Source organism: Oncorhynchus mykiss, chromosome 5, assembly GCF_013265735.2.
Source record: "Oncorhynchus mykiss isolate Arlee chromosome 5, USDA_OmykA_1.1, whole genome shotgun sequence".
Classification (NCBI taxonomy): Eukaryota; Metazoa; Chordata; class Actinopteri; order Salmoniformes; family Salmonidae; genus Oncorhynchus; species Oncorhynchus mykiss.
In genome coordinates this window covers 16785712-16909151 of record NC_048569.1, presented here as the reverse complement: position 1 = coordinate 16909151, position 123440 = coordinate 16785712, and the positions used below count along the sequence as shown (strand labels likewise).

At 46.3% G+C, this 123440-nt stretch overlaps 2 protein-coding genes across 4 annotated transcripts; both read left to right on the top strand.

Annotated features, from left to right (window-relative positions):
* Window positions 1–12273: 12273 nt before the first annotated feature.
* On the top strand, window positions 12274–36868 carry sec14l7 (SEC14-like lipid binding 7). Of its 3 annotated transcripts, XM_036976956.1 has the most exons (13): window positions 12274–12433; window positions 12621–12696; window positions 19475–19518; window positions 20167–20229; window positions 23685–23873; window positions 26952–27047; window positions 29405–29465; window positions 29824–29907; window positions 30359–30528; window positions 31805–31947; window positions 32540–32712; window positions 36563–36676; window positions 36758–36868. In XM_036976956.1, exons 1-13 carry the CDS (start codon window positions 12380–12382, stop codon window positions 36772–36774), a joined length of 1284 nt encoding a protein of 427 aa, XP_036832851.1. In that variant the 5' UTR covers window positions 12274–12379; the 3' UTR covers window positions 36775–36868. The 3 variants fall into 3 exon arrangements, with proteins under 3 accessions (XP_036832851.1, XP_036832852.1, XP_036832850.1); XM_036976957.1 differs by having other exon boundaries at window positions 30359–30465; window positions 36563–36868; XM_036976955.1 differs by having other exon boundaries at window positions 36563–36868.
* A 2829-nt stretch (window positions 36869–39697) lies between these two features.
* On the top strand, window positions 39698–116905 carry LOC118964572 (metal transporter CNNM4-like). Its single transcript, XM_036976954.1, has 7 exons — window positions 39698–41495; window positions 54672–54815; window positions 67702–67839; window positions 68271–68440; window positions 81781–81877; window positions 115611–115786; window positions 115986–116905. The coding sequence occupies exons 1-7, from the start codon at window positions 40082–40084 to the stop codon at window positions 116643–116645; spliced, it is 2799 nt and encodes a 932-aa protein (XP_036832849.1). The 5' UTR covers window positions 39698–40081; the 3' UTR covers window positions 116646–116905.
* Window positions 116906–123440: the final 6535 nt, after the last annotated feature.

Sequence of the window (123440 nt, the reverse complement as noted above, 5' to 3'; positions counted from 1 at the left end):
ATACACACACACACACACAGTGGGGCAAAAAAGTATTTAGTCAGCCACCAATTGTGCAAGTTCTCCCACTTAAAAAGATGAGAGAGGCCTGTAATTTTCATCATATGTACACTTCAACTATGACAGACAAAATGAGGGGAAAAAATCCAAAAAATCACATTGTAGGATTTTTTATGAATTTATTCTAAATGAACCTAGTAAAACTCACGGACGATTGGTAAAGCTTAAACCAAGTGTATTCACCCATACAGCTGCATAAGACAAAATACATGTTCACACAAACACTGATGTTTAACCCATTCTCCTATACTCTGTCTCCTCCTAAACATCTGAACAGCCACTGCATCTCTGTTGTTCGACAGAACCTTACTGATATCTGTTCTTCCTCACTTCATCTGATCTGAATTCGGCCCCAAATTGCTCACTCCTCCCCAACTCACGGCTGTCATGTTGACTTGTACAAGACTGTGTCTCTTCTCCTCCCATAGGACCCCTGATGGCTAACAATAACATATCCGGACAGAATGTAAACATTATACATTCCCCTCTCTCCCTCAGTGACATGAAAAAGGTTATTTCATATTTTGAAGTTTAAAAGTCAGTTCCCAACAAACCCATAGCTTTAAATTGTGGTTAAAATGATCATGTTGACCTCATGCATTCATACAGCTGTAGGTCCATCTATGAACTTCAGAGTGGGTACTGTACATTTCTTAAGCCCCATCCCTCAGCTTTATAACAAACCAAGTGGCGGGGCTACTTATTGCTTCTTTAAGGAATGGCTGACCAAATATTTTTTTTAACCAAGTTTCCACTTACTAAGACTGTTTGTTCTGAATCAATCCTGACAGGTTTAAGTTGATATTTGGGTTATTTAGTTACTTTTAGCAGTCCAGTCTCAAAAATACCCCAAATGACTCCATTAGCCTCACTCTGTGCAAGAACATGATAGCTGCAATTTGCTAAATAACACAAATATAGGGCCTCCTGAGAGGCACAGCGGAATAGTGCTTGAAGCGTCACTACAGATCCGGATTCGATCCCGAGCTGTGTCACAGCCGGCCGCCAGGTTGTCCTTGTCCCATCGAAGCTCTAGCGACTCCTGTGGCTGGCCGGGCACATGCACACAAACACGGTCGCCAGTTGTACGGTGTTCCCTCCGACACATTAGTGCGGCTGGGTTCTGGGTTAAGTGAGTGGAACGGCTTGGCAGGGTCGTGTTTTGGAGGATGCCTGGCTCTCGACCTTCGCCTCTCCCAAGTCCGTAGGGGAGTTGCAACGATGGAATAAGACTATCTACCAATTGGATATCACGAAATTGGGGAGAAAAAGGGGCACAAGTTTTAAAAAATAAGAAAAAAAAAATTATGCACTTAAAAAACTGTCTGGGTGGATCGTCAATAGTATTGCTAAGCAAAGAATCGAATTGTGTCTTGCCTGAACCATCCCTGTGTGTGTAGTCTATGTCTGTGTGTGGATGAATTGACTATTTTGGCAAAGTTATTCTATGTAAAGGTAAAAGGAATCACTAGGTGTCATACCAGTTGTGACGGATGATATTAAAGACTCATGTTACTGGTGCTGCAGATGTTACTGAGCTCCCAAGTGGTGCAGCGGTCTAAGGCACTGCATCTCAGTGCTAGAGGTGTTACTACTGGTTCTATTCCAGGCTGTATCACAACTGGCTGTGATTGGGAGTCCCATGGGCCGGCGTACAATTGGCCCAGCATGGTCCGGGTTTGGCCGGTGTAGGCTGCCATTGTAAATAAGGATGTGTTCTTAACTGGCTTGCCTAGTTAAATAAAAATTAAAAATGCATGAGCAGCACAGATCAAAAAGTGAGTTTGATTGTTTAATTCTCCAATCAAGAAATAACAGTACACTCTTGGGGAAAAAGGGTGCTATCTACAACCTGAAAGGGTTCTTCAGCTGTCCCCATAGGGGAACCTGTTGAAGAACCATTTTTTGGTTCCAGGTAGAACCCTATCCACAGAGAGTTCTATGTAGAACCTGAAATGATTCTACTTGAAAATAAAAAGGGTTCTACCTGGAACAAAAAAGGGTTATCCTATCCAATTTTTTTATTTTTTTATTTCACCTTTATTTAGCCAGGTTCTCATTTAGCCAGGTTCTCATTTAGCCAGGTTCTCAATTAGCCGGGTTCTCACGAGTTGGCCAAGATAAAGCAAAGCAGTGTGACAGAAACAAGAACACAGAGTTACACATGGAATAAGCAAGCTCACAGTCAATAACACAATAGAAAAAAAGTATAATCTTTTTGGAATCCTTTTTTCTACTGTGTTATCTTTTGTGTTATGCCAAACATATTTCCTGTATGTTTCGGATTATGTTTTGACCAATAGAAATGAATTGTAAATAAGAATATAATATGTTTCTGAACACCTTTACATTAATATGGATGCTATTATGATTATGGATAATCATGAGTTAATCATAATGAGTGAGAAACACATACATATCATACACAACCAAAACAAACTGCAAATGCATCCAACAAGTTTGTAAAGTCACAAACTTGATGTAGTCAGTTGTGCTAGGAATATGGGACCAAACACTAAACTTTTTACAAAATTGAATACACTATAAGTGAATTTGTCCAAATACGTATGGCACCTTCAAATGAGGGGACTATATACATAAAGTGCATTCATTTCTAAACGGTAAAACAGATGTGTACAAAAATTCCCTCAAATAAAAGGTGACATTCTGTCCTGTAAAACATTTGATCTCAAAATCCAAAATGCTGGAGTATAGAGACAAAGGAAAAGTTTTAGCTTCCCTTTCCAAATAAATATGAAGGGGATCGTATATCGTTGGTAATCTAGTTTTTGCTTAGTTTTGAATCCATTATAATATCTAAAATCCTACAGATTAGAATAGACCATGACATTCAGAATCCCTGGTTCTGTTATTGCAAAATGTCATTGTAAAGTGATACATTTAAATTGATCAGTTATTTTCAAAAAAGTATGTCTGTGATATGCACACAGGCTCTGATCTTAGTATTTGTCTTTTGTCTCAGTTCAAAGGGTTGTTATGGTCCCCAGGATACAACTGCTGAAACATCGTGAGTTGGATTCTTCACATAAACCTATTTTATACCCTATGTATGTATTCAACACAAGCTACTGTGACACTTCATTTAATAGCCTGGCCGTTTATTTGCCTAAACTACGAAGCTGTCCGGCTTCTGTTGGAGACGTACAATACTGGAGGTTGGGGTTTCATGCTGTTTAGGGTGTGAAAAGCCGAACTCGAAGTTGGTAAAAATAGCTACTGTCGTGAATAAGTTATGTCATTGATAGCCCTGTTTGATATTTAAAACATGAATTGCAAAAGTGGTGAAGTGATATTTCTTGCTTGTTGCACAGATCAAACATTCCCTATTATTCTGCGTGAGGTACAGATGGGCTATGAAATTCCAAAGGAGCATACCAGCGAAATGCTTGTCTGTGTATTTAAACATTTTTGTCATGGCGTCTGTTAGAGACCGCCTTTATTTGCAAAAGTGTGAAACGATGTTCGGCCATTATAAGAGACCTGCGCTTTTTGACAACTCTTACGTTTTGTAGAAGTTGTACGGTATGCAAACGTGTGCATCAACGTAATAATTAAATGCAAGATCACTATTCTGCCCAGCTAATTGCGTTATTGTGTTCAAATCAAATGTATTGGTCACACACACGTGTTTAGCAGATGTTATTGTGGGTGTATCGAAATGCTTTTACTTCTAGCTCCCACAGTGCAGTAATATCTAACAAGTAATATCTAACAATTTCACAACATATAAAATAACATACACGTAAATCTAAGTAAGGAATAGATTAAGAATATATATACATATATGTCAGAGCGGCATTGGACTAAGATACAGTGGCATAGAATAGAGTACAGTATATACATATGAAATGGGTGACGCAATATTTACACACAATTAAAGTGATCAAGATAACATAGAATAGTATTGTAATGAAACAGCATGGAGCTGGCCTCGAACCCTCAACCTTCTAGACCGAAGTCCAGCGCGCTATCGACTGTGCCGCAAAAGCATGTTCGTGCTGCAGAGTCGATATCTGCGCTTATAAACCAAGGGTCGTTACAGTATAGATTACAGTTTACACAAAAGAGATGAGTAATGCAAGATACGGAGACATTATTAAAGTGGCTAGTGTTTAATTTCCTTGAAGTGGCCAGTGATTTCTAATCTATGTCTATAGGCAGCAGCCTCTGATGTGCTGGAGATGTTTAACAGTCAGTGGTGTAGTATAGAATACAACACAGTATATACATATGAAATGGGTGATGCAATATGTAAACACAATTTAAAAGTGACTAAGATACTGAAGAATAGTGTGGATTGCAGTTTATACATATGAGATGAGTAATGCTAGATACGGAACATTATTAAAGTGGATAGTGAACCATTTCTAAAAGTGGCCAGTGATTCCTAATCTATGTCTATAGGCAGCCGCCTCTGATGTGTTAGTGGTGGCTGATTAGCAATCTGATGGCCTTGAGATAGAAGCTGTTTTTCAGTCTCTCGGTCCCAGCTTTGATCCACCTGTACTGACCTTGCCTTCTGGATGATATTGGGGTGAACAGGCAGTGGCTTGGGTGGTTGATGTCCTTGATGATTTTTTTGGCCTTCCTATGGCATCAGGTGCTGTAGGTGTCCTGGAGGGGGGAGTTTGCCCCGGGAAATGTGTTGGCCAGACTGCACCACCCTCTGGAGAGCTTTGCAGTTGTGGGCGGTGCAGTTGTCCTACCAGACGCTTTTACAGCAATCGGTAAAAGTTTGTGAGGGTTTTAGGTGATAAGTAAAATGTATTTAGCCTCCTGATGTTGAAGAGGCACTGTTGCGCCTTCTTCATAACACTGTCTGTGTTGGTGAACCATTGTGATGTGTACGCTGAGGAACTTGAAGCTTTCTACCTTCTCCACTGCGGTCCCATCGATATGGATAGGGGGGTGCCCCCTCTGCTGTTTCCTGAAGTCCGCAATCATCTCCTTGGTTTTGTTGACATTGAGTGAGAAGGTATTTTCCTGGCACCACACTCCCAGAGCCCTCCTTCCTCCCTGTAGGCTGTCTCAATGTTGTTGGTAATCAAGCCTACTACTGTTGTGTCGTCTGCAAACTTGATGATTGAGTTGGAGGCGTGCTTGGCCACACAGTCATGGGTGAACAGGGAGTACAGGAGGGGGCTGAGCACACACCCTTGTGGGGCCCCAGTGTTGAGGATCAGCAAAGAGGAGGTGTTGTTTCCTACCTTCATCACCTGTGGGCGACCTGTCAGGAAGTCCAGGACCCAGTTGCACAGGGTGGGTTTCAGACCCAAGGCCCCAAGCTTAATGATGAGCTTGGAGGGTACTATGGTGTTGAATGCTGAGCTATAGTCAATAAACAGCACTCTTACATAGTTATGCCTCTTGTCCAGATGGGACAGGGCAGTGTGCAGTGTGGTGGCGATTGCATCGTCTGTGGATCTATTGGGGCAGTAAGCAAATTGAAGTGGGTCTAGGGTGGAAGGTAATGTGGAGGTGATATGATCCTTGACTATTCTTTCAAAGCACTTCATGATGACAGAGGTGAGTGCTGCGGGACGATAGTCATTTAGTTCAATTATCTTTGCTTTCAATTATCTGGCCTTCTTTATTGTTATGGACATCAACCTCACTTCTGTTTTTAAGAGAGAAAGGGAGTGGAATGTGGAGAAATTGATCCATTAAGTAAGTTTGCCATTTGACAGATTTCAAGCGGCAATCAGTTATTGGTCCATCCATTTTATTTGTTTTAAATTAATGACATATGCCCATTGATTCATCAAGAGTATAACAATTCTCAACTGTATTGATTTTATTGCAGAGCCCTACAACTATCCTCAGGCCTCAGGACAATGTTATTTTTTTGTGTTTGCTATTACAGTTGGTAAACAGAGAAAACAAGCCTTGTCTGTCATGTCATTTGGTAAGTAGTGAGTGTGTGTGTGTTCTTGTAAATGTGTATCAGGCTATGTTATTAACAGTTTGTCATAGTTATACATGCCATGCCATAGTTGTTAATATCCATGATAAGTTGACTTCTTCCTGACTGAAACCAACGTGTTTGTTTCGACACCATATAGATCTGAATGTACACCTACATGTAGTTTCTGCCCTCAAACTGGAATATTATTACATATGTTTGTCTTTATTGGAGATAGAGACAGTAACAAGGTTCCCATCCAACCTTTTTATGTGAGTAAAGTACATGTCGGATATAGAACACTTCATGACAGCCCCGACGGAAACCGCTAATTTCCAAATGTCGATAAAACAAAATACTCTAAGCAAGGTGTGATGTTTTTGTGTCTGTAAAATTAATAATGCGAGAAACGGCGGTGGGAACGCATTTTTCTGCAAATATTGATATAGTAACCATCATCATATCTAAGTTAACTTGGGAGTCACGCGATGACATGTGTGGTCCTCCCACTACGACTCAGGAAACGATGCAGTTTATTAGGCTGCAGATGAAATAAGTTATGATGAACTTCACAGTGTGGTGAAAGTGCACGGTGAAAAGCTTGATGCTCTTTTATATATCGAAGGTCTTATTCTGGTGACATGATGAATAATGTTTGGCTGCCGTTTGACAAATAAAAATATATTTTGTCCATAATAATCTCATTGTGTAGATTATACCCGCACTGTATCTAAACTGTTGGCTAGAGCGCACGTGCCAAGACCAGAGTGGGCACATTCGATATATAATGTCATTTTTTTGAGGACAAAACCATTAGTAGAGTTGAAAATGTGATGGAACAACAGGCAGCTTCTACACCACCCCTGCCCTCATATTAGTCAAATTATACGGTGCATTCAGAAAGAATTCAGACCCCTAGAAGTTACAGACTTATTCGAAAATGTATTAAATTAATTGTTTTACTCATCAATTTACACACAATACCCCATAATGACAAAGCGAAAACAGGTTTTTAGATTTTTTTGCAAATTTATAATAAAAAATAAACATAAATACCTTATTTACATAATTATTCAGACCGTTTGCTATGAGACTCGAGATTGAGCTCAGGTTCATCCGATTTCCATTGATCATCCTCGAGATGTTTCCTTAACTTGATTGGATTCCACCTGTGGTCAATTCAATTGATTGGACATGATTTGGAAAGACACACACCTGTCTATATAAGGTCCAACAGTTGACTGCATATCAGAGCAAAAAAGAGCCACGAGGTCAAAGGAATTTTCTGTAGTGCTCCAAGACAGGATTGTGTCAAGGCACAGATCTGGGGAAGGGTACCAAAATTGCATTGAAGGTCCCCAAGAACACAGTGGCCTCCATCATTCTTTTTTTTACCCCCTTTTCATGGTATCCAATTGTTAGTAGTCTTGTCTCATCGCTGCAACTCCCGTACGGACTCGGGAGAGACGAAGCTCGAGAGCCATGCGTCCTCCGAAACACAACCCAACCAAGTTGCACTGCTTCTTAACACAGTGCACATCCAACCCGGAAGCCAGCCGCACCAATGTGTCGGAGGAAACACCATGCACCTAGCGACCTGGTCAGCGTGCACTGCGCCCGGCCCGCCACAGTAGTCACTAGTGCGTGATAAGACGAGGATATCCCTGCTGGCCAAACCCTCCCTAACGACGCTGGGCCAATTGTGCACCGCCCCATGGGCCTCCCGGTCGCGGCTGGCTGCGACAGAGCCTGGGCTCGAAACCAGAGTCTCTGGTGGCACAGCTAGCACTGCACCACCCGGGAGGCCGCCTCCATCATTCTTAAATGGAAGAACCACCAAGATTCTTCCTAGAGCTGGCCGCCCAGCCAAACTGAGCAATCGGTGGAGAAGGGCCTTGGACAGGGAGGTGACCAAGAACCAAATAAAGGTGTGCCGAACTTGTAACGTTATACCCAAGAAGACTAGAGGCTGTAATTGCTCACAAAGGTGTGTTAGCAGTTGATGACACAAACCCCAAAGCAAATTCGGGACAAAAATGTATTTATTTGAAAAGGACAAATCATAGATGTTATGCTGGGAGGTAGATGGTAGATGTTCATTCCCCCTGTGCTCAGCTTTTCTCCACAGAACAAAGAAGCAGGATGCCACTTATAACCCCCCACCCTAGCCTGGGATTGACCAATCAGAAGTCCTTGCAGTACGACATTCCACAGATGCTAACAGCTGTTGAACTGAGACACAGCTATTTCCATTAACAATTCCCTATTGACCATTAGTACTCTATTCTGTTTTTAGTACTCTTGTCCACTCATCCTCTGCGCTGTGTATTTATCTTCAAAATATTCTTATAGGTGCTTCAACAAAGGACTGAGTAAAGGGTCTGAATACTTACCTAAATGTGATATGAGTTTTACATTTTTTATAAATATGCACAAAATGTTTTTCTTTGTCATTAATGGGGTATTATGTGTAGATTGATGGGGGAATTAGATTGATTTTTTTTCCCAATTTCGTGATATCCAATTGGTATTTACAGTCTTGTCCCATCACTCCCGTACAGACTCGGGAGAGGCGAAGGCCGAAAGCCATGCATCCTCCAAAACATGACCTGCCAAGCCGCACTGCTTTTTGACACACTGCTTGCTGAACCCGGAAGCCTGAGTGTCCTGAAGTCGGCGTGCATGGGCCCGGCCGCCACAAGGAGTCGCTACCCTAACCCGGACGATGCTAGGCCAATTGTGCGCAGCCTCATTGGTCTCCCAGTCGCGGCCGGCTGCTACACAGCCTGGGATCGAACTCGGCTCTGTAGTGACTCCTCTAGCACTGCGATGCAATGCCTTAGGCTGCTGCGCCACTCTGGAGGCCCGGGAAAAAAACAATTTAATACATTTTAGAATAAGGCTGTACGGTAACAATATGTGGGAAAGTCAAGGGGTCTGAATACTTTCCGAATGCACTGTAAATACTACATTTGAGTTATTTAACTATTCATTAATTGGTCCACAAGTCAAACTGACAGATAGTTGAGAATGTCAGTGTGAACTTCACCTGCAACATCACTGATAATGTAGAAAGTTTTAACTTTTTCACTTTGCACTGCCCGCCAGAATCATATCACCTATGCATGGTTACATCGCTTACGTTACCACAAGTTGCTCTCTGTTGATAATGAATTACTTCTGCCATTTTATCACCTCGCCTTTTCTCGCTGATATCATATCAAATGATAGTGGGACATTGTCGTTCAGCATTGATAATCATTAACTATATGTCCTCTTCCTGACTAAAATCTGTTTCTTTATAGTTAATGTACATGCCAAGAAACGTGGTTAGTAGTATTTGTATGTGATCATCTAAAGCTTCTGTTTGCTCATGTTTCATGTCCTAAATTGGAAGAACTTCAGTTTCTAATGGAATAATCTGCTTTCTTATGTCTGCAGAATGTCTCAAGCAACACCTAGGTAAGCATTGTTTGTGTGTGTGTGTTTGCTTCATGGCGTTATGGACTATAACACAAGCTGTTATTGTCAAGGGTCGATGTGCAGCAGGTGGGACGGAGTCAGGTGCAGGACACAGAGGATGAGTAATAACGGACTTTACTCAATATGACAACAAAATCATTTCCACGCAGGGAAACCAATCCAGCTCACAAAATGTAGCGACAGCTTAAAATAGAGCAAACACGCACAAAACCATGGGGGGGGGACCAGAGGGTTAAATAAGGAACATGATTATGGGAATGGAAACCAGGTGTGTACAATGAAGACAAAACAAAATGGAAAATGAAAAGTGGATCAGTGGCTGCTAGAAAACCGGTGACGTCGACCGCCGAACGCCGCCCGAACAAGGAGAGGGACCAACTTCAGCAGAAGTCGTGACATTTTTAATGTTACGTGTTACCATTACAAAATGCTGTATGTTTATCCCCTTAGATTCTGTGAATAAAAATAAGTATCATGGTGAGTACAAAATAAATCTATCAGACAGCGGGAAAGTGTTTGTGTGTGTGTGGGTGGTTTTTGGTTGTAATGCTGAGAATTTCTGTAATTGACTGTCACGACTTCTGCCGAAGTCGATGCCTCTCCTTGTTCGGGCGGTCGACGTCGTCGGTCTTCGATCCATCGCCGATCCATTTTTTCATTTTCCATTTGTCTTGTTTTTCCACACACCTGGTTCACATTTCCCTCATTATGTGTTGTGTATTTAACCCTCTGTTTCCCCCATGTCTTTGTGTGGTATTGTTTATTCTGTTTCATGTTATGCGCACGTTAGTCTGGTGCGCTGGGTTATGTTAACCCAAATTGTTATTTCGTGTTTATTTTGCCGTGTGCATTTGGTTCGCCTAAATAAAAGGCTCCGTTGGCTACCCAATATCTGCTCTCCTGCACCTGACTCCCTTACAGCCATTTTACGCATACCTGACATTGACAGATACCTGTTGTAATCCCTTTTGATGTTTGGTGCTTGAAATTATAGTCGACTAGATGTTTTATAACTGTATTATAACTGATTATATAACAAAAACAGTCTAATTTACAATCCCTGAATACTATTTGAACCATAATTTGTTCCATTCCAGTTCCTATCACCCTAATCCCTGAAACAGCACATTATTCTCTAAATGTGGAAAGACAAACACTTACAAAAGAGAAGGAAGAACAGAGATTAAAAGGTCATGCTGTCCTGGGAAATCTGCAAATAACAGGGACATCTTACTTTGTTGTGGATGTGGAACAATCATGGATTGTACGAGTGGTCAAGATGTCCATCAACAAGGAGAAGAAAGTAAGGTTTGGACCTAAAGATGGTGCCTGGACTCTGAGGTGTGTGGAGGGTAAAGTAAGAGTTTATGATGGGACTTTTGTTTCTCTCCTCCGCACTGACAAAGATAATGAGTTGAGGGTTGGGGTAGTTCGAATCCCTGAGCTGACAAGGTACAAATCTGTCGTTCGGCCATCATTGAAAATAAGAATTTGTTCTTAACTGACTTGCCTAGTTAAATAAAGGTAAAATAAAATACATTTGTAGATTATGAGGAGAACGTCGAGAGGTTCAGAGTGGAGAACGTAAAGAGGTTCAGAGGGGAGAACGTCAAGAGGTTCAGAGGGGAGAACGTCAAGAGGTTCAGAGGGGAGAACGTCAAGAGGTTCAGAGTGGAGAACATCAAGAGGTTCAGAGTGGAGAATGTCAAGAGGTTCAGAGTGGAGAACGTCAAGAGGTTCAGAGTGGAGAACATCAAGAGGTTCAGAGTGGAGAACATCAAGAGGTTCAGAGTGGAGAATGTCAAGAGGTTCAGAGTGGAGAACGTCAAGAGGTTCAGAGTGGAGAACGTCAAGAGGTTCAGAGTGGAGAACGTCAAGAGGTTCAGAGTGGAGAACATCAAGAGGTTCAGAGTGGAGAACGTCAAGAGGTTCAGAGTGGAGAACATCAAGGGGTTCATAGACCTAGAAGTGACTCAATATGATAGATGATAACAATGTTATCAACCTAGTGTTTCCACCAATCCAACCAGATCAGATCACTTTAAGAAAGAGAGAGGAAAGAAGAATTCAAAGTAGTTCAAACAGGACCCAGGTGTGAATCAATCCCTGTCTGACTGGAAGGGAAAGATGGAAACCAGCAGTACCTAGAGGGGCATATTTAAGTATCCCTGGTCTAATGCATTGGCCAATGATATGATCATTATTGATTGTATTGGTGGTCACAGAGCTCTGCTGTGAATCTCTGAAATCTTATTTCTGTTAGTAATTGACATTTGGTCAATTGTTAGGGTGCTTTGCCTTTTGAAGTGGTTGTCCAGGCCCTTCTATGTATCCACTTCATCTGTTCCTTTGTTAACCTTTTATACCTGTTTTGTAAAGGACCGTTGTAATGCAAGGGCACATTTCTGCCAAAGCAGACTATAAAGTATCTTCAAAGCCCCTAACTAGACCATCATATCTTTACAGTAAGCTATGTGCTAAAATGCATGGGAATGATGTTAGATGTGCTAAATTTCCCTGTAAAATATGCCAAATATGCGTATATTATATCATAATAAAATATAATTGTATTCATTGCATTCTTTGATTGTTGGAGAGTTATTACTATTCTATATCACTAACGTTACTGTACTGTTTTCGGGGTTTATCTGGGATGGAGTTGTTCCTAGAAGCTGAGCTGAGGTCAATTTAGCATTTCCCCAGTGTAGTTAAAGGTGAGGATTTGGGAAGGATAGGCTGGTCCTGGTTCAGTGTGCCTCGGCGTCATGCGTGACCGCATGACTACCTGGAGGAAGGGGAGGGGAATGGCATGGGAGGTGTGTGTGTGACAGTGAAGACCACTTGATTCCACCGGAGGTCATTCACAGAAAGTGATTTACTGGAGCGCCTGCGCGGCAAATCGTAACAGAGAGAATGAGCAGACGAGTGGGCGACCTCAGCCCGAAGCAGGTGGACATTTTAGCCGAGGTAATTACACTTTCCACTATAACATTTTATGTTCTTTGTAGCCTATATTCTAGCCTCTGTTTATTCAAGTTACTGTCTAAAATGTTTTTATCATATAGCCTATTCAGTGTATTCCTTAATTCCCCCCCCCCCCAACAATTGTTTATTTAGTTCGTTGTGTCAGTATTGTGTTGTCTCGTGCTGCTAGTTTCGGGAGCGGCTTGAGGACGTTCTACCAGACCTTCCCGCGCAGCATGATCACTACCTGCTCCGCTGGCTCCGAGGTAAAATCAACGACTTCTTTGTTCCCATAGCAACATGAGATAGTCGTACCCTGCATTTCTGCAGGTTATGTTTATATGTATTTGTTTTACCCGCAACATGAATTTCATATATTACAATATGATGGCAGGATGGTCATGTGTAAATCTCCTTTTTCTGAGATCAAATTAAAATAGGGTAGGACTATCTAAAGTGCTTTTCAACATCTCTATTCCTACTTAAGCAGGCCCATGTTCCTCGTGAATAGAAAGAGGATGAAACATTTGTGCTGATGCAGTGGTCTATGTCTGAGTAAAAGTAGACCTAAAGGCTTCATTATCTCACTGATGTAGTGGACATGGGCTTAGCCAACAGCACATGCTCTCAGTTTCTCTGACCCCTAGAGAGTGAACCCTACAGTGAAACTTGTTGTCCAAGAATATGAGAACAGGTTATGTTGTGACAACCACATAGGACAAATGTAGAGTAATAACTTTCCACTCTCTGACCCCATAGGGAGCTAAATCACACAGGTAGCCTAGGCATTTGAGGCATTTTGACAACCCTGTATTCAAATTATATTTGACTCCTATTCATGGTGGTGACATTTTTTGTAAATTTACAGTATTTTGTACGTATGTTACCTGTTGCAGAGAGACACTAGTTTTCCTATCAGATTGGGTGTAAGGTGTTGAGGTATTGTTAACCCACACTCAGCAATGGAACTGTTACAATCGCCCAAAAATGTACATATTGCCACTTTAACAAATACTTAGAATGCAAGTTTTGGAGCATGTCTTTAAGGAAGACAGGGAGATTTGTTTAACAATATATATTTTTTTCATTTTAAAATGTTCACAAGCATCCCCCACAAAAAAACATTAAGATAATGCCCCTTCTACACTCCCCTGTGTCTCCAGCATCAGCTGATATCCTACAAAAAGTGTTCATTATTTGAAGTAATGTTGTTGTAAGATTGCAAACAGACTTGGCAGTTTTACTGTTATGGAGTCCAACTTTAGAGAGAGTTTTTTGTATACCTTTTAGCAAGTAGTTCTGAAAGTAGTGTTCACTTTTACACTACGTCTTATACGTGCAGATATGTGCACCACATCATTGTTCGCTCTCTCGCTCTGCTGTGTGTACATGATGTGCATCTTGCTTGCTGTCACTCATATGGCGAGGGGTTTAAGCTCATTGGTTGAACTCAAATTGCTAGGGGGCTGGCCCACGTAGTGGATGTAGGGAAATGGCACAACACAGCTTCCAGAATGACAGACGCTTTCTTGTAGATAATTGAGGCAAAACCGTAATTCTGCTCATATATTATGTACAGTGGGGCAAAAAAGTATTTAGTCAGCCACCAATTGTGCAAGTTCTCCCACTTAAAAAGATGAGAGAGGCCTGTCATTTTCATCATAGGTACACTTCAACTATGACAGACAAAATTATAATTTTTTTCTCCAGAAAATCACATTGTAGGATTTTTAATGAATTTATTTGCAAATTATGGTGGAAAATAAGTATTTGGTCAATAACAAAAGTTTATCTCAATACTTTGTTATATACCCTTTGTTGGCAATGACAGAGGTCAAACGTTTTCTGTAAGTCTTCACAAGGTTTTCACACACTGTTGCTGGTATTTTGGCCCATTCCTCCATGCAGATCTCCTCTAGAGCAGTGCTGTTTTGGGGCTGTTGCTGGGCAACACAGACTTTCAACTCCCTCCAAAGATTTTCTATGGGGTTGAGATCTGGAGACTGGCTAGGCCACTCCAGGACCTTGAAATGCTTCTTACGAAGCCACTCCTTCGTTGCCCGGGCAGTGTGTTTGCGATCATTGTCATGCTGAAAGACCCAGCCACGTTTCATCTTCAATGCCCTTGCTGATGGAAGGAGGTTTTCACTCAAAATCTCACGATACATGGCCCCATTCATTCGTTCCTTTACACTGATCAGTCGTCCTGGTCCCTTTGCAGAAAAACAGCCCCAAAGCATGATGTTTCCACCTCCATGCTTCACAGTAGGTATGGTGTTCTTTGGATGCAACTCAGCATTCTTTGTCCTCCAAACACGACGAGTTTAGGTTTATGTCCCCCTGTGTGGTTCTGGGATTTTTGCTCACCGTTCTTGTGATCATTTTGACCCCACGGGGTGAGATCTTGCGTGGAGCCCCAGATCGAGGGAGATTATCAGTGGTCTTGTATGTCTTCCATTTCCTAATAATTGCTCCCACAGTTGATTTCTTCAAACCAAGCTGCTTACCTATTGCAGATTCAGTCTTCCCAGCCTGGTGCAGGTCTACAATTTTGTTTCTGGTGTCCTTTGACTGCTCATTGGTCTTGGCCATAGTGTAGTTTGGAGTGTGACTGTTTGAGGTTGTGGACAGGTGTCTTTTATACTGATAACAAGTTCAAACAGGTGCCATTAATACAGGTAACGAGTGGAGGACAGAGGAGCCTCTTAAAGAAGAAGTTATAGGTCTGTAAGAGCCAGAAATCTTGCTTGTTTGTAGGTGACCAAATACTTATTTTCCACCATAATTTGCAAATAAATTCATTAAAAATCCTACAATGTGATTTTCTGGAGAAAAAAAAATCAATCAAATCAAATTACAGGCCTCTTTCATCTTTTTAAGTGGGAGAACTTGCACAATTGGTGGCTGACTAAATACTTTTTTGCCCCACTGTATTTATGAACTACACATCCAGTCCAAAGTGGGAGATTTAGTAGTAGTCAAAGTTCTGGAGCATGTCTTCAAGGAAGTAATTTATTTTTCAACAATATTATGCCCCTTCTACCCCCAACCCCCCCATACACACATACACAAAATTACAGGCTACATGAGAGTACATAATACAGATCCCTTCAAACAGCCCCCCCCCCCCCCCCCCCCCCCCCACTCCCTCAGCCGGTATTAGCCTCAATGCTGTAAAAAAGAGCGAAACAGTGCCCTCTATAACAAATACTAGCAAATACATTTGTGAACATAAATATAAAGAAACACACACACAGAGAAAATGAAAGGGGAGGTGAGGTGAAGAGAGAGAGAACCACCTGTGTGATACAAGATGCACCACTACATAATCAGAAACATGGATTGTTCCAAAACTTGTGTATAGGTAGCTGAAGACTGAAGTAAGATTTGGGGACTGCATCCATGTCTGTGTATCTAGAGACGGGTCTCTAGCGTTTCTGGCTGCCAGTGTGGCTTCTGCTCTGGTGACATCTGACATTCGGTCACTTTGTTTCTGATAAGGTTTTGGAAGTAAACATCAGCTTATGGGGCACCTCGCTGGCCTGACCAATAGGGATGAACTGTGCGCCCTCTCCTCCTCCTGCCCTATGCCCACAAGAGCATATTTACTCAGCCAGTAGACTGGGTTTGGACAAACAAAGTAGGCTAAATATAAGATGACTTCCCTAACCTGATCTTTATAAAAGCTGGTGTACATTTACATAATTTAGCAGAGTGACTTACAGGAGCAATTAGGGTTAAGTATCTTGCTCAAAGGCACATCAACAGATTTCACCTAGTCGGCTCAGGAATTCAAACTAGCGACCTTTCAGTTACTGGCCCAACGCTCTTAACCACTAGGCTACCTATATTCCAGAACAGTGGTCACCAACCGGTCGATCGCGATCGACTTGTCGATTTCCAAGGCATTTCAATTCGATCGCCAAACATTTCAGTAAAAAAACCAACGATAAAGCCTTGTTCCTATTTTTTGTATTAGTCTCAGGCAGCGTACTGCTGGCAAAACGTTTAAAGCCATGACAAGAGAGAGACTGTCAACGCATCCACCAAAGATCTGATGTTTTTATGAGTGAGTTCATGTTTAAGTTCTTACTCGGCACTGTCAACACTTTATATTCAACACTTTTATAAACTATAAAATGCGCGTTCTTCCTATTTCCACTCAGCGCTTCAACAAGCAGTGCAGCAGTAATGAATGAGTAGGAAAGTGGATCTATAGGCCTGTGTTGTTGTTATTATTAGTGGCTTGGGTCTTTTTAAATATCAAAGAATATTTCACTTTCTCTGTAACAACATGAATTTGTGCACGAGGCAGCAATAATGCGGTGCGACTCGAGTTTCCCTATCAGCTGGAAGACAGTGTCCCTTTTTGGTCAGTGTCAGTGGAGGAAAGGGAGAGCGGAGGGATGTTGAGAGACAGACCTTCAGTCTGCTGTCTCTGCTGAGACTGACCATCAGCTGGAAGACAGTGTCCCTTTTTGGTCAGTGTCAGCGGAGGAATGTTGAGAGACGGACCTTCAGTCTGCTGTCTCTGTTGAGACTGACCATCAAATGCAGCCACCATCAGCCCAGTAAAATAAAAAGTAAATCATTTAAATGTATGTTCACTCAGCTGTGCCTCACAAGTAATACAACAATGAATCTATTACCGGTGTGATCATATAGCCTACCTCAAATGTTGAAATATAATTTTAAAAAATATACCGAACAACAATGCATTGGCAGGTAAATTCAAGCAAAGCCCGTATGCGGTGATAATGTAATGAGCCTATAGCTTACTGCACAAACCTCATTGCTACAGTACTGTTTTTAATTGGTTAATGTTACATAGGCTTTCATAATAAAAATTAGAGCGGTAGATCTCGGCATGCATTTTGATTAAGAAAGTGATCTTGACTCAGAAAAGGTTGGCGACCACTGTTCTAGAAAATCACGTTTTGAGCAGCAAACAGTTAACTGTTCTGTCTATGACTGTACTTCATTGTCCAGCTTCTGTGCCACATTGTGAATGTGTGTGATTATTTTATTTTCTGTGGTTGGACAAAGGCTCTGATCAATTCAATAGAGCACTCAATTTCCTATTAGTCTCTTAGGGAAGTGTATTGACCTGTTGATGGAGGTAGGTGGACAGGTAGGGGAATAGGTCCAGTATCTTTAGCCCATAGACAACCAGGCAGGCAACTGGACACCTATCCTGTAATAGTCATTAGACAACACAGGGACCAGATTACTGCAACTTGGATGATGGTAGTGTACTCACTGTCTGTACACACAGGCGTGTGAGAACAATGTCATTAGACACACATAGCAGTGTTGTAGTAGCTACTAGGTGCCATGCATTGGGGTTTGGGCTTTTATAACGTAGAAGATTAAAACTCATTCTGCAAATAATGTTTCATCATTCACTACAGGCAAGGTATGCCATTAAATATTAGCTATTAAATCATGTGTGTGTGCACATTTGTGTCCACATGAGTTGACTCTTCCACGTAGTGGGCATTACTTCAAGGCAGATGGAATAGACCAATATTTGCGTTATCCCTCATTCTGTGTTTTAGCCTTAAAAATAACGTTTATCCAGCTTATTCAACTGTGTCAGATTCGCTGTCTCACTGTCATTGGATGGTGTTACTATGTACCCTGTACACTATTTGCACTTAATTATATGAATAGCATCGGCCAACCTAAATTCAAGGCCATGACAGTTCTATGGTCCATACTGTATGCTTAAGGAATATTTGCATAACCAAATTTCCATAGGTGAGTTTTTTCACTCAAGCATAATAATAATTTATTATGTCTCCCTTTCGCGAAATATGTCTTGCATTTCAATCTCAACAGCACAACATGAACATCACCAGGTATAGTGGCGCAGCGGATCTAAGGCACTGTATCTCAGGGCTAGAGGTGTCACAACAGACACCCTGGTTCAAATCCATGCTGTATAACAACCGGTCGTGATTGGGAGTCCCATAGGGCGGTGCACAATTGGCCCAGCATCGTCCGGGATTGGCTGGTGTAGGCCATCATTGTAAATAACAATTTGTTCTAAACTGACTTAAATAAAGGTTAAAAAAAGGTTCCCACCAAAATTACATCAACATCACACAAAAAAGAGATGACAATGCTTTGTAATGTTTCGCTAACAAGAAATTAGTATTAGTAAGAAGGTATTGTATTCGCCTATATTGCTCAATTTCATTTCATTTTTGTGAGTCTTAACCAAAATATCAGATGGGACAAAATGTTCAGCTGCCACTTTAAGGGCGGGAGGTGACCCTGGTAACGTGGCCACTCGAGCCCTTTCTCTTGACCGAGGTAAAGACAGTCTCAGGTTGGATATTCAACAGATATTCACGCTTTCAAGCCTCAATAGCTTTCAAACCACTTGAGCCACAGACTCCAAATAAGTGTCATCAAATTGGAAAAATTGTGCACAACATTGCACAGGTCTGATTTTCACGATATGGACTTTAATTAGCTTTGAAAAGCTAATAAACATGTGGAAATGTGAGCAGCATTTTGTATTCCAAGTTGAATTAGTTAGGGAGCACTTTTTTGTAAACCTTTTTTACATTCAAATTTCAATAGCTCCTTGGTTCAGAATGTACACTCAGTGGGCCTACACATTGCACAACCTTTAATTTGTCAAATTTCATCTCACACAATTTTACATGAATTTTTCAAATGTTCAAATTTCAGTAGCTCCTTGCTCATGTGACCTACTGACTTCAAACAAGGTTCAGAATGTACACTCAGTTTTTTCAGCTACATATCACGTGTTCAGACTTAACTTTTGACTTTTTATTCGCAAATGCAAATGTAATGCACTGTAGAGCCCTGCAAATTGACCACCCGCCTACGTGTCTGGTCAAAAAGACGTTCTTACCTGCCAATACATAAATCTACCTGCATTTGGCAGGTGTTAATGTTATGCCTGGTAATGAGAGTACATGCTTGGATGGCCATAATGATTGTCTATGTTACATCTTGTTTTGCCTTATTCTGTATCATGACAAGAGTGTTGTTTTTCTTCTTTTCCAGCCCGAAGCTTCAATGTTCAGAAAGCAGAGGCGATGCTTAGAAAGGTGAGACCCTGTTTCAAGTGTTTGTTGATCTAACACGGTCCTCCTGTACTCTCTGATATCTAAACACTGGCTACTTTCCTCAGGTTGACTTGTAATTATTGACTGGACATAATAATGTCTACATATCCAATTTACCATGTGCATGTTAATATACACTGTGTATCCATGATGCATTACCCTGTAATTAAAGAGTAACATGTGTTGTATTGATAAGAGAGACTAGAATGTAATAATAAAGATGGTGACATAACAAGGTGACTGTCTGGTGTCTGTAAGTTCTTCATGGGGATTGTTTAATGGAAACAATCTAGTTCTATGGATTTTTTTTTCTTCTACATCAGCGGATTATAATATGGAACCCTGCAAGCTGCATCTTCAAGCTACTTATTACACACACACACAGGAGATAATAAAGTATCAGTATAAGCCTCCTGATCCCTTCCCAGAGTGCACTGCTTCCAAAATGCTCCATTATATGTGTGTTCCCTTTTGTTCAAAGTTCAAAGCCTTGAGGTTGTGTTTATCCAGAACTCCACATAATCCCACATTAAAAACGCACACTTGAATCTTTTCAAAGCCAACTTTTATTCAACATAACTGTCACTGCTAAAAGACTGTCCTGAACAAGAGTTTCTATCTCCTCTGTAGCATCTGGAGTTCAGGAAACACATGAAAGCAGACAGCATCATCGCTGACTGGAGGCCTCCTGAGGTGCCCGCCTGCCTTCCTGCCTGCCTGCCTGCCTGCCTGCCTGTCTGCCTGTCTGCCTGCCTGTGTGTGTGCCTGCCTTTCTGTTTGTCTGCCTGCCTGTGTGTGTGCCTGTCTGTCTACCTGTCTGTCTGCCTGTCTGCCTGCCTTTGTGTGTGCCTGTGTGTGTGCCTGCCTGCCTGCCTGCCTTTGTGTTTGTCTGTCTGGTGAAAAAGTACAGCTCCGTCTGTGAGAGAGTACAGTTACACCATTAGGACTAGCAGGGTTATTACACAGTGTAATAACACCTCACAGATGTTAATACAAACTACCATCTTACACAACGCACATTATGATCATTTGTGTGGCTTTCCTCCTTTCTAGCATGGTCAGATAGAGATTGGTATGATCACAGAATTAAATAGAACAACTATAATATATCTGGGTTGTAAAATCCTCTTGATTCTCAAGCTGTATGAGTTCTACTAATTCTTATCGAGCTGTATGAGTTCTACTAATTCTTATCGAGCTGTATGAGTTCTACTAATTCTTATCGAGCTGTATGTTGGTCCCATGTTTCATGAGCTGAATTAAAAGTTCCCAGACATTTTCTTATACGCACAAAAAGCTTATTTCTCTAAAATGTTGTGCACAATTTTGTTTACATTCCTGTTAATGAGCATTTCTCATTTGCCAAGATAATTCATCCATCTAACAGGTGTGGCATATCAAGAAGCTGATTAAACAGCATGATAATTACACAGGTCCAGCTTGTGCTGGGGACAACAAAAAGCCACTCTAAAATGCACAGTTTTGTCACACAACACAATGCCACAGATGTCTCAAGTTTTGAGGGAGCATGCAATTGGCATGCTGACTGCAGGAGTCTCCACCAGAGCTGTTGCCAGATAATTGAATGTTCATTTCTCAACCATAAACCGCCTATAACGTTGTTTTAGAGAATTTGGCAGTACATCCAACTGGCCTGACAACCACAGATCACGTGTATGGCGTTGTGTGGGCGAGCTGTTTGCTGATGTCAACATTGTGAACCGAGTGCCCCATGCTGGCGGTGGGGTTATGGTATGGGCAGGCATAAGCTACGGCCAGTGAACACATTTGCTTTCATCGATGGCAATTTGAATGCACAGAGATACCGTGACGAGATCCTGAGGCCCATTGTCGTACCATTCATCCGCCGCCTTCACCTCATGTTTCAGCATGATGATGCATGGCCCCATTCACAAAAAAAAAATCTTGTCAACACTCCCGGCCTCGATAATCTGGGTGTGAATTAGTAAAATATCATGATCTGATGATCCCATATATCCAGTGAAAACATCCTAAAACACAGCTTTCTGTTCCAGGCTAGTTGGCTAGGCTAGTTGATACATTGTTGCAAATTTGTTAGGACAGCTTCGGGCCAGACCCTGTGAAAATTTGATACAATGCTGAATTTCACTAGCAATAGCTCAAGTTAAGACATATAGAATGGGAGGCAGACAGGTGAAGAGAGCTGAATGTGATTCAAAGGATATTTTCTTCTGATTTTAGTTGTCCGGTTTAGGTCTATTTATTTTACTTAGTTGATGAAGGACATTATAGGACTACTGCTGCATTGATCTATAGGCTATCCCTGAGTTCCATGCTCATTTCTTTAGCCGCCAATGTATCAATATGTCCATATGGCAGAGGCTAGTGCTCTCGCCATAGATTCATTTTACTTAAGAGTGTTATGATTAACCAAAATGAATGAAACTCCATGAAAATGTGCATGCAGTTGAAGTCAGAAGTTTACAAACACTTAGGTTGGAGTCATTAAAACTTGTTTTTCAACCACTCCACAAATTTCTTGTAAACAAACTATAGTCTTTGCAAGTCGGTTAGAACATCTACTTTGTGCATGACACAAGTCATTTTTCCAATTGTTTACAGATATTATTTCACTTATAATTCACTGTATCACAATTCCAGTGGGCCAGAAGTTTACTTACACTAAGTTGACTGTGCCTTTAAACAGCTTGGAAAATTCCAGAAAATTATGTAATGGCTTTAGAAGCTTCTGATAGGCTAATTGACATCATTTGAGTCAATTGGAGGTGTACCTGTGGATGTATTTCAAGGCCTACCTTCAAACTCAGTGCCTCTTTGCTTGACATCATGGTAAATCAAAAGAAATCAGCCAAGACCTCAGAAAACAAATGTGTAGACTGGTTCATCCTTGGGAGCAATTTCCAAATGCCTGAAGGTACCACGTTCATCTGTACAAACAATAGTACGCAAGTATAAACACCATGGGACCACGCAGCCGTCATACCGCTCAGGAAGGAGATGCGTTCTGTCTCCTAGAGATGAACGTACTTTGGTGCGAAAGTGCAAATCAATCCCAGAACAACAGCAAAGGACCTTGTGAAGATGCTGGAGGAAACAGGTACAAAAGTATCTATATCCACAGTAAAACGAGTCCTATATCGACATAACCTGAAAGGCCGCTCAGCAAGGAAGAAGCCACTGCTCTAAACCGCCCGCCATAAAAAAGCCAGACTACGGTTTGCAACTGCACATGGGGATAAAGATTGTGTTTTTTTTGGAGAAATGTCCTCTGGTCTGATGAAACAAAATGGCCATAATGACCATCGTTATGTTTGGAAGAAAAAGGGGAGGCTTGCAAGCTGCAGCATCATGTTGTGGGGGTGCTTTGCTGCAGGAGGGACTGGTGCACTTCACAAAATAGATGGGATCATGAGGCAGGAAAATTATGTGGATATATTGAAGCAACATCTCAAGACACCAGTCAGGAAGTTAAAGCTTGGTCGCAAATGGGTCTTCCAAATGGACAATGACCCCAAGCATGCTTCCAAAGTTGTGGTAAAATGGCTTAAGGACAACAAAGTCAAGGTATTGGAGTGGCCATCACAAAGCCCTCACCTCAATCCTATAGAACATTTGTGGGTAGAAATTAAAAGACGTGTGCGAGCAAGGAGGCCTACAAACCTGACTCAGTTACACCAGCTCTGTCAGGAGGAATGGGACAAAATTCACCCGACTTATTGTGGGAAGCTTGTGGAAGGCTACCCGAAATGTTTGACCCAAGTTAAACTATTTAAAGGCAATGCTACCAAATACTGACCCACTGGGAATGTGATGAAAGAAATAACAGCTGAAATAAATCATTCTCTCTACTATTGTTCTGACATTTCACATTCTTAAAATGTGAAACTGACCTAAGACAGGGAATTTTTACCAAGATTAAATGTCAGAAAATTGTGAACAACGGAGTTTAAATGTATTTGGCTAAGGTGTATATAAACTTCAACTCTATGTACATATTCATAACTGGCATGCAGATCGGTAGAAAAGGTAGGATAAATTGTAAGCTTCCCCAAACTTAAAAAAAATGGGCCTGCCTATGGTAATCAAAGGCCTGTCCAACTGATTCGTACTGGCGCCGGGTCTGACTGTATGATGTGGTTCCCCAGGTGATCGAACGGTATGTGTCCGGGGGGATGTGTGGGTACGACCTCGAGGGAAGTCCCATCTGGTATGATGTCATTGGGCCCCTGGACCCCAAAGGTCTGCTGCTGTCCTGCACCAAACAGGACTTCATGAGGACCAAGATCAGAGACACAGAGATGCTCCGCAGAGAGTGTCAGAAACAGACAGAGAAGGTACACTTTGAACTACCATGCTTTTATATGTATGACAATATGAACACAAACGGTGCCTTCAGAAAGCATTCACACTCCTGGACTTTTTCCACATTTATTTGTTTTACAGCCTGAATATAAAATAGATTACATTTAGATTTTTTTGTCACGGGCCTACACACAATACCCCACAATGTCAAAGTGGAATTACGTATTTTGTTTTTCATTTTGACAAATTAATTACAAATGAAAAGCTAAAATGTCTTGGATCAAAAAGTATTCAACCCTTTTTTTATGGCAAGCCTATATACAATCAGGAGTAAAAATGTGCTTAACAAGTCACATAATAAGTTGCATGGACTCACTTTGTGTGCAGTAATACTGTTTAACATGATTTCTGAATGACTACCTCATCTCTACACCCCACACATACAGTTCATCTGTAAGATCCTTCAGACAAACAGTGAATTTTAAATACCAATTCAACCACAAAGACAAGGGAGGTTTTCCAGTGCCTCGCAAAGAAGGGCACCTATTTGTAGTTGGGTACAAATAAAAAGTAGACATTGAATATTCCATTGAGCTATTAATTGCACTTTGGATGGTGTATCAATACACCCAATCACTACAAAGAAACAGGTGTCCTTCCTGGCTCAGTTGCTTGAGAGGAAAGAAACTGCTCAGGGATTTCGGCCATTGAGATCAGTGGTGACTTTAAAACAGTTTAATGGCTATGATAGGAGAAAACTGACGATGGATCAACAACATTGTAGTTACTCGACAATTCTAACCAAATTGACAGATTGAAAAGAAAGAAACATATACAGAATAAAAATATTCCAAAACATGCTTCCTGTTTGCAACTAGGCACTAAAGTACTGCAAAGAATGTGGCAAAGCAATGAACGTTTGGTCCTGAATACAAAGCATTATATTTGGGGCGACTCGAACACAATACATCACTGAGTACTACTCTTCATATTTTCAAGCATAGTGGTGGCTGCATCATGTTATGATTATGCTTGTCATCGGCAAGGACAAGGGAGTATTTAGGTTAAAAAGAAACTGAATAGAGCTAAGCACAGGCAGAATCTTAGAGAAAAACCTGGTTCAGTCTGCTTTCCAACAGACACTGGGAGACAAATTCACCTTTCAGCAGGACAATAACCTAAAATACAATGGGGACACCTGCCTGTCGAACATCTCATTACAAAATCATGGGTATTAATACGGAGTTGGTGTCATGTACTGTCATGTTGTGTCTTGTCTCTGTCCTTTCCCTTCACCCTGTCTCCCTCTGCTGGTCGTTGTTAGGTTACCTTTTCTCCCCCGCTTTCCCCCAGCTGTTCCTTGTCTCCTCTGACTACCCATTCACCCCGTTTCCCACCTGTTCCCTTTTTCCCTCTGATTAGGTCCCTATATCTCTCTCTGTTTCTGTTCCTGTCCTTGTCGGATTCTTGTTTGTTGTGTTTCATGCCTGAGCCAGACTATCGTCATGTTTGCTGTAACCTTGTCCTGTCGGAATCTGCCGGTCTATCTGAGCCTACCTATGTTTGGTTATTAAAGAAGCTCTGTTTAAGTTAGTTCGCTTTTGGGTCCTCATTCACTCACCATAACAGTTGGTCCCACCTTTGCTGCAATAGGCTTTCCACTAGATGTTGGAACGTTGCTGAGGGGACTTGCTTCCATTCAGCCACAAGAGCATTAGTGAGGTTGGGCACTGGTGTTGGGCGATTAGGGCTGGCTCGCAGTCGGTGTTCCAATTCATCCCAAAGGTGTTTGATGGGATTGAGGTCAGGGCACTTTGTAGGCTAGTCAAGTTCTTCCACACAGATCTCGCAAACCATTTCTGTATGGACCTCGCTTTGTGCACAGGGGCATTGTCATGCTGAAACAGGAAAGGGCCTTATCGAAACTGTTGCCACAAAGTTGGAAGCACAGAATCGTCTAAAATGTAATTGTATCCTGTAGGGTTAAGATTTCCATTCACTTCAACTAACGGGCTGCTAGCTTTACACCACTCCAGCCGACACTTGGCATTGCGCATGATGATCTTAGGCTTGTGTGTGGCTGCTTTCCCATGGAAACCCATTTCAGCTCCTAACGAACAGTTCTTGTGCTGACACTGCTTCCAGAGGCAGTTTGGAACTCTGTAGTGAGTGTTGTAACTGAGGACAGATGATTTTTATGCACCTAGCGCTTCAGCACTCGGCAGTCCAGTTCTGTGAGCTTGTGTGGCCTATCACTTCGCGGCTGAGTCGTTGTTGCTCCTAGACGTTTCCACTTCACAATAACAGCACTTACAGTTGACCATGGCAGCTCTAGCAGGGCAGAAATTTGACAAACTGACTTGTTGGAAAGGTGGCATCCTATGATGATGCCACATTGATTAGGCCATTCTACTGCAAATGTTTGTTTATGGAGATAGCATGGCTGTGTGCTCAGTTTTATATACCTGTAAGCAACAGATGTGGCTGAAATTGCCAAATTTCCTCATTCGAAGCGATGTCCACATACTTTTGGCCTTGTAGTGTATGTAGATGAGATTCTTTCAATACGTTTTCAAACATTTCTAAAAACATGTTTTCACTTTGTCATTATGGTGTATTGTGTGTAGATGAGGGAGAAAATATATATATTTAATCGATTTTGAATGTATCACACAAAATGTGGAATATGTATTACAGTATGACAGGCCTTTATTCTAATCTCAGAGTGCCAGAAGCAGACAGAGAAGCTTTGACTGAGTATGATTTATTACATATATATTCAATAAGATAAGGCTTTATTTATTAGAGTGCCAGAGACAGTACAGACAGACATTCATTAAAGAGATTTTTGCAACACCAAGAGTTGTGGGTTTGATTCCCGCTAGGGCCACCCGTGCATAAAATGTATGCACCCATGACTGTAAGACACTTTGGATAAAAGTGTCTGCTAAATGGTGTATAATATTGTTATTATTATTATTATTATATAGAAGAACGAGAGGTTTGACTTAAAACGCTCTTAAAATATCCCCCACCCCTTTTTCACTCTCTCTCGCTCTCTCTCTCCCCTCCCCATCCCTCCACACCTCCTCTCCTTCTCCCTCTCTCAGTTGGGCGTTAATGTGGAGACGATAACCCTGATCTATGACTGTGAGGGACTGGGCCTGAAGCACCTGTGGAAGCCTGCTTTAGAGGCCTATGGAGAGGTGAGCCCACTGAATTAAATAGATTAGAACATAATATATACACATAATGGTTCTAAATAGTACCAGATATGGGTTCTTTGGCTTGTAACCATAGCAGCACCCTTTTTGGTGCTATATACAACCCTTTTTTGAAGGTTTAATAAAGAACCATGCCCATCATGTTCTAAATGGAACCTGTATGGTGTTATAAAGAACCCTTTCCCAAGGTTCTATAAAGAATCATTAAAAAAGGTTCTATATAGCACCAAAAACGGATTCTGCTATGGTTACAACCCTTTTGGGGTTATATAGAACCCTGTTTTATGGTTCTTTATGGAAACGTTATGTAGTAGGGTTCTAAACTCAGCAAAAAAAGAAACATCCTCTCACTGTCAACTGCATTTATTTAAAGCAAACTTAACACGTGTAAATATTTGTTTGAACATAACAAGATTCAACAACTGAGACATAAACTGAACAAGTTCCACAGACATGTGACTAACAGAAATTGAATAATGTGTCCCTGAACAAAGGGTGGGGGTCAAAATCAAAAGTAACAGTCAGTATCTGGTGTGGCCACCAGCTGCACTAAGTACTGCAGTGCATCTCCTCCTCAAGGACTGCACCAGATTTTCCAGCTCTTGCTGTGAGATGATACCCCGCTCTTCCACCAAGGCACCTGCAAGTTCCCAGACATTTCTGGGGGGGAAATAGTCCTAGCCCTTACCCTCCGAACCAACAGGTCCCAGACGTACTCAATGGGATTTAGATCCAGGCTCTTCGCTGGCCATGGCAGAACACTGACATTCCTGTCTTGCAGGAAATCACACACAGAACAAGCAGTATGGCTGGTGGCATTGTCATGCTGGAGGGTCATGTCAGGATGAGCCTGCAGGAAGGATACCACATGAGGGAGGAGGATGTCTTCCCTGTAACACACAGCATTGAGATTGCCTGCAATGACAGCAAGCTCAATCCGATGATGCTGTGACACACCGTCCCAGACCATGACGGACCCTCCACCTCCAAATCGATGTAACGCTCATTCCATCGACGATAAACGCAAATCCGACCATCACCCCTGGTGAGACAGTGAAGAGCCCCTTTTGACAGTCCTGTCTGGTCCAGCGACGGTGGGTTTGTGCCCATAGGCGACGTTGTTGCCAGTGTTGTCTGGTGAGGACCTGCCGTACAACAGGTCTACAAGCCCTCAATCCAGCTTCTCTCAGCCTATTGCAGACAGTCTGAGCACTGATGGAGGGATTGTGTGTTCCTGGTGTAACTCGGGCAGTTGTTGTTGCCATCCTGTACCTGTCCCGCAGGTGTGATGTTCGGATGTACCGATCCTGTGCAGGTGTTGTTACACGTGGTCTGCCACTGTGAGGACGATCAGTTGTCCGTCCTGTCTCCCTGTAGTGCCGTCTTAGGCATCTCACTGTATGGACATTGCAATTTATTGCCCTGGCCACATCTGCAGTCCTCATGCCTCCTTGCAGCATGCCTAAGGCACGTTCACGCAGATGAGCAGGGACCCTGGGCATCTTTCATTTGGTGTTTTTCAGAGTCAGTAGAAAGTCCTCTTTAGTGTCCTAAGTTTTCATAACTGTGACCTTAATTGCCTACCATCTGTAAGCTGTTAGTGTCTTGACTACTGTCCCACAGGTGCATGTTCATTAATTGTTTATGGTTCATTGAACACGCATGGGAAACAGTGTTTAAACCCTTTACAATGAAGATGTGGGAAGTTATTTGGATTTTTATGAATTATATAGGGACGTTTCTTTTTTTGCTGAGTTTATAAAAAACCTTTCTCAATCTGAAAGGTTCTTTGTAGATCCTGTAGAAGAACCATACAGGTTTTTATTCTGGTCAGTCATATTATATTATATATATTCTAATGAGCCACCTCGCAAAAGAACCAAAGCAAAGAACCCTTTTGTGAACTTTAAAGAACCATTGAAGAACAGAATTTAAAGGGTTATTTGAGTAATTATGGCTCCACATAGAACCATCACCCTTCCTAAAGATCCCTTGGGGAACCCTCATCTTTTAGTGTTTATGCATCTCTATGGGTGAGACCACCATGAATAGACATGTCTGAAAAACAAAGTGTCTGTCTGGCTGGCTGTTGTCTGTCTGGCTGGCTGTTGTCTGTGTGGCTGGCTGTTGTCTGTCTGGCTGGCTGTTGTCTGGCTGGCTGTTGTCTGTCTGTCTGGCTGGCTGTTGTCTGTGTGGCTGGCTGTTGTCTGTCTGGCTGGCTGTTGTCTGTCTGGCTGGCTGTTGTCTGTCTTGCTGGCTGTCTGTCTGTGTGGCCATTGTATGGCTGGCTGTTGTCTGTCTGTTGGCTGGCTGGCTGTCCCTCGCTAATACTGTTGCAGATTCTTACCATGTTTGAGGAGAACTATCCTGAAGGACTCAAGAGGGTGTTTCTCATCAAGAGTGAGTCATCTAGATTCTGCATGTGTGTGTGTGTGTGTGTGTGTGTGTGTGTGTGTGTGTGTGTGTGTGTGTGTGTGTGTGTGTGTGTGTGTGTGTGTGTGTGTGTGTGTGTGTGTGTGTGTGTGTGTGTGTGTGTGTGTGTGTGTGTGTGTGTGTGTGGTATCTATGTCTTACGATCTATGTCTTACAATATCTATGTCAATAAAATGTCACGGGAGGTTGGTGGCACCTTAATTGGGGAGGACAGGCTTGTGGTAATGGCTGGAGCAGAATTCTTTTGAGCCGTCCTCCCCTCAGCAGCCTCCTGTGTTGTGCGTGCGTCCGGGTGTGTATTTATAGTGCCTCTCTCTCCCTGCAGCTCCTAAGCTATTCCCGATGGCCTACAACCTGGTCAAACACTTCCTGAGTGAAGAGACACGTCACAAGATCATCATTCTGGGATGTGAGTACTGTGTTCCTATATATACTACACGCTAGGGAGCAGGTACAGTATATGTGAGGTATTTTTCTTATCAATATGGACTATTGGAATATGGTTTCTGTAAATGAGAAAATATCACCTAATATTGCTCTTTGATATGGTATGTGTCTGTCTAGTCCACGGCTATACTACCCTGTTCCTGGAGAGCTACCGTCCTGTAGATTTTTACTCCAACCCTAATCTAATTGGTTGATAGGCTGAATCAGGTTAGTTACAACAGGTAGTAACAACAGTTGGAGCAAAAACCTACACGAGGGTAGCTGTCCAGGAACAGGGTTGGAGAGCCCTGGTCTGTATCGTTTTGAGATGTCACTTCTCGCCATCAGGTGGTGGTGGGCCAAGTGTACAGCTGTAACAAACATTTAAACCTCCCCTGTCTTTCTCTCTCTTTTCCCCCTCTCTCCGTCTCTAGCTAACTGGCAGGAGGTGTTACTTAAGCACATTGACCCGGAGCAACTCCCGGTGGCGTACGGAGGAACCCTTACTGACCCTGATGGTGACCCTCGCTGTCGAACCATGGTGAGAAAGAGGGAGGGAGGGAGCGAGGACTTCCACAAAGCTGTGAACGATCTGAGAGACAAGGCAAGAAGGGACTTCTACGCCATCAAAAGGAATATCAAATTTGACATCCAATTAAGATTTGGCTAAAAATAATTGAATCAGTTAAAGAACCCATTGCCCTTTATGGTTGTGAGGTCTGGGGTCCGCTCACCAACCAAGAATTCACAAAATGGGACAAACACCAAATTGAGACTGCATGCATTATTTTGATAATAAAATATCCTCCTTGTACAACGTAAAACACCAAATGCAGAGCAGAACTATGCTGATACCAGAAAATTGCTTTTAAATTCTACAACCACCTAAAAGAAAGCGATTCCCAAACCTTCCATAACAAAGCCATCACCTACAGAGATATGAACCTGGAGAATAGTCCCCTAAGCAAGCTGGTCCTGGGGCTCTGTTCACAAAGAGTCCCCACAGAGCCCCTGGACAGCAACACAATTAGACCCAACCAAATCATGAGAAAACAAAAAGATAATTACTTGACACATTGGAAAGAATTTACCAAAAAACAGAGCAAACTAGAATGCTATTTGGCCCTAAACAGAGAGTACACCGTGGCAGAATACCTGTCCACTGTGACTGACCCAGAATTAAGGAAAGCAATAAGTGTTTTTTGTTGTTGTTTTATTTAACCCTTATTTTACCAGGTAAGTTGACTGAGAACACATTCTCATTTACAGCAACAACCTGGGGAATAGTTACAGGGGAGAGGAAGGGGATGAATGAGCCAATTGGAAGCTGGGGATGATTAGGTGACCTTGATGGTCAGATTGGGAATTTAGCCAGGACACCGGGTTAACACCCCTACTCTTACGATAAGTGCCATGGGATCTTTAGTGACCACAGACTCTTGCTATAGCCTTGCTATTGAGAGAAGCCGCCATAGGCAGACCTGGCTCTCAAGAGAAGACAGGCTATGTGCACACTGCCCACAAGATGAGGTGGAAACTGAGCTGCACTTCCTAACCTCCTGCCAAATGTATGCACATATTAGAGACACATATTTGCCTCAGATTACACAGACCCACAAAGAATTCGAAAAACAAATCCAATTTTGATAAACTCCCATATCTATTGGGTGAAATACTTTAGTTTGCCATCACAGCAGCAAGATTTGTGACCTGTTGCCACAAGAAAAGGGCAGCCAGTGAAGAACAAACACCATTGTAAATACAACCCATATTAATGTTGATCTATTCTCCCTTTACACATTGTTAGAGAGAGAGAGAGAGAGAGAGATGTTTGTGTGTGTGTGTTTGTGCATGAATTGATGTGTGTGCTGTGGTGGTAGATAAACTACGGCGGTACGGTGCCCAGGTCGTACTATGTTCAGGACAATATGGTCAAGGTCCAGTACGACAACAGTGTGACCATCAGCCGAGGCTCCGCCTTCACACTGGAGTATGACATCACCACCCCCAGCAGCATCCTCAGGTAACCAACCTTTAACTCTGACAACTGACCTCTAACCCTTACCTTACCTCCCGAACCTGGCTGTAATCTTTGACCTTAAAGCTGAAATCCGCATAAGGTGAAACAGTGTTACTGTTCGCCTTTGTTGTTTTTGTTGCTGAAACAAACAAAAAATCTGCAGTACTTACTGTGTTCTATCTCTCATGCAATGATGCCTGAGGGAAAACAACGGTGTTTGTTGTTTGTAGTAACTCCTTTGTTGTTGTAATATCCCAAACGGAACGTGGCAGTTTCACCATTAAGGATTCCAGCTTTAAGTCTGACCAAACACACTAGAGTTAAACCCTGACCCCAAACTGACATGGGTGTCTTCCATATTGATTTCTCCTACCCAGTGGTGATTTCAGATCAGTGCAGATGAAGGAGAGGAAGCCACTTTACACTATTGAGATGCAGCCCTGGTAAAGATGTCACGTGGAGTAACACCTCCCCTCCTCTCTTCTCGTCCATCTTCCTTCCTCCTTCCCTCTATCTCCCCACATCCCTCCATTCCTCTCTCCCTCTCCTCCTCCCCCTTCTCCCTTCATCGCCTCCTCCACCCTCTCCTCTCTAGGTGGCAGTTTGCCAGTGATGGGGCAGACATAGGCTTTGGGGTGTTCATGCGGACCCAGGAGGGGGGTGGGGCTCAGAAGGTGGGGGACATGCTGCAGGTGGTGCCTAGTGAACGCTACAACTCACACATGGTCCCAGAGGACCGCTCACTCACCTGCCCCGAGCCTGGAACTTGTGAGTACACACCAATGGAGGCTGCTGAGCGGAGGACGGCTCATAGTAATGGCTGCAACAGAGCGAATGGAATGGTATCAAACTATGTGTTTGATGTATTTGATACTATCCTACTCATTCCGCTCCAGCCATTACCACGAGTCCATCCTCCCCAATTAAGGTGCCACCAACCTTCTGTGGTATACACACACACACACACACACACATTGGTAGAGACACACACAGATACACACACACACACACATAGATGAACACATACAAACAAAGATGTTCAGACCACTTCTCTTTTTCTACATTTTGTTACGTTACAGCCTTATACTAAAATGGATTAAATAAATAAAAATCCTCATCAATCTGCACACAATACCACATACTGACAAAGCAAAAACGAGTTTTTAGACATTTTCGCTCATTTATAAAAATAAAAAACATAAATACCTCATTTAAATAAGTATTCAGACCCTTTGCTATTAGGCTTGAAATTGAGCTCAGGTGCATCCTGTTTCCATTGATCATCCTTGAGAGTCCACCTGTGATCATCCTTGAGAGTCCACCTGTGATCATCCTTGAGAGTCCACCTGTGATCATCCTTGAGAGTCCACCTGTGATCATCCTTGAGAGTCCACCTGTGATCATCCTTGAGAGTCCACCTGTGATCATCCTTGAGAGTCCACCTGTGGTAAAATCCATTGATTGGACATGATTTGTAAAAGCACACACCTCTCTATATAAGGTCCCACAGTTGACAGTTGCATGTCAGCAAAAACCAAGCCATGAGGTCGAAGGAATTGTCCGTTGAGCTCTGAGACAGGATTGTGTCGAGGCACAGATCTGGGGAAGGGTACCAAAAAAGATCATCAGTATTGAAGGTCCCCAAGAACACAGTGGCCTCCATCATTCTTAAATGGAAGAAGTTTAGAGCCACCAAGACCACCATTCCTAGAGCTGTCCGCACGGCCAAACTGAGCAATCGGGGAAGAATGGCCTTGGTCAGGTAGGTGACCAAGAACCCGATTTTCACTCTGACTCCAGCGTTCCTCTGTGGAGATGGGAGAACCTTCCAGAAGGAATTCATCTCTGCCGCACTCCACCAATCAGGCCTTTATGGTAGAGTGGCCAGACGGAAGCCACTCCTCAGTAAAAGGCACATGACAAGCCCGCTTAGAGTTTGCCAAAAGGCACCTAAAGAACTTTCGGACTATGAGAAACAAGATTCTCTGGTCTGATGAAACCAAGATTGAATTCCAAGTGCCACATCTGGAGGAAACAAGGCACTGCTCATCACCTGGCCAATACCATCCCTATGGTGAAGCATAGTGGGGCTGAATCATGCTGAGGGGATGTTTTTCAGTGATAGGGACTGGGAGACTAGTCAGGATCGAGGCAAAGATGAATGGAGCAAAGAACAGAGAGATCCTTGAAGACCTGCTTCAGAGCTCTCAGGACCTCAGACTGGGGCGAAGGTTCACCTTCCAACAGGACAACGACCAAAAGCACACAGTCAAGACAACGCAGGAGTGGCTTCGGGACAAGTCTCTGAATGTCCTTGCGTGGCCCAGCCAGAGCCCGGACTTGAACCCGATCAAACATCTCTGGAGAGACCTGTTTTTTGCATTGTCATTATGGGGTGTAGATTGATGAGGGGGAAAACTATTTAATACATTTTAGAATAAGGCTGTAATGCAACAAAATGTGGAAAAAGTGAAGGGGTCTGAATACTTTCCTGAATACACTGTATACACATGCACATACAAATAGACACTCACACTAACAGATACAGCTATACAGATACACACATACAGCCAGACAGATACACACATACAGCCAGACAGATACACACATACAGCCAGACAGATACACACATACAGCCAGACAGATACACACATACAGCCAGACAGATACACACATACAGCCAGACAGATACACACATACAGCCAGACAGATACACACCTACAGCTATACAGATACACACATACAGCCAGACAGATACACACATACAGCCAGACAGATACACACATACAGCCAGACAGATACACACATACAGCCAGACAGATACACACATACAGCCAGACAGATACACACATACAGCCAGACAGATACACACATACAGCCAGACAGATACACACCTACAGCTATACAGATACACACATACAGCCAGACAGATACACACATACAGCCAGACAGATACACACATACAGCTATACAGATACACACATACAGCCAGACAGATACACACATACAGCCAGACAGATACACACATACAGCCAGACAGATACACACATACAGCCAGACAGATACACACATACAGCCAGACAGATACACACCTACAGCTATACAGATACACACATACAGCCAGACAGATACACACATACAGCCAGACAGATACACACATACAGCTATACAGATACACACATACAGCCAGACAGATACACACATACAGCCAGACAGATACACACATACAGCCAGACAGATACACACCTACAGCTATACAGATACACACATACAGCCAGACAGATACACACATACAGCCAGACAGATACACACATACAGCTATACAGATACACACATACAGCCAGACAGATACACACATACAGCCAGACAGATACACACATACAGCCAGACAGATACACACCTACAGCTATACAGATACACACATACAGCCAGACAGATACACACATACAGCCAGACAGATACACACATACAGCCAGACAGATACACACATACAGCCAGACAGATACACACCTACAGCTATACAGATACACACATACAGCTATACAGATACACACATACAGCCAGACAGATACACACATACAGCCAGACAGATACACACCTACAGCCAGACAGATACACACATACAGCCAGACAGATACACACATACAGCCAGACAGATACACACCTACAGCCAGACAGATACACACATACAGCCAGACAGATACACACCTACAGCCAGACAGATACACACATACAGCCAGACAGATACACACATACAGCCAGACAGATACACACCTACAGCCAGACAGATACACACATACAGCCAGACAGATACACACATACAGCTATACAGATACACACATACAGCCAGACAGATACACACATACAGCCAGACAGATACACACATACAGCCAGACAGATACACACCTACAGCCAGACAGATACACACATACAGCCAGACAGATACACACATACAGCTATACAGATACACACATACAGCCAGACAGATACACACATACAGCCAGACAGATACACACCTACAGCCAGACAGATACACACCTACAGCCAGACAGATACACACATACAGCCAGACAGATACACCCATACAGCCAGACAGATACACACATACAGCCAGACAGATACACACATACAGCCAGACAGATACACACATACAGCCAGACATATACACACATACAACCAGACATATACACACATACAACCAGACATATACACACATACAACCAGACATATCCACACATACAACCAGACATATCCACACATACAACCAGACATATACACACATACAACCAGACATATCCACACATACAACCAGACATATACACACATACAACCAGACATATACACACATACAACCAGACATATACACACATACAACCAGACAAATCCACACATACAACCAGACATATCCACACATACAACCAGACATATCCACACATACAACCAGACATATACACACATACAACCAGACATATCCACACATACAACCAGACATATACACATATAAAACCAGACATATACACACATACAGCCAGACATATACACACATACAGCCAGACATATACACACATACAGCCAGACAGATACATAGTAGTAATTCTGTATTGTGTCCTGTGTGTAGACGTGCTGCGTTTTGACAACACCTACAGCGTGCTGCAGTCGAAGAAGATCAGCTACACTGTCAATGTTCTACTGCCAGACGGACAGACACAGAGCCCTAGGAGTATCAGAGGGGGTGGACGGCTGGAGTAACACACACACGCACAACACGCACGTACTAACAGACAGGCACAGAGCCCTAGGAGTATCAGAGGGGGTGGACGGCTGGAGTAACACACACACGCACAACACGCACGTACTAACAGACAGACACAGAGCCCTAGGAGTATCAGAGGGGATGGAAGGCTGGAGTAACACACACACAACACACACACACACGTACTAACAGACAGACACAGAGCCCTAGGAGTATCAGAGGGGGTGGACGGCTGGAGTAACACACACACACCACACACACACGTACTGACAGACAGACACAGAGCCCTAGGAGTGTCAGAGGGGATGGAAAGCTGGAGTAACACACACACACAACACACACACACGTACTGACAGACAGACACAGAGCCCCAGGAGAGAGGGGCCAGACATCTGGCATCACACAAACACACGAATATGAGATCTGGGGGAGTGAAGAAAGCAACATAGAGTATACAGTGCAGTTTAAACACCACTGTTCTCAGTTATGAGCATTAGCTATTACGACAGAACATTTTCCAATGCTTTTCTAGAAAAAAGGATCTGTACAAGCATTTTGTACAAGAGTCATGTTAGGTTTGAGTTACGACTATACGTCTTTTTTTTATAGTATTGTGTGAACGGAATAGCGACAGTTTTCAGCACAGAAAAGACACTTTGTTATTTAGGCTACATTAGTTCAATGTAAAAAGACAAACGGTGCATGTGGAAGGAATGAAGGAATGATTATGAAGTGGAGCAATGAATATAGTTTAGTGTTTTCACTAACGATGCCTCTCATTAACAGTTTCATTAACAATTGTATTAATTGACAGCTGATAGATAGGCTACATATATAGGTTGTTTTACTATTATAGCAACCCTAAAGAGATGATTCTTACACAATGTTCAGATGCACTCATTGTCAATAGATCAGTCATTCTAGAAAGGCTATCTCTCATAATCGTAAAATCTTTATTTTCAAAATGCAAGTTGAATCCTGAAAATGTTTAAGATGTTTCTTGATCAGAATTATATTCAGAATATTCAAATTTTGTAGAATCATGACATTTTAAATGTTCTTCTACCATGATTATTTTTTTGAAGAATAAATGTTATTTGACTATTCTATTTTAAAAGCGCTTCCCAATCAGGGATTTTCCGTTTTTGTCCACTAGATGGCAATATAAGATCGCATAAAAACTACTATCATTGGATAAAACACAACCGTGATTTCTACAGTATCGTGTTATTGTTACGTAGCTCTAGGTCACGGAAAAGTAATTGGATTTTTTAAAATCATGGATCAGCAGAGAATTAAGTCACATCTACCTCACTAGGCTACTACACGGTGACATATTTAAAACTGGTACGCACAAATTGAATAGCCTAAAGCATAGGTTTATTTTTTTTTATAAGAGATTAGATTATTTCAATCATTAAGCTAGCCTTTTAGCCTAAATTGTTTTATTATTCATATTTTAGTCTGTTTAAAAATGCACGTGGAGCATAAAACTTTAACACGTTTTGTTGTTGATATTTGTTGATGTCGTTGTTGTCCACCCTTTGTTTTTGACCCATCCATCCCTTAAGAGATTGAGAGACAATCAGCTCATAGTCACATCTACCAGTGACCGCCAGCGGTGAGTTGCATCAGTAACACTGACTGCAACTGTCTCAGTGACACGAATAACCATCGACTATCCATCTGCTTTTCCACTGAGCACAGACGTTACCACATCATGCACATCTTTGGTTTGGTTGAGTGGTCTTCAACTCTGAATCCCATCTAAAAAAACAACAACCTTTAGACAGGGTCTTTTGGTTGAAACTTAAATTGAACTGAGACCCACTGTTGTCCACACTGCGGTGCCAGGCCGCCAGAGCCAGAGAGATGCGGGTGAGACCCTTTACATAACAGCTGGGTCTTTGACTGTCTATAAACCGCAGGATTCACTCTGCCACATTGCCTTGGTCCTTTATGGCAAAATGTAATGATGCAATTTAATTAGGGATAATATGCCTTGGGTTGATATCAAGACATGGATCATTGATTAGGCGCAATGTTATAATGTTCTTTCTTGTAGACCATTTGAGGTGACTATAACAAAATTATTGTCTTGTCTTATTGACAATGCCTTACTAAAGAGCTCAGTGACACTGTCATAGGATGCCACCTTTCCAACAAGTCAGTTCGTCAATTTGCTGCCCTGCTAGAGCTGCCCTGGTCATCTGTAAGTGCTGTTATTGTGAAATGGGAACACTGGTTCAGCCACCAAGTAGCCACACAGCTCACAGAATGGACCGCTGAACTTAAATGACAGAGTGAAAAGAAAGAAGCCTGTACAGAATAAAATATTCTAAAACATGCATCCTTTTGGCAATAAAGTAACATTTTTAAATAATGACAAAGACAAAGACATTAACTTTATGTCCTGAATACAAAGCTTTATGTTTGGGGCAAATCCAACACACACATCACTGAGTACCAGTCTTCATATTTTCAAGCATGGTGGTGATTGCATCAGGTTATGGGTATGCTTGTCATTGGCAAGGACAAGGGATTTTTGGGGGATAAAATGCAAAGGAGTAGAACTAAGCACAGGCAAAGTAAGTCCTAGAGGAAAATCTGGTTCAGTCTGCTTTCCAACAGACACTAGAAGACTAATTCTCCTTTCAGCAGGACAATAACCTAAAACACAAGGCCAAATCTACACTGAAGTTGCTAACCAAGATGACATTGAATGTTCCTGAATGACCGAGTTACAGCTTGACTTGGCTGTCTAACAACGATCAACAACCAACTTCAGAGCTTGAAGAATTAAAAAATAATAATGTACAAATAGTGTACAATCCAGGCGTGCAAAGCTCTTAAAGACTTACCCAGAAAGACTCACAGCTGTAATCGCTGCCAAAGGTGTAACTCAGGGGTGTGAATAATTATGTAAATGTAATATTTCTGTATGTCATTTTCAATACATTTGATCAAAATTATAAAACATGTTTTCACTTTGTGTGTAGATGGGTGTGAGAGAAAAATCAATTTAATCCATTTTCAATTCAGACTGTAACACAACAACATGTGAACGTCAAGGGGTAGGGAGGATGGTTCGTAATAACGGCTGGAACGGAGTCAATGGAATAGCATCAAACATGTGTTTAATGTTTTTGATACTATCCCACCTATTCCACGCCAGCCATTACCACGAGCCCGTCCTCCCCAATGAAGGTGCCACTAACCTCCTGTGCTGAACCCCAACAGTATGTTACACACGTGTACGTGTGTATGGCTATACCTGCCGTGTCCGATAGGCGGTGCTTTAGGGTTATTATGGTAATAGGAGCGGGGCTGGAGGGAGATGAGTAGTGACGTCAGCACCTAGGTCGCCAGTACAGTGAAACAAACATGGCGACAGAATGGAGCGGGCAGCAAGGCTACGTTCTGACTCTAATCGTTTTCTTTTGGAGTGCAGTGGGGGGACGCACAGAGACAGCCACTTCGAGTGTCCGCAGTAGCGGGAGCCAGGTGCTCGGTATGCGGCTGGAGAGGAGCGACAAACCGGCCTCGACCACTGACGATGGGGTCATCCAATTAACGGAGGAGAGCACAGTGCAGCTCCGGTTCTACGGAGTGCAGCTCAACTCGGGCACCTGGGCTCAGATACGCTTCACAGAACGAGGGGATGGGAGCGAGGATGGGGGAAACAATAACATTATTGACGACACACCTAACAGCACTTGTGTTGATTTCACAAAAGACTTCAGCATCGCAAACTACATGAACATCAGTAGCCGGGGAACCACGGGGGTACTCAGCATAAACATTAAACCGCTTCGTAAGAGCGAGCCGCACAAGGAGTATGGGCTGTGCATCAGGAGTTTGGCTGATGGTAGGTGGGCTCTGCTCGGGGATAGCGACGGGAGACTGCGGGTGGTGGAGGGGGAAAAAACTCTCCTCCCCCTGTGGTTCCAGATCATCCTCATCTGCTGTCTGTTGGTGCTGTCTGGCATGTTCAGCGGGCTGAACCTGGGGCTCATGGCTCTGGACCCCATGGAGCTCCGTATAGTCCAGAGCTGTGGCTCAGAGAAGGAGAAGAAATACGCCCGCAAAATTGAGCCCATCCGCAGCAAGGGGAACTACCTTCTCTGTTCTCTGTTGCTTGGTAACGTCTTGGTCAATACCACACTCACCATTCTCCTGGATGACCTGATAGGCTCTGGGCTGGGCGCCGTGGTCGCCTCCACAGTGGGTATTGTGATTTTCGGTGAGATAGTCCCCCAGGCGCTGTGTTCTCGCCACGGGCTGGCGGTGGGCGCCAACACCATCCAGGTGACCAAGTTCTTCATGTTGCTCACCTTCCCCCTCTCCTTCCCCGTCAGCAAGCTCCTAGACGTGCTCCTAGGCCAGGAGATTGGCACTGTGTATAACCGCGAGAAGCTGGTGGAGATGCTCAGGGTGACGGAACCGTACAACGACCTGGTCAAAGAGGAGCTCAACATGATCCAAGGAGCGCTGGAACTCCGGAATAAGACGGTGGAGAGCGTGATGACTCCTCTGGCCCACTGCTTCATGATCCAGAACGACGCGGTCCTTGACTTCAACACCATGTCAGAGATCATGGAGAGCGGCTACACGCGTATCCCCGTGTTCGACGACGAGCGCTCCAACATCGTGGACATCCTGTACGTGAAGGACCTGGCGTTCGTGGACCCTGATGACTGCACCACCCTGAAGACCATCACCAAGTTCTACAACCACCCTGTCCACTTTGTGTTCCACGACACACGGCTGGACTCCATGCTGGAGGAGTTCAAGAAAGGTGTGTATATCTGGAGGGTCGGGGGAAGCATGTGTCATACATCATATTTACATACATGGTTGATGTATGGAAAACTATTTATAATGCATCCGTCACTCCCCATAATCAATACACTCATATACACACACACACACTGAGACAGATGTGCCCCTGGCTGTATTGATGAGTGGAATATCTCAACCCAGTTGTCATGGCAGGGAACAACTGTGACACATCACAATCTAGGGGTCATCAACTCTGTCTCTGGATAGCTACAGGGAATAGGTTTTTGTTCTAGACCTGCACTATTCACACCTGGTTGATTAGTTGAATCAGCTGTGTTAGTGCTGGCCTGGAACAGAAGTCTGTACCTATAACTCTCCAGGAACTTTGCCATAATTAGTTATTGGTCCATTCTGTTGTCATTTCAGTTCTGTTGTCATTTAGGAAAGTAGGGCCACACGGGGGGAGAGCATTGGGCTAGGGCTGCTATCGTCACTCACTCTTAGGGCTGCTATCGTCACTCACTCTTAGGGCTGCTATCGTCACTCACTCTTAGGGCTGCTATCGTCACTCAGTCTTAGGGCTGCTATCGTCACTCAGTCTTAGGGCTGCTATCGCCACTCAGTCTTAGGGCTGCTATCGTCACTCAGTCTTAGGGCTGCTATCGTCACTCAGTCTTAGGGCTGCTATCGTCACTCAGTCTTAGGGCTGCTATCGTCACTCAGTCTTAGGGCTGCTATCGTCACTCACTCTTAGGGCTGCTATCGTCTCTCAGTCTTAGGGCTGCTATCGTCACTCACTCTTAGGGCTGCTATCGTCACTCACTCTTAGGGCTGCTATCGTCACTCACTCTTAGGGCTGCTATCGTCACTCACTCTTAGGGCTGCTATCGTCACTCACTCTTAGGGCTGCTATCGTCACTCACTCTTAGGGCTGCTATCGTCACTCACTCTTAGGGCTGCTATCGTCACTCAGTCTTAGGGCTGCTATCGTCACTCAGTCTTAGGGCTGCTATCGTCACTCAGTCTTAGGGCTGCTATGGTCACTCACTCTTAGGGCTGCTATCGTCACTCACTCTTAGGGCTGCTATCGTCACTCACTCTTAGGGCTGCTATCGTCACTCACTCTTAGGGCTGCTATCGTCTCACTCTTAGGGCTGCTATCGTCTCACTCTCAGGGCTGCTATCGTCTCTCATTCTCAGGGCTGCTATCGTCACTCACTCTTAGGGCTGCTATCGTCTCTCACTCTTAGGGCTGCTATCGTCACTCACTCTTAGGGCTGCTATCGTCACTCACTCTTAGGGCTGCTATCGTCACTCACTCTTAGGGCTGCTATCATCTCTCACTCTTAGGGCTGCTATCGTCTCCCAGTCTTAGGGCTGCTATCGTCTCTCAGTCTTAGGGCTGCTATCGTCTCTCAGTCTTAGGGCTATCCAGGGGCTAGGCTAGCTAGGCTGTTGTAACCCCTCACTCAAAAGTTGTAATGCATGTTATCAACATCAAGTTGATAACATCATTTGATGTTGCATGCTTATAACACAACCTAGGTGGCTACCTATATGCCTTGCCAGTTAGCTGACCCAAACTACAGTTTGTATCATTGAGAGTGTGTGAAGAATAACAGATGTCACCAGCTGTCATAACTGTTTATAATATATATATACAGTGCCTTGCGAAAGTATTCGGCCCCCTTGAACTTTGCGACCTTTTGCCACATTTCAGGCTTCAAACATAAAGATATCAAAGTGTATTTTTTTGTGAAGAATCAACAATAAGTGGGACACAATCATGAAGTGGAACGACATTTATTGGATATTTCAAACTTTTTTAACAAAACAAAAACTGATAAATTGGGCGTGCAAAATTATTCAGCCCCTTTACTTTCAGTGCAGCAAACTCTCTCCAGAAGTTCAGTGAGGATCTCTGAATGATCCAATGTTGACCTAAATGACTAATGATGATAAATACAATCCACCTGTGTGTAATCAAGTCTCCGTATAAATGCACCTGCACTGTGATAGATAGTCTCAGAGGTCCGTTAAAAACGCAGAGAGAATCATGAAGAACAAGGAACACACCAGGCAGGTCCGAGATACTGTTGTGAAGAAGTTTAAAGCCGGATTTGGATACAAAAAGATTTCCCAAGCTTTAAACATCCCAAGGAGCACTGTGCAAGCGATAATATTGAAATGGAAGGAGTATCAGACCACTGCAAATCTACCAAGACCTGGCCGTCCCTCTAAACTTTCAGCTCATACAAGGAGAAGACTGATCAGAGATGCAGCCAAGAGGCCCATGATCGCTCTGGATGAAGTGCAGAGATCTACAGCTGAGGTGGGAGACTCTGTCCATAGGACAACAATCAGTCGTATATTGCACAAATCTGGCCTTTATGGAAGAGTGGCAAGAAGAAAGCCATTTCTTAAAGATATCCATAAAAAGTGTCGTTTAAAGTTTGCCACAAGCCACCTGGGAGACACACCAAACATGTGGAAGAAGGTGCTCTGGTCAGATGAAACCAAAATTGAACTTTTTGGCAACAATGCAAAACGTTATGTTTGGCGTAAAAGCAACACAGCTCATCACCCTGAACACACCATGCCCACTGTCAAACATGGTGGTGGCAGCATCATGGTTTGGGCCTGCTTTTCTTCAGCAGGGACAGGGAAGATGGTTAAAATTGATGGGAAGATGGATGGAGCCAAATACAGGACCATTCTGGAAGAGAACCTGATGGAGTCTGCAAAAGACCTGAGACTGGGACGGAGATTTGTCTTCCAACAAGACAATGAAAACATAACATAAAACACAAAGCAAAATCTACAATGGAATGGTTCAAAAATAAACATATCCAGGTGTTAGAATGGCCAAGTCAAAAGTCCAGACCTGAATCCAATCGAGAATCTGTGGGAAGAACTGAAAACTGCTGTTCACAAATGCTCTCCATCCAACCTCACTGAGCTCGAGCTGTTTTGCAAGGAGGAATGGGAAAAAAATTCAGTCTCTCGATGTGCAAAACTGATAGAGACATACCCCAAGCGACTTACAGCTGTAATCGCAGCAAAAGGTGGCGCTACAAAGTATTAACTTAAGGGGGCTGAATCATTTTGCACGCCCAATTTGTCAGTTTTTGATTTGTTAACCTTTCTGATCTCCCCATCCCGGATCCGGGATCGTGAATACAGACTCAAGCTCATTACCATAACGCAACGTTAACTATTCATGAAAATCGCAAATGAAATTAAATAAATATGCTAGCTCTCAAGCTTAGCCTTTTGTTAACAACACTGTCATCTCAGATTTTCAAAATATGCTTCTCAACCATTGCAAAACAAGCATTTGTGTAACAGTATTGATGGCTAACGTAGCATTCAGCATTCAGCTGGCAACATTTACACAAAAAAACAGAAAAGCATTCAAAAAAATCATTTACCTTTGAAGAACTTCAGATGTTTTCAATGAGGAGACTCTCAGATAGCAAATGTTCAGTTTTTCCTGAAAGATTATTTGTTTAGGACAAATCGCTCTGTTTTCTGCGTCACGTTTAGCTATGAAAAAACTGTAAATCTATCAGCAAGCTCATTAGCATAACACAACGTTAACTATTTATGAAAATCGCAAATGAAATGAAATAAATATGCCATCTCTCAAGCTTAGCCTTTTGTAAACAACACTGTCATCTCAGATTTTCAAAATATGCTTCTCAACCATAGGAAAACAATCATTTGTGTAAAAGTAGCTAGCTAGAGTTAGCATTTCGAGTTAGCATTTAGCGTTAGCATTAGCGTTAGCATCCAGCACGCAACATTAACAAAAACATAAAAGCCTTCAAATAAAATAATTTACCTTTGAAGAACTTCTGATGTTTTCAATGAGGATACTCTCAGTTAGATAGCAGATGCTCAGTTTTTCCAAAAAGATTCCTTGTGCATTAGAAATAGCTCCGTTTTATACATCACATTTGGCTACCAAAAAAAAATCCATAAATTCAGTCCTCAAAACGCAAACTTTTTTCCAAATTAACTCCATAATATCGACTGAAAACATGGCAAACGTTGTTTAGAATCAATCATCAAGGTGTTTTTCACATATCTCTTCATTGATACATCGTTCTTGGACACATGCTTTCTCCCCTGAATCAAATGGTAAAGTAGAAGCAGCTGGCAATTGCGCACCAAATTCGACGCAGGACACCAGGCGGACACTTGGAAAATGTAGTCTCTTATGGTCAATCTTCCAATGATATGCCTACAAATACGTCACAATGCTGCTAAGACCTTGGGCGAACGACAGAAAGTGTAGGCTCATTCGTTGCGCAATCACAGCCATATAAGGAGAGAATGGAAAACAGAGCTTCAGAAATTCTGCTAATTCCTGGGAGATGCATCATCTTGGTTTCGCCTGTAGAATGAGTTCTGGGGCACTTACAGACAAAATCTTTGCAGATTCTGAAACTTCAGAGTGTTATGCATAGTCAAGCATCTTTTCGTGACAAAATATCGCGCTTAAAACGGGAACGTTTTTTATCCAAAAATGAAATGGCGCCCCTAGAGCTCTAACTGGTTAAAAAAGTTTGAAATATCCAATAAATGTCGTTCCACTTCATGATTGTGTCCCACTTGTTGTTGATTCTTCACAAAAAAATACAGTTTTATATCTTTGTTTGAAGCCTGAAATGTGGCAAAAGGTTGCAAAGTTCAAGGGGGCCGAATACACAGTGCCTTGCGAAAGTGTGTGTATATATATATATAGCCTAGGCCTTATTGTAAAGAGGGTCACCCACTCTCTGGGTGACCAGTGGGTTGACTGGATCGGTTGGGAACAGCTGAACTGTCAGTCTGGAGCTGGGGTCTCAGCTGTAGAGCAAGCTGCTGCTGCCAAAGTGCCTGTGGTGCTAACAGTAAAGTGCCCCACCTGGTCCTGCAGACCCACAGGATATGCAGGCTTTTGTTCCATCCCAACATTAACACATGAGTAAGGTTGGGGACAAGGTACGGGTGAGGGTTAAGGTTTAGTTGTTGAAGTAGCCTTGTATCTGCGGTTAGACAGCATGGTGACCTAGTGGAGGGATAGTGACAGGACAGTGCTGATCTTCACACCACAGACAGTCAGAGATCAAAGATGGACGACACTGACTGAGCCTAACAACCACGCATTCAGATCATCGCTGTGACTATAATCACCGTGTGACCTCACTCTTCTGACCCACTGGTGTGTCTCTACTCTCTTCTTTATTGGCTGGAGGGTGACAGCAGTGTGTGAGATGTCAGCTGTGTTGTCAGTGGAAAGGTATACAGTATATGTGTGTGTGTTAGCGGAGAGGAGGATAAGAGCAGAGAGGAGGATAAGAGAGGAGGATAAGAGGAAGAAAAGAGCGGAGAGGAGGATAAGAGGAAGATAAGAGCGGAGGGGAAGATAAGAGGAGGATAAGAGAAGGATAAGATCGGAGAGGAGGATAAGAGCGGAGAGGAGGATAAGAGCAGAGAGGAGGATAAGAGGAAGATAAGAGCGGAGAGGAGGATAAGAGGAAGATAAGAGCGGAGAGGAGGATAAGAGGAAGATAAGAGCGGAGAGGAAGATAAGAGCAGAGAGGAGGATAAGAGAGGAGGATAAGAGGAAGATAAGAGCGGAGAGGAGGATAAGAGGAAGATAAGAGCGGAGAGGAGGATAAGAGCAGAGAGGAGGATAAGAGCAGAGAGGAGGATAAGAGGAAGATAAGAGCGGAGAGGACGATAAGAGGAGGATAAGAGCGGAGAGGAGGATAAGAGGAAGATAAGAGCGGAGAGGAGGATAAGAGCAGAGAGGAGGATAAGAGGAAGATAAGAGCGGAGAGGAGGATAAGAGCGGAGAGGAGGATAAGAGCAGAGAGGAGGATAAGAGAGGAGGATAAGAGGAAGATAAGAGCGGAGAGGAGGATAAGAGCAGAGAGGAGGATAAGAGAGGAGGATAAGAGCAGAGAGGAGGATAAGAGGAAGATAAGAGCGGAGAGGAGGATAAGAGCGGAGAGAAGGATAAGAGCGGAGAGAAGGATAAGAGCGGAGAGGAGGATAAGAGCGGAGAGGAGGATAAGAGCGGAGAGGAGGATAAGAGCAGAGAGGAGGATAAGAGCGGAGAGGAGAAATAGTAAACCAGGAGATGGATTACCCCCTTCTGTCTCTCTCTATCCCCATCCCCCTTTCTTGTATGGATTTAGAGCTTAAAGAGAGGAGAACTGGGGGAAGAACCAGAGATCAGAACAGACTCGGGGGGGGTTATGTGACTAACTATATACAGTACACTTAAGTAGACTACCTCTAGTACCCTAACACCCAGGAACCAGGAACAGTCTCCTCTCAATATTCAGATATTTCACAACACCATCGACTCCAGCTGATTGACCCACTGACTGACTGACTGACTGATTAACTGACCCCAGTACTGACTAACTGATGAACTGGCCCCACTACTGACTGACTGATTGATCCCAGTACTGACTGACTGATTGACCCCAGTACTGACTGACTGATTGACCCCAGTACTGACTGACTGATTGATCCCAGTACTGACTGACTGATTGACCCCAGTACTGACTGACTGATTGACCCCAGTACTGACTGACTGATTGACCCCAGTACTGACTGACTGATTGACCCCAGTACTGACTGACTGACTGACCCCAGTACTGACTGACTGACCCCAGTACTGACTGACTGACTGACTGACCCCAGTACTGACTGACTGACTGATTGACCCCAGTACTGACTGACTGATTGACCCCAGTAGTGACTGACTGTCTGATTGACCCCAGTACTGACTGACTGATTTGCCCCCGTACTGACTGACTGTTTAACTGACCCCAGTACTGACTGACTGAACTGACCCCAGTATTGACTGACTGATGAACTGACCCCGGTACTGACTGACTGATGAACTGACCCCGGTACTGACTGACTGATGAACTGACCCCGGTACTGACTGACTGATGAACTGACCCCAGTACTGACTGACTGATGAACTGACCCCAGTACTGACTGACTGATGAACTGACCCCAGTACTGACTGACTGACCCCAGTACTGACTGACTGACTGACCCCAGTACTGACTGACTGACTGACCCCAGTACTGACTGACTGACCCCTGTACTGACTGACTGACCCCTGTACTGACTGACTGACCCCAGTACTGACTGACTGACTCCAGTACTGACTGATTGACCCCAGTACTGACTGACTGATTGACCACAGTACTGACTGACTCCAGTACTGACTGACTAACCCCAGTACTGACTGACTGACTGACCCCAGTACTGACTGACCCCAGTACTGACTGACTGACTGACCCCAGTACTGACTGACTGACTGACCCCAGTACTGACTGACTGACCCCAGTACTGACTGACTGACCCCAGTACTGATTGACCCCAGTACTGACTGACTGATTGACCCCAGTACTGACTGACTCCAGTACTGACTGACTGACTGATTGACCCCAGTGCTGACTGACCCCAGGACAGACTGACTGACCCCAGTACTGACTGACTGACTTGCCCCCGTACTGACTGACTGTTTAACTGACCCCAGTACTGACTGACTGAACTGACCCCAGTACTGACTGACTGATGAACTGACCCCAGTACTGACTGACTGATGAACTGACCCCAGTACTGACTGACTGACCCCAGTACTGACTGATTGACCCCAGTACTGACTGACTGATTGACCCCAGTACTGACTGACTCCAGTACTGACTGACTGACTCCAGTACTGACTGACTGACTGATTGACCCCAGTGCTGACTGACCCCAGTACTGACTGACTGACCCCAGTACTGACTGACTGACTTGCCCCCGTACTGACTGACTGTTTAACTGACCCCAGTACTGACTGACTGATGAACTGACCCCAGTACTGACTGACTGATGAACTGACCCCAGTATTGACTGACTGACTGACTGACCCCAGTACTGACTGACTGACTGACTGACCCCAGTACTGACTGACTGACTGACTGACTGACCCAAGTACTGATGACTGACTGACCCCAGTACTGACTGACAATTGGCAATTCGTTAACACTACTCCTGGAGAACAACCCTCCTGTTGGATTTGTTTCCAACCCTGTTCTAACACATCTGATTTTACGAAGCAGCTTCTGATTGACTGACTGACTGACCCCAGTACTGACTGTCTGACTGACCCCAGTACTGACTGTCTGACTGACCCCAGTACTGACTGACTGACTGACCCCTGTACTGACTGACTGACTGACTGACCCCAGTACTGACCGACTGACCCCTGTACTGACTGACTGACCCCTGTACTGACTGACTGACCCCAGTACTGACTGACTGACTGACCCCAGTACTGACTGACTGATTGACCCCAGTACTGACTGACTGATTGACCCCAGTACTGACTGACTCCAGTACTGACTGACTGACTGACCCCAGTACTGACTGACTGACCCCAGTACTGACTGACTGACTGACTGACTGACTGACTGACCCCAGTACTGACTGACTGACTGACTGACTGACCCCAGTACTGACTGACTGACTGACTGACCCCAGTACTGACTGACTGACCCCAGTACTGACTGACTGACTCCAGTACTGACTGACTGACTGACCCCAGTACTGACCCCAGTACTGACTGACTCCAGTACTGACTGACTGACTCCAGTACTGTCTGACTGACTCCAGTACTGACTGACTGACTGATTGACCCCAGTGCTGACTGACCCCAGTACTGACTGACTGACCCCAGTACTGACTGACTGACTTGCCCCCGTACTGACTGACTGTTTAACTGACCCCAGTACTGACTGACTGATGAACTGACCCCAGTACTGACTGACTGACTGACTGACCCAAGTACTGATGACTGACTGACCCCAGTACTGACTGACAATTGGCAATTCGTTAACACTACTCCTGGAGAACAACCCTCCTGTTGGATTTGTTTCCAACCCTGTTCTAACACATCTGATTTTACGAAGCAGCTTCTGATTGACTGACTGACTGACCCCAGTACTGACTGTCTGACTGACCCCAGTACTGACTGTCTGACTGACCCCAGTACTGACTGACTGACTGACCCCTGTACTGACCGACTGACTGACTGACCCCTGTACTGACTGACTGACTGACTGACCCCAGTACTGACCGACTGACCCCTGTACTGACCGACTGACCCCTGTACTGACTGACTGACCCCAGTACTGACTGACTGACTGACCCCAGTACTGACTGACTGACCCCAGTACTGACTGACTGATTGACCCCAGTACTGACTGACTGATTGACCCCAGTACTGACTGACTCCAGTACTGACTGACTGACTGACCCCAGTACTGACTGACTGACCCCAGTACTGACTGACTGACTGACTGACTGACTGACTGACTGACTGACTGACCCCAGTACTGACTGACTGACTGACTGACTGACCCCAGTACTGACTGACTGACTGACTGACCCCAGTACTGACTGACTGACTGACTGACCCCAGTACTGACTGACTGACCCCAGTACTGACTGACTGACTCCAGTACTGACTGACTGACTGACCCCAGTACTGACTGACTGACTGACCCCAGTACTGACTGACTCCAGTACTGACTGACTGACTCCAGTACTGACTGACTGACTCCAGTACTGACTGACTGACTAATTGACCCCAGTACTGACTGACTGACCCCAGTACTGACTGACTGACCCCAGTACTGACTGACTGACCCCAGTACTGACTGACTCACCCCAGTACTGACTGACTGACCCCAGTATTGACTGACATATTACACCAGTATTGACTGACATATTACACCAGTACTGACTGACTGATTTACCCCAGTACTGACTGACTGACTGATTTACCCCAGTACTGACTGACTGACTGACTGACTGACCCCAGTACTGACTGACTGACTGACCCCAGTACTGACTGACTGACTGACCCCAGTACTGACTGACTGACCCCAGTACTGACTGACTGACTGACTGACCCCAGTACTGACTGACTAACTGACCCCAGTACTGACAGACTGTTTAACTGACCCCAGTACTGACGGACTGACTGACTGATGAACTGACCCCAGTACTGACTGACTGACTGACTGACCCCAGTACTGACTGACTGACTGACCCCAGTACTGACTGACCCAAGTACTGATGACTGACTGACCCCAGTACTGACTGACTGATTGACCCCAGTACTGACTGACTCCAGTACTGACTGACTGACTCCAGTACTGACTGACTGACTCCAGTACTGACTGACTGACCCCAGTACTGACTGACTGACCCCAGTACTGACTGACTGACTGACTGACTGACTCCAGTACTGACTGACCCCAGTACTGACTGACTGACCCCAGTACTGACTGACATATTACACCAGTACTGACTGACTGACTGACTGACCCCAGTACTGACTGACTGACTGACCCCAGTACTGACTGACTGATTAACTGACCCCAGTACTGACTGACTGTTTAACTGACCCCTGTACTGACGGACTGACTGACTGATTGACCCCAGTACTGACTGACTGACTGACCCCAGTACTGACTGACTGATTAACTGACCCCAGTACTGACTGACTGTTTAACTGACCCCTGTACTGACGGACTGACTGACTGATTGACCCCAGTACTGACTGACTGATTGACCCCAGTACTGACTGACTGTTTAACTGACCCCTGTACTGATGGACTGACTGGCTGATGAACTGACCCCAGTACTGACTGACTGATTGACCCCAGTACTGACTGACTGATTGACCCCAGTACTGACTGACTGATTGACCCCAGTACTGACTAACTGACTAACCGACTCCAGTACTGACTGACTGATTTACCCCAGTACTGACTCACTGATTTACCCCAGTACTGACTGACTGATTGACCCCAGTACTGACTGACTGACTGATTAACCCCAGTACTGACTGACTGACTGATTGACCCCAGTACTGACTGACTGACTGACTGACTGACCCCAGTACTGACTGACTGACCCCAGTACTGACTGACTGACTCCAGTACTGACTGACTGACTCCAGTACTGACTGACTGACCCCAGTACTGACTGACTGACCCCAGTACTGACTGACTGACTGACTGACTGACTCCAGTACTGACTGACCCCAGTACTGACTGACTGACCCCAGTACTGACTGACTCCAGTACTGACTGACATATTACACCAGTACTGACTGACTGACCCCAGTACTGACTGACTGACTGACCCCAGTACTGACTGACTGATGAACTGACCCCAGTACTGACTGACTGATTGACCCCAGTACTGACTGACTGATTGACTGATTGACCCCAGTACTGACTGACTGATTGACCCCAGTACTGACTAACTGACTGACCGACTCCAGTACTGACTGACTGATTTACCCCAGTACTGACTCACTGATTTACCCCAGTACTGACTGACTGATTGACCCCAGTACTGACTGACTGACTGATTGACCCCAGTACTGACTGACTGACTGATTAACCCCAGTACTGACTGACTGACTGATTGACCCCAGTACTGACTGACTGACTGACTGACCCCAGTACTGACTGACTGACCCCAGTACTGACTGACTGACTCCAGTACTGACTGACTGACTCCAGTACTGACTGACTGACCCCAGTACTGACTGACTGACCCCAGTACTGACTGACTGACCCCAGTACTGACTGACTGACTGACTGACTGACTCCAGTACTGACTGACCCCAGTACTGACTGACTGACCCCAGTACTGACTGACTCCAATACTGACTGACATATTACACCAGTACTGACTGACTGACCCCAGTACTGACTGACTGACTGACCCCAGTACTGACTGACTGATTAACTGACCCCAGTACTGATTGACTGTTTAACTGACCCCTGTACTGACGGACTGACTGACTGATTGACCCCAGTACTGACTGACTGACTGACCCCAGTATTGACTGACTGATTAACTGACCCCAGTACTGACTGACTGTTTAACTGACCCCTGTACTGACGGACTGACTGACTGATTGACCCCAGTACTGACTGACTGATTGACCCCAGTACTGACTGACTGTTTAACTGACCCCTGTACTGATGGACTGACTGGCTGATGAACTGACCCCAGTACTGACTGACTGATTGACCCCAGTACTGACTGACTGATTGACTGATTGACCCCAGTACTGACTGACTGATTGACCCCAGTACTGACTAACTGACTGACCGACTCCAGTACTGACTGACTGATTTACCCCAGTACTGACTGACTGATTTACCCCAGTACTGACTGACTGATTGACCCCAGTACTGACTGACTGACTGATTGACCCCAGTACTGACTGACTGACTGATTGACCCCAGTACTGACTGACTGACTGATTGACCCCAGTACTGACTGACTGACTGATTGACCCCAGTACTGACTGACTGACTGATTGACCCCAGTATTGACTGACTGGTTAACTGACCCCTGTACTGACGGACTGACTGATGAACTGACCCCAGTACTGACTGACTGACTGTTTGACCCCAGTACTGACTGACTGACTGACTGACCACAGTACTGACTGACTGATTAACTGACCCCAGTACTGACTGACTAACTGACCACAGTACTGACTGACTGATTAACTGACCCCAGTACTGACTGACTAACAGACGCCAGTACTGACTGACTAACTGACCCCAGTACTGACTGACTAACTGACCCCAGTACTGACTGACTAACTGACCCCAGTACTGACTGACTGATTAACTGACCCCAGTACTGACTGACTAACAGACGCCAGTACTGACTGACTAACTGACCCCAGTACTGACTGACTAACTGACCCCAGTACTGACTGACTAACTGACCCCAGTACTGACTGACTAACTAACCCCAGTACTGACTGACTAACTGACCCCAGTACTGACTGACTAACTGACCCCAGTACTGACTGACTAACTGACCCCAGTACTGACTGACTGATGAACTGACCCCAGTACTGACTGACTGATGAACTGACCCCAGTACTGATTGACAATTGGCAATTGGTTAACACTACTCTTGGAGAACAACCCTCCTGTAGGATTTGTTTCCAACCCTGTTCTAAAACATCTGATTTTACGAAACAGCTTCTGACTGACTGACTGACCCCAGTACTGACTGATTGACTGACCCCAGTACTGACTGACTGATTAACACCTCTCTCTGGTGTTCACCCTTCCAGGTAAATCTCACCTGGCCATCGTTCAGAAAGTGAACAGCGAGGGGGAGGGGGATCCCTTCTACGAGGTGCTGGGATTGGTCACCTTGGAGGATGTCATCGAGGAGATCATCAAGTCAGAGATACTGGACGAGTCCGACCTTTATAGTGAGTCGACATCAACTAACCCTGATTTAAACTACAGATTGACAATGGATCAGTCCGGAGTCAATTTACTTCTTCTGTAGTGAACTGGAGTGTAATGAGTTAAATTATGGATGGCAATTGGTTAACACTACTCCTGGAGAACAACCCCCCTGCAGGATTTGTTTCCAACCCTGTTCTAACACATCTGATTTCACAAAGCAGCTTCTCACAGGACCTTGTCTAACTGAATCGTGCGTTCAAGTGTAGGGCTGGAGCAAAACCCTACCTATCAGCTCTTCAGGAGTAGTTGTGTTGTATTGAAACAGAGGCAGCGTTGCAGTTTCCCAACACACATGGCCTTCAGAATGCCAACCCCTCCACCAATTTCATACTGTCATCTCCCCTCTATCACTGTGTCCCATCTCATTTCAGGATTGTCAACAGAAAAATACATAAAGAGAATGAAGCTCCCATCCTCCTAAAAAATGTTTTTGTAGATAGTGAATTCACTCGTGGTAAACATGGCTGTTGTCATTTTCCCTCTATCCTCTCTTACTATTTTCTCTCTCTCTACTCTCTTTCTCTCTACTCTCTCTCTACTTTCTCTCTCTACTCTACTCTCTCTCTACTCTTCCCCTCTCTCTCTACTCTTCCCCTCTCTCTCTACTCTTTCTCTACTCTTTCTCTACTCTTTCTGTCTCTCTCTTCTCTACTCTTTCTCTACTCTTTTTCTCTGCTCTTTCTCTCTTTACTCTTTCTCCTCTCTCTACTCTTTCTCTACTCTTTCTCTCTACTCTCTCTACTCTTTGTTTCTCTCTCTTCTCTCTCTACGCTTTCTCTCTCTACTCTCTATCTACTCTTTCTCTCTCTCCTTCTCTCCCTCCCTCCCTCCTTCTGTCCTCTTTCTTTCTCTACTCTCTCTACTCATTCTCTCTCTACTCTTTCTGTCTCTCCTCTTTCTCTCAATTCAATTCAATTCAAGGGGCTTTATTGGCATGGGAAACGTGTTAACATTGCCAAAGCAAGTGAGGTAGATAATATACAAAAGTGAAATAAACAATAAAAATTATCAGTCAACATTACACATACAGAAATTTCAAAACAATAAAGACATTACATATGTCATATTATACATATCTAAATATACAGTTTTCTCTCTACTCTCTCTCTTTCTCTCTCTACACGTTCTCTCTCTCTCTCTCTACTCTCTCTACTCTTTCTCTCTCTACTCTCTCTCTACTCTTTCTCTCTACTCTCTACTCTTTCTCTCTCTCTACTCTCTACTCTTTCTCTCTCTCTACTCTCTACTCTTTCTCACTCTCTACTCTCTCTCTACTCTTTCTCTCTCTACTCTTTCTCTCTCTACTCTCTCTCTACTCTTTCTCTCACTCGCTCTACTCTTTCTCTCGCTCTACTCTTTCTCTCTCTCTCTCTACTCTCTCTCTCTACTCTCTCTACTCTTTCTTTCTTTCTCTCTCTCCTTTCTCTCTACTTTCTTTCTCTCCTCTCTCTTTCTCTCCTCTCTCCTCTTTCTTTCTTTCTCTCCTCTTTCTTTCTCTTCTCTTTCTCTCTACTCTTTCTCTCTCTACTCTCTCTACTCTTTCTCTCTCTCTACTCTTTCTCTCTCTCTACTCTCTACTCGTTCTCTCTCTCTACTCTCTCTACTTTCTCTCTCTACTCTTTCTCTCTCTCTACTCTCTACTCGTTCTCTCTCTCTACTCTCTCTACGTTCTCTCTCTCTACTCTTTCTCTCTCTGCTCTTTCTCTCTCTCTACTCTTTCTCTCTCTCTACTCTTTCCGCCTCTCTACTCTTTCTCTCTCTTCTCTCTCTACTCTCTCTCTACTCTCTACTCTTTCTCTCTCCTTTCTCTCTACTCTTTCTCTCCTATTTCTCTCCTCTCTCTCTACTCTTTCTCTTCTCTCTCTACTTTCTCTCTCTACTCTTTCTCTCTCCTCTTTCTTTCTCTCCTCTCTCTCTCTTCTTTCTTTCTCTCCTCTCTCTCTCTCTTCTTTCTTTCTCTCCTCTCTCTCTACTTTTTTCTTTCTCTCCTCTCTCTCTACTTTTTCTTTCTCTCCTCTCTCTACTCTCTCTCTACTCTCTCTCTACTTTCTCTCTCTACTCTCTCTCTACTTTCTCTCTACTCTTTCTTTCCTCTCTCTCTCTCTCTACTCGTTCTCTCTCTCTACTCGTTCTCTCTCTCTACTCTTTCTCTCTACTCTTTCTCTCTACTCTTTCTCTCTCTCCTCTCTACTCTTTCTCTCTCTCTACTCTCTCTACTCTTTCTCTTTTCTCCTCTCTACTTTTTCTTTCTCTCCTCTCTCTACTCTTTCTCTCTCTCTCCTCATTCTCTCTCTACTCTCTCTCTACTTTCTCTCTGCTCTTTCTCTCTCTCTACTCTCTGTACTCTTTCTTTCTCTCCTCTCTCTCTACTCTTTCTCTCTCTCTACTTGTTCTCTCTCTCTACTTGTTCTCTCTCTCTACTCATTCTCTCTCTACTCTTTCTCTCTCTACTCTCTCTACTTTCTCTCTCTCTACTCTTTCTCTACTCTTTCTCTACTCTTTCTCTCTACTCTTTCTCTCTACTCTTTCTCTCTCTCCTCTCTACTCTTTCTCTCTCTCTACTCTCTCTACTCTTTCTCTTTTCTCCTCTCTACTTTTTCTTTCTCTCCTCTCTCTACTCTTTCTCTCTCTCTCCTCATTCTCTCTCTACTCTCTCTCTACTTTCTCTCTGCTCTTTCTCTCTCTCTACTCTCTGTACTCTTTCTTTCTCTCCTCTCTCTCTACTCTTTCTCTCTCTCTACTTGTTCTCTCTCTCTACTCGTTATCTCTCTACTCTTTCTCTCTCTACTCTCTCTACTTTCTCTCTCTCTACTCTCTACTCTTTCTCTCTACTCTCTCCTTTCTCTACTCTTTCTCTCTCTCTCTACTTTCTCTACTTTCTCTCTCTCTCTACTCGTTCTCTCTTTACTCTTTCTCTCTCTCCTCTCTACTTTCTCTCTGCTCTTACTCTCTCTACTTTCTCTCTACTCTTTCTCTCTCTACGTGTTCTCTCTCTACTCGTTCTCTCTCTCTACTCGTTCTCTCTCTACTCTTTCTCTCTCTACTCTTTCTCTCTCTACTCTTTCTCTCTCTCTACTCTTTCTCTCTCTCTACTCTTTCTCTACTCTTTCTCTACTCTTTCTCTCTACTCTTTCCGTCTCTCTCTACTCTTTCTCTCTACTCTTTCTCTTTCTCTCCTCTCTCTACTTTTTCTTTCTCTCCTCTACTCTTTCTCTCTCTCTCCTCGTTCTCTCTCTACTTTCTCTCTCTACTCTCTACTTTCTCTCTCTCTACTGTCTACTCTCGCTACTTTCTCTACTCTTTCTCTCTCTCTCTACTTTCTCTACTCTTTCTCTCTCTCTCTACTTTCTCGCTCTACTTTCTCTCTCTCTTTCTTTCTCTCCTCTCTCCTCTTTCTTTCTCTGCTCTCTACTCTTTCTCTCTCTCTCCTCTCTCCTCTTTCTTTCTGTCCTCTTTCTTTCTCTACTCTCTCTACTCTTTCTCTCTCTCTACTCTTTCTCTCTCTACTCTTCATCTCTCTCTACTCTCTCTACTTTTTCTCTGTCTACTCTCTCTCTACTCTTTCTCTCTCTCTACTCTCTCTCTACTCTTTCTCTCTCTCTACTCTCTCTACTTTTTCTCTCTACTTTTTCTCTCTCTACTCTTTCTCTCTCTCTCCTCTCTCCTCTTTCTTTCTGTCCTCTTTCTTTCTCTACTCTCTCTACTCGTTCTCTCTCTCTACTCTTTCTCTCTCTACTCTTCATCTCTCTCTACTCTCTCTACTTTTTCTCTGTCTACTCTCTCTCTACTCTTTCTCTCTCTCTACTCTCTCTCTACTCTTTCTCTCTCTCTCCTCTCTCTCTACTTTTTCTTTCTCTCCTCTCTCTAATCTTTCTCTCTCTCTCCTCATTCTCTCTCTACTCTCTCTCTACTTTCTCTCTGCTCTTTCTCTCTCTCTACTCTCTGTACTCTTTCTTTCTCTCCTCTCTCTCTACTCTTTCTCTCTCTCTACTTGTTCTCTCTCTCTACTTGTTCTCTCTCTCTACTCATTCTCTCTCTACTCTTTCTCTCTCTACTCTCTCTACTTTCTCTCTCTCTACTCTTTCTCTACTCTTTCTCTACTCTTTCTCTCTACTCTTTCTCTCTACTCTTTCTCTCTCTCCTCTCTACTCTTTCTCTCTCTCTACTCTCTCTACTCTTTCTCTTTTCTCCTCTCTACTTTTTCTTTCTCTCCTCTCTCTACTCTTTCTCTCTCTCTCCTCATTCTCTCTCTACTCTCTCTCTACTTTCTCTCTCTCTACTCTCTGTACTCTTTCTTTCTCTCCTCTCTCTCTACTCTTTCTCTCTCTCTACTTGTTCTCTCTCTCTACTCGTTATCTCTCTACTCTTTCTCTCTCTACTCTCTCTACTTTCTCTCTCTCTACTCTCTACTCTTTCTCTCTACTCTCTCCTTTCTCTACTCTTTCTCTCTCTCTCTACTTTCTCTACTTTCTCTCTCTCTCTACTCGTTCTCTCTTTACTCTTTCTCTCTCTACTCTCTACTTTCTCTCTGCTCTTACTCTCTCTCTACTTTCTCTCTACTCTTTCTCTCTCTACGTGTTCTCTCTCTACTCGTTCTCTCTCTCTACTCGTTCTCTCTACTCTTTCTCTCTCTCTACTCTTTCTCTCTCTCTACTCTTTCTCTACTCTTTCTCTACTCTTTCTCTCTACTCTTTCCGTCTCTCTCTACTCTTTCTCTCTACTCTTTCTCTTTCTCTCCTCTCTCTACTTTTTCTTTCTCTCCTCTACTCTTTCTCTCTCTCTCCTCGTTCTCTCTCTACTTTCTCTCTCTACTCTCTACTTTCTCTCTCTCTACTGTCTACTCTCGCTACTTTCTCTACTCTTTCTTTCTTTCTCTACTCTCTCTACTCTTTCTCTCTCTCTACTTTCTCTCTCTACTCTTCATCTCTCTCTACTCTCTCTACTTTTTCTCTGTCTACTCTCTCTCTACTCTTTCTCTCTCTCTACTCTCTCTCTACTCTTTCTCTCTCTCTACTCTCTCTACTTTTTCTCTCTACTTTTTCTCTCTACTCTTTCTCTCTCTACTCTACTCTCTCTCTACTCTTTCTCTCTACCCTCTCTACTCTTTCTCTCTCTCTCTACTCGTTCTCTCTACTCTTTCTCTCTCTCTCTCTCTACTATTTCTCTCTACTCGTTCTCTCTCTACTCTTTCTCTCTCTCTACTCTTTCTCTCTCTACTCTTCATCTCTCTCTACTCTCTCTACTTTTTCTCTGTCTACTCTCTCTCTACTCTTTCTCTCTCTCTACTCTCTCTCTACTTTTTCTCTACTTTTTCTCTCTCTACTCTTTCTCTCTCTACTCTCTCTACTTTCTCTCTCTCTACTCTCTACTCTTTCTCTCTACTCTCTCCTTTCTCTACTCTTTCTCTCTCTCTCTACTTTCTCTACTTTCTCTCTCTCTCTACTCGTTCTCTCTTTACTCTTTCTCTCTCTCCTCTCTACTTTCTCTCTGCTCTTACTCTCTCTACTTTCTCTCTACTCTTTCTCTCTCTACGTGTTCTCTCTCTACTCGTTCTCTCTCTCTACTCGTTCTCTCTCTACTCTTTCTCTCTCTACTCTTTCTCTCTCTACTCTTTCTCTCTCTCTACTCTTTCTCTCTCTCTACTCTTTCTCTACTCTTTCTCTACTCTTTCTCTCTACTCTTTCCGTCTCTCTCTACTCTTTCTCTCTACTCTTTCTCTTTCTCTCCTCTCTCTACTTTTTCTTTCTCTCCTCTACTCTTTCTCTCTCTCTCCTCGTTCTCTCTCTACTTTCTCTCTCTACTCTCTACTTTCTCTCTCTCTACTGTCTACTCTCGCTACTTTCTCTACTCTTTCTCTCTCTCTCTACTTTCTCTACTCTTTCTCTCTCTCTCTACTTTCTCGCTCTACTTTCTCTCTCTCTTTCTTTCTCTCCTCTCTCCTCTTTCTTTCTCTGCTCTCTACTCTTTCTCTCTCTCTCCTCTCTCCTCTTTCTTTCTGTCCTCTTTCTTTCTCTACTCTCTCTACTCTTTCTCTCTCTCTACTCTTTCTCTCTCTACTCTTCATCTCTCTCTACTCTCTCTACTTTTTCTCTGTCTACTCTCTCTCTACTCTTTCTCTCTCTCTACTCTCTCTCTACTCTTTCTCTCTCTCTACTCTCTCTACTTTTTCTCTCTACTTTTTCTCTCTCTACTCTTTCTCTCTCTCTCCTCTCTCCTCTTTCTTTCTGTCCTCTTTCTTTCTCTACTCTCTCTACTCGTTCTCTCTCTCTACTCTTTCTCTCTCTACTCTTCATCTCTCTCTACTCTCTCTACTTTTTCTCTGTCTACTCTCTCTCTACTCTTTCTCTCTCTCTACTCTCTCTCTACTCTTTCTCTCTCTCTCCTCTCTCTCTACTTTTTCTTTCTCTCCTCTCTCTAATCTTTCTCTCTCTCTCCTCATTCTCTCTCTACTCTCTCTCTACTTTCTCTCTGCTCTTTCTCTCTCTCTACTCTCTGTACTCTTTCTTTCTCTCCTCTCTCTCTACTCTTTCTCTCTCTCTACTTGTTCTCTCTCTCTACTTGTTCTCTCTCTCTACTCATTCTCTCTCTACTCTTTCTCTCTCTACTCTCTCTACTTTCTCTCTCTCTACTCTTTCTCTACTCTTTCTCTACTCTTTCTCTCTACTCTTTCTCTCTACTCTTTCTCTCTCTCCTCTCTACTCTTTCTCTCTCTCTACTCTCTCTACTCTTTCTCTTTTCTCCTCTCTACTTTTTCTTTCTCTCCTCTCTCTACTCTTTCTCTCTCTCTCCTCATTCTCTCTCTACTCTCTCTCTACTTTCTCTCTGCTCTTTCTCTCTCTCTACTCTCTGTACTCTTTCTTTCTCTCCTCTCTCTCTACTCTTTCTCTCTCTCTACTTGTTCTCTCTCTCTACTCGTTATCTCTCTACTCTTTCTCTCTCTACTCTCTCTACTTTCTCTCTCTCTACTCTCTACTCTTTCTCTCTACTCTCTCCTTTCTCTACTCTTTCTCTCTCTCTCTACTTTCTCTACTTTCTCTCTCTCTCTACTCGTTCTCTCTTTACTCTTTCTCTCTCTCCTCTCTACTTTCTCTCTGCTCTTACTCTCTCTACTTTCTCTCTACTCTTTCTCTCTCTACGTGTTCTCTCTCTACTCGTTCTCTCTCTCTACTCGTTCTCTCTCTACTCTTTCTCTCTCTACTCTTTCTCTCTCTACTCTTTCTCTCTCTCTACTCTTTCTCTCTCTCTACTCTTTCTCTACTCTTTCTCTACTCTTTCTCTCTACTCTTTCCGTCTCTCTCTACTCTTTCTCTCTACTCTTTCTCTTTCTCTCCTCTCTCTACTTTTTCTTTCTCTCCTCTACTCTTTCTCTCTCTCTCCTCGTTCTCTCTCTACTTTCTCTCTCTACTCTCTACTTTCTCTCTCTCTACTGTCTACTCTCGCTACTTTCTCTACTCTTTCTCTCTCTCTCTACTTTCTCTACTCTTTCTCTCTCTCTCTACTTTCTCGCTCTACTTTCTCTCTCTCTTTCTTTCTCTCCTCTCTCCTCTTTCTTTCTCTGCTCTCTACTCTTTCTCTCTCTCTCCTCTCTCCTCTTTCTTTCTGTCCTCTTTCTTTCTCTACTCTCTCTACTCTTTCTCTCTCTCTACTCTTTCTCTCTCTACTCTTCATCTCTCTCTACTCTCTCTACTTTTTCTCTGTCTACTCTCTCTCTACTCTTTCTCTCTCTCTACTCTCTCTCTACTCTTTCTCTCTCTCTACTCTCTCTACTTTTTCTCTCTACTTTTTCTCTCTCTACTCTTTCTCTCTCTCTCCTCTCTCCTCTTTCTTTCTGTCCTCTTTCTTTCTCTACTCTCTCTACTCGTTCTCTCTCTCTACTCTTTCTCTCTCTACTCTTCATCTCTCTCTACTCTCTCTACTTTTTCTCTGTCTACTCTCTCTCTACTCTTTCTCTCTCTCTACTCTCTCTCTACTCTTTCTCTCTCTCTCCTCTCTCTACTTTTTCTTTCTCTCCTCTCTCTAATCTTTCTCTCTCTCTCCTCATTCTCTCTCTACTCTCTCTCTACTTTCTCTCTGCTCTTTCTCTCTCTCTACTCTCTGTACTCTTTCTTTCTCTCCTCTCTCTCTACTCTTTCTCTCTCTCTACTTGTTCTCTCTCTCTACTTGTTCTCTCTCTCTACTCATTCTCTCTCTACTCTTTCTCTCTCTACTCTCTCTACTTTCTCTCTCTCTACTCTTTCTCTACTCTTTCTCTACTCTTTCTCTCTACTCTTTCTCTCTACTCTTTCTCTCTCTCCTCTCTACTCTTTCTCTCTCTCTACTCTCTCTACTCTTTCTCTTTTCTCCTCTCTACTTTTTCTTTCTCTCCTCTCTCTACTCTTTCTCTCTCTCTCCTCATTCTCTCTCTACTCTCTCTCTACTTTCTCTCTCTCTACTCTCTGTACTCTTTCTTTCTCTCCTCTCTCTCTACTCTTTCTCTCTCTCTACTTGTTCTCTCTCTCTACTCGTTATCTCTCTACTCTTTCTCTCTCTACTCTCTCTACTTTCTCTCTCTCTACTCTCTACTCTTTCTCTCTACTCTCTCCTTTCTCTACTCTTTCTCTCTCTCTCTACTTTCTCTACTTTCTCTCTCTCTCTACTCGTTCTCTCTTTACTCTTTCTCTCTCTACTCTCTACTTTCCTCTCTGCTCTTACTCTCTCTCTACTTTCTCTCTACTCTTTCTCTCTCTACGTGTTCTCTCTCTACTCGTTCTCTCTCTCTACTCGTTCTCTCTACTCTTTCTCTCTCTCTACTCTTTCTCTCTCTCTACTCTTTCTCTACTCTTTCTCTACTCTTTCTCTCTACTCTTTCCGTCTCTCTCTACTCTTTCTCTCTACTCTTTCTCTTTCTCTCCTCTCTCTACTTTTTCTTTCTCTCCTCTACTCTTTCTCTCTCTCTCCTCGTTCTCTCTCTACTTTCTCTCTCTACTCTCTACTTTCTCTCTCTCTACTGTCTACTCTCGCTACTTTCTCTACTCTTTCTTTCTTTCTCTACTCTCTCTACTCTTTCTCTCTCTCTACTTTCTCTCTCTACTCTTCATCTCTCTCTACTCTCTCTACTTTTTCTCTGTCTACTCTCTCTCTACTCTTTCTCTCTCTCTACTCTCTCTCTACTCTTTCTCTCTCTCTACTCTCTCTACTTTTTCTCTCTACTTTTTCTCTCTACTCTTTCTCTCTCTACTCTACTCTCTCTCTACTCTTTCTCTCTACCCTCTCTACTCTTTCTCTCTCTCTCTACTCGTTCTCTCTACTCTTTCTCTCTCTCTCTCTCTACTATTTCTCTCTACTCGTTCTCTCTCTACTCTTTCTCTCTCTCTACTCTTTCTCTCTCTACTCTTCATCTCTCTCTACTCTCTCTACTTTTTCTCTGTCTACTCTCTCTCTACTCTTTCTCTCTCTCTACTCTCTCTCTACTTTTTCTCTACTTTTTCTCTCTCTACTCTTTCTCTCTCTACTCTCTCTACTTTCTCTCTCTCTACTCTCTACTCTTTCTCTCTACTCTCTCCTTTCTCTACTCTTTCTCTCTCTCTCTACTTTCTCTACTTTCTCTCTCTCTCTACTCGTTCTCTCTTTACTCTTTCTCTCTCTCCTCTCTACTTTCTCTCTGCTCTTACTCTCTCTACTTTCTCTCTACTCTTTCTCTCTCTACGTGTTCTCTCTCTACTCGTTCTCTCTCTCTACTCGTTCTCTCTCTACTCTTTCTCTCTCTACTCTTTCTCTCTCTACTCTTTCTCTCTCTCTACTCTTTCTCTCTCTCTACTCTTTCTCTACTCTTTCTCTACTCTTTCTCTCTACTCTTTCCGTCTCTCTCTACTCTTTCTCTCTACTCTTTCTCTTTCTCTCCTCTCTCTACTTTTTCTTTCTCTCCTCTACTCTTTCTTCTCTCTCTCCTCGTTCTCTCTCTACGTTCTCTCTCTACTCTCTACTTTCTCTCTCTCTACTGTCTACTCTCGCTACTTTCTCTACTCTTTCTCTCTCTCTCTACTTTCTCTACTCTTTCTCTCTCTCTCTACTTTCTCGCTCTACTTTCTCTCTCTCTTTCTTTCTCTCCTCTCTCCTCTTTCTTGCGCTGCTCTCTACTCTTTCTCTCTCTCGCCTCTCTCCTCTTTCTTTCTGTCCTCTTTCTTTCTCTACTCTCTCTACTCTTTCTCTCTCTCTACTCTTTCTCTCTCTACTCTTCATCTCTCTCTACTCTCTCTACTTTTTCTCTGTCTACTCTCTCTCTACTCTTTCTCTCTCTCTACTCTCTCTCTACTCTTTCTCTCTCTCTACTCTCTCTACTTTTTCTCTCTACTTTTTCTCTCTCTACTCTTTCTCTCTCTCTCCTCTCTCCTCTTTCTTTCTGTCCTCTTTCTTTCTCTACTCTCTCTACTCGTTCTCTCTCTCTACTCTTTCTCTCTCTACTCTTCATCTCTCTCTACTCTCTCTACTTTTTCTCTGTCTACTCTCTCTCTACTCTTTCTCTCTCTCTACTCTCTCTCTACTCTTTCTCTCTCTCTCCTCTCTCTCTACTTTTTCTTTCTCTCCTCTCTCTAATCTTTCTCTCTCTCTCCTCATTCTCTCTCTACTCTCTCTCTACTTTCTCTCTGCTCTTTCTCTCTCTCTACTCTCTGTACTCTTTCTTTCTCTCCTCTCTCTCTACTCTTTCTCTCTCTCTACTTGTTCTCTCTCTCTACTTGTTCTCTCTCTCTACTCATTCTCTCTCTACTCTTTCTCTCTCTACTCTCTCTACTTTCTCTCTCTCTACTCTTTCTCTACTCTTTCTCTACTCTTTCTCTCTACTCTTTCTCTCTACTCTTTCTCTCTCTCCTCTCTACTCTTTCTCTCTCTCTACTCTCTCTACTCTTTCTCTTTTCTCCTCTCTACTTTTTCTTTCTCTCCTCTCTCTACTCTTTCTCTCTCTCTCCTCATTCTCTCTCTACTCTCTCTCTACTTTCTCTCTCTCTACTCTCTGTACTCTTTCTTTCTCTCCTCTCTCTCTACTCTTTCTCTCTCTCTACTTGTTCTCTCTCTCTACTCGTTATCTCTCTACTCTTTCTCTCTCTACTCTCTCTACTTTCTCTCTCTCTACTCTCTACTCTTTCTCTCTACTCTCTCCTTTCTCTACTCTTTCTCTCTCTCTCTACTTTCTCTACTTTCTCTCTCTCTCTACTCGTTCTCTCTTTACTCTTTCTCTCTCTACTCTCTACTTTCTCTCTGCTCTTACTCTCTCTCTACTTTCTCTCTACTCTTTCTCTCTCTACGTGTTCTCTCTCTACTCGTTCTCTCTCTCTACTCGTTCTCTCTACTCTTTCTCTCTCTCTACTCTTTCTCTCTCTCTACTCTTTCTCTACTCTTTCTCTACTCTTTCTCTCTACTCTTTCCGTCTCTCTCTACTCTTTCTCTCTACTCTTTCTCTTTCTCTCCTCTCTCTACTTTTTCTTTCTCTCCTCTACTCTTTCTCTCTCTCTCCTCGTTCTCTCTCTACTTTCTCTCTCTACTCTCTACTTTCTCTCTCTCTACTGTCTACTCTCGCTACTTTCTCTACTCTTTCTTTCTTTCTCTACTCTCTCTACTCTTTCTCTCTCTCTACTTTCTCTCTCTACTCTTCATCTCTCTCTACTCTCTCTACTTTTTCTCTGTCTACTCTCTCTCTACTCTTTCTCTCTCTCTACTCTCTCTCTACTCTTTCTCTCTCTCTACTCTCTCTACTTTTTCTCTCTACTTTTTCTCTCTACTCTTTCTCTCTCTACTCTACTCTCTCTCTACTCTTTCTCTCTACCCTCTCTACTCTTTCTCTCTCTCTCTACTCGTTCTCTCTACTCTTTCTCTCTCTCTCTCTCTACTATTTCTCTCTACTCGTTCTCTCTCTACTCTTTCTCTCTCTCTACTCTTTCTCTCTCTACTCTTCATCTCTCTCTACTCTCTCTACTTTTTCTCTGTCTACTCTCTCTCTACTCCTCTCTCTACTTTTTCTCTACTTTTTCTCTCTCTACTCTTTCTCTCTCTACTCTACTCTCTACTCTTTCTCTCTACCCTCTCTACTCTTTCTCTCTCTCTCTACTCTACTCTTTCTCTCGCTCTACTCTTTCTCTCTCTCTCTCCTACTCTTTCTCTTTCTCTTCTCTCTCTACTTTTTCTCTCTACTCTTTCTCTACTCTTACTCTCTCTACTCTTTCTTTCTCTCCTCTCTCTACTCTCTTTCTCTCTCTACTTTCTCTACTCTCTCTCCTATTTCTCTCTACTATTTCTCTCTCTCTACTCGTTCTCTCTCTACCCTCTCTACTCTTTCTCTCTCTCTCTCTCTACTATTTCTCTCTACTCGTTATCTCTCTACTTTCTCTCTACTCTCGCTCTACTTTCTCTCTCTACTCTTTCTTTCTCTCTACTTTCTCTTTCTCTCTCTACTTTCCCTCTCTACTTTCTTTCTCTACTCTCTCTCTACTCTTTCTTTCTCTCCTCTCTCTACTATTTCTCTCTACTCTTTCTCTCTCTACCCTTTCTCTCTCTCTCTACCCTTTCTCTCTCTCTCTACCCTTTCTCTCTCTACTCTTTCTCTCTCTCTACTCTCTCTCTACTCTTTCTCTCTCTACTCTCTCTCTACTCTACTCTCTCTCTCTCTCTCTACTCTTTCTTTCTCTCCTCTCTACTATTTCTCTCTCTACTCTTTTTCTCTCTCTCTACCCTTTCTCTCGCTCTCTCTCTACTCTTTCTCTCTCTACTCTTTCTCTCTCTACCCTTTCTCTCTCTCTACTATTTCTCTCTCTTTCTCTCTCTACTCTTTCTCTCTCTACTCTTTCTCTCTCTACTCTCTCTTTCTCTACTCTCCAGCTGACAATAGGAACAGAAAGAAGGTGGACCCTAACAAGAGAATGCGTGACTTTTCTGCCTTTAAGCACACAGAGAATGAGTGCAGGGTGAAGATCTCTCCTCAACTGATGCTGGCTGCTCATCGCTTCCTGGCTACAGGTGAGTTGACTATCACCTGACAGGAAGTAGCTAGTAGTAAACACTTTTAGTATATTACCATACCATGGTATTAGAGTTAAGAACTTAACACAGGTCAAGCAGATGTCATGGCATTTCAGTGGAGATTTGTCGGTTACACTTGACTTAAAGCCTGAAGGTCTAACGCGTTAACTTGTTATAAGCATTTATGAGACTTTATAATGTCACTGAAAAAAGTCATCTCTATATATCAACAAAATTGTTGGTGTTTAGTCAGGATGATGTTGAGATGATTAGACATCCTAAATGGGTCATACATCCTCATAACAAGTCTTACAGTCTGTAACTGCATCCTGTTCATGTGTTCTACAGTTCTACTTCGTGTGACTGATTTGTCTGAATTGATGGTACAATCTGTAAGTGATTTCTGGGTCTGTGTCTCCCCCCAACAGAGGTGAGTCTGTTCAGTCCCAGTCAGGTCACTGAGAAGGTATTACTGAGGATTCTGAGGCACCCTGACGTCATCCAGGAGATCAAGTTCAACGACAGCGACAAGCGCTCTGCTCTGCACTACATCTACCAGAGAGGCAAACCTGTCGACTTCTTCATACTCATTCTGCAGGTACACAGTACTTGCACACACGTAGTCCAACATGTAAAAACTTCAACACCAATGCAATATCTATCCTCATCTTCCAGCTAGACGGCTCACTCACAGCTTTAAACACACACAGACTGGATTAAGGTCAACAGTTTGATTCCTGTGGTGTGACTCAGGCTATTGGCTTTAGCTCTTTAAGTGTACAGCACTTGAACACAATGTATATGGGTGGGTGTGTCAGATGACTCACTAATTGATCCCTACTATGTAAGGAGAGACTGAGGGGGGAAGGGGAGAGAAAAGGAGAAGAGGGGAACAAGGAAGGGGGAGAAGGAGAGTAGAGAAGACGTGACTAGAGTCAGGTGGAAAGGTAAAGGAAGGAGATGAGACTGAATGGGTCGAAGAGAGCGAGGATTGGATCTGACCCCGTATGCAGCCTGGATCTGACCCCGTATGCAGCTACTGACCCTGGATCTGACCCTCTATTATAGCTACTGACCCTAGATCTGACCCAGTATGTAGCTACTGACCCTGGATCTGATCCTGCATAAAAAGTGCATTTGTAAAGTATTCAGACCCTTTGACCATTTCACATTCACTGTAATGACAAAGCGAAAACAGGTTTTTATAAATGTTTGCAAATTGATTAAAAATAAGAAAAATAAGTATCATATTTACCTAAGTATTCACACCCTTTGCTATGAGGCTGGAAATTGAGCTCAAGTACATCCTGTTTCCATTGATCATCCTTGAGATGTTTCTACAACTTCATTGGACTCCACCTGTGGTAAATTCAATTGATTGGACATGATTTTGAAAGGCACACACCTGTCTATAAGGTCCCACAGTTGACAGTGCATGTCAGAGCAAAAACCAAGCCATGAGGTCGAAAGGAATTGTCTGTAGAGCCCTCCATTTGGTAAATCTGACCACAACTCTATCCTCCTGATTCCTGCTAACAAGCTACAATTAAAGCAGGAAGTATCAGTGACTCGGCCTATAAAAAAGTGGTCAGATGAAGCAGATGCTAAACTACAGGACTGTTTTGCTATCATAGACTGGAACACATTCCGGGATTCTTCCGATGGCATTGAGGAGTACACCACATCAGTCACTGGCTTTATCAGTAAGTGCATCGAGGACGTCGTCCCCACAGTGACTATACGTACATACCCCAACCAGAAGCCATGGATTACAGGCAACATCCGCACTGAGCTAAAGGGTAGAGCTGCCGCTTTCAAGGTGCGGGACTCAAACCCGGAAGTTTACAAGAAATCCTGCTATGCCCTGCGATGACCATCAAACAGGCAAAGCGTCAATACAGGGCTAAGATTGAATCATACTACACCGGCTCTGACGCTCGTCTTATGTGGCAGGGCTTGCAAACTATTACGGACTACAAAGGGAAGCACAGCCGCGAGCTGCGCAGTGACACGAGCCTACCAGATGAGCTAAATCACTTCTATGCTCGCTTCGAGGCAAGCAACACTGAGGCATGCATGAGAGCATCAGCTGTTCTGGATGACTGTGTGATCACGCTCTCCGTAGCAGACGCGAGTAAGATCTTTAAACAGGTCAACATACACAAGGCTGCGGGGCCAGATGGATTACCAGGATGTGTGCTCCGGGCATGTGCTGACCAACTGGCAGGTGTCTTCACTGACATTTTTAACATGTCCCTGATTGAGTCTGTAATACCAACATGTTTCAAGCAGACCACCATAGACCACCATGTGCCCAAGAACACTAAGGTAACCTGCCTAAATGACTACAGACCCGTAGCACTCACATCCGTAGCCATGAAGTGCTTTGAAAGGCTGGTAATGGCTCACATCAACACCATTATCCCAGAAACCCTAGACCCACTCCAATTTGCATACCGCCCCAACAGACCCACACGCTGATCCTCAACACTGGAGCTCCCCGGGGGTGCGTGCCCAGCCCCCTCCTTTACTCCCTGTTCACCCACGATTCCATGGCCAGGCACGACTCCAACACCATCATTAAGTTTGCAGACGACACAACAGTGGTAGGCCTGATCACCGACAACGACGAGACAGCCTATAGGGAGGAGGTCAGAGACCTGGCCAGGTGGTGCCAGAATAACAACTTGTCCCTCAACGTAACCAAGACTAAGGAGATGATTGTGGACTACAAGAAAAGGAGGACCGAGCACGCCCCCATTCTCATCGATGGGGCTGTAGTGGAGCAGGTTGAGTGCTTCAAGTTCCTTGGTGTCCACATCATCAACAAACTAGAATGGTCCAAACACACCAAGACAGTCGTGAAGAGGGCACGACAAAGCCTATTCCCCCTCAGGAAACTAAAAAGATTTGGCATGGGTCTTCAGATCCTCAAAGGTTTCTACAACACACACACAGAGAGAGGGGGAGACGCTCACACTGACACACACACACAGAGAGAGACGCTCACACTGACACACACACACAGAGAGAGAGAGACGCTCACACTGACACAGAGAGAGAGAGAGGGAGAGACGCTCACACTGACACACACAGGGAGCGAGAGGGAGACGCTCACACAGACACACACACAGAGAGATAGAGAAACGCTCACACTGGCACACACAGAGAGAGAGAGAGACGCTCACACTGACACACACGAGAGAGAGAGAGAGACGCTCACACTGACACACACGAGAGAGAGAGACGCTCACACTGACACACACGAGAGAGAGACGCTCACACTGACACACACGAGAGAGAGAGAGAGACACTGACACACGAGAGAGAGAGAGAGACGCTCACACTGACACACACAGAGAGGGAGAGACGCTCACACTGTCACACACACAGAGAGAGAGAGAGAGAGACGCTCACACTGACACACACAGAGAGAGAGAGACGCTCACACTGACACACACGAGAGAGAGGGAGAGACGCTCACACTGACACACACACGAGAGAGAGACGCTCACACTGACACACAGAGCGAGAGAGAGAGAGGGAGAGACGCTCACACTGACACACACAGAGAGAGAGAGAGGGAGAGAAGCTCACACTGACACACACACACAGAGAGAGAGAGAGACGCTCACACTGACACACAGAGCGAGAGAGAGAGAGACGCTCACACTGACACACACACACAGAGAGGGAGAGAGAGAGACGCTCACACTGACACACACACAGAGAGAGGGGGAGACGCTCACACTGACACACACACAGAGAGAGAGAGAGAGACGCTCACACTGACACACACAGAGAGATAGAGAGACGCTCACACTGACACACACAGAGCGAGAGAGAGACGCTCACACTGGCACACACAGAGCGAGAGAGAGACGCTCACACTGGCACACACAGAGCGAGAGAGAGACGCTCACACTGACACACACAGAGAGAGAGAGAGAGAGACGCTCACACTGACACACACAGAGAGAGAGAGAGACGCTCACACTGGCACACAGAGAGAGAGAGAGACGCTCACACTGACACACAGAGCGAGAGAGAGAGAGACGCTCACACTGACACACACACACAGAGAGGGAGAGAGAGAGACGTTCACACTGACACACACACAGAGAGAGGGGGAGACGCTCACACTGACACACACACACAGAGAGAGAGAGAGACGCTCACACTGACACACAGAGAGATAGAGAAACGCGCACACACAGAGAGAGAGACGCTCACACTGACACACACGAGAGAGAGAGACGCTCACACTGACACACGAGAGAGAGAGACGCTCACACTGACACACACAGAGAGAGAGGGAGAGACGCTCACACTGACACACACAGAGAGAGAGAGAGAGACGCTCACACTGACACACACAGAGAGAGAGAGAGACGCTCACACTGACACACACAGAGAGAGAGAGACGCTCACACTGACACACACACGAGAGAGAGGGGGAGACGCTCACACTGACACACACACACGAGAGAGAGAGAGAGACGCTCACACTGACACACACGAGAGAGAGAGAGACGCTCACACTGACACACACGAGAGAGAGAGACGCTCACACTGACACACGAGAGAGAGAGAGATGCTCACACTGACACACAGAGAGAGAGAGGGAGAGACGCTCACACTGACACACACAGAGAGAGAGAGAGAGACGCTCACACTGACACACACAGAGAGAGAGAGAGACGCTCACACTGACACACACACAGAGAGAGGGGGAGACGCTCACACTGACACACACACAGAGAGAGAGAGAGAGACGCTCACACTGACACACACAGAGAGATAGAGAGACGCTCACACTGACACACACAGAGCGAGAGAGAGACGCTCACACTGGCACACACAGAGCGAGAGAGAGACGCTCACACTGGCACACACAGAGCGAGAGAGAGACGCTCACACTGACACACACAGAGAGAGAGAGAGAGAGACGCTCACACTGACACACACAGAGAGAGAGAGAGACGCTCACACTGGCACACAGAGAGAGAGAGAGACGCTCACACTGACACACAGAGCGAGAGAGAGAGAGACGCTCACACTGACACACACACACAGAGAGGGAGAGAGAGAGACGTTCACACTGACACACACACAGAGAGAGGGGGAGACGCTCACACTGACACACACACACAGAGAGAGAGAGAGACGCTCACACTGACACACAGAGAGATAGAGAAACGCGCACACACAGAGAGAGAGAGAGACGCTCACACTGACACACACGAGAGAGAGAGACGCTCACACTGACACACGAGAGAGAGAGACGCTCACACTGACACACACAGAGAGAGAGGGAGAGACGCTCACACTGACACACACAGAGAGAGAGAGAGAGACGCTCACACTGACACACACAGAGAGAGAGAGAGACGCTCACACTGACACACACAGAGAGAGAGAGACGCTCACACTGACACACACACGAGAGAGAGGGGGAGACGCTCACACTGACACACACACACGAGAGAGAGAGAGAGACGCTCACACTGACACACACGAGAGAGAGAGAGACGCTCACACTGACACACACGAGAGAGAGAGACGCTCACACTGACACACGAGAGAGAGAGAGATGCTCACACTGACACACAGAGAGAGAGAGGGAGAGACGCTCACACTGACACACACAGAGAGAGAGAGAGAGACGCTCACACTGACACACACAGAGAGAGAGAGAGACGCTCACACTGACACACAGAGAGAGAGAGAGACGCTCACACTGACACACACACGAGAGAGAGGGAGAGACGCTCACACTGACACACACACGAGAGAGAGACGCTCACACTGACACACAGAGCGAGAGAGAGAGAGGGAGAGACGCTCACACTGACACACACAGAGAGAGAGAGAGGGAGAGAAGCTCACACTGACACACACGAGAGAGAGGGAGAGACGCTCACACTGACACACACACGAGAGAGAGACTCTCACACTGACACACAGAGCGAGAGAGAGAGGGAGAGACGCTCACACTGACACACACAGAGAGAGAGAGAGGGAGAGAAGCTCACACTGACACACACAGAGAGAGAGAGAGAGGGAGAGACGCTCACACTGACACACACACACAGAGAGAGAGAGAGACGCTCACACTGACACACAGAGCGAGAGAGAGAGAGACGCTCACACTGACACACACACACACAGAGAGGGAGAGAGAGAGACGCTCACACTGACACACACACAGAGAGAGGGGGAGACGCTCACACTGACACACACACAGAGAGAGAGAGAGACGCTCACACTGACACACACAGAGAGCGAGAGGGAGACGCTCACACTGACACACACAGAGAGATAGAGAAACGCTCACACTGGCACACACAGAGGGAGAGAGACGCTCACACTGACACACACAGAGCGAGAGAGAGACGCTCACACTGGCACACACAGAGCGAGAGAGAGACGCTCACACTGACACACACAGAGAGAGAGAGAGACGCTCACACTGACACACACAGAGAGAGAGAGAGACGCTCACACTGGCACACACAGAGAGAGAGAGACGCTCACACTGGCACACACAGAGAGAGAGAGACGCTCACACTGACACACAGAGCGAGAGAGAGAGAGACGCTCACACTGACACACACAGAGAGGGAGAGAGAGAGACGTTCACACTGACACACACACAGAGAGAGGGGGAGACGCTCACACTGACACACACACACAGAGAGAGAGAGAGAGACGCTCACACTGACACACACAGAGAGCGAGAGGGAGACGCTCACACTGACACACACAGAGAGATAGAGAAACGCGCACACAGAGAGAGAGAGAGAGAGACGCTCACACTGACACACACAGAGCGAGAGAGAGACGCTCACACTGGCACACACAGAGCGAGAGAGAGACGCTCACACTGACACACACAGAGAGAGAGAGAGACGCTCACACTGACACACACAGAGAGAGGGGGAGACGCTCACACTGACACACACAGAGAGATAGAGAAATGCTCACACTGGCACACACAGAGCGAGAGAGAGACGCTCACACTGACACACACACAGAGAGAGAGGGAGAGAGAAGCTCACACTGGCACACACAGAGCGAGAGAGAAACGCTCACACTGGCACACAGAGCGAGCGAGAGAGAGAGACGCTCACACTGACACACACAGAGAGAGAGAAGCTCACACTGACACACACACAGAGAGAGGGGGAGACGCTCATACTGACACACACAGAGAGCGAGAGGGAGACGCTCACACTGACACACACAGAGAGATAGAGAAACGCGCACACACAGAGAGAGAGAGAGAGACGCTCACACTGACACACACAGAGCGAGAGAGAGACGCTCACACTGGCACACACAGAGCGAGAGAGAGACGCTCACACTGACACACACAGAGAGAGAGAGAGACGCTCACACTGACACACACAGAGCGAGAGGGAGACGCTCACACTGACACACACAGAGAGATAGAGAAATGCTCACACTGGCACACACAGAGCGAGAGAGAGACGCTCACACTGACACACACACAGAGAGAGAGGGAGAGAGAAGCTCACACTGGCACACACAGAGCGAGAGAGAAACGCTCACACTGGCACACAGAGCGAGCGAGAGAGAGAGACGCTCACACTGACACACACAGAGAGAGAGAAGCTCACACTGACACACACACAGAGAGAGGGGGAGACGCTCATACTGACACACACAGAGAGAGAGAGGGGGAGACGCTCACACTGACACACACACAGAGAGAGGGGGAGACGCTCACACTGACACACACAGAGAGGGGGGAGACGCTCACACAGAGAGAGAGAGGGGGGGAGACGCTCACACTGACACACAGAGAGGGGGGAGACGCTCACACAGAGAGAGAGGGGGGAGACGCTCACACAGAGAGAGAGGGAGGCTCGCATGGAGAGGGAGAGAGAGGGAGTTTCACACTGACACAGAGGAGGGGATTAGAAATGAAGCACACAGTGAGAGGGGAGGGGAGAGGGAGAGGCTCACAGCTACACACAGAAAGAGGGAGAGGCTCACAGCTACACACAGACAAAGAGGGAGAGGCTCACAGCTACACACAGAAAGAGGGAGAGGCTCACAGCTACACACAGAAAGAGGGAGAGGCTCACAGCTATACACAGAAAGAGGGAGAGGCTCACAGCTACACACAGAGGGAGAAGCTGACATCTACACGCAGAGAAAGAGGGAGAGGCTCACCGCTACACACAGAGAAAGAGGGAGAGGCTCACAGCTACACATAGAGAAAGAGGGAGAGGCTCACAGCTACACACAGAGAAAGAGGGAGAGGCTCACAGCTACACACAGAGAAAGAGGGAGAGGCTCACAGCTACACACAGAGAAAGAAGGAGAGGCTCACAGCTACACACAGAGGGAGAGGCTCACAGCTACACACAGTCACTTTAGTGTCATTCTCATTAAGTTGGCACTGTGCTACATCAGGCAGACAGACACATTAGTCCACTCTGAGTGCAGACCCATAAAGCCTTCTGTGTATGCCAAGCCCACAGACACATACACACTGCCCCACAGAGCACATCACTACATCACAGGCTGGATTACTTCTCCCTTAGTGGCAGTCAGGCAAAGGTTACAAATCCCCCTCACACCCTCCCCCCTGCTGCCTGCTGTTTCGCTGGGGCGATTACCCAGATCACCCTGGGGCAGAGATCAGGGCGATGAGTCTTAAACGACTCTTGGTTTTCCCATCAGTCACTTCATGACGCTTGTCAGTGTGGGAGGTTTGGATCTCTTTTCTGAGCAAGGTCAAAGCTCTACAAGTGTACATACCATAGCCACCACAATCCACTCAGACAATACATCAACACAGACTTACCTAGGCTTTGCCCTCAGAACCCATTCACCTGTGTGTGTGATACTCTGTTGTTGACACACAAGGTGACACTACAGCTCCCCTGACAGCAACATGAGCACAGCTGCTCTGCTACCACCATTCAGGAAGGTGTGTGTGGGGGGGTCATCTCCAGGAGGTCATTGGGATCACTGTACAACCTATTTTTCCAGACTAAAACAATGACAAAAACAAGATGAGATGCCCTTGGAAAATATGATACCCATTACAAATGACTTTTCATTTTAGTCAATGAAAATGTGACGAGGGGAGAAAACCATATGAGACTAATAGACAGTTAATTTGGCATGAAGCTCCCTTTTCATTTCATGCAATCCTCTCGTTGGCAGAATTGACTTGTTTTAGTTGCGCGGCCTGATTGAGCTGTTCTGCCTGGCTCTCCTGCACAGCTCCCAGGAGGTCACTGTTCTGCCTGGCTCTCCTGCACAGCTCCCAGGAGGTCACTGTTCTGCCTGGCTCTCCTGCACAGCTCCCAGGAGGTCACTGTTCTGCCTGGCTCTCCTGCACAGCTCCCAGGAGGTCACTGTTCTGCCTGGCTCTCCTGCACAGCTCCCAGGAGGTCACTGTTCTGCCTGGCTCTCCTGCACAGCTTCCAGGAGGTCACTGTTCTGCCTGGCTCTCCTGCACAGCTCCCAGGAGGTCACTGTTCTGCCTGGCTCTCCTGCACAGCTCCCAGGAGGTCACTGTTCTGCCTGGCTCTCCTGCACAGCTCCCAGGAGGTCACTGTTCTGCCTGGCTCTCCTGCACAGCTTCCAGGAGGTCACTGTTCTGCCTGGCTCTCCTGCACAGCTTCCAGGAGGTCACTGTTCTGCCTGGCTCTCCTGCACAGCTTCCAGGAGGTCACTGTTCTGCCTGGCTCTCCTGCACAGCTTCCAGGAGGTCACTGTTCTGCCTGGCTCTCCTGCACAGCTTCCAGGAGGTCACTGTTCTGCCTGGCTCTCCTGCACACCTCCCAGGAGGTCACTGTTCTGCCTGGCTCTCCTGCACAGCTCCCAGGAGGTCACTGTTCTGCCTGGCTCTCCTGCACAGCTTCCAGGAGGTCACTGTTCTGCCTGGCTCTCCTGCACACCTCCCAGGAGGTCACTTCAGTCACTCCTCAATCCTTTGAACTGATGCGAAGCCAGGACCCTTCACTTGTAACTAACCTCAACTAGAAACAATGTTTACTCTCTCTCTTTCTGTCGTGGAGGATATGTTTGCTTTCATCACACCAGAAGCTCTATTCTCCCATCTGTTATTCATCTGTTATTCATCTTGCCTCTCTCAATGCTTTTTTTCCTATGGGGAAAACGATAGCTATACTAGGAGTAAAGTAATACTTCTGGGATTTTTGGAAATGCTTACCCCTCCCCCCCTCAACAGGTATGATGGGAAGAAAATTAATTAATTGTTAATTGTTTAACCTGTAGCCAAGACTTTATAGCCTATGTGGTTAATTGTAGCTGGAATTGGTTACAGTCTGCCACAATATCAATGTTGCCAGCTAATTTATACAAAGCCATGTTGGACAAGACCTTCTGAATGTGAACATGATGGAAGTTAGAGGTTGAGGTTAGAGGCCTATATTCATTATTTAATAGAAAGAAATGCACAGATTTTATGTGACTAAAATGTCTTTGACTAAAACTAGACTAAAATTGACCAGAGTTTTAGTCGACTGATAATAACTAAAACTAACGAAGGATGAAATGACTAAAATGTGACTAAGACTAAAAGGAATAGCTGCCAAAATGAACCCTGATTGGGATGTGTTTAGCCAGGGCACGTTGACATTAAACCCTCAGAGTGGGTGTGTTGAGCCAGGGCACGTTGACATTAAACCCTCAGAGTGGGTGTGTTGAGCCAGGGCACGTTGACATTAAACCCTCAGTGGGGTGTGTTGAGCCAGGGCACGTTGACATTAAACCCTCAGAGTGGGTGTGTTGAGCCAGGGCACGTTGACATTAAACCCTCAGTGGGGTGTGTTGAGCCAGGGCACGTTGACATTAAACCCTCAGAGTGGGTGTGTTGAGCCAGGGCACGTTGACATTAAACCCTCAGTGGGATGTGTTGAGCCAGGGCACGTTGACATTAAACCCTCAGAGTGGGATGTGTTGAGCCAGGGCACGTTGACATTAAACCCTCAGTGGGATGTGTTGAGCCAGGGCACGTTGACATTAAACCCTGATTGGGATGTGTTGAGCCAGGGCACGTTGACATTAAACCCTCAGTGGGATGTGTTGAGCCAGGGCACGTTGACATTAAACCCTCAGAGTGGGATGTGTTGAGCCAGGGCACGTTGACATTAAACCCTCAGTGGGATGTGTTGAGCCAGGGCACGTTGACATTAAACCCTGATTGGGATGTGTTGAGCCAGGGCACGTTGACATTAAACCCTCAGTGGGATGTGTTGAGCCAGGGCACGTTGACATTAAACCCTCAGAGTGGGTGTGTTGAGCCAGGGCACGTTGACATTAAACCCTCAGTGGGATGTGTTGAGCCAGGGCACGTTGACATTAAACCCTCAGTGGGATGTGTTGAGCCAGGGCACGTTGACATTAAACCCTCAGTGGGATGTGTTGAGCCAGGGCACGTTGACATTAAACCCTCAGAGTGGGATGTGTTGAGCCAGGGCACGTTGACATTAAACCCTCAGTGGGGTGTGTTGAGCCAGGGCACGTTGACATTAAACCCTCAGTGGGATGTGTTGAGCCAGGGCACGTTGACATTAAACCCTCAGAGTGGGATGTGTTGAGCCAGGGCACGTTGACATTAAACCCTCAGTGGGATGTGTTGAGCCAGGGCACGTTGACATTAAACCCTCAGTGGGATGTGTTGAGCCAGGGTACGTTGACATTAAACCCTCAGTGGGGTGTGTTGAGCCAGGGCACGTTGACATTAAACCCTCAGTGGGATGTGTTGAGCCAGGGCACGTTGACATTAAACCCTCAGAGTGGGGTGTGTTGAGCCAGGGCACGTTGACATTAAACCCTCAGAGTGGGATGTGTTGAGCCAGGGCACGTTGACATTAAACCCTCAGAGTGGGATGTGTTGAGCCAGGGCACGTTGACATTAAACCCTCAGAGTGGGATGTGTTGAGCCAGGGCACGTTGACATTAAACCCTCAGTGGGATGTGTTGAGCCAGGGCACGTTGACATTAAACCCTCAGTGGGATGTGTTGAGCCAGGGCACGTTGACATTAAACCCTCAGTGGGATGTGTTGAGCCAGGGCACGTTGACATTAAACCCTCAGTGGGATGTGTTGAGCCAGGGCACGTTGACATTAAACCCTCAGTGGGATGTGTTGAGCCAGGGCACGTTGACATTAAACCCTCAGTGGGATGTGTTGAGCCAGGGCACGTTGACATTAAACCCTCAGTGGGATGTGTTGAGCCAGGGCACGTTGACATTGTTACGTTCCCCAGTTTATGTGTTGTAGTTTGTGTATTTGCATGTGTTTTATTTCAGGAAATGGCTTCCTGAAATCCCTCAAGCAGCTGATTGGTCGACTCCAGGGCTAATTGGAGAGCTGACCCCGCCCCCTCGTCAAGACACAGCTGTCTCCAGTTACACATTCATTCTGAAGCTATATAAAAGCCAGTGTTCTGTTCAGGAGAGAGAGATTTGCTGGGAGGTCATTGCAGAGCGATTGTTTGTGATAGAGAGATTTGCTGGGAGGTCATTGCAGAGCGATTGATTGTGATAGAGATTTTTGCTGGAGGTTGATTTGCTGGGAGTTCATTGCTGGGAAGTGGTATGTTCTGTGAGTTTGTTGCTCAGGTAGAGCTTAGTTGATGTCCTTTGTTTCTTAGTTTGTTTGTGAAATTGTTTAATATTCTGTTTCATTTGTTCCCAGGGGGAAAGGGGAAGGCACCTTGGGAGTGCTTAGGCAAGAGGCCCGCGGGCATACATATACCCGTAGTATATTCACTGTCTAGGCACACTAGGTAAGACCTGGGCGGACCAACCCCTGTATTTTGGTTAGGGCACCAGGTGGTGCTAAATTAGGTAAAAGTGGTTAGGCAGGTAAGATAGGAGAGGGGGGGCTTTGAGATTTACTTTCTTTGCTTTGGTTCCGTCCAGCCCCTTTTCCCCATATTACCGTGTAAAGGAATAAAGTCCTTGTAAACGGTACCACATTCTGCCTGTTGTCATCCTTACTCGCACCTACAGTCCATACCTTTTTCACTTCACGGAGAGTTTAGTTGTAGCAGGGTGTTGCGTTCCCTCTTCATAGAGGTGTGCGTAACAGACATTAAACCCTCCGAGTGGGATGTGTTGAGCCAGGGCACGTTGACATTAAACCCTCAGAGTGGGTGTGTGAGACGCTGAAGCCTCAGCATGCACACCTGCACTGTGATATAATATTGATGAGATTGCCAGGGTTTTCTTTTACCCTGTTAGGAGAGCTCTCTCAAAGAAACGTAGCAGATAGATCAGACATCACTCTAGCAGTAGAAATACAATAATAAGAATCTATAATTATCATGTTATAATAACCCCATACATCCATTACCCCAGGCAGAAATCCTATCAGATGCTCAGCCTTAACTTGACCGTGTAAATCATGCATGGAATATCAATGGAGTTCGGATTCCAGCCTTTGTGGGTCGATCAGTGATCACACACCACCACTGAAACAGTAGACACTGCATGTCTCTGGGTGTGTTCATGTGTATGACATGAAGGTAGGTACCCGCACACTGATGAATGCTCTTGAAGTTTAACTGCACATACTCCAGGTGTACTCATCAGTGTGCGGGTACCTATCTTTATTTGGGTCACTGGGTGTGTGTGCCTTACTGTGTGCGTTACTGTGTGCGTTACTGTGTACGTTACTGTGTTCCTTACTGTGTGCGTTACTGTGTTCCTTACTGTGTGCGTTACTGTGTTCCTTACTGTGTGCGATACTGTGTTCCTTACTGTGTGCGTTACTGTGTTCCTTACTGTGTGCGTTACTGTGTTCCTTACTGTGTGCGTTACTGTGTGCGTTACGCGTTACTGTGTACGTTACTGTGTGCGTTACTGTGTGCGTTACGCGTTACTGTGTGCATTACTGTGTGCGTTACTGTGTGTTCCTCAGGGCCGAGTGGAGGTGGAGGCTGGAAACGAGAACATGAAGTTTGAGACAGGACCCTTCTCCTACTATGGAGTCATGGCACTGAGCACAGCATCACTGGGTGAGAGCACACACACACGTAGTGTACTGTATACAGTATACGATCAGACAAAAGACAAGCAATGCACACATACAAACTGTCAAAGACAAACACAAAGTCTCTCTCTCTAACTTTCTCCAACTTTCTCTGACATACACACTGGCAGGAACACAAACAATAAACTTGGTTCAGTCAGACAGTTTTCCTGTTTTTCTAGTGGGGTTATGTTTTATTTCTGAAACACCAGCTTCCCTGACCAACATCCATAAATGTTCAACTCCAACACACACACCAGAGTAGATAGTGCTGCCACTAGCACTGTCCACAGCTCACAATGAGGTGTGTGTGTTGGCAAAGCTCACAATGAGGTGTGTGTGTTGGCAAAGCTCACAATGAGGCGTGTGTGTTGGCAAAGCTCACAATGAGGCGTGTGTGTTGGCAAAGCTCACAATGACACGCTCACATGCAGCCCCACAGGAGGCTGCTGAGGGGAGGACGGCTCGTAATAATATCCAGAACTGTGCGAATGGAATGGCATCAAACACCTGGAAACCATGTGATCCCATACCACTGATCCTGCTCCAGTCATCACCACGAGTCCATTCTGCCACCGGCCCCCTGTGGTGTGTGTGTAATAGGAGATCCAACAGAACACAGAAATGTGATCTACAGATGATGTATTAAACAGGTAGAAGGAAACACACACCACTGTCACCCTTAAAGGAGGAGGGGAAGGTGTTTATGACTAGGGTGGTGTGTGTGTGTGAGGGCTTAGTTGGCAGGAAGGTGATGCTGCCACAGGGCTGGAACTGTGATACTAACTATGGGTAGTATCGGAACCTAATGCGTGACACACAATCCCTGATACAGAGAGCAGTGTTTAGTCCCACGTGAGCTCGAGTTGTTGAAATAGGGAAGAAATGTTTTTCGGAAACCAGATCTTTTTATAAACACTGCTTCCACCTAGTGGTCAGATACCAGTATGACCAGCAGCCTCCCTTAAAGATTTGACAATATAATCAGTGTACTGAGAGTCATAAAATGGGTTAAGTTAGAATTAAGTTAGGCTTTCTATGCTGTCAGTCGTGTAACTAGTCCTGTAGATGGCACTACACATTCAGACATTAGGTTCTGCTTGTCGAAAGCCTTTTCAAGACAAACGGGTTCTCTTCTCTCTCTCCTCTGTCTTTCTATTCTCTCTCTCCTCTGTCTTCCTTTCTCCTCTCTCCTCTGTCTTCCTTTCTCTTCTCTCTCTCCTGTCTTCCTTTCTCTTCTCTCTCTCCATCTGTCTCTGTCTAATATCTCTGTAATAGTGGTCTCTGTTGTATGTGTATGCATGTGCTATATGCTGTGTACTGCTGCCTACATGTCAAACTGTCCAACTCACATCAGTGTCTGATGTCACTCAGTTAAGCCCCTACCATTGGTCTGTCTGCCTCCAATCTGACAGCAGGCCTTCGTTGATCTTTGAAAATGACGAGTCCTCAATGTAGTGCACCCTATCCTCAATGTAGTGCACATAATTTAGCCCAGAGCCCTATGTGGCTAACCCTGGCCAAAAGTAGTGCACTATAGTAGGGAATAGGGTGCCATTTTACACAGAAACGTAATGTATTGTTCACTAAATGTATATGATATATAGAGGTGATCATGTCAAAGTGCTCTGTGAAGGAGAAAGGTTTGTGTGTCTTCAGGTCAGTCGGGCCGAGAGAGGCAGATTTAACTCCTACAGTGCTGTTACTGCCTACCGATGAGTAAACGAGAGCGTCTCTCTCTCTCTCCCCCTTCTGCCCAACCCTCTCTCAGCCGTCACTCCCCCTCTCTCCCCATCAGTGGCGTCCCCCCCTCCACGACGCCTCTCCCTTAAGAGATTCTCTCTGTTCTCTCGCTTTCCAGGTAAAGAACCAACCAGCCTAAGAGGGGGTAACATGGGGAGGGGGGTGGGGTCACTTTATATGCCAAAATCATATTTAAGTTTCCCTCCCAAGTTTCCCTCCCAGTAGGAAGGAAGTATGGAAGTGGGGGCAGTAGGGAGGAAGTATGGAAGGTAGGACAGTAGGAAAGAAGTGTGGAAGGTAGGACAGTAGGAAGGAAGTATGGAAGGTAGGACAGTTGTGAGGAAGTATGGAAGTTAGGACAGTAGGGAGGTAGTGTGGAAGGTAGGATAGTAGGAAGTAAGTATGGAAGAGATGACAGCAGGAAGGAAGTTTTGAAGGTAGTACAGTAGGGAGGAAGTATGGAAGGTAGTACAGTAGGGAGGAAGAATGGAAGGTAGGACAGTAGGAAGGAAGTGTGGAAGAAATTACAGTAGGAAGGAATTATGGAAGGTTGGACATTAGGGAGGAAGTATGGAAGTGGGGACAGTAGGGAGGAAGAATGGAAGGTAGTACAGTAGGGAGGAAGTATGGAAGGTAGGACAGTAGGGAGGAAATATGGAAGGTAGGACAGAAGGAAGGAAGTGTGGAAGGTAGGACAGTAGGAAGTAAGTATGGAAGAGATGACAGCAGGAAGGAAGTTTTGAAGGTAGTACAGTAGGGAGGAAGTATGGAAGGTAGTACAGTAGGGAGGAAGAATGGAAGGTAGGACAGTAGGAAGGAAGTGTGGAAGAAATGACAGTAGGAAGGAATTATGGAAGGTTGGACATTAGGGAGGAAGTATGGAAGTGGGGACAGTAGGGAGGAAGAATGGAAGGTAGTACAGTAGGGAGGAAGTATGGAAGGTAGGACAGTAGGGAGGAAATATGGAAGGTAGGACAGAAGGAAGGAAGTGTGGAAGGTAGGACAGTAGGAAGGAAGTATGGAGGGTAGGACAGAAGGAAGGAAGTGTGGAAGTGGGGGAAGTAGGGAGGAAGTATGGAAGGTAGGACAGTAGGATGGAAGTTAGGACAGTAGGGAGGAAGTATGGAAGATTGGACATTAGGGAGGAAGTATGGAAGGTAGGACAGTAGGAAAGAAGTGTGGAAGATAGGACGGTAGGACAGTAGGGAGGAAGTTTTGAAGTGGGGAGGAAGTATGGAAGGTAGGACAGTGGGGAAGAAGTTTGGAAGTTGGGACAGTAGAAAGGAAGTATGGAAGATAGGACATTAGGAAGGAAGTGTGGAAGAAATGACAGTAGGAAGGGAGTATGGAAGGTTGGACAGTAGGGAGGAAGTATGGAAGTGGGGGCAGTAGGGAGGAAGTATGGAAGGTAGGACAGTAGGAAGGAACGTATGGAAGGTAGGACAGTAGGAAGTGTGGAAGATGGGACATTAGGAAGGACGTGTGGAAGAAGGGACATTAGGGAGGAAGTTTAGAAGGTATGACAGTAGGAAAGAAGTATGGTAGTTAGGACAGTAGGAAGAAAGTATGGAAGGTAGGACAGTAGGAAGGAAGTATGGTAGTTAGGACAGTAGGAAGAAAGTATGGAAGGTAGGATAGTAGGGAGGAAGTATGGAAGTGGGGACAGTAGGGAGGAAGTATGGAAGGTAGGACAGTAGGGTGGAAGTATGAAAGTTAAGACAGTAGGGAGGAAGTGTGGAAAGTAGGAAGGAAGTATGGAAGGTAGGACAGTATAAAGGAAGTATGGAAGGTAGGACAGTAGGAAGGAAGTATGGAAGTTGGACAGTAGGAAAGAAGTGTGGAAGGTAGGACAGTAGGAAGGAAGTATGGAAGGTAGGACAGTTGTGAGGAAGTATGGAAGTTAGGACAGTAGGGAGGTAGTGTGGAAGGTAGGATAGTAGGAAGTAAGTATGGAAGAGATGACAGCAGGAAGGAAGTTTTGAAGGTAGTACAGTAGGGAGGAAGTATGGAAGGTAGTACAGTAGGGAGGAAGAATGGAAGGTAGGACAGTAGGAAGGAAGTGTGGAAGAAATTACAGTAGGAAGGAATTATGGAAGGTTGGACATTAGGGAGGAAGTATGGAAGTGGGGACAGTAGGGAGGAAGAATGGAAGGTAGTACAGTAGGGAGGAAGTATGGAAGGTAGGACAGTAGGGAGGAAATATGGAAGGTAGGACAGAAGGAAGGAAGTGTGGAAGGTAGGACAGTAGGAAGTAAGTATGGAAGAGATGACAGCAGGAAGGAAGTTTTGAAGGTAGTACAGTAGGGAGGAAGTATGGAAGGTAGTACAGTAGGGAGGAAGAATGGAAGGTAGGACAGTAGGAAGGAAGTGTGGAAGAAATGACAGTAGGAAGGAATTATGGAAGGTTGGACATTAGGGAGGAAGTATGGAAGTGGGGACAGTAGGGAGGAAGAATGGAAGGTAGTACAGTAGGGAGGAAGTATGGAAGGTAGGACAGTAGGGAGGAAATATGGAAGATTGGACATTAGGGAGGAAGTATGGAAGATTGGACAGTAGGAAGGAAGTATGGAGGGTAGGACAGAAGGAAGGAAGTGTGGAAGTGGGGGAAGTAGGGAGGAAGTATGGAAGGTAGGACAGTAGGGTGGAAGTATGGAAGTTAGGAGAGTAGGGAGGAAGTATGGAAGATTGGACATTAGGGAGGAAGTATGGAAGGTAGGACAGTAGGAAAGAAGTGTGGAAGATAGGACGGTAGGACAGTAGGGAGGAAGTTTTGAAGTGGGGAGGAAGTATGGAAGGTAGGACAGTGGGGAAGAAGTTTGGAAGTTGGGACAGTAGAAAGGAAGTATGGAAGATAGGACAGTTGGAAGGACGTATGGAAGGTTGGACAGTAGAAAGGAAGTAAGGAAGGTAGGACAGTAGAAAGGAAGTATGGAAGGTAGGACAGTAGGGAGGAATATGGAAGATAGGACAGTAGGAAGGAAGTATGGAAGGTAGGACAGTAGGGAGGAAGTGTGGAAGTTGGGACAGTAGGAAGGAAGTATGGAAGATAGGACAGCAGGAAGGACGTATGGAAGGTTGGACAGTAGAAAGGAAGTATGGAAGATAGGACAGTAGGAAGGAAGTATGGTAGTTAGGACAGTAGGAAGAAAGTATGGAAGGTAGGATAGTAGGGAGGAAGTATGGAAGTGGGGACAGTAGGGAGGAAGTGTGGAAAGTAGGAAGGAAGTATGGAAGGTAGGACAGTATAAAGGAAGTATGGAAGGTAGGACAGTAGGAAGGAAGTATGGAAGTTGGACCGTAGGGAGGAAGTATGGAAGTGGGGGCAGTAGGAAGGAAGTATGGAAGTGGGGAGGAAGTATGGAAGGTAGGACATTAGGGAGGAAGTATGGAAGGTAGGACAGTAGGGAGGAAGTATGGAAGGTAGGACAGTAGGGAGGAAGTGTGGAAGTTGGGACAGTAGGAAGGAAGTATGGAAGATAGGACAGCAGGAAGGACGTATGGAAGGTTGGACAGTAGAAAGGAAGTATGGAAGATAGGACAGTAGGAAGGAAGTATGGTAGTTAGGACAGTAGGAAGAAAGTATGGAAGGTAGGATAGTAGGGAGGAAGTATGGAAGTGGGGACAGTAGGGAGGAAGTGTGGAAAGTAGGAAGGAAGTATGGAAGGTAGGACAGTATAAAGGAAGTATGGAAGGTAGGACAGTAGGAAGGAAGTATGGAAGTTGGACCGTAGGGAGGAAGTATGGAAGTGGGGGCAGTAGGAAGGAAGTATGGAAGTGGGGGCAGTAGGGAGGAAGTATGGAAGGTAGGACAGTAGGAAAGAAGTGTGGAAGGTAGGACAGTAGGAAGGAAGTATGGAAGGTAGGACAGTTGTGAGGAAGTATGGAAGTTAGGACAGTAGGGAGGTAGTGTGGAAGGTAGGATAGTAGGAAGTAAGTATGGAAGAGATGACAGCAGGAAGGAAGTTTTGAAGGTAGTACAGTAGGGAGGAAGTATGGAAGGTAGTACAGTAGGGAGGAAGAATGGAAGGTAGGACAGTAGGAAGGAAGTGTGGAAGAAATTACAGTAGGAAGGAATTATGGAAGGTTGGACATTAGGGAGGAAGTATGGAAGTGGGGACAGTAGGGAGGAAGAATGGAAGGTAGTACAGTAGGGAGGAAGTATGGAAGGTAGGACAGTAGGGAGGAAATATGGAAGGTAGGACAGAAGGAAGGAAGTGTGGAAGGTAGGACAGTAGGAAGTAAGTATGGAAGAGATGACAGCAGGAAGGAAGTTTTGAAGGTAGTACAGTAGGGAGGAAGTATGGAAGGTAGTACAGTAGGGAGGAAGAATGGAAGGTAGGACAGTAGGAAGGAAGTGTGGAAGAAATGACAGTAGGAAGGAATTATGGAAGGTTGGACATTAGGGAGGAAGTATGGAAGTGGGGACAGTAGGGAGGAAGAATGGAAGGTAGTACAGTAGGGAGGAAGTATGGAAGGTAGGACAGTAGGGAGGAAATATGGAAGGTAGGACAGAAGGAAGGAAGTGTGGAAGGTAGGACAGTAGGAAGGAAGTATGGAGGGTAGGACAGAAGGAAGGAAGTGTGGAAGTGGGGGAAGTAGGGAGGAATTATGGAAGGTAGGACAGTAGGGTGGAAGTATGGAAGATTGGACAGTAGGAAGGAAGTATGGAGGGTAGGACAGAAGGAAGGAAGTGTGGAAGTGGGGGAAGTAGGGAGGAAGTATGGAAGGTAGGACAGTAGGGTGGAAGTATGGAAGTTAGGACAGTAGGGAGGAAGTATGGAAGATTGGACATTAGGGAGGAAGTATGGAAGGTAGGACAGTAGGAAAGAAGTGTGGAAGATAGGACGGTAGGACAGTAGGGAGGAAGTTTTGAAGTGGGGAGGAAGTATGGAAGGTAGGACAGTGGGGAAGAAGTTTGGAAGTTGGGACAGTAGAAAGGAAGTATGGAAGATAGGACAGTTGGAAGGACGTATGGAAGGTTGGACAGTAGAAAGGAAGTAAGGAAGGTAGGACAGTAGAAAGGAAGTATGGAAGGTAGGACAGTAGGGAGGAATATGGAAGATAGGACAGTAGGAAGGAAGTATGGAAGGTAGGACAGTAGGGAGGAAGTGTGGAAGTTGGGACAGTAGGAAGGAAGTATGGAAGATAGGACAGCAGGAAGGACGTATGGAAGGTTGGACAGTAGAAAGGAAGTATGGAAGATAGGACAGTAGGAAGGAAGTATGGTAGTTAGGACAGTAGGAAGAAAGTATGGAAGGTAGGATAGTAGGGAGGAAGTATGGAAGTGGGGACAGTAGGGAGGAAGTGTGGAAAGTAGGAAGGAAGTATGGAAGGTAGGACAGTATAAAGGAAGTATGGAAGGTAGGACAGTAGGAAGGAAGTATGGAAGTTGGACCGTAGGGAGGAAGTATGGAAGTGGGGGCAGTAGGAAGGAAGTATGGAAGTGGGGAGGAAGTATGGAAGGTAGGACATTAGGGAGGAAGTATGGAAGGTAGGACAGTAGGGAGGAAGTATGGAAGGTAGGACAGTAGGGAGGAAGTGTGGAAGTTGGGACAGTAGGAAGGAAGTATGGAAGATAGGACAGCAGGAAGGACGTATGGAAGGTTGGACAGTAGAAAGGAAGTATGGAAGATAGGACAGTAGGAAGGAAGTATGGTAGTTAGGACAGTAGGAAGAAAGTATGGAAGGTAGGATAGTAGGGAGGAAGTATGGAAGTGGGGACAGTAGGGAGGAAGTGTGGAAAGTAGGAAGGAAGTATGGAAGGTAGGACAGTATAAAGGAAGTATGGAAGGTAGGACAGTAGGAAGGAAGTATGGAAGTTGGACCGTAGGGAGGAAGTATGGAAGTGGGGGCAGTAGGAAGGAAGTATGGAAGTGGGGGCAGTAGGGAGGAAGTATGGAAGGTAGGACAGTAGGAAAGAAGTGTGGAAGGTAGGACAGTAGGAAGGAAGTATGGAAGGTAGGACAGTTGTGAGGAAGTATGGAAGTTAGGACAGTAGGGAGGTAGTGTGGAAGGTAGGATAGTAGGAAGTAAGTATGGAAGAGATGACAGCAGGAAGGAAGTTTTGAAGGTAGTACAGTAGGGAGGAAGTATGGAAGGTAGTACAGTAGGGAGGAAGAATGGAAGGTAGGACAGTAGGAAGGAAGTGTGGAAGAAATTACAGTAGGAAGGAATTATGGAAGGTTGGACATTAGGGAGGAAGTATGGAAGTGGGGACAGTAGGGAGGAAGAATGGAAGGTAGTACAGTAGGGAGGAAGTATGGAAGGTAGGACAGTAGGGAGGAAATATGGAAGGTAGGACAGAAGGAAGGAAGTGTGGAAGGTAGGACAGTAGGAAGTAAGTATGGAAGAGATGACAGCAGGAAGGAAGTTTTGAAGGTAGTACAGTAGGGAGGAAGTATGGAAGGTAGTACAGTAGGGAGGAAGAATGGAAGGTAGGACAGTAGGAAGGAAGTGTGGAAGAAATGACAGTAGGAAGGAATTATGGAAGGTTGGACATTAGGGAGGAAGTATGGAAGTGGGGACAGTAGGGAGGAAGAATGGAAGGTAGTACAGTAGGGAGGAAGTATGGAAGGTAGGACAGTAGGGAGGAAATATGGAAGGTAGGACAGAAGGAAGGAAGTGTGGAAGGTAGGACAGTAGGAAGGAAGTATGGAGGGTAGGACAGAAGGAAGGAAGTGTGGAAGTGGGGGAAGTAGGGAGGAATTATGGAAGGTAGGACAGTAGGATGGAAGTTAGGACAGTAGGGAGGAAGTATGGAAGATTGGACATTAGGGAGGAAGTATGGAAGGTAGGACAGTAGGAAAGAAGTGTGGAAGATAGGACGGTAGGACAGTAGGGAGGAAGTTTTGAAGTGGGGAGGAAGTATGGAAGGTAGGACAGTGGGGAAGAAGTTTGGAAGTTGGGACAGTAGAAAGGAAGTATGGAAGATAGGACATTAGGAAGGAAGTGTGGAAGAAATGACAGTAGGAAGGGAGTATGGAAGGTTGGACAGTAGGGAGGAAGTATGGAAGTGGGGGCAGTAGGGAGGAAGTATGGAAGGTAGGACAGTAGGAAGGAACGTATGGAAGGTTGGACAGTAGGAAGTGTGGAAGATGGGACATTAGGAAGGAGGTGTGGAAGAAGGGACATTAGGGAGGAAGTTTAGAAGGTATGACAGTAGGAAAGAAGTATGGTAGTTAGGACAGTAGGAAGAAAATATGGAAGGTAGGACAGTAGGAAGGAAGTATGGTAGTTAGGACAGTAGGAAGAAAGTATGGAAGGTAGGATAGTAGGGAGGAAGTATGGAAGTGGGGACAGTAGGGAGGAAGTATGGAAGGTAGGACAGTAGGGTGGAAGTATGAAAGTTAAGACAGTAGGGAGGAAGTGTGGAAAGTAGGAAGGAAGTATGGAAGGTAGGACAGTATAAAGGAAGTATGGAAGGTAGGACAGTAGGAAGGAAGTTGGACAGTAGGAAAGAAGTGTGGAAGGTAGGACAGTAGGAAGGAAGTATGGAAGGTAGGACAGTTGTGAGGAAGTATGGAAGTTAGGACAGTAGGGAGGTAGTGTGGAAGGTAGGATAGTAGGAAGTAAGTATGGAAGAGATGACAGCAGGAAGGAAGTTTTGAAGGTAGTACAGTAGGGAGGAAGTATGGAAGGTAGTACAGTAGGGAGGAAGAATGGAAGGTAGGACAGTAGGAAGGAAGTGTGGAAGAAATTACAGTAGGAAGGAATTATGGAAGGTTGGACATTAGGGAGGAAGTATGGAAGTGGGGACAGTAGGGAGGAAGAATGGAAGGTAGTACAGTAGGGAGGAAGTATGGAAGGTAGGACAGTAGGGAGGAAATATGGAAGGTAGGACAGAAGGAAGGAAGTGTGGAAGGTAGGACAGTAGGAAGTAAGTATGGAAGAGATGACAGCAGGAAGGAAGTTTTGAAGGTAGTACAGTAGGGAGGAAGTATGGAAGGTAGTACAGTAGGGAGGAAGAATGGAAGGTAGGACAGTAGGAAGGAAGTGTGGAAGAAATGACAGTAGGAAGGAATTATGGAAGGTTGGACATTAGGGAGGAAGTATGGAAGTGGGGACAGTAGGGAGGAAGAATGGAAGGTAGTACAGTAGGGAGGAAGTATGGAAGGTAGGACAGTAGGGAGGAAATATGGAAGATTGGACATTAGGGAGGAAGTATGGAAGATTGGACAGTAGGAAGGAAGTATGGAGGGTAGGACAGAAGGAAGGAAGTGTGGAAGTGGGGGAAGTAGGGAGGAAGTATGGAAGGTAGGACAGTAGGATGGAAGTTAGGACAGTAGGGAGGAAGTATGGAAGATTGGACATTAGGGAGGAAGTATGGAAGGTAGGACAGTAGGAAAGAAGTGTGGAAGATAGAACGGTAGGACAGTAGGGAGGAAGTTTTGAAGTGGGGAGGAAGTATGGAAGGTAGGACAGTGGGGAAGAAGTTTGGAAGTTGGGACAGTAGAAAGGAAGTATGGAAGATAGGACAGTTGGAAGGACGTATGGAAGGTTGGACAGTAGAAAGGAAGTAAGGAAGGTAGGACAGTAGAAAGGAAGTATGGAAGGTAGGACAGTAGGGAGGAATATGGAAGATAGGACAGTAGGAAGGAAGTATGGAAGGTAGGACAGTGGGAAGGAAGTATGGAAGGTAGGACAGTAGGAAGGAAGTGTGGAAGAAATTACAGTAGGAAGGAAGTATGGAAGGTTGGACAGTAGGGAGGAAGTATGGAAGTGGGGACAGTAGGGAGGAAGTATGGATGGTAGTACAGTAGGGAGGAAGTATGGAAGTTAGGACAGTAGGGAGGAAGTATGGAAGGTAGGACAGAAGGAAGGAAGTATGGAAGGTAGGACAGTAGGGAGGAAGTATGGACGTGGGGGCAGTAGGAAGGAAGTATGGAAGTGGGGGCTGTAGGGAGGAAGTATGGAAGGTGGGACAGTAGGAAAGAAGTATGGAAGGTAGGACAGTAGGGAGGAAGTATGGAAGATAGGACAGTTGTGAGGAAGTATGGAAGTGGGGGAAGTATGAAAGTTAGGACAGTAGGGAGGAAGTGTGGAAGTGGGGGAAGTAGGGTGGAAGTATGGAAGGTAGGACAGTAGGGTGGAAGTATGAAAGTTAGGACAGTAGGGAGGAAGTGTGGAAGGTTGAGAGGAAGTATGGAAGGTAGGACAGTAGGAAAGAAGTGTGGAAGTGGGGGAAGTAGGGAGGAAGTATGGAAGGTAGGACAGTAGGGTGGAAGTATGGATGTTAGGACAGTAGGGTGGAAGTATGGACATTAGGACAGTAGGAAGGAAGTATGGAAGGTAGGACAGTATAAAGGAAGTATGGAGGGTAGGACAGTAGAGGAAGTTTGAAAGGTAGGACAGTAGGGAGGAAGTATGGAAGGTAGGACAATATAAAGGAAGTATGGAGGGTAGGACAGTAGAGAGGAAGTTTGAAAGTTAGGACAGTAGGGAGGAAGTATGGAAGGTAGGACAGTAGGAAGGAAGTATGGAAGCTAGGACAGTAGGACATGTGGAAGGTTTGACAGTAGGAAGAAAGTGTGGAAGATTGGACATTAGGGAAGAAGTATGGAAGGTAGGACAGTAGGGAGGAAGTATGGAAGTGGGGGAAGTAGGGAGGAAGTATGGAAGGACAGTAGGGAGGAAGTATGGCTGGACAGTAGGGAGGAAGTGTGGAAGGTAGGACAGTAGGAAGGAAGTATGGAAGGTAGGACAGTAGAAAGGAAGTATGGAGGGTAGGACAGTAGGGAGGAAGTATGGAAGGTAAGACAGTAGGAAGGAAGTGTGGAAAGTAGGACAGTAGAAAGGAAGTATGGATGGTAGGACAGTTTGGAGGAAGTATGGAAGGTAGGACAGTAGGGAGGAAGTATGGAAGTTAGGACAGTAGGGAGGAATTATGGAAGGTAGGACAGTAGGAAGGAAGTATGGAAGTTAGGACAGTAGGAAGGAAGTATGGAAGTTAGGACAGTAGGAAGGACGTATGGAAGGTAGCACAGTAGGAAGGACGTATGGAAGGTAGGACAGTAGAAATTAAGTATGGAGGGTAGGACAGTAGGGAGGAAGTATGGAAGGTAGGAAAGTATGGAAGATAGGACAGTAGTAAGGAAGTATGGAAGGTAGGACAGTAGGAAGGATGTAATGGAAGAAATGACAGTAGGGAGGAAGTATGGAAGGTAGGACAGTATAAAGGAAGTATGGAAGGTAGGACAGTATAAAATAAGTATGGAGGGTAGGACAGTAGAGAGGAAGTTTGAAAGGTAGGACAGTAGGGAGGAAGTATGGAAGGTAGGACAGTAGGAAGGAAGTATGGAAGCTAGGACAGTAGGACATGTGGAAGGTTTGACAGTAGGAAGAAAGTGTGGAAGATTGGACATTAGGGAAGAAGTATGGAAGGTAGGAAAGAAGTGTGGAAGGTAGGACAGTAGGAAGAAAGTATGGAAGTGAGGAAGTATGGAAGTGAGGTCAGTAGGGAGGAAGTATGGAATATAGGACAGTAGGAAAGAAGTGTGGAAGGTAGGACAGTAGGGAGGAAGTATGGAAGTGGGGACAGTAGGGAGGAATTATGGAAGTGGGGACAGTAGGGAGGAAGTATGGAAGGTAGGACAGTAGGGTGGAAGTATGGATGTTAGGACAGTAGGGTGGAAGTTAGGACAGTAGGAAGGAAGTATGGAAGGTAGGACAGTAGGGAGGAAGTATGGAAGTGGGGGAAGTAGGGAGGAAGTATGGAAGGACAGTAGGGAGGAAGTGTGGAAGGTAGGACAGTAGGAAGGAAGTATGGAAGGTAGGACAGTAGAAAGGAAGTATGGAAGATAGGACAGTAGAAAGGAAGTATGGAAGGTAGGACAATATAAAGGAAGTATGGAGGGTAGGACAGTAGAGAGGAAGTTTGAAAGTTAGGACAGTAGGGAGGAAGTATGGAAGGTAGGACAGTAGGAAGGAAGTATGGAAGCTAGGACAGTAGGACATGTGGAAGGTTTGACAGTAGGAAGAAAGTGTGGAAGATTGGACATTAGGGAAGAAGTATGGAAGGTAGGACAGTAGGGAGGAAGTATGGAAGTGGGGGAAGTAGGGAGGAAGTATGGAAGGACAGTAGGGAGGAAGTATGGCTGGACAGTAGGGAGGAAGTGTGGAAGGTAGGACAGTAGGAAGGAAGTATGGAAGGTAGGACAGTAGAAAGGAAGTATGGAGGGTAGGACAGTAGGGAGGAAGTATGGAAGGTAAGACAGTAGGAAGGAAGTGTGGAAAGTAGGACAGTAGAAAGGAAGTATGGATGGTAGGACAGTTTGGAGGAAGTATGGAAGGTAGGACAGTAGGGAGGAAGTATGGAAGTTAGGACAGTAGGGAGGAATTATGGAAGGTAGGACAGTAGGAAGGAAGTATGGAAGTTAGGACAGTAGGAAGGAAGTATGGAAGTTAGGACAGTAGGAAGGACGTATGGAAGGTAGCACAGTAGGAAGGACGTATGGAAGGTAGGACAGTAGAAATTAAGTATGGAGGGTAGGACAGTAGGGAGGAAGTATGGAAGGTAGGAAAGTATGGAAGATAGGACAGTAGTAAGGAAGTATGGAAGGTAGGACAGTAGGAAGGATGTAATGGAAGAAATGACAGTAGGGAGGAAGTATGGAAGGTAGGACAGTATAAAGGAAGTATGGAAGGTAGGACAGTATAAAATAAGTATGGAGGGTAGGACAGTAGAGAGGAAGTTTGAAAGGTAGGACAGTAGGGAGGAAGTATGGAAGGTAGGACAGTAGGAAGGAAGTATGGAAGCTAGGACAGTAGGACATGTGGAAGGTTTGACAGTAGGAAGAAAGTGTGGAAGATTGGACATTAGGGAAGAAGTATGGAAGGTAGGAAAGAAGTGTGGAAGGTAGGACAGTAGGAAGAAACATGGAAGTGAGGAAGTATGGAAGTGAGGTCAGTAGGGAGGAAGTATGGAATATAGGACAGTAGGAAAGAAGTGTGGAAGGTAGGACAGTAGGGAGGAAGTATGGAAGTGGGGACAGTAGGGAGGAATTATGGAAGTGGGGACAGTAGGGAGGAAGTATGGAAGGTAGGACAGTAGGGAGGAAGTATGGAAGTGGGGGAAGTAGGGAGGAAGTATGGAAGGACAGTAGGGAGGAAGTGTGGAAGGTAGGACAGTAGGGTGGAAGTTAGGACAGTAGGAAGGAAGTATGGAAGGTAGGACAGTAGGGAGGAAGTATGGAAGTGGGGGAAGTAGGGAGGAAGTATGGAAGGACAGTAGGGAGGAAGTGTGGAAGGTAGGACAGTAGGAAGGAAGTATGGAAGGTAGGACAGTAGAAAGGAAGTATGGAAGATAGGACAGTAGAAAGGAAGTATGGAAGGTAGGACAGTAGGGAGGAAATATGAAAGGTAGGACAGTAGGAAGGACGTATGGAAGGGAGGACAGTAGGAACGACGTATGGAAGGTAGGACAGTAGGAAGGAAGTGTGGAAAGTAGGACAGTAGAAAGGAAGTATGGATGGTAGGACAGTTTGGAGGAAGTATGGAAGGTAGGACAGTAGGGAGGAAGTATGGAAGTTAGGACAGTAGGGAGGAATTATGGAAGGTAGGACAGTAGGAAGGAAGTATGGAAGTTAGGATAGTAGGAAGGACGTATGGAAGGGAGGACAGTAGGAACGACGTATGGAAGGTTGGACAGTAGAAAGGAAGTATGGAAGGTAGGACAGTAGGGAGGAAGTATGGAAGGTAGGACAGTAGGGAGGAAGTATGGAAGGTAGGATAGTAGGAAGGAAGTATGGAAGAAATGACAGTAGGAAGGAAGTATTGAAGGTAGGACAGTAGGGAGGAAGTATGGAGGGTAGGACAGTAGGGAGGAAGTATGGAAGGTAGGAAAGTATGGAAGATAGGACAGTAGGAAGGAAGTATGGAAGGTAGGACAGTAGGAAGGATGTAATGGAAGAAATGACAGTAGGAAGGAAGTATGGAAGGTAGGACAGTAGGAAGGACGTATGGAAGGTAGCACTGTAGGAAGGATGTAATGGAAGAAATGACAGTAGAAATGAAGTATGGAGGGTAGGACAGTAGGGAGGAAGTATGGAAGGTAGGAAAGTATGGAAGATAGGACAGTAGGAAGGAAGTATGGAAGGTAGGACAGTAGGAAGGATGTAATGGAAGAAATGACAGTAGGAAGGAAGTATGGAAGGTAGGACAGTAGGGAGGAAGTATGGAAGGTAGGACAGTAGGGAGGAAGTATGGAAGAAATGACAATAGGAAGGAAGTATTGAAGTGGGGTCAGTAGGGAAGATAGGACAGTAGGAAAGAAGTGTGGAAGGTAGGACAGTAGGAAGGAAGTATGGAAGTGGGGGAAGTAGGGAGGAAGTATGGAAGATAGGACAGTAGGAAAGAAGTATGGAAGGTAGGACAGTAGGAAAGAAGTATGGAAGGTAGGACAGTAGGGAGGAAGTATGGAAGGTAGGACAGTAAGGAAGGAAGTATGAAAGTTGGACCGTAGGGAGGAAGTATGGAAGTGGGGGTAGTAGGGAGGAAGTATGGAAGGTAGGACAGTAGGAAGGAAGTATGGAAGGTAGGACAGTAGGAAGAAAGTATGGAAGGTAGGACAGTTGTGAGGAAGTGTTGAAGTGGGGGAAGTATGGAATTTAGGACAGTAGGGAGGAAGTGTGGAAGGTTGAGAGGAAGTATGGAAGGTAGGACAGTAGGAATGAAGTATGGAAGGTAGGATAGTAGGAAGGAAGTATGGAAGAAATGACAGTAGGAAGGAAGTATGGAAGGTAGGACAGTAAGGAAGGAATTATGGAAGGTAGGACAGTAGGAAGGAAGTATGGAAGTTAGGATAGTAGGAAGGACGTATGGAAGGGAGGACAGTAGGAACGACGTATGGAAGGTTGGACAGTAGAAAGGAAGTATGGAAGGTAGGACAGTAGGGAGGAAGTATGGAAGGTAGGACAGTAGGGAGGAAGTATGGAAGGTAGGATAGTAGGAAGGAAGTATGGAAGAAATTACAGTAGGAAGGAAGTATTGAAGGTAGGACAGTAGGGAGGAAGTATGGAGGGTAGGACAGTAGGGAGGAAGTATGGAAGGTAGGAAAGTATGGAAGATAGGACAGTAGGAAGGAAGTATGGAAGGTAGGACAGTAGGAAGGATGTAATGGAAGAAATGACAGTAGGAAGGAAGTATGGAAGGTAGGACAGTAGGAAGGACGTATGGAAGGTAGCACTGTAGGAAGGATGTAATGGAAGAAATGACAGTAGAAATGAAGTATGGAGGGTAGGACAGTAGGGAGGAAGTATGGAAGGTAGGAAAGTATGGAAGATAGGACAGTAGGAAGGAAGTATGGAAGGTAGGACAGTAGGAAGGATGTAATGGAAGAAATGACAGTAGGAAGGAAGTATGGAAGGTAGGACAGTAGGGAGGAAGTATGGAAGGTAGGACAGTAGGGAGGAAGTATGGAAGAAATGACAATAGGAAGGAAGTATTGAAGTGGGGTCAGTAGGGAAGATAGGACAGTAGGAAAGAAGTGTGGAAGGTAGGACAGTAGAAAGGAAGTATGGAAGTGGGGGAAGTAGGGAGGAAGTATGGAAGGTAGGACAGTAGGAAAGAAGTATGGAAGGTAGGACAGTAGGGAGGAAGTATGGAAGGTAGGACAGTAAGGAAGGAAGTATGAAAGTTGGACCGTAGGGAGGAAGTATGGAAGTGGGGGTAGTAGGGAGGAAGTATGGAAGGTAGGACAGTAGGAAGGAAGTATGGAAGGTAGGACAGTAGGAAGAAAGTATGGAAGGTAGGACAGTTGTGAGGAAGTGTTGAAGTGGGGGAAGTATGGAATTTAGGACAGTAGGGAGGAAGTGTGGAAGGTTGAGAGGAAGTATGGAAGGTAGGACAGTAGGAATGAAGTATGGAAGGTAGGATAGTAGGAAGGAAGTATGGAAGAAATTACAGTAGGAAGGAAGTATTGAAGGTAGGACAGTAGGGAGGAAGTATGGAGGGTAGGACAGTAGGAAGGACGTATGGAAGGGAGGACAGTAGGAACGACGTATGGAAGGTTGGACAGTAGAAAGGAAGTATGGAAGGTAGGACAGTAGGGAGGAAGTATGGAAGGTAGGACAGTAGGGAGGAAGTATGGAAGGTAGGATAGTAGGAAGGAAGTATGGAAGAAATGACAGTAGGAAGGAAGTATTGAAGGTAGGACAGTAGGGAGGAAGTATGGAGGGTAGGACAGTAGGGAGGAAGTATGGAAGGTAGGACAGTATGAATGAAGTATGGAAGGTAGGATAGTAGGAAGGAAGTATGGAAGAAATGACAGTAGGAAGGAAGTATTGAAGGTAGGACAGTAGGGAGGAAGTATGGAGGGTAGGACAGTAGGGAGGAAGTATGGAAGGTAGGACAGTATGGAAGGTAGGACAGTAGGAAGGTAGGACAGTAGGAAGGAAGTATGGAAGAAATGACAGTAGGAAGGAAGTATTGAAGGTAGGACAGTAGGGAGGATGTATGGAAGGTAGGACAGTATGGAAGGTAGGACAGTAGGAAGGAAGTATGGAAGGTAGGACAGTAGGAAGGATGTAATGGAAGAAATGACAGTAGGAAGGAAGTATGGAAGGTAGGACAGTAGGGAGGAAGTATGGAAGGTAGGACAGTAGGGAAGAAGTATGGAAGGTAGGACAGTAGGGAGGAAGAATGGAAGGTAGAACAGTACTGAGGGAAAGTATTTTCATGGTATTGGAGCAGGGTCAGGTACTCAGAATGAGTGATACCAATTTCTATGGACCTTTGGAACTTCTGGACCACACAGTACAGATTGAGGAAAAGGAAGGAGGATGGAAGGAACTTGCTGGATGGGGCTCTAGGTGGAGCCACTGCTCCACGGCACTCCCTCTCATCTCTGACCTTTAATCCCTGACCCCTTCTACCTAGTTGCCTTAACCACTGGTCTAGGTTCAGATGTTTTCTCATTGCCCTACTGGTTACATTTTGGGTAATCTGATCCTAGATCTGTGGTTAAAGACCATCTTCTACCTTGCGCCACTACTTCCTGATCCTGTCACTAGCATAGAATGTAGAGTTCTATGATCACTGCTCTACTTCTGACCCTCCCTACTTCCTATAACTAATAGTTCCCTAGACCATTCCCCTAGGCACTTGTGTAGATCTAAAAAGAGTAGATGGGTACAGGCAATACGAGGCCAGTTTGACCCAGCCTACCCAAAGACAAAGACCCTATCCAATGTTTTCAGAAGTGTGCCTAGAAGGAACGAGCTACACACTCCTTCACCCCACCTCCCCTAACCAACACACACACACTCAAAATGTCCAGACCCCTTCCCCCTCCCGCCAAGCTAATCAGAGCATTGTTTGCATGGCAGGCAGATCCCAGGGCCATAAACTCAAGGAGATCAAACACCACAGAATCCTGGTTGTTGATTGGTAGCCATGATGCCATCATCCTTGGTCCTGGCTGTTGATTTGGTCCCCATCACTCCCGATCCGTATATAACCACTTCCTCCTCTAATCATCAGTCAATCATACCCAACCTGTGCCTTTGTGTTTCCATATGTTTGTGTTGCATATACCTGTTGCTCTCTGCTGCTGTGTGTGTGTTGCTGTTCAGGCCTGTAGTTGTGTGTGTGTGTGCTGTCTGTCTGTCTGACTTCATCTGTGTCTGAATTACTGCTGTCAGAGCCATGAGATTCTACTGTACAATCATGCTCTGCTCTGTTCTCCTTTCTTCTCTTCTCCTCTCCCCTGTTCTCCTCTCCCCTGTTCTCCTCTCCCCTGTTCTCCTCTCCCCTGTTCTCCTCTCCCCTGTTCTCCTCTCCCCTGTTCTCCTCTCCCCTGTTCTCCTCTCCTCTGTTCTCCTCTCCTCTCCCCTGTTCTCCTCTCCCCTGTTCTCCTCTCCCCTGTTCTCCTCTCCTCTGTTCTCCTCTCCTCTGTTCTCCTCTGTTCTCCTTTCCTCTGTTCTCCTCGCTTCTGTTCTCCTCGCTTCTGTTCTGCTCGCTTCTGTTCTCCTCGCTTCTGTTCTCCTCGCTTGTGTTCTCCTCTCCTCTCCTCTGTTCTCCTCTCTTCTGTTCTCCTCTCTTCTGTTCTCCTCTCTTCTGTTCTCCACTCTTCTGTTCTCCTCTCTTCTGTTCTCCTCTCTTCTGTTCTCCTCTCCCATATTCTCCTCTCCTCTCCCCTATTCTCCTCTCCTCTCCCCTGTTCTCCTCTCCTCTCCCCTGTTCTCCTCTCCTCTGTTCTCTTCTGTTCTCCTCTGTTCTGTTCTCCTCTGTTCTGTTCTCCTCTGTTCTCCTCTCCTCTGTTCTCCTCTCCTCTGTTCTCCTCTCCTCTGTTCTCCTCTCCTCTGTTCTCCTCTCTTCTGTTCTCCTCTCCTCTCCCCTGTTCTCCTCTCCTCTGTTCTCCTCTCTTCTGTTCTCCTCTCTTCTGTTCTCCTCTCCTCTGTTCTCCTCTCCTCTCCCTTGTTCTCCTCTCCTCTGTTCTCCTCTGTTCTCCTCTGTTCTGTTCTCCTCTGTTCTCCTCTGTTCTCCTCTCCTCTGTTCTCCTCTCCTCTGTTCTCCTCTCCTCTGTTCTCCTTTCCTCTGTTCTCCTCTGTTCTCCTCTCCTCTCCCCTGTTCTCCTCTCCCCTGTTCTCCTCTCCCCTGTTCTCCTCTCCTCTGTTCTCCTCTCTTCTGTTCTCCTCTCTTCTGTTCTCCTCTCTTCTGTTCTCCTCTCTTCTGTTCTCCTCTCTTCTGTTCTCCTCTCTTCTCCTCTCCTCTCCTCTGTTCTCCTCTCCTCTGTTCTCCTCTCCCCTGTTCTCCTCTCCCCTGTTCTCCTCTCCCCTGTTCTCCTCTCCCCTGTTCTCCTCTCCCCTGTTCTCCTCTCCTCTCCTCTGTTCTCCTCTGTTCTCCTCTCCCCTGTTCTCCTCTCCCCTGTTCTCCTCTCCCCTGTTCTCCTCTCCTCTGTTCTCCTCTGTTCTCCTCTGTTCTCCTTTCCTCTGTTCTCCTCGCTTCTGTTCTCCTCGCTTCTGTTCTGCTCGCTTCTGTTCTCCTCGCTTCTGTTCTCCTCGCTTGTGTTCTCCTCTCCTCTCCTCTGTTCTCCTCTCTTCTGTTCTCCTCTCTTCTGTTCTCCACTCTTCTGTTCTCCTCTCTTCTGTTCTCCTCTCTTCTGTTCTCCTCTCCCCTATTCTCCTCTCCTCTCCCCTATTCTCCTCTCCTCTCCCCTGTTCTCCTCTCCCCTGTTCTCCTCTCCTCTGTTCTCTTCTGTTCTCCTCTGTTCTGTTCTCCTCTGTTCTCCTCTCTTCTGTTCTCCTCTCCTCTGTTCTCCTCTCCTCTGTTCTCCTCTCCTCTGTTCTCCTCTCTTCTGTTCTCCTCTCCTCTCCCCTGTTCTCCTCTCCTCTGTTCTCCTCTCTTCTGTTCTCCTCTCTTCTGTTCTCCTCTCCTCTGTTCTCCTCTCCTCTCCCTTGTTCTCCTCTCCTCTGTTCTCCTCTGTTCTCCTCTGTTCTGTTCTCCTCTGTTCTCCTCTGTTCTGTTCTCCTCTGTTCTCCTCTCCTCTGTTCTCCTCTCCTCTGTTCTCCACTCCTCTGTTCTCCTTTCCTCTGTTCTCCTCTGTTCTCCTCTCCTCTCCCCTGTTCTCCTCTACCCTGTTCTCCTCTCCCCTGTTCTCCTCTCCCCTGTTCTCCTCTCCCCTGTTCTCCTCTCCCCTGTTCTCCTCTCCTCTGTTCTCCTCTCTTCTGTTCTCCTCTCTTCTGTTCTCCTCTCTTCTGTTCTCCTCTCTTCTGTTCTCCTCTCTTCTGTTCTCCTCTCTTCTGTTCTCCTCTCCCCTGTTCTCCTCTCCTCTCCCCTGTTCTCCTCTCCTCTCCCCTGTTCTCCTCTCCTCTCCCCTGTTCTCCTCTCCTATCCCCTGTTCTCCTCTCCTCTGTTCTCCTCTCCTCTCCCCCGTTCTCCTCTGTTCTCCTCTGTTCTGTTCTCCTCTGTTCTGTTCTCCTCTCTTCTGTTCTCCTCTCTTCTGTTCTCCTCTCTTCTGTTCTCCTCTCTTCTGTTCTCCTCTCCTCTGTTCTCCTCTCATCTCCCCTGTTCTCCTCTCCTCTCCCCTGTTCTCCTCTGTTCTCCTCATCTGTTCTCCTCTCCACTGTTCTCCTCTCCTCTGTTCTCCTCTCCTCTGTTCTCCTCTCCTCTGTTCTCCTCTCCTCTGTTCTCCTCTCCTCTCCTCTGTTCTCCTCTCCTCTGTTCTCCTCTGTTCTGTTCTCCTCTCCTCTGTTCTCCTCTCCTCTGTTCTCCTCTCCTCTGTTCTCCTCTCCTCTGTTCTCCTCTCCCCTGTTCTCCTCTCCCCTGTTCTCCTCTCCCCTGTTCTCCTCTCCTCTGTTCTCCTCTCCTCTCCCCTGTTCTCCTCTCCCCTGTTCTCCTCTCCCCTGTTCTCCTCTCCTCTGTTCTCCTCTCCTCTGTTCTCCTCTGTTCTCCTTTCCTCTGTTCTCCTCGCTTCTGTTCTCCTCGCTTCTGTTCTGCTCGCTTCTGTTCTCCTCGCTTCTGTTCTCCTCGCTTGTGTTCTCCTCTCCTCTGTTCTCCTCTCTTCTGTTCTCCTCTCTTCTGTTCTCCTCTCTTCTGTTCTCCACTCTTCTGTTCTCCTCTCTTCTGTTCTCCTCTCTTCTGTTCTCCTCTCCCATATTCTCCTCTCCTCTCCCCTATTCTCCTCTCCTCTCCCCTGTTCTCCTCTCCTCTCCCCTGTTCTCCTCTCCTCTGTTCTCTTCTGTTCTCCTCTGTTCTGTTCTCCTCTGTTCTGTTCTCCTCTGTTCTCCTCTCCTCTGTTCTCCTCTCCTCTGTTCTCCTCTCCTCTGTTCTCCTCTCCTCTGTTCTCCTCTCTTCTGTTCTCCTCTCCTCTCCCCTGTTCTCCTCTCCTCTGTTCTCCTCTCTTCTGTTCTCCTCTCTTCTGTTCTCCTCTCCTCTGTTCTCCTCTCCTCTCCCTTGTTCTCCTCTCCTCTGTTCTCCTCTGTTCTCCTCTGTTCTGTTCTCCTCTGTTCTCCTCTGTTCTGTTCTCCTCTGTTCTGTTCTCCTCTGTTCTCCTCTCCTCTGTTCTCCTCTCCTCTGTTCTCCTCTCCTCTGTTCTCCTTTCCTCTGTTCTCCTCTGTTCTCCTCTCCTCTCCCCTGTTCTCCTCTCCCCTGTTCTCCTCTCCCCTGTTCTCCTCTCCCCTGTTCTCCTCTCCCCTGTTCTCCTCTCCCCTGTTCTCCTCTCTTCTGTTCTCCTCTCTTCTGTTCTCCTCTCTTCTGTTCTCCTCTCTTCTCCTCTCCTCTCCTCTGTTCTCCTCTCCCCTGTTCTCCTCTCCCCTGTTCTCCTCTCCCCTGTTCTCCTCTCCCCTGTTCTCCTCTCCCCTGTTCTCCTCTCCCCTGTTCTCCTCTCCCCTGTTCTCCTCTCCCCTGTTCTCCTCTCCTCTCCTCTGTTCTCCTCTGTTCTCCTCTCCCCTGTTCTCCTCTCCCCTGTTCTCCTCTCCCCTGTTCTCCTCTCCTCTGTTCTCCTCTCCTCTGTTCTCCTCTGTTCTCCTTTCCTCTGTTCTCCTCGCTTCTGTTCTCCTCGCTTCTGTTCTGCTCGCTTCTGTTCTCCTCGCTTCTGTTCTCCTCGCTTGTGTTCTCCTCTCCTCTCCTCTGTTCTCCTCTCTTCTGTTCTCCTCTCTTCTGTTCTCCACTCTTCTGTTCTCCTCTCTTCTGTTCTCCTCTCTTCTGTTCTCCTCTCCCCTATTCTCCTCTCCTCTCCCCTATTCTCCTCTCCTCTCCCCTGTTCTCCTCTCCCCTGTTCTCCTCTCCTCTGTTCTCTTCTGTTCTCCTCTGTTCTGTTCTCCTCTGTTCTCCTCTCCTCTGTTCTCCTCTCCTCTGTTCTCCTCTCCTCTGTTCTCCTCTCTTCTGTTCTCCTCTCCTCTCCCCTGTTCTCCTCTCCTCTGTTCTCCTCTCTTCTGTTCTCCTCTCTTCTGTTCTCCTCTCCTCTGTTCTCCTCTCCTCTCCCTTGTTCTCCTCTCCTCTGTTCTCCTCTGTTCTCCTCTGTTCTGTTCTCCTCTGTTCTCCTCTGTTCTGTTCTCCTCTCCCCTGTTCTCCTCTCCTCTGTTCTCCACTCCTCTGTTCTCCTTTCCTCTGTTCTCCTCTGTTCTCCTCTCCTCTCCCCTGTTCTCCTCTCCCCTGTTCTCCTCTCCCCTGTTCTCCTCTCCCCTGTTCTCCTCTCCCCTGTTCTCCTCTCCCCTGTTCTCCTCTCCTCTGTTCTCCTCTCTTCTGTTCTCCTCTCTTCTGTTCTCCTCTCTTCTGTTCTCCTCTCTTCTGTTCTCCTCTCTTCTGTTCTCCTCTCCCCTGTTCTCCTCTCCTCTCCCCTGTTCTCCTCTCCTCTCCCCTGTTCTCCTCTCCTCTCCCCTGTTCTCCTCTCCTATCCCCTGTTCTCCTCTCCTCTGTTCTCCTCTCCTCTCCCCCGTTCTCCTCTGTTCTCCTCTGTTCTGTTCTCCTCTGTTCTGTTCTCCTCTCTTCTGTTCTCCTCTCTTCTGTTCTCCTCTCTTCTGTTCTCCTCTCCTCTGTTCTCCTCTCATCTCCCCTGTTCTCCTCTCCTCTCCCCTGTTCTCCTCTGTTCTCCTCATCTGTTCTCCTCTCCTCTGTTCTCCTCTCCTCTGTTCTCCTCTCCTCTGTTCTCCTCTCCTCTGTTCTCCTCTTCTCTGTTTCCTCTCATCTCCCCTGTTCTCCTCTCCTCTCCCCTGTTCTCCTCTCCTCTCCTCTGTTCTCCCCTGTTCTCCTCTGTTCTCCTCTGTTCTCCTCTCCTCTCCCCTGTTCTCCTCTCCCCTGTTCTCCTCTCCCCTGTTCTCCTCTCCCCTGTTCTCCTCTCCCCTGTTCTCCTCTCCCCTGTTCTCCTCTCCTCTGTTCTCCTCTCCTCTGTTCTCCTCTCCTCTCCCCTTTTCTCCTCTCTTCTGTTCTCCTCTCTTCTGTTCTCCTCTCTTCTGTTCTCCTCTCTTCTGTTCTCCTCTTTTCTCCTCTCCTCTCCTCTGTTCTCCTCTCCTCTGTTCTCCTCTCCTCTGTTCTCCTCTCCCCTGTTCTCCTCTCCCCTGTTCTCCTCTCCCCTGTTCTCCTCTCCCCTGTTCTCCTCTCCCCTGTTCTCCTCTCCTCTCTTCTCCTCTCCTCTGTTCTCCTCTCCTCTGTTCTCCTCTTCTCTGTTTCCTCTCATCTCCCCTGTTCTCCTCTCCTCTCCCCTGTTCTCCTCTCCTCTCCCCTGTTCTCCTCTGTTCTCCTCTCCTCTGTTCTCCTCTCCTCTGTTCTCCTCTCCTCTGTTCTCCTCTCCTCTCCCCTGTTCTCCTCTCCTCTGTTCTCATCTGTTCTGTTCTCCTCTCTTCTGTTCTCCTCTCTTCTGTTCTCCTCTCCCATATTCTCCTCTCCTCTCCCCTATTCTCCTCTCCTCTCCCCTGTTCTCCTCTCCTCTCCCCTGTTCTCCTCTCCTCTGTTCTCTTCTGTTCTCCTCTGTTCTGTTCTCCTCTGTTCTGTTCTCCTCTGTTCTCCTCTCCTCTGTTCTCCTCTCCTCTGTTCTCCTCTCCTCTGTTCTCCTCTCCTCTGTTCTCCTCTCTTCTGTTCTCCTCTCCTCTCCCCTGTTCTCCTCTCCTCTGTTCTCCTCTCTTCTGTTCTCCTCTCTTCTGTTCTCCTCTCCTCTGTTCTCCTCTCCTCTCCCTTGTTCTCCTCTCCTCTGTTCTCCTCTGTTCTCCTCTGTTCTGTTCTCCTCTGTTCTCCTCTGTTCTGTTCTCCTCTGTTCTCCTCTCCTCTGTTCTCCTTTCCTCTGTTCTCCTCTGTTCTCCTCTCCTCTCCCCTGTTCTCCTCTCCCCTGTTCTCCTCTCCCCTGTTCTCCTCTCTTCTGTTCTCCTCTCTTCTGTTCTCCTCTCTTCTGTTCTCCTCTCTTCTGTTCTCCTCTCTTCTGTTCTCCTCTCTTCTGTTCTCCTCTCTTCTCCTCTCCTCTCCTCTGTTCTCCTCTCCCCTGTTCTCCTCTCCCCTGTTCTCCTCTCCCCTGTTCTCCTCTCCCCTGTTCTCCTCTCCCCTGTTCTCCTCTCCCCTGTTCTCCTCTCCCCTGTTCTCCTCTCCCCTGTTCTCCTCTCCTCTCCTCTGTTCTCCTCTGTTCTCCTCTCCCCTGTTCTCCTCTCCCCTGTTCTCCTCTCCCCTGTTCTCCTCTCCTCTGTTCTCCTCTCCTCTGTTCTCCTCTGTTCTCCTTTCCTCTGTTCTCCTCGCTTCTGTTCTCCTCGCTTCTGTTCTGCTCGCTTCTGTTCTCCTCGCTTCTGTTCTCCTCGCTTGTGTTCTCCTCTCCTCTCCTCTGTTCTCCTCTCTTCTGTTCTCCTCTCTTCTGTTCTCCACTCTTCTGTTCTCCTCTCTTCTGTTCTCCTCTCTTCTGTTCTCCTCTCCCCTATTCTCCTCTCCTCTCCCCTATTCTCCTCTCCTCTCCCCTGTTCTCCTCTCCCCTGTTCTCCTCTCCTCTGTTCTCTTCTGTTCTCCTCTGTTCTGTTCTCCTCTGTTCTCCTCTCTTCTGTTCTCCTCTCCTCTGTTCTCCTCTCCTCTGTTCTCCTCTCCTCTGTTCTCCTCTCTTCTGTTCTCCTCTCCTCTCCCCTGTTCTCCTCTCCTCTGTTCTCCTCTCTTCTGTTCTCCTCTCTTCTGTTCTCCTCTCCTCTGTTCTCCTCTCCTCTCCCTTGTTCTCCTCTCCTCTGTTCTCCTCTGTTCTCCTCTGTTCTGTTCTCCTCTGTTCTCCTCTGTTCTGTTCTCCTCTGTTCTCCTCTCCTCTGTTCTCCACTCCTCTGTTCTCCTTTCCTCTGTTCTCCTCTGTTCTCCTCTCCTCTCCCCTGTTCTCCTCTCCCCTGTTCTCCTCTCCCCTGTTCTCCTCTCCCCTGTTCTCCTCTCCCCTGTTCTCCTCTCCCCTGTTCTCCTCTCCTCTGTTCTCCTCTCTTCTGTTCTCCTCTCTTCTGTTCTCCTCTCTTCTGTTCTCCTCTCTTCTGTTCTCCTCTCTTCTGTTCTCCTCTCCCCTGTTCTCCTCTCCTCTCCCCTGTTCTCCTCTCCTCTCCCCTGTTCTCCTCTCCTCTCCCCTGTTCTCCTCTCCTATCCCCTGTTCTCCTCTCCTCTGTTCTCCTCTCCTCTCCCCCGTTCTCCTCTGTTCTCCTCTGTTCTGTTCTCCTCTGTTCTGTTCTCCTCTCTTCTGTTCTCCTCTCTTCTGTTCTCCTCTCTTCTGTTCTCCTCTCTTCTGTTCTCCTCTCCTCTGTTCTCCTCTCATCTCCCCTGTTCTCCTCTCCTCTCCCCTGTTCTCCTCTGTTCTCCTCATCTGTTCTCCTCTCCACTGTTCTCCTCTCCTCTGTTCTCCTCTCCTCTGTTCTCCTCTCCTCTGTTCTCCTCTCCTCTGTTCTCCTCTCCTCTCCTCTGTTCTCCTCTCCTCTGTTCTCCTCTGTTCTGTTCTCCTCTCCTCTGTTCTCCTCTCCTCTGTTCTCCTCTCCTCTGTTCTCCTCTCCTCTGTTCTCCTCTCCCCTGTTCTCCTCTCCCCTGTTCTCCTCTCCCCTGTTCTCCTCTCCTCTGTTCTCCTCTCCTCTCCCCTGTTCTCCTCTCCCCTGTTCTCCTCTCCCCTGTTCTCCTCTCCTCTGTTCTCCTCTCCTCTGTTCTCCTCTGTTCTCCTTTCCTCTGTTCTCCTCGCTTCTGTTCTCCTCGCTTCTGTTCTGCTCGCTTCTGTTCTCCTCGCTTCTGTTCTCCTCGCTTGTGTTCTCCTCTCCTCTCCTCTGTTCTCCTCTCTTCTGTTCTCCTCTCTTCTGTTCTCCTCTCTTCTGTTCTCCACTCTTCTGTTCTCCTCTCTTCTGTTCTCCTCTCTTCTGTTCTCCTCTCCCATATTCTCCTCTCCTCTCCCCTATTCTCCTCTCCTCTCCCCTGTTCTCCTCTCCTCTCCCCTGTTCTCCTCTCCTCTGTTCTCTTCTGTTCTCCTCTGTTCTGTTCTCCTCTGTTCTGTTCTCCTCTGTTCTCCTCTCCTCTGTTCTCCTCTCCTCTGTTCTCCTCTCCTCTGTTCTCCTCTCCTCTGTTCTCCTCTCTTCTGTTCTCCTCTCCTCTCCCCTGTTCTCCTCTCCTCTGTTCTCCTCTCTTCTGTTCTCCTCTCTTCTGTTCTCCTCTCCTCTGTTCTCCTCTCCTCTCCCTTGTTCTCCTCTCCTCTGTTCTCCTCTGTTCTCCTCTGTTCTGTTCTCCTCTGTTCTCCTCTGTTCTGTTCTCCTCTGTTCTCCTCTCCTCTGTTCTCCTCTCCTCTGTTCTCCTCTCCTCTGTTCTCCTTTCCTCTGTTCTCCTCTGTTCTCCTCTCCTCTCCCCTGTTCTCCTCTCCCCTGTTCTCCTCTCCCCTGTTCTCCTCTCCCCTGTTCTGCTCTCCCCTGTTCTCCTCTCTTCTGTTCTCCTCTCTTCTGTTCTCCTCTCTTCTGTTCTCCTCTCTTCTGTTCTCCTCTCTTCTCCTCTCCTCTCCTCTGTTCTCCTCTCCCCTGTTCTCCTCTCCCCTGTTCTCCTCTCCCCTGTTCTCCTCTCCCCTGTTCTCCTCTCCCCTGTTCTCCTCTCCCCTGTTCTCCTCTCCCCTGTTCTCCTCTCCCCTGTTCTCCTCTCCTCTCCTCTGTTCTCCTCTGTTCTCCTCTCCCCTGTTCTCCTCTCCCCTGTTCTCCTCTCCTCTGTTCTCCTCTCCTCTGTTCTCCTCTGTTCTCCTTTCCTCTGTTCTCCTCGCTTCTGTTCTCCTCGCTTCTGTTCTGCTCGCTTCTGTTCTCCTCGCTTCTGTTCTCCTCGCTTGTGTTCTCCTCTCCTCTCCTCTGTTCTCCTCTCTTCTGTTCTCCTCTCTTCTGTTCTCCACTCTTCTGTTCTCCTCTCTTCTGTTCTCCTCTCTTCTGTTCTCCTCTCCCCTATTCTCCTCTCCTCTCCCCTATTCTCCTCTCCTCTCCCCTGTTCTCCTCTCCCCTGTTCTCCTCTCCTCTGTTCTCTTCTGTTCTCCTCTGTTCTGTTCTCCTCTGTTCTCCTCTCCTCTGTTCTCCTCTCCTCTGTTCTCCTCTCCTCTGTTCTCCTCTCTTCTGTTCTCCTCTCCTCTCCCCTGTTCTCCTCTCCTCTGTTCTCCTCTCTTCTGTTCTCCTCTCTTCTGTTCTCCTCTCCTCTGTTCTCCTCTCCTCTCCCTTGTTCTCCTCTCCTCTGTTCTCCTCTGTTCTCCTCTGTTCTGTTCTCCTCTGTTCTCCTCTGTTCTGTTCTCCTCTGTTCTCCTCTCCTCTGTTCTCCTCTCCTCTGTTCTCCACTCCTCTGTTCTCCTTTCCTCTGTTCTCCTCTGTTCTCCTCTCCTCTCCCCTGTTCTCCTCTCCCCTGTTCTCCTCTCCCCTGTTCTCCTCTCCCCTGTTCTCCTCTCCCCTGTTCTCCTCTCCCCTGTTCTCCTCTCCTCTGTTCTCCTCTCTTCTGTTCTCCTCTCTTCTGTTCTCCTCTCTTCTGTTCTCCTCTCTTCTGTTCTCCTCTCTTCTGTTCTCCTCTCCCCTGTTCTCCTCTCCTCTCCCCTGTTCTCCTCTCCTCTCCCCTGTTCTCCTCTCCTCTCCCCTGTTCTCCTCTCCTATCCCCTGTTCTCCTCTCCTCTGTTCTCCTCTCCTCTCCCCCGTTCTCCTCTGTTCTCCTCTGTTCTGTTCTCCTCTGTTCTGTTCTCCTCTCTTCTGTTCTCCTCTCTTCTGTTCTCCTCTCTTCTGTTCTCCTCTCCTCTGTTCTCCTCTCATCTCCCCTGTTCTCCTCTCCTCTCCCCTGTTCTCCTCTGTTCTCCTCATCTGTTCTCCTCTCCTCTGTTCTCCTCTCCTCTGTTCTCCTCTCCTCTGTTCTCCTCTCCTCTGTTCTCCTCTTCTCTGTTTCCTCTCATCTCCCCTGTTCTCCTCTCCTCTCCCCTGTTCTCCTCTCCTCTCCCCTGTTCTCCTCTGTTCTCCCCTGTTCTCCTCTGTTCTCCTCTGTTCTCCTCTCCTCTCCCCTGTTCTCCTCTCCCCTGTTCTCCTCTCCCCTGTTCTCCTCTCCCCTGTTCTCCTCTCCCCTGTTCTCCTCTCCCCTGTTCTCCTCTCCTCTGTTCTCCTCTCCTCTGTTCTCCTCTCCTCTCCCCTTTTCTCCTCTCTTCTGTTCTCCTCTCTTCTGTTCTCCTCTCTTCTGTTCTCCTCTCTTCTGTTCTCCTCTTTTCTCCTCTCCTCTCCTCTGTTCTCCTCTCCTCTGTTCTCCTCTCCTCTGTTCTCCTCTCCCCTGTTCTCCTCTCCCCTGTTCTCCTCTCCCCTGTTCTCCTCTCCTCTCTTCTCCTCTCCTCTGTTCTCCTCTCCTCTGTTCTCCTCTTCTCTGTTTCCTCTCATCTCCCCTGTTCTCCTCTCCTCTCCCCTGTTCTCCTCTCCTCTCCCCTGTTCTCCTCTGTTCTCCTCTCCTCTGTTCTCCTCTCCTCTGTTCTCCTCTCCTCTGTTCTCCTCTCCTCTCCCCTGTTCTCCTCTCCTCTGTTCTCATCTGTTCTGTTCTCCTCTCTTCTGTTCTCCTCTCTTCTGTTCTCCTCTCCCATATTCTCCTCTCCTCTCCCCTATTCTCCTCTCCTCTCCCCTGTTCTCCTCTCCTCTCCCCTGTTCTCCTCTCCTCTGTTCTCTTCTGTTCTCCTCTGTTCTGTTCTCCTCTGTTCTGTTCTCCTCTGTTCTCCTCTCCTCTGTTCTCCTCTCCTCTGTTCTCCTCTCCTCTGTTCTCCTCTCCTCTGTTCTCCTCTCTTCTGTTCTCCTCTCCTCTCCCCTGTTCTCCTCTCCTCTGTTCTCCTCTCTTCTGTTCTCCTCTCTTCTGTTCTCCTCTCCTCTGTTCTCCTCTCCTCTCCCTTGTTCTCCTCTCCTCTGTTCTCCTCTGTTCTCCTCTGTTCTGTTCTCCTCTGTTCTCCTCTGTTCTGTTCTCCTCTGTTCTCCTCTCCTCTGTTCTCCTTTCCTCTGTTCTCCTCTGTTCTCCTCTCCTCTCCCCTGTTCTCCTCTCCCCTGTTCTCCTCTCCCCTGTTCTCCTCTCTTCTGTTCTCCTCTCTTCTGTTCTCCTCTCTTCTGTTCTCCTCTCTTCTGTTCTCCTCTCTTCTGTTCTCCTCTCTTCTGTTCTCCTCTCTTCTCCTCTCCTCTCCTCTGTTCTCCTCTCCCCTGTTCTCCTCTCCCCTGTTCTCCTCTCCCCTGTTCTCCTCTCCCCTGTTCTCCTCTCCCCTGTTCTCCTCTCCCCTGTTCTCCTCTCCCCTGTTCTCCTCTCCCCTGTTCTCCTCTCCTCTCCTCTGTTCTCCTCTGTTCTCCTCTCCCCTGTTCTCCTCTCCCCTGTTCTCCTCTCCCCTGTTCTCCTCTCCTCTGTTCTCCTCTCCTCTGTTCTCCTCTGTTCTCCTTTCCTCTGTTCTCCTCGCTTCTGTTCTCCTCGCTTCTGTTCTGCTCGCTTCTGTTCTCCTCGCTTCTGTTCTCCTCGCTTGTGTTCTCCTCTCCTCTCCTCTGTTCTCCTCTCTTCTGTTCTCCTCTCTTCTGTTCTCCACTCTTCTGTTCTCCTCTCTTCTGTTCTCCTCTCTTCTGTTCTCCTCTCCCCTATTCTCCTCTCCTCTCCCCTATTCTCCTCTCCTCTCCCCTGTTCTCCTCTCCCCTGTTCTCCTCTCCTCTGTTCTCTTCTGTTCTCCTCTGTTCTGTTCTCCTCTGTTCTCCTCTCCTCTGTTCTCCTCTCCTCTGTTCTCCTCTCCTCTGTTCTCCTCTCTTCTGTTCTCCTCTCCTCTCCCCTGTTCTCCTCTCCTCTGTTCTCCTCTCTTCTGTTCTCCTCTCTTCTGTTCTCCTCTCCTCTGTTCTCCTCTCCTCTCCCTTGTTCTCCTCTCCTCTGTTCTCCTCTGTTCTCCTCTGTTCTGTTCTCCTCTGTTCTCCTCTGTTCTGTTCTCCTCTGTTCTCCTCTCCTCTGTTCTCCTCTCCTCTGTTCTCCACTCCTCTGTTCTCCTTTCCTCTGTTCTCCTCTGTTCTCCTCTCCTCTCCCCTGTTCTCCTCTCCCCTGTTCTCCTCTCCCCTGTTCTCCTCTCCCCTGTTCTCCTCTCCCCTGTTCTCCTCTCCCCTGTTCTCCTCTCCCCTGTTCTCCTCTCCTCTGTTCTCCTCTCTTCTGTTCTCCTCTCTTCTGTTCTCCTCTCTTCTGTTCTCCTCTCTTCTGTTCTCCTCTCTTCTGTTCTCCTCTCCCCTGTTCTCCTCTCCTCTCCCCTGTTCTCCTCTCCTCTCCCCTGTTCTCCTCTCCTATCCCCTGTTCTCCTCTCCTCTGTTCTCCTCTCCTCTCCCCCGTTCTCCTCTGTTCTCCTCTGTTCTGTTCTCCTCTCTTCTGTTCTCCTCTCTTCTGTTCTCCTCTCTTCTGTTCTCCTCTCTTCTGTTCTCCTCTCCTCTGTTCTCCTCTCATCTCCCCTGTTCTCCTCTCCTCTCCCCTGTTCTCCTCTGTTCTCCTCATCTGTTCTCCTCTCCTCTGTTCTCCTCTCCTCTGTTCTCCTCTCCTCTGTTCTCCTCTCCTCTGTTCTCCTCTCCTCTGTTCTCCTCTCCTCTGTTCTCCTCTCCTCTCCCCTGTTCTCCTCTCCTCTGTTCTCCTCTCCCCTGTTCTCCTCTCCCCTGTTCTCCTCTCCCCTGTTCTCCTCTCCCCTGTTCTCCTCTCCCCTGTTCTCCTCTCCCCTGTTCTCCTCTCCCCTGTTCTCCTCTCCCCTGTTCTCCTCTCCCCTGTTATCCTCTCCCCTGTTCTCCTCTCCCCTGTTCTCCTCTCCTCTGTTCTCCTCTCCTCTGTTCTCCTCTCCTCTCCCCTTTTCTCCTCTCTTCTGTTCTCCTCTCTTCTGTTCTCCTCTCTTCTGTTCTCCTCTCTTCTGTTCTCCTCTTTTCTCCTCTCCTCTCCTCTGTTCTCCTCTCCTCTGTTCTCCTCTCCTCTGTTCTCCTCTCCCCTGTTCTCCTCTCCCCTGTTCTCCTCTCCCCTGTTCTCCTCTCCTCTGTTCTCCTCTCCTCTGTTCTCCTCTCCTCTGTTCTCCTCTTCTCTGTTTCCTCTCATCTCCCCTGTTCTCCTCTCCTCTCCCCTGTTCTCCTCTCCTCTCCCCTGTTCTCCTCTGTTCTCCTCTCCTCTGTTCTCCTCTCCTCTGTTCTCCTCTCCTCTGTTCTCCTCTCCTCTCCCCTGTTCTCCTCTCCTCTGTTCTCCTCTCTTCTGTTCTCCTCTCTTCTGTTCTCCTCTCTTCTGTTCTCCTCTCTTCTGTTCTCCTCTCCTCTGTTCTCCTCTCCTCTCCCTTGTTCTCCTCTCCTCTGTTCTCCTCTGTTCTCCTCTGTTCTGTTCTCCTCTGTTCTGTTCTCCTCTGTTCTCCTCTCCTCTGTTCTCCTCTCCTCTGTTCTCCTTTCCTCTGTTCTCCTTTCCTCTGTTCTCCTCTCCTCTCCCCTGTTCTCCTCTCCTCTGTTCTCCTCTCCTCTGTTCTCCTCTCCTCTGTTCTCCTCTCTTCTGTTCTCCTCTCTTCTGTTCTCCTCTCCCCTGTTCTCCTCTCCTCTCCCCTGTTCTCCTCTCCTATCCCCTGTTCTCCTCTCCTCTGTTCTCCTCTCCTCTGTTCTCCTCTCCTCTCCCCCGTTCTCCTCTGTTCTCCTCTGTTCTCCTCTCCTCTCCTCTGTTCTCCTCTCTTCTGTTCTCCTCTCTTCTGTTCTCCTCTCTTCTGTTCTCATCTCTTCTGTTCTCCTCTCATCTCCCCTGTTCTCCTCTCCTCTCCCCTGTTCTCCTCTCCTCTCCCCTGTTCTCCTCTGTTCTCCTCTCCTCTGTTCTCCTCTCCTCTGTTCTCCTCTCCTCTGTTCTCCTCTCCTCTGTTCTCCTCTCCTCTGTTCTCCTCTCCTCTGTTCTCCTCTGTTCTGTTCTCCTCTGTTCTGTTCTCCTCTGTTCTGTTCTCCTCTCCTCTGTTCTCCTCTCCCCTGTTCTCCTCTCCCCTGTTCTCCTCTCCCCTGTTCTCCTCTCCCCTGTTCTCCTCTCCCCTGTTCTCCTCTCCCCTGTTCTCCTCTCCCCTGTTCTCCTCTCCCCTGTTCTCCTCTCCTCTGTTCTCCTCTCCTCTGTTCTCCTCTCCTCTGTTCTCCTCTCCTCTGTTCTCCTCTCCTCTGTTCTCCTCTCCTCTGTTCTCCTCTTCTCTGTTTCCTCTCCTCTCCCCTGTTCTCCTCTCCCCTGTTCTCCTCTCCCCTGTTCTCCTCTCCCCTGTTCTCCTCTCCCCTGTTCTCCTCTCCTCTGTTCTCCTCTCCTCTGTTCTCCTCTCCTCTGTTCTCCTCTCCTCTGTTCTCCTCTCCTCTCCCCTTTTCTCCTCTCTTCTGTTCTCCTCTCTTCTGTTCTCCTCTCTTCTGTTCTCCTCTCCTCTGTTCTCCTCTCCTCTGTTCTCCTCTCCTCTGTTCTCCTCTCCTCTGTTCTCCTCTCTTCTGTTCTCCTCATCTCCCCTGTTCTCTTCTCCTCTCCCCTGTTCTCTCTCTCCTCTGTTCTCCTCTCCCCTGTTCTCCTCTCCTCTCCCCTGTTCTCCTCTGTTCTCCTCTCCTCTCCTCTGTTCTGTTCTCCTCTCCTCTGTTCTCCTCTCCCCTGTTCTCCTCTCCCCTGTTCTCCTCTCCCCTGTTCTCCTCTCCCCTGTTCTCCTCTCCCCTGTTCTCCTCTCCCCTGTTCTCCTCTCCCCTGTTCTCCTCTGTTCTCCTCTCCTCTGTTCTCCTCTCCTCTGTTCTCCTCTCTTCTGTTCTCCTCTCCTCTCCCCTGTTCTCCTCTCCGCTGTTCTCCTCCCTTCTGTTCTGCTCTCTTCTGTTCTCCTCTCCCCTGTTCTTTTCTCCTCTCCCCTGTTCTCTCTCTCTCCTCTGTTCTCCTCTCCCCTGTTCTCCTCTCTCCTGTTCTCCTCTCTCCTGTGCTCCTCTCTCCTGTTCTCTTCTCCTCTCTTCTGTGTTCTACTCTGTCTGTGCACGTGCATGCATGTGTGTGTGTACCTAATATGTGTGTGTGCATGCATTCATGTTGGTGCGAGTGAATGTGTGTGTTCTTGTGTGAATGTGTATAGGTGTATTATCCCAAGCTCACCCTCTCTCTCCCTCTCCATATCCCAGAGTTCCGTTCTCCTACTCACAGTAGTGGTCTGAACCGCTCGGCGTCGCTGAGCTGCACTGAGCGTGGCGCTCCCGGAGAATGCAGCTCGGTAACCGCTAGCAACACGCAGCTCACCACCTGCCAGTACACACCAGACTTCTACGTACGTGCTCTTACTGACCTGCAGTATGTCAAGGTAACACTCTCAACTTTAACCCCTGACCTTGACTTTTAACCTTCTTATAACTCTACATATATCTTAGTCACCTTCATGCTGACAGCACTATTCTGTCTAGTAGTTACACATGCTTGGGTGAGGGTTTGTTTTTTAACAAGGCCTTGGTCTCTCTATACTTTCTCCTCCTCAGTCTGTCGCTTTCTTCTCCTCACCTCAGATCACTCGTTCCCAGTACCAGAATGGTCTGCTGGCGTCCAGGCTTGACAGCACTCCCCAGTCACCCGAGGGGAGCCACCCCCACCTGGACAGCACCTCCGCATCCCTGCCCCCCATCACCACCCCAGCCCTTCCCCGCACCCCTCTCCCCTTGGCCACCCCACCCTTCAAACACCCCCTTGCCATCCCTCAGCCCACCCCTCCTCCCACCGACCGTACCCCCTTACCCCAAACCACCATCCCCACCCAAGTCAATCCCCGCCCGGCCCTGCCCCAATCCACCCCTCCTCTCATAAAAGGCAAACCTCTGCCCAAGACAACCCCTTCCCCTTTCTCGGGTGCACGCACCCCTCACCCACCTCCATCTTCCTCCTCATCCTCTCTCCCCCACCTGCCTCATCCCCTCACCTCTCTCCCCCTCAAATCCCCCCCTTCTGCGAGGCCAGGGGGGGAGAATGGGCCAGGGGGGGAGAATGGGCCAGGTGAGGAGAATGGGCCAGGTGAGATGACCTCTCTGCTCTCTGAGCAGCCACAGAACTGCCTGGGTGGCACACGCAGACCCAGCTACCCACAAACACACACACAACACCCTCACACACACCAACACCCGCACACACACGTGCACACCATCAGTCACGCACACACCGAGAGCACCATCTGACAACTACCCCTGCGGGGGTTTGTTAAGATGTGTTAAAATAAATACACACACATTCCGTTCGTTCTCAAGTTCTGTTGGCCCTGACTGACACTATCCCTGGAGCACTGGAAGATTCTAAGGAGCAAGGTGCATTATGGGAATCCTCCTGGCCCCTATCCTATGTCTCTCCTCTGTCCCCTATCCTCCGTCTCTCCTCTGTCCCCTATCCTCCCTCCCCTGCCCACTATCCTCCCTCCTCTGTCCACTATCCTACCTCTCTCCTCTGTCCATTATCCTCCCTCCTCTGTCCCCTATCCTCCCACCTTCCCCTGTCCCCTATCCTCCCTCCTCTGTCCCCTATCCTCCCACCCTCCCCTGTCCCCTATCCTCCCACCCTCCTCTGTCCCCTATCCTCCCACCCTCCCCTGGCCCCTATCCTCCCACCCTCCTCTGTCCCCTATCCTCCCACCCTCCCCTGGCCCCTATCTTCCGTCTCTCCTCTGTCCCCTATCCTCCCTCCCTCCTCTGTCCCCCATCTTCCCTCCCCTGCCCACTATCCTCCCTCCCTCCTCTGTCCCTTATCCTCCCACCCTCCTCTGTCCCCTATCCTCCCACCCTCCCCTATCCTCCCACCCTCCTCTGTCCCCTATCCTCCCACCCTCCCCTGTCCCCCCACCCTCCCCTGTCCCCCCACCCTCCCCTGTCCCCTATCCTCCCACCCTCCCCTGTCCCCTATCCTCCCACCCTCCTCTGTCCCCTATCCTCCCACCCTCCCCTGTGCCCTATCCTCCCACCCTCCTCTGTCCCCTATCCTCCCACCCTCCTCTGTCCCCTATCCTCCCACCCTCGTCTGTCCTCCCACCCTCGTCTGTCCCCTATCCTCCCACCCTCCTCTGTCCCCTATCCTCCCACCCTCCCCTGTGCCCTATCCTCCCACCCTCCTCTGTCCCCTATCCTCCCACCCTCCTCTGTCCCCTATCCTCCCACCCTCGTCTGTCCCCTATCCTCCCACCCTCCTCTGTCCCCTATCCTCCCACCCTCCTCTGTCCCGTATCCTCCCACCCTCCTCTGTCCCCTATCCTCCCACCCTCCCCTGTGCCCTATCCTCCCACCCTCCCCTGTGCCCTATCCTCCCACCCTCCTCTGTCCCCTATCCTCCCACCCTCCTCTGTCCCCTATCCTCCCACCCTCCTCTGTCCCCTATCCTCCCACCCTCCCCTGTGCCCTATCCTCCCACCCTCCTCTGTCCCCTATCCTCCCACCCTCCTCTGTCCCCTATCCTCCCACCCTCGTCTGTCCTCCCACCCTCGTCTGTCCCCTATCCTCCCACCCTCCTCTGTCCCCTATCCTCCCACCCTCCCCTGTGCCCTATCCTCCCACCCTCCTCTGTCCCCTATCCTCCCACCCTCCTCTGTCCCCTATCCTCCCACCCTTGTCTGTCCTCCCACTCTCGTCTGTCCCCTATCCTCCCACCCTCCTCTGTCCCCTATCCTCCCACCCTCCTCTGTCCCCTATCCTCCCACCCTCCTCTGTCCCCTATCCTCCCACCCTCCTCTGTCCCCTATCCTCCCACCCTCCTCTGTCCCCTATCCTCCCACCCTCCTCTGTCCCCTATCCTCCCACCCTCCTCTGTCCCCTATCCTCCCACCCTCCTCTGTCCCCTATTCTCCCACCCTCCTCTCAAGATGAGAGGAGAAAGAGACCAGGAGCACTGGTGTGATGTATCTAGTCTCTGTCATACGGTTCTGTCTGTGTGTGTGTGAATACGTCTGTGTGTGTGTGTGTGTGTGTGTGTGTGTGTGTCAGCGTTACGGATGCTGCAGACACAGCCTGGGATCAGCTATGTGGGTGAGGATAGAAGAGGGGGTGATATACACCCCAGCCTATAGCATGTTTATAGTATGTGTTAATTCTCTGCCCTCAGGTTTTGGGTAAAATATATAATGTGACCTGAAAAATATGTTTTTAAAGAGAAATGTAGCAATATTGAGAGAGACATGCATTTTTAGCTTAGTGTTCACTGTGAACCCTCACCCACACATCTGTACCTGTGTGTTCTCTCTAAAAATCTTCTGTTCCACTCCCCTCCCACATGCCCAGTTTCCATGGCAATGACTTTCGACCCCCCCCCCCCCCCCCCAAATGGAACATTCTCATGAGGGAGTCCTAGAATCTTGGTTCATTTTTTTGTTTGTCTGTTCTTTCTTTTTTCCAAAGATGACGATTTCCCCAAAAACCGAACTAGGAGGTTGTGAGTAGATGATTGTTAAAGATAGCGATTGTTGCGTTTGGGGTCTGTTTACACAAGGGCTCAACAGGAGAGTAAGGGTTTGTGTGTGTACCTCCTGGGCTGCATCTTATTTTGAGATTTTTGTGGAATGAAACACACTAGAAGTGATTGATTACCTGACCCTGTCAGGCCTATCAGGCTGGGGTGGGGGTGGGATTACTGGAAGGGGGGTTGGCTGACTAATTGACTAACAGGTGGGTTTGTTTAACACAGACCCACCTCCTGACCAGAGATGTGAAGTGTATTATATTATGAATTATTTAAATATAAATAGTAATATTTATTTTGCATTACATATTACTTTGTGTGTGTATATGTATATATATATATATATATATATATATATATATAAGAGAGAGATTTATTTGATGTCAAATGTTTTATATTCTATAGATTTTATTTTGTTGAGAACTTTCAAAACTCCTTGTACTGTGAATGATGACACTGACACTCCAGAACAGACTTTACTACTGTATTTCAACCAACTGCCCCTAGCACCTACACACTCACACACCTAACTGTGAACAGAGCTCAATTAGACTGATACTAGCTTCTTTTCCTGTTTATTTCATTTCACATAAGCAGTGGAATAGCACTTGGGTGTCTGAGACACTGTGATTTAACATTATTGGTTGCTTTGGAGTGATGTCACAATGGAGTTTAGCGTTCCGAGTGTTACTGTGATGTCACAATGGAATACAGAATTCACTGTTTGGGGTGATGTCACAATGGTATATACTGTTTGGGGTGATGTCACAATGGTATATACTGTATAATTCACTATTTGCAGGGGTGATGTCACAATGGAGTGCCAAGTTCCAATTTGTGATGTCACAATGAACTTTAGAATTGAGAGTTTAATTGTGTGATGTTACAGTCAGTGAGTGGTGGTTGGCACTAATGACCTGAAAAACCTCTACCACAATGTTCCCTTCTCATTTATGTTGTATGTACTCCAAAAATGACATTCCAAAACAGGGGATCCACAATTGACCATTCAGATTCAATGTGATGTAGGTTTTACTGTGTGTATTAGTGAAATTGTTACATGCTCTGTGCCCGGGCTTGCTGTTTATGGGTAGATATGGTGTCTATAACACATATAGAGGAACTGTAGGACTGGGCTCTCCTCCAGAGGAATGGACACAGAGTTTAGAGACGACTGTGTGTCTCCTTCACCATGCATTCTTTATGGATGGAGGGCAGACCAGATATATAACGCTGCTATCATGAAAATCTACCGATCTTGAGCCCCAGAGATATATGAACTGACAATGAAGTAACTCAAGCAACCGTCAACATGAAGGAAACAACTTGATAAAAGATTGATTTACACACATGAATTTGGTAAGAAAATTACAAACTGCGAGGTACGACTGAGTATTTATTCTGTTCCACAGGGAAGAGTTCATACCTGAATTTTAAGAGTATAGCACATATTAGAATTTATAGAACTGACACAAGCCCATGAGTACAGGGTATTGAATGGGGTCGTCTATTCTAGACTTTTCTAAGTCTATGGTGGGTGTGGCCTTACACACTACTTCACACAGAAACGCTAGACCTGACTGCTGGTTCACATAGGTCACTCGTAGAATTGTGTCTTACTGGTTCTGTTACAGCACTGGTCTGGATGGCAGTCTAGCCACTGGTTGGCTGTGATGCTCCTAGTCAGTGTACCGGGAACGGTGATGTTAGGAATGCATTGTTTGACTACTTAGAAATTTTGTATTTATTTGAAAAGTAATAATATTCTGTTTTTTGTTGTGTGTTCTCTTGTGAAACGGGCTTCCATTTACGACAATCGCGTCTATCAACGGGTAATTGTGACAGGCGAAGAGATGTTATATATTTCCTGCTTGTATTATGCTACTGTAAATACTATATGAAGAAACAGGTGTTTGTCTGCTATTTTGTGTGTAATTGGAGTAAGCAAGGATGCCTATATGGAACATGTATAAAGTAGCCTCTGTGAGAATACTTACCGGAGATAAAAACGTATATCTCTTTAGACTAAGACGTTTTACTAGGAAGACATTGAAATAGCAATAAAAACATTGCTTGGATTTGACCTCAAAGAACATTTCTCTCTGATTATTTTTTCCCCCCAGCTGAAGTAGCCTCATGTAGCTTTTAGTAACACTGACCGTGAATTGTAATTTGACATGAATGATCAAAGTCAGAGAACTGTGGTAGCATAGCTAGCTGTTAGCTAGATGTTAGATGGCTGTTAGCTAGCTGTCTGGGCAGACTAGCATGCCTCCCTCCCCTCTTTTCCTTTCCTAATGTTCTTTCCTCTCTTCCTCCCTTCTTGCCTCTTCTCCGGTCCTTTCTGTACCCACTCCCCAAGCTTCTATTCTCCCCTCACACCACTTCTTCTCCCCTCCTTCCCTTCTCTCTGCCCCCTTCCCTCTCACCGGTCAAGTAATGTTTAAATTCTTTGACCACTGATCTAAACAGTCCTATAAGCTTTTTTTAATGTCCAGCTCCTGGTGGGATGGTTGTCCAGCTCCTGGTGGGATGGTTGTCCAGCTCCTGGCGGGATGGTTGTCCAGCTCCTGGCGGGATGGTTGTCCAGCTCCTGGCGGGATGGTTGTCCAGCTCCTGGCGGGATGGTTGTCCAGCTCCTGGCGGGATGGTTGTCCAGCTCCTGGTGGTTGGTTCCTGGCGGGACGGCAGAGCTTAACTGGCAGCCAGGATCGGTTGTGTGGTTGTTAGCTCAGCCCCAGTGTTGTGATTAGACCTGGGACCTAGACCAGGAGGTATAAAGATTCCTGGTGCTGTATTCTCAGACCAGAGACCGCTTTTCCACTGTGGGTGGTTGATTCACCGGTGGCTGGTAGAGGTGATGACTGAGGAGACACGAGGGTGCCATACTAGCCTGTCTGCCAACTATAATGTGGCCATTGTCACGCCAATGACTATATATACTGAACAAAAATATAAACGCAACAGTTTCAAAGATTTTACAGAGTTACAGTTCATATGAGGAAATCAGTCAATTGAAACGCATTCATTAGGCCCTAATCTATGGATTTCACATGACTGGGAATACAGATATGCATCTGTTGATCACAGATGCCCAAAGAAAAATGGGCCTCACAATCTCATCACAGTGTTTTTGTGAATTCAAATTGCCATCGATAAAATTTAATTGTGTTCGTTGTCTGTAGCTTATGCCTGTCCATACCATAACCCTACTGGCACCATGGGGGCACTCTGTTCACAACGTTGACATCAGCAAACCGCTCACCCACACGACACCATACACATGATCTGCGGTTGTGAGGCCGGTTGGCGTACTGTCAAATTCTCTAAAACAACGTTGGAGGCGGCTTATGGAAGAGAAATTAACATTAAATTCTCTGGCAATAGGTGGACATTCCTGCTGTCACCATGCCAAATGCACACTCCTTCAACTTAAGACATCTGTGGAATTGTTGTGTGACATACTGCTCGCCTGAGAGCCAGACCCCCACTACGGAATAGAATAGAACTCCAAGAAGGATGTTTTTTGTGCAAGACATTAGAATGGATACAATGATTCTTCAGATAGACCCATAAGCACACACTGAACAGTCTGACAGACTATGGGTCTGGCCTCCGGGTTCACACTGATCTCACTCTGTTTTTCTCTCTGCTAGTCTTCCACAAGAAGCCGGTTCTAAATGCTATATTATTTATTACTTGAGGTTAGGGCTTGGAGTGCTTGTGTCCCACAACGACTTTCATGTGTAATGACTGATCAGCAATACTTTCTGTGGTGAGCAATGTGTACTTACTGTTTTAAAATAATGAGTCTGTATGGAGTTCTGAAGAAGTCGATACTGGGTTAATAAACCTGAGATATATTTCTCTATGTAAACTCCTGTGTCTCGTGGGCTCTTTTTTGCCACAGTCTGTGTTCTGTTTTTCCCACCTAGACGAGTCAAACATAGAACAGGTTAAATAAATTCCCACAATGGTAATGTCAACAGTAGGCCACGCCGATTACAAACATTAGTGACTGTTAGATTTACTTGTTGCCAATGCCATGTAACAAAAGGTATCTTTCTTTGTGGTGCGTATAACTTCCCAACAGCATGTAGTTCAGTTTGTCGAAGACAGTTTTTCTTCAGAAAGTTGAAGTCTGCAGGTTGCTACATGAAGATAGGAATTTAACTCTTCCACTGCACGTTTCTGCTGTGTTTCATTGGGGTTATACATAACTACAGTGTTTGGCTCTGTGACAGACCCTTAGTCAACGTGTTTTAACTTGCCCAGTCAGTGTGGTGCTGGGTGTGACTGTTTAGGCTACTTTTGTGGTGATTGTATCCTCCAGGGGATGACTTTGTTTCAGATGGAGCTGTCTCTCTGTACAGAGTATCATGCATTTGGTCCTAAACTCCTCTGCGATCAGGGTTAGGAGTTGGAGGGAAAGCTGATTCTAAATCTGTGCCAAAAGGAAACTTCTACCTGGAGTTCTGTACTTTGACTCACAGGGATAACTGAGGACAGCAGAAATCTGGATGACTAAATAATGCTTT

Bases quoted from the DNA above. Each gene is read 5' to 3' on its own strand.
- sec14l7 (XM_036976956.1), top strand. From the start codon at position 12,380: ATGAGCAGACGAGTGGGCGACCTCAGCCCGAAGCAGGTGGACATTTTA. The intron at 29,466-29,823 runs GTGAGTCATCTA...CTCTCCCTGCAG, and splicing joins GAGGGTGTTTCTCATCAAGA to CTCCTAAGCTATTCCCGATG. The intron at 30,529-31,804 runs GCAAGAAGGGAC...CTGTGGTGGTAG, and splicing joins TGAACGATCTGAGAGACAAG to ATAAACTACGGCGGTACGGT.
- LOC118964572 (XM_036976954.1), top strand. From the start codon at position 40,082: ATGGCGACAGAATGGAGCGGGCAGCAAGGCTACGTTCTGACTCTAATC. The intron at 41,496-54,671 runs GTGTGTATATCT...TCACCCTTCCAG, and splicing joins GCTGGAGGAGTTCAAGAAAG to GTAAATCTCACCTGGCCATC. The intron at 81,878-115,610 runs GTGAGAGCACAC...TCCATATCCCAG, and splicing joins ACTGAGCACAGCATCACTGG to AGTTCCGTTCTCCTACTCAC.